The sequence below is a fragment of the Arvicola amphibius genome, chromosome 8, assembly GCF_903992535.2.
Source record: "Arvicola amphibius chromosome 8, mArvAmp1.2, whole genome shotgun sequence".
Taxonomy (NCBI): Eukaryota; Metazoa; Chordata; class Mammalia; order Rodentia; family Cricetidae; genus Arvicola; species Arvicola amphibius.
Window position 1 is genome coordinate 72,540,529 of NC_052054.1, and position 116,709 is coordinate 72,657,237.

At 47.5% G+C, this 116,709-nt stretch overlaps 5 protein-coding genes across 7 annotated transcripts; 4 read left to right on the forward strand and 1 right to left on the reverse strand.

The window, feature by feature from the left end:
• Window positions 1–1,737: 1,737 nt before the first annotated feature.
• Window positions 1,738–23,416, forward strand: LOC119820691 (MHC class I-like protein MILL2). Of its 2 annotated transcripts, none has more exons than XM_038339224.1 (5): window positions 1,738–1,862; window positions 12,687–12,950; window positions 13,224–13,499; window positions 19,984–20,448; window positions 22,202–23,416. In XM_038339224.1, exons 1-4 carry the CDS (start codon window positions 1,763–1,765, stop codon window positions 20,415–20,417), a joined length of 1,074 nt encoding a protein of 357 aa, XP_038195152.1. In that variant the 5' UTR covers window positions 1,738–1,762; the 3' UTR covers window positions 20,418–20,448; window positions 22,202–23,416. The 2 variants fall into 2 exon arrangements, with proteins under 2 accessions (XP_038195152.1, XP_038195151.1); XM_038339223.1 differs by having other exon boundaries at window positions 22,205–23,416.
• A 582-nt stretch (window positions 23,417–23,998) lies between these two features.
• On the forward strand, window positions 23,999–26,340 carry LOC119820690 (protein regulator of cytokinesis 1-like). Its single transcript, XM_038339222.1, has one exon. It carries the CDS (start codon window positions 24,027–24,029, stop codon window positions 25,719–25,721), a length of 1,695 nt encoding a protein of 564 aa, XP_038195150.1. The 5' UTR covers window positions 23,999–24,026; the 3' UTR covers window positions 25,722–26,340.
• Window positions 26,341–40,270: 13,930 nt separating this feature from the next.
• Pglyrp1 (peptidoglycan recognition protein 1) lies at window positions 40,271–44,622 on the forward strand. Its single transcript, XM_038340288.1, has 3 exons — window positions 40,271–40,533; window positions 43,439–43,560; window positions 44,340–44,622. The coding sequence occupies exons 1-3, from the start codon at window positions 40,286–40,288 to the stop codon at window positions 44,516–44,518; spliced, it is 549 nt and encodes a 182-aa protein (XP_038196216.1). The 5' UTR covers window positions 40,271–40,285; the 3' UTR covers window positions 44,519–44,622.
• A 385-nt stretch (window positions 44,623–45,007) lies between these two features.
• Window positions 45,008–64,515, reverse strand: Ccdc61 (coiled-coil domain containing 61). Of its 2 annotated transcripts, none has more exons than XM_038339191.1 (14): window positions 64,470–64,515; window positions 58,380–58,538; window positions 58,055–58,137; window positions 55,650–55,807; window positions 53,187–53,351; window positions 48,203–48,413; window positions 48,032–48,114; window positions 47,414–47,586; window positions 47,244–47,319; window positions 46,684–46,826; window positions 46,521–46,599; window positions 46,285–46,345; window positions 45,463–45,535; window positions 45,008–45,301 (listed from the first exon to the last, which is right to left on the reverse strand). In XM_038339191.1, exons 2-14 carry the CDS (start codon window positions 58,525–58,527, stop codon window positions 45,204–45,206), a joined length of 1,551 nt encoding a protein of 516 aa, XP_038195119.1. In that variant the 5' UTR covers window positions 58,528–58,538; window positions 64,470–64,515; the 3' UTR covers window positions 45,008–45,203. The 2 variants fall into 2 exon arrangements, with proteins under 2 accessions (XP_038195119.1, XP_038195120.1); XM_038339192.1 differs by having other exon boundaries at window positions 45,182–45,358.
• A 14,969-nt stretch (window positions 64,516–79,484) lies between these two features.
• Window positions 79,485–111,627, forward strand: Nova2 (NOVA alternative splicing regulator 2). The gene is made up of 4 exons (XM_038340064.1): window positions 79,485–79,608; window positions 93,475–93,618; window positions 100,590–100,756; window positions 110,215–111,627. Exons 1-4 carry the CDS (start codon window positions 79,524–79,526, stop codon window positions 111,295–111,297), a joined length of 1,479 nt encoding a protein of 492 aa, XP_038195992.1. The 5' UTR covers window positions 79,485–79,523; the 3' UTR covers window positions 111,298–111,627.
• The last annotated feature ends 5,082 nt before the right edge of the window (window positions 111,628–116,709 follow it).

The following is a 116,709-nucleotide window of genomic DNA, read 5'->3' on the forward strand; positions in this document are numbered from 1 at the left end:
TATGTTAAATATACATATTTAAGTATATGCCAGAAGGTGACAGGCAGTGAACTTTATTAATCAAAATAACACTTGGTCATGGAAGTGGTTAATGCCCAGTAAATCCTGGTTATTTTCATTAGACAATTTCTCATTTATAGATTTAAACTGTCAGTCTTCTAGTGTCTTCTCAGTTGAAAATTTATATATATATATATATATCCATATATACACTTGTGTTTCCATTGTATACACAAGGAAAGAAAAAAGATATACCATTTCTCTGTTGTGTGTTGAATTATGTAGGAAATGTTTATGAATGATTCTTAAAAATTTAACGGGAAAAATTTCTGTGGATGTTTGTGTAGTAACTTGGCATCTGTATTGCTAGCTCAAAATCCACATCTTAATAAAACTTCACGATGCTAGTTTTGATGTGTGCCCGATTTGAAAAGGGGTTGATTGATGCATGTAAAGTTTATTGAAATGTTCCTCTTGTAAGAAAATACAATAATCTTAAATTTTTAAAAAAATAAATTTTTAAAAATAGCAGTTTCATATTGATAGGTTTGCACTGTGAAACTTGAAAGGAAACTGCCCAGACCCAGAGCGCATGAAAAGGATTAATTGTAGATCAACACCCCTGTGAATCTGTAAATCTTGTTGCTCTGCTCTAAAACAAACACCAGGACTAAAGATCTAAAAAAAAAAAAAAAAAAAAAAAAAAAAAAAAAAAAAAAAAAAAAAAAGTTCTGAGAACGAGGAAGCGGTATAATTGAATAATTGAATTACTTCGCTTTGTTTGCTCCTCAAACTCCGTGCCCCGTTCCAGTAGCAAACTTACAGTTCTGAAGCAGCAACAACAATAAATTTGTGGTTAAGAGTTCCTAGGAAATTTCCGAAGGTCGGCACCCAAAGGATGCAGGAGGAAGCTTCTCTGTTTTTAATGATACAGTTTTAAAATCCCCTGAAATGGCTCGTACTGAAATGGCTGAGCCGCGTCCCTCCTTCTTCATCACACACAGGATTATGAAGCCCCTCTTAAAGCTTTCTCTACTTCATTTGTGAAAGCCGGAGGGACCTGAGACCTCAGCTAAAGTATTTGAGGAGAGAGGGGGTACTGCTCGTTTTTTCCCGGGTTTTCCTGGACTGCAGCAGGGGATTTGACAGCGGAGAAGAGGGGCGCAGGGAAACGTGGTGGCAACAGGCTCCAGGCGCAGCGTCCCGCTCTGCTCTGCAGCCCCGCACTACCCCAGACAGTTTCACAGTCTCCACACAGCAGGTTTTACCAGCTCAGTTCAGGATGGCCGAGCTGTCTAAGGCGCTGTGGTTTAGATACTAACTGGGCTAATGGGCCAGTTAGTGAAAACCGAACCGCTGCTGTTTCTAGACCGCCTTATCTGATCAGGTTCCTGCTGAGACTGTCACTCCCGAGTGTGAGTTTGGCTCTCCCACACCAGGTTCAAACATGTTTTTTCTCGATCTGTGCTTACTTAACCCATTTCCTGAACCAGACAGGCTCCCTGGCTCTGTAACAGGGAAAAGGAGAACAAAAGAGACCAAGATACACAGAGTTAAAGTTAAATTGGTGTAGGGATATCGGGGTCTCTTAGACATGCAGACATGAATTGCTCGTCTTACCTTAAAAAATAAAAAGGGGAAATATGTGGTAGGTAGACAGAGCAACAGGGAACCTGGGCTGCACTGTAGCAAACTGGTGGGCGCAGCTGATTGGTGTAGCTGATGGGTGGAGTTCATGGATATCCCAGAAAGGAGAAAAACAATGGAAGCCAGTCCGGGAAATCCCAGCAAATGCAGATTCACAATCTTCCTGTGTGTTCCACTGCTGCTCCTGATTGATCCAGGGCTATCCTGCCCCCGGGGTGAGCTTTGGGCAGGGTGGAGATCGTCCCTGTAAGGGGGTGGTGGGGATATGGAGTGCGTCTGAGAGTCTGACACTTGGGAAGAACTAGATAAGAAAGAAGGGGAAAGTGGGAAGGAAAATGAAGCTGCTGGTACCGGCGGAAGGGAAGCTTTACTAACTGAAGATCACTGAGCCCTTTTGTGAAACATGACCTAAGCAGTGTGGTCAGCCTCGAGCTTGGTGGGTGGCCTTCTGGGGAGGAAGTGGGGTGTCAGCAGCCAGGGAAGGGCGCAGGGGGTGTCTGGCACAGTGACCAGAGATGGGGGAGGGATTTTAGTGTCCCCTGCCCTCGAGACACACACACACTAAATCCTTGGGGGTGGGCAATTAATAGTAGGAGGGGCTTGTGACGAAACTAGCAGCTGGAGTGGAAGGGAAGAAGGTAAAAAGGAGCCGTGGCTACTGGAAGGTGGTGTGGGGGAGGGTGTGCAGAAAGGAAGGGTCTGCCAGATGTTGGCCGGGAGGAGGCGGAGGTAGAGTCAAAAGGCAAGTGCAAGTCACTCAGCTGAGAACCTCCCCTCCATTCCCGGATTCCCTAGATAGCTATAGAAGATTGTTCTTTTAACGTTTGGGAGACAATTGTTAGACAATTGGGAGATGTTTAATTGGTGGTGGTGGTGGTGGTGGTGGTGGTGGTGGTGGTGGTGGTGGTGGTGGTGGTGGTGGTGGTGGTGTTCTTTGTTGTTTGAGACAGAGTCTCAGTTGTCTCAGTCACAGAATGTATCTATGGCCATCCTGGAACTCACTCTGTAGACCAGGCTGACCTTGAACGCATAGAAATCTGCCAGCCTCTACCTCCCAATGCTGGCATTAAAGGTGAAGAATTAATTTTCTTAATGAGAAATAATTACTCTGTGTGTGTGTATGTGTGTGTGTGTGTGTGTGTGTGTGTGTGTGCGTGTGTGTGTGTTAGCACCTGAGTGCTCAGGATATTGCACAGGACGAACAGCAGGGATCTTCCTCTATCGCCCTGAGAAAGGATCTCTCACTGATCCTGAGACTCATGGTTTCAGCAGTCTGGCCCCTGAGTTTTCAGGACTGCCTGCCTCTGCTCTTCCAAACTGGAGTTACAGGTGTGTACAGTCAGACAGGTTTTGCTTTTTATGTGGGTGCTGGAGAATGGTATTCAGCTCCTACTGTTTGCAGAGCAAGCCCTTTTACCTGCTGGGCCATCTCATTTTTGACAGTGCCCTGTGGAATGGACACTTAAAATAAATGCCACACTAGCTTAGAATTGAGAAATAGATTGTTATTTATTTAGGGGTAAACTCACAAATCAGAATTCTCTGCTTAAACGGAGAACAGAGATTGAATCCAGCAATCCAGCAATTCGGAAGAGCAGCTAGGGAAGAAAGAAAAAAGGGGGCAGACACAGGCTCTGCATGTGCATTTATAGTATAAGAGGCCACGCCCCAGTAGGCGAGTAACCACAAGCTGTAAGATTTCCTACAGTACCTCCCACTTTTTTTTAAATAAGAGAGTTTTAAGCCTAACACAAAATTATATACAATAAGAACAAATATCCTATCCTAACTAGTTTAAGTCTTGTATAATAAATAACTTGGCCAAGTCATGAGAAGAAAGTAACTACAATTATCTAGTCTTCTCAGATCACTGAGAAGGGAAATAATATTATTTAAGTAAACAGAAAGTGCAATCAAGCAACTTCCAAAAATGACAGAGACAGCTGGCTATCTGGGCAATCATTTGCAACCTTGAAGCAACCATCTTTGGCTAAGGCCTATAATAACTGACAGACCATTTTCAAAGGCAGGAAATTTTTCAAAACAGTCTTACCCTGTCTTGGCAAGAGTTGACAGTCCTGCTTATCCATTTTCGGATACTATGTATCTTGTCAGTGGTTGAGAAGTTGTCATTTCTTTTCCCAAAGGCCAATTTTGCCAAGAAGAAAACAAGCTCCAAGTGGAGTGGCTTCAGTGCTCAACATTCTCTCGGGAATAGATCGCTGCTGCCAGGAGCAATCATGTCTCACTTCAACAGAACCCTAAGTTATTTAAATGCCATTTTCTACAGCTCTTTGAAGTGGTTGAAGATTATCTATTTATGCAGAATATAATTTCTATGTATGTAAAGAACCAAATTAATCTAACTATAAGTATGACAAACATAGATGACTATTGATCTATAATTCTTAATACCTATATAACTTAAAGACTAAGACAATAAGCAACTGTGCAATAAATGAGGACAATGACCTCCAAATGTAAATAATGTATAAGTATCTTGATTGGAGGTAGAAATGTACATTGCAATATAATAAATATATATCAATATATAAAAAAATGTTTTAAGCAGAGGTAGAAGCATGCATGCATACAATATCAATATAATTTAACTTTGTATCAATATACAAGAATCTATACCAATGCAATTGCCTATAAATAATAACTCATAAGTATTCATTCTATTACTCACTATTATTAATAATGTGAGTAAGCTCACAATAATCTGTTATCCAATCCAATTTTCCCTTTTATTTTTAAGAAATCCCTGAGCCAAATTAAAAAAAATTTAAAAAAAAAACAAAAAAAGAAAGAAATCCCTGAGCCTATAAAATTCCGCCCCCAACACCCAACCCTATACCAATTATAATCAACCCCTAAATGATGTCCCTAACTCTGAGAACAAACTTTGTTGGGAGAGGGCAAGGGGGACATTGTCTTCTAGAATTACTTCCAGCTGTCATGGGGGCGATTTCTTTCTATGGGATCCTGAGTAAAATGATGGTTAAGTTCCAAGATTCACGTCTGGTATAATTGCAAATAGTCTCTGAGTATTTGGTGGAGGTCTGGCCAGAACGTTGCAAAACTGTGCACCATTTCAGCTAACCAAGTTGGAACCATCTTGAGCCACTGGTACCCAAAAGAGGTCTTGTAGTAGTGCTATCAGCATCATGACGTCATATCAACCAGGTGGAGTTGTTGTGGGGCCCCATCATCTTTCTGGAAACTTCAAAGATTACTGCAGGAAAATTCATGTTCATTGTGGAAAACTTAAACATTATTTATACAGATACATACATATTCAATGAAAGGTACGATAAAAACAAAAATAGATATGAAGAAAAGTAAAAATTTTTTAAATTCTTTTTTCTTTCTGTCCCATACCAGACAGCTCTTGACATGAGACAAAAACTCTGGATTTTTCTTTTAACAACATGCTTGGACTTAAAGAAGGATTATTGGATTTATAGCTGTTGTCCAACTCCAAAACCATCTCTATATATTCATAAATATATACATACATACATAAATATATATAGTCTATCATATGTACTTACGAATCATGTTCAATTTTCTTGATCTTTATTGGATAGTTATTTTTCCATCTGTCATCATTCAGAGTCTCTTGAATTTTTGAAGATGAGTATTTTTCTGCAAAAACAAGAACAGAACCCTGCCCCAACCCTATATGCTTTTCTTACCACCTGTATGGATGTCACCATTGTGGATGAGCTGTCATTTCTCCTTTTCAAGAGGTTTCTTCTTTTTAAACCAAATCTTTATTAATTTTTGATGGTATCCATAGTATTTTTTTTCTCCTGTGGAAACAAGAGCAAAACCCCTTCTCCAACACAGCTCATCTGCTGGCTTTCATTGTGAGGTCAGCACATTCTTGAAATAAACCGGTTGATTTATTTCAGAAGACTTTTCTATTATCCAGTGTCTCTCTGCTGCTGTTGTCCCTCTCTCATTAGGGTTAAGAAAATTCAAGGTTAATAAAGCACTATGTAATCTATTTCTGGGAGCATTTTCCACCCCTTTCTGTTTGTTTAACATATCCTTTATAGTTCGATTCAATCTTTCTATAACTGCTTGACCTATAGGATTGTGTGGTATACCTATAACATGCTTAATATTATAATAAAAAAAACTGTTTTATTTTCCTAAAGACATATGCTGGACCATTATCTGTCTTTATTTGTGCAAGAATACCCATAATGGCCATGACTTCTAATGAATTGTGATTACTGAATCGGCCTTTCCTAAGCTTAAAGCAGTTGCCCACTGAAAACCTGAATAAGGGTCAATGATGTGGTGTACATATTTTAATTTGCCAAATTCTGCAAAGTGGAACACATCCATCTGCCAGATTTCATTCCTTTGAGTACCCTTTGGGTTAGTCCCTGCAAGTGGCCTTATTTGGTTATAGAAAGAGCAAGTAGGGCATCTCTTTATAATCTCCTTAGTTTGTTGCCATTTAATAGAAAACCCTTTCTTTAAACTTTTGCTATTGCATGATGCTTTTTATGAAATTCTGAGACCTGCAATACACTTTCAATCAATAATTGATCAATTTCTGCATTACCTACTGCTAGAGGACCTGGCAGACCCATATGGGATCTGATGTGTGTTATGTACATAGGAAAAGCCTGTTCCTGATTATGTCTTGCACCTGGATAAATAATGAAGTCAATTCTGTATCATCTGATATAAATTCAGCGGTTTCAATATGCAAGATAACGCTTTCTGTATATTGTGAATCAATAACTATATTAAAAGGTTTTTTTTAATCCCTTAGCACCATGAGAATGACATATAATTCTGCCTACTGGACAGAATTTTAAGGGCTTTATTCCACCTTACTTAATTCTTCTGATTTGTAACCTGCCTTCCCTGATTTATTTGCATCAGTATGAAATGTACGGGCTCCAGTTATTGGAGCATCATGTACAATTCAGGGAAAAATACGAGAAGTTCTCTTTATAAGGTTATGTCTATTGCTTTTGTGACAGTTGCTATTAATTTGTCCCAAAAAATTAGCACAAGCTCTTTGCCATGGTTCATTGTCTTCCCATAACTTTTTTTATTTCATCAGTAGTGAAAGGCACTATAACCTCTGCTGTGTCTATACCTGCTAATTGATGAAGCCTCAATTTACCTTTTATAATTAATTCAGAGACTTTTTCCACATAAGTTTTAAATTTTTTACTTGGTTTATGTGGTAAAAAGATCCATTCTAAGATAACATCATCCTTCTGCATTAAAATTCCTGTAGGAGAAATTCTGGAAGGCAGTATGACTAGAATACAATTAAGATTTGGATTCACCCTATCCACATGTGCCTCCTGTAATTTCTCCTCAACAATTGTCAATTATTTCTCTGCTTTAGCTGTTAATTCTCTGGGCCTATTCAAGTCTTTATCACCATCTAAGGTTTTATTTAAATGAATTATTAGATCAGCTGTTATCCCAACAGCCGGCAATAGACTGGAAATGTCTCCTAACAATCTTTGAAAGTCATTAAGAGTCCTCATCTGGTCTCTCCTAATTTGTGCCTTTTGTGTCCTAATTTTCTGCAAACCTATTTTATAACCTAGGTAATTGACAGAATCTCCTCTCTGTATTTTTTCAGGAACAATTTGTAATCCCCTTTTTGGCAAAACTTTCTTTACTCCTTCAAACATTCTTTCTAAAGTATCCATGTTTGAATCAGATAACAAAATGTCGTCCATGTAATGGTAAATTATAGACTTAGGAAATTGATTATGTATTATTTTCAATGGCTGACTTACAAAGTTTTGACACAATGTGAAGCTATTGAGCATTCCCTGTGGGAGGATAGTCCATTGATATCTCCTAGTAGGCTGAGAATTATTATAAGTAGGCACTGTGAAGGCAAATTTTTCTCTATCCTTTTCTTGTAAAGGTATAATAAAGAAACAATCTTTCAAATCAATAACTCTAAGAGGCCATCCTTTTGGTAATAGGGAAGGCAGAGGAATTCCAGATTGTAGAGGGGCCGTAGGCTGAATAACCTTAATGACAGCTCTTAGATCTGTCACAATTTTCCATTTACCAGATTTCATTTTTTTACAACAAATACAGGAGAATTCCAAGGGCTGGTTGATTCTTCAATATGGTGAGCATCTAGTTGCTCTTGTACCAGATGTTCTAAAGCCTGCAACTTATCTTCAGCTAGAGGCCACTGCTTAACCCATATTGGCTTCTCAGTTAACCATTTTAAAGGTAGGGTTGTTGATACCTCTAAAGGTTTGCTAGTTGCATTATGTTCTTGTACAACTTAAATGGCTGGTGACCTTTGTCCATAGTACCTTATTATATCCTTCCCAGAATTATGAGTTCCTGGTACTGCAGTAATGTTAATCTGGGTATTCCATTGCTATAACAGGTCACAGCTCCATAAATTTATTGAAATATCTGCTACATATGGTCTCAGCTTCCCTCTTTGACCTCTGGCACAATACAGTCAACCCATCTTGTGCTTTGTTTAACTTGAGATATGGTTCCAATTCCTAGTAATTAAACATCTACCTCCTGAAGAGGCTAATTTGGATGCCAGGATTCTGGAGTAATGATACTCACATCTGTGCCTGTGTCTATCAAGCCAATAATCAAAATGCCATTTATACACTCTTAGCTTTGGTCTTTGACCATTTATAGAAGTCTACCAGAATATACATTTCTTATTTCCTATTGGGATTTTTGACTTATCCTCCATGTTTATGCCATCATTTGGAACAGTATGGTCTTGTACAGAAGGATCTGGATTTTTTAATTTTCCTGGTGTAACATGCCCTCCATAGTTACTGGGAACGACTGGGCCACTTTTAGCTACAGACCCCTCAAGGAGTTTCCTGATGGTATTGGGTTGCCTTGTCTGTCTGTTTTTGACCTGTATTCATTGGTCCAATGTTGGCCTTTGCCACACTTTCTATATATACCTGAAGGCTGAGATCTCCTATTTTTGCCATTCCCAGAGGAGATATTATTTCTAGGAATTCCTTGTCTACAATCCCTTTTCAGATGTCCTATTCTACCACAATTAAAACATTTGGCAGTTTTATGTCTCCTCATTCCTTTGGAAATTCCTTCTCCTACCCAAGATTCAGTACTATAGTCAAGTGTCTCAACATTCATTGTATGCAGAACCCATTCATCCATAGGTGCTGATCTAATTTTTAAAGGCCCAAGTATCTTTTTGCATTCTAAGTTTGCATTTTCAAAAGCTAGAGATTCAAGAAGTATTTGTCTAGCATCTGGGTCTGTTACTCCTATTTGTACAGCCTTAGTTAATCTTTGTAAAAAAGTTAGTAAAAAGTATTATCAAAAATACTCTTAACAGGGATAAAACTGTAAAATCCTAAACTTTAAATTTGTAAACTGGTATGTAATTCATTTAGTGATGAGCTTTTTTAGAACCCCTAAATATGTGTTAGTATGTATTTTCAAGGTTAAGCCTAAAGCAAGTAACTAAAAACAAAGTTTGTTTCATTCAGGTAATTGATAATGGTCCTCAAACTCTTCAGAGATCTGCTGAATATGTCATTTAAATATTTAATAAAAATTGTTCCATGATAGACAGGATTAGAAACTCCTAGTGATAACCATAAAGTCTCCTGTTATGCCCAGATCATGGATTCCCCCAAAAACCAACTAGGAGGCCAAGTCCTGTGTGTAAAAGCAAAGAGCCTTTATTTTTATTTAAACTCAATCTCAGACTCTCTATGTATCCAACATATTGCCTTGATTAGAGAGCCCCAAGTTCAGTTGGGGGGGAAGTTTATATATTTCTAAGGTTGAGGACCCCTGATTGGCTGACATTTATCTAGGGGTGTCCTGGTGAAAAGTGATGGGTGTGTGCTGGCAGGTGATCCTATCCACAATGGTTGGAACATTAGGAATTACCTTTGAATGGTCTGTTCCTGGGTGGTGCCTGGGTAGTCTTAGTTTGTGATCTTTCTTGGAATGAGGTATTGCCTTAGGGTAAACTACTGGGACTTGGGCCTTGATTAAGCTTGTCATGGCTAGGTCCTGTACGCCAAAGGAGACAAATAGGGCACAGACAATGCCACCCGAGAAATTGCTGCTATCAATAAGCAGTGCTTTATGTCTAAAATTATTTTCCAAGCTCTCTCAGGCTTTATGTGGATGCAGCTGTCCACACGTTGGCCACCATTCTGTTGTCTGAGGTTTCCTGTCCCATCAGATCCCACAGATGTTTAGCCCAAAGAAATCACACAGAGGTCTATATTAGTTATAAACTGATTAACCTAGAGCTCAGACTTCTTATTAACGCTTATAACTTGTATTAGCCCATTATTCTTGTCTATGTTAGCAATGTGGCTTAGTACCTTATTTGGTGAGGCAGTCACATCTTGGTTCTTCTGTGGCTGGGTCATGACTACAGACTAAGCTTCCCTCTTCCCATAATTTTCATTACCCCTCTTCTACTTCCTGCCTGGTAACTGGCCAATCAGCATTTATTTAAAATATAAATGACAGGGTACAGAGCATTGTCCCACAGCATTCCTTTACAAAAAAAAAAAAATCCTTAGACCTAAGTCTGGCTGTTAAAGCTGATGTTGCTCTGCTGCAGCTGGAGATGAAACACTATTCTGTGTGACAGCCAGAGACTGACCACTGCCCGCCCCCCTCCCCAAGCCTTCAAGACCATGGGAGTAAGTCTCTGTCACTTTAAATGACACATAGGCCATTTGGATTATACCTCCTGCTATAATTTATCCTTCTCAGATCTCTGATGATATTGACTAACTGTAGCTTTGTCAGTTTAACAGCATCAAGCAAACCAGCTCCTTCCTTGAGGCTATAGCTGTTTTGATAGTTCATTTAAAGCAGGCCTCAGGTCTCAGTATCCTAGAGTCTCCTGTTGAGAAAGACACACAGTTTACTTTCCTACCAGACTCTGAAAGGAGATAAACCCATAGATGTTTTTAACCCCAAATCATTTCTGAGACCCCAAGTTTTTCCTTTGACTCAAAAGGCATGAGTCTACTGCTCTTTCTATAACGTAGATTTCTTTTTTTTTTTTTTTTTTTTTTTTTTTTTTTGGTTTTTCGAGACAGGGTTTCCCTGTAGTTCCTAGAGCCTGTCCTGGAGCTAGCTCTTGTAGACCAGGCTGGCCTCGAACTCGTAGATTTCAATACAGATTGCAAGCAATAGAAATGCTAACATACCTAAAACTTTTATGTTTTTGTAAACTTAAAAATTCTTGGAACCTTCAGGCAGTTGACTTGCATCCACCTTCCATGGGTCAACTGGACTCCAGATAAGTACTCCTGTCAACCAACAACCTAAGTTTCCCCACCTACTGCCTATTCCTGAGGGTGGGATCCCTTTTCCCTGGTCTTGGGACTCCCCTCCCACAACTACCAGGATTGAGGGTCTGGAAGTTTCAAGTGTGCACCCAAGATAAAGATGTTCTGATAAACTCCTTAACTTTCCCTTCTGTGGCTAGTCTATCTGCCCCAGGAGATTTCAGAACACTGCAAACAGCTCCAGAAACCCACCAGCCCCATGGCATCTACATTGGAGCAATTTGCAAGGTTGGACCACCTGGAGCTAGGCACTTTGCCCTTTGGGATGCAGATGCATATCAACTGTCTGTGTAGGTGTTCCCTTTTTTTCTTCAGCCTATCTTAAAGCCTGTGTCAGAACAATTATTTCTACTCCCTGGTGAGATGGGCCTCTAGGCAAGGCTGGTGTCCAAATGACCCCCTTCTGGCCTGGAACCACCACTGCCCCCACATACCTGGTTCCTTCTTGATCGAGGCTGTTGCCATCCATAAAAAGATCTGCATCTCTGGTAGTGAAAGGAATAGCTGTCAGGTCAAGTCACATGTCCTGGTTGATATCCAGCATCTCCAGGCAGTCATGGATGGGCTTTTCAGGGTCCTCATGTAGCAGTAGGGTGATGGGATTAATGGCCAAGTATTTATTTTTTAAAAAGTCAGTATATTCTTATGTAGAAGAAAGGCTTGGTCCTGGGTCAGGTGGGCATTAGACATCTAGCAGTTGGTGGCATCTCTCAGTAGGACTGCCACAGCATGTGGAGCTGTTAAGTTAGAATCTGGACCAATGTGAACGTGTCTGCTTCTCTTACAAGCTGTGGCTTGTGCTTACTCTTAAGCACGGGGGTGGGGGTGGTCATCCGGAGACTACGTGATCTGGTCTCTTTGAGATGTAAGCTATGGGCCTTTGCCAGGGACCCACGGTCTGAATCAGGACTCCTTTGGCAATGCCCTTTCTTTCATGAACATAAAGGCCTTGGAGATATCAAGGAAAGTGATGTGGGGATCTGGCCCAGGGCCTCTTTTAAGTTCTTAAAAACCCTTTCATATTCCTCAGTCACCCCCAACCATAGCAGAGTACAGGGGTTTGGCCATTCCAACAAACCCAGGAAGTGCTTCGGTTGTTTTCAGGAGAATCATTTCCCTTTTTTCGGTGATGAAGACAGTATGGAGAATCTGCTAATGGTCATTCCACATGGGGAGATAATTGAAAAAAAAATGGTTAGAGAAATTAAGAAATCAGGCCTAATGCTGAAAGAGGGGCTGGTTCTGGTTCTTCCAGTTGTAGATATCTGTGGTGGAGATAGGGACATATAGACAATGATTGTCAGGAATAGCCAAAGGAGAGCAAGGACTGAAGGAGGTGCCGCCCCAGAACCAGTTGCAGTTGTTTCTCTGACTACTTTTGCACCTCTGGGCCTAACAAACATCTCAGTAATTGTATGAAACACTCTGCCTCAAAGGGCCTGATTAGAACCCATGTTTATTTCCACTCTCCACGTTTGGTCTCAACCCCTTTGTCGAGGGGCCTAGAACCTCCCTCCTTTCCTCTTTCATGCTATAACAAAGCACTCCACTGGCTCCTCACACTCACACAGCTGCACAACACAGTCTGAGTTCAACCCCTCAAGGCAGAGCCGACTGTGGAAACCACCAACCTGTGTTGCCACCTGTGTCGTCACCTGTGTCACCCCTGTCTCCGTCCCTCAGAAACGCATACACTGCGCTATCAACTCACAGTCTTGTCTCCAGAAGATTCTCAGCAGCTCCCATTCCCAATCCTGATATACATTGATGATGATCTCTTCCTGCGGTACAATGGGGACAGCAGGAGAGCAGAGGCCTGGGGGCCCAGGATCAAGGGACATGCAGGAGCTGAAACCTGGACAAGAGAGACTGAGGACTTTCAGAAGAAGGAGGAGCAACTCAGGAGGATGCTGGCTGAAGTCATGAACCAGCAGGGCCAGAACAAGGGTGAGTGTGCAGAGCCAGAGGTTCCATCTATGACCCCTGAGGCCTGATTCTGGGCAGGGCACGTTCAGAACAAGGGTGTGAGTGTGCTGAGCCAGAGGTACCCGGGTTCCATCTATGACCCCTGAGGCCTGATTCTGGGCAGGGCAGGGCCAGACTTAAGAGAATAAAACAAAATGCTTCCATGGGCCAGACACTGGATGGTCTCTTTTATACTGAAGTATCAGGGGAGCTAAGGAACAGTACAGTGACAGGTCCCTGCCTGGGGCGGGCCAGGCCTTCACATCCTCCAGGAAACTTTGGGCTGTGAGCTTCAGGGAAATCGGAGCACTGGAGGCTTCTGGAGCTTTGGCTACGATGGACAGGACTTCCTCACCTTTGACCAGAAGACTCTCACATGGACAATGGCTATGTCCTTCACTCAGAAGACCAAGACCTTCTGGGAGACACATGTACCCAGAGCTGATGAAGTTAAGACTTTCTTGGAGGACATATGTCCTGCTCAGCTCCTGGGATACCTGGCTTCCATGAGGAACTGGCAGACGGATAAAGGTACTGACTGTCACCAGGGTTAGTTTCCAGCACCCAGGGGACATTCCTGTAGCCAAGAGGATCCTTCCCATGGTCCTTCTGGGTGTCTGTGTTCTCACTGGTGTGTAGAATTGTGGCATAGTCTAAGGTGGTGCCTGTAAGTTTGGGTGTAGGGTCTACTCCAGGGTCACTTCTGGGTCCCTCATTGGAAAGGATGGGGTTCCCAGATATTGCCTGGATCTCACACCAGAACCAGATAAGAAAGCTAGATAAGAAAATTGGGCTTAGGTGGGAAGACGGAGTTATGCTTGTTTGGTCAGAAGGATCCAACCGTGGAGCTGAACTACAGACCCGAGACCAGGGTCCATTGCCCAGTGTTCTGCTTTTGTTTGAAAGGGTTTAATTTTCTTTTTCTTGAGACAAGGCTTCACTGCATAACCCAGGATGGCTTTCTTTTTTCTTTAAGTTTTTATTGTTTTTATTAAGCTATATATTTTTCTCAGCTCCCCCTCTTTTTCTCCCCTCCCCTCCTACTCTCTCCCATGGTCCTCATGCTCCCAATTTACTCAGAAGATGTTGTCTTTTTTTACTTCCCATGTAGTTTAGACCTATGTATGTCTTTCTTAGGGTTCTAATTATTGTCTAGATTCTCTGGGATTACGAATTGTAGGCTGGTTTTTCTTTGCTTTATGCCTAAAAGCCACTTATAAGTGAGTATATATAATATTTGTCTTTCTGGCTCTGGGTTACCTCACTCAATATGTTTTCTAGATACACCCATTTGCCTGCAAATTTCAAGATGTCATTGTTTTATTTTCTTCTGTATTCCATTGTGTAAATGTACCACATTTTCCTTATCCATTCTTCAGTCAAGGGGCATTTAGGTTTCCGTGGTCTGGCTATGACAAACAATGCTGCTATGAACATAGTTGAGCATATGCCCTTGTAGTATGATTGAGCATCCTTTGGATATATACCCAAAGTGGTATTGCTGGGTTTTGAAGTAGGCTGTTTCCTAATTTTCTGACATATCACCATACTGATATCCAAAGGGGCTGTACCAGTTTACACTCCCACCAGCAACGGATGAGTGTTCCCTTTATCCCACAACCTCTCCAGCATAAGTTGTCATCAGTGCTTTTGATCTTGGCCATTCTTACAGGTGTAAGATGGAATCTCAGAGTTGTTTTGATTTGCATTTCTCTGATGGCTAATGATGTTGAGCATTTCCTTAAGTGTCTTTCAATCATTTTAGATTCCTCTGTTGAGAGTTCTGTTTAGACCTGTACCCTATTTTTATTGGATTATTTGGGTTTGATTTTTTTTTTTTTTGATGACCAATTTCATCAGTTCTTAGTATATTTTGGAGATCAGCCCTCAGTCCGATGTGGGGTTGGTGAAGATCTTTTCCCATTCTGTAAGCTGCTGTTTTGTCTTGTTGACCATGTCCTTTGCTTTACAGAAGCTTCTCAGTTTCAGGAGGTCCCACTCATTAATTTTGTCTCTCAGTGTCTGGGGTTATATTTAGGAAGTGGTCTCCTGTGCCAATGTGTTCAAGTGTACTTCACATTTTCTCTTCTATGAGGTTCAGTGTGGTTGGTTTTATATTGAGGTCTTTGATCCATTTGGACTTGAGTTTTGTGCATGGTGATAGATATGGGTCTATTTTTATTCTTCTACATGTTGATATCCAGTTTTGCCAGCATCACTTGTTAAATATGCTTTTTTTCCATTTTATTTTTTTGTTTCTTTGTCAGAAATCAGGAGTTCATAGGTGTGTGGATTGATATCTGGGTCTTTGATTCAGTTCCATTGTTTCTCCTGTCTGTTTTTATGCCAATACCAGGCTGTTTTCAGTACTGTAGCTCTGTAGTAGAGTTTGAAGTAGGGGATTGTGATGCCTCCAGAAATTCCTTTATTGTACAGGGTTGTTTCAACTATCCTGGGTTTTCTTGCTTTTCCATATAAAATTGAGCACTGTTCTTTGGAGGTCTGTGAAGTTTTGCTGGGATTTTGATGGGCATTGCATTGAATCTGTAGATTGCTTGTGGTAAGATTTCCATTTTTACTATGTTTATTCTACCTACCAAAGAGCATGGGAGATCTTTCCATTTTCTAATGTCTTCTTCCATTTCTTTCTTTTTTTAATGAATTAAGGTCTCTCTTTTTTTTCTTTTAAAGATTTTTATTTATTATGTATACAGAGTTCTGTCTGCCTATATGCCTACTCACCAGAAGTGGGAGAGATATCATTACAGATGGTTGTGAGCCACCATGTGGTTGCTGGGAATTAAACGCAGGACCTCAGGAAGAGCAGTCAGTGCTCTTAACCTCTGAGCCATCTCTCCAGCCCCCAGTTTCTTTCTTCAAATATTTAAAGTTCTTGTCATACAGGTCTTCTGCTTGTTTGGTCAGAGTTACTCTGACATATTTTATGCTCTTAGTGGCTGTTGTGAAGGGTGATGTTTCTCTGTTTTCTTCCTCATCCCATTTATCATCTGTGTATAGGAGAGCTACTGATTTTTTTGAGTTAATCTTGTATCCTGCTACATTACTGAAGGTATTTATGAGTTATAGAAGTTCCTTGGTAGAATTTTTGGGGTCACGTATGTAAACTATCATATCATCAGCAAATAGTAAGAGTTTGACTTCTTTTCTGATGTGTATCCCCTTGATCTCCTTTTGGTGTCTCATTGCTCTAGCTAGGACCTCAAGAACTATATTGAATAGATATGGAGAGAGTGGACAACCTTGTCTTGTTCCTAATTTCAGTGGGATCGTTTTCAGTTTCTCTCCATTTAGTTTGATGTTTACTGTTGGCTTGCTGTATATTGCCTTTATTATGTTTAGATATGTTCCTTATATCTCTACTATCTCCAAGACCTTTATTATAAAGGGATGTTGTATTTTGTCAAAGGCTTTTTCAGCAACTAATGAGATGATCATGTGGATTTTATTTTTCAGGTTTTTATATGGTGGATTACATTGACAGATTTTCATGTGTTGAACCATCCCTGCATCTATGGGATGAAGCCAACTTGATCATGGTGGATAATTTTTCTGATGTGTTCTTGGATTCTGTTTGCCAGTATTTTATTGAATATTTTTGCATCAATGTTTATGAGTGAAATTAGTATGTAATTCTCTTTCTTAGTAATGTCTTTCTGTGGTTTGGTTATCAGGGTAATTGTAGCTTCATAAAAAGAGTTTGGCAATATTCCTTCTACTTCTATTGTGTGGAACAATTTGAGGAGTATTGGTATTAGTTCTTCTTTGAAAATATTGTAGAATTCTGTGCTGAAACCATCTGGTCCTGGGCTTTTCTTGATTGGGAGAATGTTTATGACTGTTTCTATTTCTTTAACAGTTATAGGTCTGTTTAAATTTCCTTATCTGATCTTGATTTAATTTTGGTAAGTGATATTTATCCAGAAAGGTGTCAATTTCCTTTAAGATTTCCAACCTGTGGAATACAGGTTTTTGAAATATGACATAATGAATCTCTGGATTTCCTCAGTGTTTATGGTTATGTCCCCTTTTTCATTTCTGATTTTGTTAATTTTGATATCCTCTCTCTGTCATTTGGTTAGTTTGGATAAATGATTGCCTATTTTGTTGATTTTCTCAAAGAACCAATTCTTTGTCTCACTGATTCTTTGTATTGTTTTCTTTGTTTCTATTTTGTTGATCTCAGCTCTCAATTCCATTATTTCCTGCTGTCTAGTCCTCCTGGGTAAGTTTGCTTCATTTTGTTCTAGAGTTTTCAAATGTTCTGTTAACTCACTAGTGTAGGATTTTTCCAACTTCTTTATGTAGGCATTTAGTTCTATGAACTTTCCTCTTGATACTGCTTTCATTGTGTCCCATAAATTTGAGTATGTTGTGAGATCATTTTTTTTTTTTGGTTTTTCGAGACAGGGTTTCCCTGTAGTTTCTAGAGCCTGTCCTGGAACTAGCTCTTGTAGACCAGACTGACCTCGAACTAGAGATACGCCTGCCTCTGCCTACCGAGTGCTGGGATTAAAGGCGTGTGCCACCACCGCCCGGTGTGAGATCATTTTCATTGAATTTTAGGAAGTCTTTAATTTCTTCCTTTATTTCTTTCTTGACCCAGGTGAGCATTGTTTAATTTCCATGCATTTATGGGCTTTCTGGAATTAGTTTTGCTGTTGAATTCTAATTTTAAACCATGGTGATCCGATAAGATACATGAGGTTATTCCAATTTTTTTTATCTGTGGAGGACTGTTTTGTTACCTAGTCTGTGGTCAATTTTTGAGAAGATTCCATGAGGTTCTGAGAAGAAGGTATATTCTTTTATGTTTGGATGGAATGTTCTATAGATGTCTGTTAAGTCCATTTGAGTCATAACATCTGTTAGTTCCCTTATTTCTCTGTTAAGCTTATGTCTGACAGACTTGTTCAGCGGTAATAGTGGGATGCTGAAGTCTCCCACTATTAGTGTGTGGGGTTTAATGTGTGATCGAAACTTTAGAAGTGTGTCTTTTACATATGAGGGTGCCCTTGTATTTGGGGCATAGATGTTCAGTATTAAGATTTCCTTTTTATGGATTTTTTTCTGTAATTAATATGAAATGTCCTTCTTTGTCTCTTTTGATTGATTTTAGTTTGAAGCCTATTTTGTTAGATAGTAGGATATCTACAATAGCTTGTTTTTTAGGTCCATTTGATTGGAAATTTTTCTCCCCGACCCTTTATTCTGAGGCGATGTCTGTCTTTGAGGTTGAGGTGTGTTTCTTGTCTGTAGCAGAAGGATGGATTCTGTTTTCGTATCCAGTCTGATAGCCTGTGTCTTTTTATAAGTGAGTTGAGTTCATTTATATTAAGGGGTATTAATGGCCACTGATTGCTAGATCCTGTTATTTTAGGTTTTGTTGTTGGTCATATTATTGTATGTGTTTTCCCCTTCTTTGGGATTTGCTGCTGTGAGATGATCTATTGTCTGTGTTTTTATGGATGTAGCCAATTTCCTTGGGTTGGAGTTTTCCTTCTAGAACTTTGTGTTGGGCTGGGTTTGAGGCTAGGTATTGGTTAAATCTGGTTCTGTCAGGGAATATCTTGTTTTGTCTGTCTATAGTGATTGAAAGTTCCATTGAGTATAGTAGTCTGGGCTGGCATCCATGGTTTCTTAAAGTCTGCATAACGCTTTACCACGACTTTCTGGCTTTCATTGTTTCCATTAAGAAGTCAGGTGTAATTCCAATAAGTCTGCCTTTATATGTTACTTGGCCTTTTTCTTTTGCAGCTCTATTCTGTATGTTTAGGGTTTTGATTATTATGTGGCAAGGGGTCTTTTTTTGGATCCAGTCTATTTGTTGTTCTGTAAGCTTCTTGTACCTTCATATATATATCTTTAGGTTGGGAAAGTTTTCTTCTATGATTTTATTGAATATATTTTCTGTGCCTTTGAACTGGAGTTCTCCTTTCTCTATACCTATTAATCTTAGGTTTGCTCTTTTCATAATGTCCTATATTTCCTGGATATTTTGTGTTAAGCTTTTGTTAGATTTAATGTTTTCTTTGACCAATGAGTTTATTTCCTCTATTGTATCTTCACTGCTTGAGATTCTCTTTTCTGTCTCTTGTGTTCTGCTGTTCATGCTTGCATTTGTGGTTCCTGATTGTTTTCTCATAATTTCCATTTCTATAATTCCCTCAGTTTGTGTTTTCTTTATTGTCTCTATTTTGGTTTTCAAGTCTTTAATCATTTCTTTTACCTGTTTGATTGCTTTTTCTTTGTTTTCCTTAATGGATTTATTGATTTTTTCCAATTTTTTCTTTTTCTTTTCTTCCATTTCTTTGAAGAAATTTTTCATTTCCTCTTTAAGGGCCTCAAACATTCTCCTAAAGTTATTTTTAGGTCATTTTTTCTGCTTCATATATATTTGGGTGTTCAAGTCTTGCTGTTGTAGGGCCACTAGTTTTACTGGTGTTGTGTTGCTCTTTGTGGTGTTGAGTGTGTTCTTACCTTGTCTACCCACCTTTTCTTCTGATTGGTGTAGTTGGTGATGTCTGTGTCTCTGGTGATCAATCTTCCAGGTGCCAGTGGATCCAAGACTCACGTGGTTGCTCCTCATAGTGCAGTCACCCTGGAGGTCACGCGGTGTTCCTGGAGGTCCCTGGGGTCACTCTGCAGTACGGGGGGGGGGGGGGTTCAGGCCTGCTCCCATAGAGGTTGTTTGCTTGGGGCTGGTTCCACTGAGGTTGTTGCCTTGGGTCTGCTCCAGCAGATGTCGCTGGTTCAGGCCTGCTCCAGGAGAGGTTCCTGCCTGGGACTTGCTCTGGCTGTGGTAGCTGGCTCAGGCCTGCTCCAGTGGAGGTCACTGGCTCAGGCCTGTTTCTGTAGATGTCCCTGACCTGGGCCTGGCCCCTGAGGAGGTCCCTAGCTTAGGACTGGTCCCACAGAGTTCTCTGGCTCAGGCCTGCTCCCCTGGGGGTCCCTGACTCATCTCGCCACTCACCAGCTCTTCCTCATTTTCTCCCAGGCCTCCCAAAGGTGAAGGTGACCAACAGGACATATCCAGTGGGCAGGATCACCCTGACATGCCGAGCTTTTAATCTGTGTCCTCCTGTGACCTCCCTGACCTGGCTTCAGAATGAGAAGCCGGTACAACAGCGAATCTTTGAGCCTAGGGCCATCCTGCCCAGTGGGGACGGGACCTACCAGACCTGGGCATCTATTTGGATTTTTCCTGGACAGGAATCAGAGTTCACCTGCTACCTGAGGCACTATGATATGAAGGTCCCTGCTACCCCTAGTGAAAATATGGGGCACCAATCCATCTCAGAGGGTAGGAGGCAGGGGCAGGAAGGATCCATAGGTCACACAATGACCAGTGATGCTGCTAGCTCCCCTCCTGCCTCAACTGTATCTGCACTCCCCATCGTGTTGGTGATGGTGCTGGCTAAAGACAGCTGAAGCTAGAACTCCAAGGACAGAAAACTGCCCGGTAAGGAGCCCATGTTGGGGGATCTGCTTTCTCCTCTTGCTTTTGACTAGAGATAGAACTATTTTTTCTTCTCTCCTTTGCTGCTGAATTAGGAGGGAAGTGGGTGCGCCTTTTCCTGCATCAGTTACATCCTGGAGGCTACTGAGGAGCCAGGCCAAGCAGAAGGGCTGTGTCAATCAAAAACCAAACAACCCTCTCTCACAATAAAGAGAAAGAACATGGTTATTCTGCAGTCAGATATGACTGACTAAGGCTTGGAACACAGATCCAAGTCTCCCCAAATACCATGATCCAAAGCAGTTATTACCTGGTGAAATGTTTCTTGTAGTAGAACAAAGAAAATCTTCAAACAAGATATTTTTTTCAAATACATTAGTGGAAACATCAGGTAGATGGGCTCCAGCAAGGAGAGGCAAGTATCTCATGACATTCTGGTTGGTGGAAGCTACTGATCCCTTGATACATCTCAAAGGCTTCACCTGCTTGTCAAAAGGATAGCAGGTCAGACTCAGAGGTCCACTAAAGATAGACCTGGAATAACTGGCAATATTCTAAATCTCCACTGTCAGGGAGTTCTCATCAGTCCCTTGGGCTCTAATATTGCTGTATCTTTATGTGTGTGTGTGTGTGTGTGTGTGTGTGTGTGTGTGTGTGTGTGGTGTATATGTATTTTTGTGTGTGTAGTGTTTATGTGTGTTGTGTATGTGCAATGTATGGGTATGTCGATGTGTGGATGTGTGGTATATGTGTGTGTATGCAGTTTGTGTGTGTGGTGTGTCATGTGTGTTTGTGGTATGTCTGTGTGGTGTATATATGTGTGTGTAGGTGTACATATGTGTGACATGTTTGTGTAGTATTGTGTGTTATATGCACAAGTGGTGGGTGTGTGGTATATGTATATGTACATGTAGTACGTGTGTGGTGTATGTGTATGTGGTATGTGTGGTGTGTGTGTAAAGTATGCAGTATGTGTATTTGTGTATCTGTGGTATATCTGTGTATGTGGTGTGTGTGTGTGTGTGTTTGTGTGTGTGTGCATGTGGTGTGAGAGGGAGCACATGCCAAGATGCACATACAGAGGCAAGAGGGTAACTTTGTAGAACCTGTTCTTTTCACTTTATGGGGGACCTGGGAACCCCACTCAAGTCATGGCCTGAGCCACAAGCACCTCTACCCATTCAATCACCCCCTCAGCCTGTACTACTTCAAATAGTCTTTTTAAAAAGCATAGGAATTATTAATGTCAGGACAGAAAAAAGTAGGTCACACTTGTGAGGAATTAATATTTCATAGGCTTTGGAGGGGCCTGACCAAATCACAGTCAGAAGGAGAAATGCAATCTTGGGAGGAGTTGCTTGTAATAGCTTCCATGCTGTCTCAAAAATGTGACTATTATTTAATTCTAATCTTATTGGATACCCTAAATGCCTGTTGACGGTGCTTTAACCTCTTCCTTGAATTTGACATGCTCCCCACCCTATAGATTTGACTCACACTTGGTGTGAATAAGATATTCTGCCAAATCATTTTTAAATGTTCAGTCAAGTTCCCAGGTAATCAAAATTTCTCTGGAAATCCCTCAACCCTTGAAAAAAACCTAGTCTTGCAGTTTGGGGCTCATACACCCCACCTCCTCCAGTGTTCGATACTTTTTTTCAAACCCCTGCTTTAGAGAAAGAGCCCTGTCTGACAGAAAATACAGCTCACTTAATTTGACCAAAGAATTTGGCTAATTGTCTCTACTCTTGTTCAGCAGGATAAACTATTGGAGGTCTCAGTGAGATCAAGACCCCATACCCGTATTCTGAAGCCAGACCTTCAACTCCAGGACTCCAGGACCCAAATCCTGCCTTGGAAGGTGCACACCTTGAAGATCTTCCAAGACTCCAATGTTTGGTAGATTGTTGTAGTGAGCTGTAGCACTAAAAAGAAACCAGGAAGCCCCTGTCTGAGGAGTGCTCCATTGGTAAGTCATAGAAGGCAGCTCCTTGTATGGAAGCATTTCTCAACCTGTGGTCTCTACCACTGAAAAACACATATTTCCAATAATCTTAGGAACTGACAGCCCACCCAGTAGCAAAATTATAGTTATGAAGTAGCTATGAAAATAAATTTATGGTTAGGAGTTCCTAAGAACCTCATAAATCTGTGCTTCCTGATGGTCATGAACCACAGGTTGAAAACCCCTGTTCTGGGCTGGAGAGATGGCTCAGAGGTTAAGAGCACTGACTGCTCTTCCAGAGGTCCTGAGTTCAATTCCCAGCAACCACATGGTGGCTCACAGCCACCTGTAATGAGATCTGGTGCCCTCTTCTGGCCAGCAAGCATACAGACAGACAGAACATTGTATACATAATAAATAAATAAATCTTTTTTAAAAAAAAGAAAAAAAAGAAAACCCCTGTTCTATGGCATAGATGTACTGTTTCTGATGGGATCCTGTCTAGGGACAGAGAGTTCTTATACCTGCTGAGGTATAAGAACTCCTGTCCTGAGCAATAGCAAGGCATTTTGGGGTTTTAGTGTGTTATTCTTGGTCCCCTGTGTTTTGTTCGGCATGTTGTTTCTCTCCTGCCCAGGGCACTAGTGAAAAGTCACTGCCCACCTAGTTCTGGCTTCTGGGGACCAAGGAGAATATCTGAAAAGCCAAGTTAAATGTATGAATGAAGGTGGGCATTGCATGCTTTTTTTTTTTACCAGTCTTTTTTGGCTACATGAACGTTCTCTGTACTATGTTTAATGGTTTTGATTTTTGCTGACTCTGTACCTTGAACATTTTGTGTTCTATGGTTTCATTTTTCCCTGTCTGTCTCTTTAACTCTTCTGCCCTGCCTTGCCCTCCTCCACCTGCCACAGGAGCAGCCACTGAAGCCCAGAGAAAACTTTGTTTTCCCTTCCTGAGTAGGCTGCTAGGTGCAGGCTTTGGACCCACATGCATAGCCAGGGCAGGCAGATAGACGGCAAGGACTGGAAGGGCAAGGTGGGAAGCTGGATGAGCAGGCAGTGGGAGCCAGGATCTGGGATCTGCTCCAGCACTTGTGGTTACCCCACAAACTCCCCAAGGGTGAATCCTAATGGATCGATCCTTCTTGCCTCCTCACCCCCGGAAACCACAGCCTACAAAGTGGGGAGGGAGAGGTATACCCAGCAGGGGAAGATGAGGCAGTGATGACTTTGGTTGTTTGCCATGACTGCTTTTTCTGCTCTTGGGTTTCTCTGGTCCCTCCTACTGGTTACTGAATTTAGCAGGGATTCATGGTTTTCTTTTTAGATATAGACACTATTGAAATATCTTCCACTGCTCTGCTTTACGGAAAAGCTGGCTGTGGGGTTGGGCTATCACTCCTGCTTCTCTAGACCCAAGCACATTTATTTAAAAATTTTCTGTCTGCTCTATGATCCTTCTATGAGACACCTGATTTTATGACAAAAAATAGAACAAAAGGGAGTTTGAATTACGCGGGGGTCTCGAGAGCGGCGGAGACGCAGCTGAGAGTGTCAGCGGCTGCAGGAGGTTACTGTCCTCCCGCGTGAGGGAGGTGGAGAGTCTCGGGTCTTGACTACCAGGAGCGTCCGCCATGAGGAGAAGTGAGGTGCTAGCAGAGGAGTCTATCGTATGCCTCCAGAGAGCTCTAACTCACCTTCGGGAAATATGGGAATTAATTGGGATTCCAGAGGAGCAGCGATTACAAAGAACTGAGGTTGTGAAGAAGCACATCAAGGATCTTCTGGATAGGATGATTGCTGAGGAGGAGAGCCTGAGGGAAAGGCTTCTCAAAAGCATATCCATCTGTCAGAAGGAGCTGAGCACCCCGTGCAGTGAGCTACAAGTGAAGCCATATCAGGAAGAAAAAGAGATAACTGTCTTGCAATTAGAAAAAGATTTGCGCACTCAAGTAGAATTGATGAGAAAACAGAAAAAGGAGAGAAAGCAGGAACTTAAGCTACTTCAAGAACAAGATCAAGAGCTCTGTGAAATTCTTTGTCTGCCTCTGTATGATGTGGAGAGCTCCTCTGTCCCCACCTTAGAAGAGCTGAACCGGTTCCGACAACGGGTGGCAACATTGAAGGAAACAAAGGAATCTAGGCATGAGCAATTTGTCAGCATTAAGAGACAAATCATATTGTGTATGGAAGAATTAGAACACACTCCAGATACAAGCTTTGAAAAAGATGTAGTGTGTGAAGATGAAAGTGTCTTTTGTTTATCATTGGAGAATATTGCAACACTGCAGAAGTTGCTACAGCAGCTGGAAATCAAAAAGTCAAAAAATGAGGCAGAGTGTGAGGGGCTCCGTGCTCAAATCCGAGAGCTCTGGGATAGGTTACAAATACCTGAAGAAGAGAGAGAACCTGTGGCTGCAATTATGACTGGATCAAAAGCCAAAGTCAGGAATGCGCTGCAATTAGAGGTGGATCGGTTAGAAGAGCTGAAAATGCAGAACATAAAGCAAGTGATTGAGACCATTCGAGTGGAGCTGGCTCGGTTCTGGGACCAGTGCTTTTACAGCCAGGAACAGAGACAGGCTTTTGCCCCTTACTATTCTGAGGACTACACAGAAAACCTGCTTCATCTTCATGATGCTGAGATTGTACGGTTAAGAAACCACTATGAAGTTCATAAGGAACTATTTGAAGGTGTCCAGAAATGGGAAGAGAGCTGGAAACTCTTCCTAGAGTTTGAGAGAAAAGCTTCAGATCCAAGTCGGTTTACAAACAGAGGGGGAAATCTTCTAAAAGAAGAAAAAGAACGAGCAAAGCTACAGAAAACACTCCCTAAGCTGGAAGATGAGCTGAAAGCACGGATAGAAAAGTGGGAACAAGAGCAATCAATGGCGTTTGTGGTGAATGGGCAGAAATTCATGGAGTACGTTACAGAACAATGGGAACTGCATCGATTGGAGAAAGAAAGAGCCAAACAAGAAAGACAACTAAAGAACAAGAAACAGACAGAGACAGAGATGCTCTATGGCAGTGCTCCCCGGACACCTTGCAAGAGACCAGGACTGACTCCCAACAAGCCTGGCAAAGTACGCAAGATGAACACTACCACCATGTCCAGTGCTACACCCAATAGCAGCATTCGGCCTGTCTTTGGAACAATGTACCACTCACCTGTATCCCGACCGCCTCCTGGCAGCAAGGCAGTGGCCACGTCTATGTGTTCTGGAAAGAAAACACCTAGAGCTGCCCAGCTCAGGGCCAACAAGGAGAACATGGAGCTCAATGGCAGCATCCTGAGCGCGAGAACTTTCAAAGGCTTCCAGAGCTGACGCTACTTCTCGAATCCTCAATTCAACCAATATCCAGTACTGAGAATTCTTGACCAGTTAGCCAGCTGTGGTTTCCTGTACCTAGACTGGACTGACTCATTATACAGGGGTGACTTTATAGCTTTTCTTCAGTTTAGGTGTGTTTGAAACAACCCTGTTGTGTTACCATGGGCCTAACTTGAGGCATGAGTACAACAAATGAAGCCTGAAAATCTAGTTATGACTGCTAGTTAACATCTGGTACCTAATTTGTTTTCTCTACACCATAATTCTATTTAAAGAATGGTCAAGGGTTTGTTATTTCACTACTGTATTGAAAAATGAGAAAATGATTGTGCCCAGCCTTGGAGTAGGAGACATGAAACAATTCTGGCCTGTAGACCTGGAATTAGCAGTTAACATCTTTACCAAATTTTTAAATTAATGCTGTAGCTATGGTAGCTTTGATTTTAACCCAGAGACCTGTACCCCTCACCCAGCACTATCCCAATGAGGATTTCTTGTGTTCTGGCATTTGAGATGGCTTGACCTGCTGCCAAAGAGTAGCAGTAACAGCATTTATATAGTGCAATCTCTTCATGAAGTGTGTGTGAACACATAAGCTGTCTGACCTGGTTTTTTTCCCAGTCTTCCATCCCTGTGCTCACTATGCACAGTTATTCTTGTAGTTGACAACAAAATGGAGAGGCTTTTGGGGTGGATTGGGCCATTTTGGTCATGGACATTAGCAACTTTGCACATCTAAAAAGGCAGTGTCCCTGCAACCACACCCACCAGGCTCTAAGTACCCAGAGGATCACTACTCTTCCCAAAGCACTATTTATTCTGTGCATGTGCCAACACAGTAAATGATTCTTAAACTCTGTCTGTGTCAACATGCTGTCTTTTACTCAAATATATATGTTCTCTTTTTAAATATATTAAAATAAAATGTATATAGTTAAAAAAATAGAACAAAACAAAACAGCCCAAAAAAAAGCAGGGCAGTGGTGACTTACATCTTCAAACCCAGCTCTCAGAAGGTAGAGACAGGTAGATCTCTGAGTTAAAGGCCAGCCTGGTCTACAGACAAAGTCTAAGGTGCCAAAAAAGAACAAAAATAAAAAGAAATTCAGAGGGAAATGAGGATTTCAAAAATGATGTCCCCCAGGGAACTCTAGAGCAAAGACAGCATCTTTAAGTTTGTTTTGCCTCAAAACAAAAGTACTGACTTTGGTACTGTGCACAAGCCTCTTACTGAGTCTACAGGACTGTGAGCTACAGCAGCCACCTCAATGAATGGTTTCCTTTATAAGCAATGGTCATGGTGCCTCTTTACAACAATAGAAATCCTAACTAAGATAGAGGTTGGTACCAAGGATCAGGGTATTGCTGTGATAGACCTGACCGTACTTTTGTTTGAAAGAATATAGACCTTGAGACTGTGGGATAGAAAAGCAGTGGAATGTTTTAAGTGCTACTTAATGGGGCACACTAGTAAGAGCATAGAAGACATTGGTACTGAGTATGATTTAAGCTGTGGTGGGGGCGGGGGCTGGCTCAAGAGGCTTCAGAGGAGAAGCGCTTTAGTACATGACCTAGAGATTGTTCTTGCGATGTTTTGGTGAAGAAAGTGGTTGCTTTTTGCCCTTGTCCAAAGAGTCTGTCTGAAGAGTTTTGGATTAATTTCATTGGGCAAGGAAATCTCAAAACAGCCCAGTATAGACTCTGTCATATGGTTATTAGTGGTAACTCTAATGAAGATTTATAATGAAAAGGAGCAAGCTGAGCAGAGGAAATTACAAAATGTAAAATTTTAAAGTGAAAAGAAACACCAAAAAATGGAAGGGAACTAAGTCCTTTGTTCAAGGAGATAAACAGATTAAGAAATAGAATAAAGGAAGTGGTAACTTCAAGACAAGATCCCAACCAGTTAAATTTCCAACTTGTGAAAAGGAATTAAAGAAAAGCTTAGAGCTGGGTGTGGTAGTGCATGCCTTTAATTCCAGCACTGGCAGAGGCTGGCAGATCTCTGAGTCTGAAGCCAGTCTGGTCTAACTATTGGAAACAGAAAGCTGGTGAAGATGAAGCCTGGAGGTGGTGGCACACACCTTTAATCCCAGCACTCAGGAGGCAGAGGTAGGCAGATCTCTGTGAGTTTGAGGCCAGCCTGGTCTACAAGAGCTAGTTCCAGGACAGGCACCAAAGCTACAGAGAAACCTTGTCTCGAAAAACCCAAAAAATAAAAAATAAAAAAATAAAGGAAGGAAGGAAGGAAGGAAGGAAGGAAGGAAGGAAGGAAGGAAGGAAGGAAGGAAGGAAAGAGGCTGGTGAAGATGTAATTGTTCCAGCCACAGTGAACAGCAGGTCTTGGCAACTTTGGTCAGGTGGTTCTGGCTACAGAATTTGCCCCACAACTAAGGAAAGCCACTGAGGCCAAGCATGTGTCAGGGAAGTCCACGAATAGAGACCTAGAGAGGCCATTGTGTGATGCTGTGAAGGTTGAAGCCTGGATTGCCTTGGAAAACCCAAAACGTTGGAGATGCCAGGGTTGTGGGATATCTACTGAGGAAATCTGCTAAAAGGGAGTGGAATCACCCAAGAAAAGGAAGTGCACTGCAGTCAACAAAGCTGAATGAGATTGGAGATCTGAAGAGCATTTTGACATCAGATATGGAGATGCAGAGTTTGGAGTTTATCCAGCTGGATTTTGGACTTGTTTTGGTCCAGTATTTCCTCACTATGCTCCCTTCCTTATGTTTTGGAATGGTAATGTATATCCTGTGCCATTATATGTTGGAAGTATGTGATCTGCTTTTTGGTTGTAATTTTACAGGGGATTACAGTTAAGAAATTACATGAGTCTCAGAAGAGATTTTGGACTTTGAAACAAATTTGGTACTGTTAGAGACTAATTGGACTGAGTGCATTTTTTGCAGTATGATATGGCTACAAGCTTTTGAGGGCCAGGGAGTGGAGTGTGGTGTTTTGAAAGAAAATGATGCCCAAAGGGAGTGGCACTTTAGGAGATGTGGCCCTGCTGGAGGAAGTGTGTCACGGTGGAAGTGGACTATCAGGTCTTACATATGCTCAAGATACCACCCAGAGTCACAGTCCACTTCCTGTTGCCTTCTGATGGAAAGGAAATCAACACCATGTCTGCCTGCACACTGCCATCTGCCCATCATGATGACCAGAGACTAAACCTCTGAACTGTAAGCCGCCATCTCAATCAAATGCTTTCCTTGATAGCATGGCCCTGGCCATGGTGTCTCTGCACAGCAACAGAAACCCTAAGACAAGGACTCTATGATAGGATGAAAACCCAGTACTTTGATATGCAGATGCAGGTTATTTGTAGCAAACTATGTGAAAGCTGAGGACTGGCTCTTACTGCTGGATGTAGCTAGGGCATCACTGGCTACTGCTTTCCCTGTTAAATTCTGCTGGGCCAACAGCAACCCAATCTAAAACCCCCACAGCAAGTTCAATGATTCTAAGGGCTAATTTTAAAATGAAAATGCTAATCAATTTAAAATTAAGTTTGAATCTTATAGAAGTCTTATAGAAGCTAATAACTTACTCAAGACTCTTTAAAAAATAAGTAAGGGGGAACTGGGAGGGGGAGGGAGGGAAAGCTGGGGTCAGGATGTACTGCATAAGAGTAAAATAAATTAAAACATTTTTTAAAAGTATAACATAAGGGTTGGTAGGCACCTAATAAATGACTAATCTGTTCAGAACTATGCTTATAGTCACACTGGCTACAAATGTAATTTATGTACATGAATTACTCCCTATGTGTGGTTTCAGCCTTAAACAAATAACTAAAAACACAAATAAAGTTTATTTAAATCAGGTATTCTTTTTTAATTTTTTAAAAATATTTATTTATTATGTATACAATATTCTGTCTGTGTGCATGTCTGCAGGCCAGAAGAGGGCATCAGACCTCTTTACAGATGGGTGTGAGCCACCATGTGGTTGCCGGGAATTGAACTCAGGACCTTTGGAAGAGCAGGCAATGCTCTTAACCACTGAGCCATTTCTCCAGCCCTACATCAGGTATTCTTTTTTTTTTTTTTTTTTTTTTTTTTGGTTTTTCGAGACAGGGTTTCTCTGTGGCTTTGGAGCCTGTCCTGGAACTAGCTCTTGTAGACCAGGCTGGTCTCGAACTCACAGAGATCCGCCTGCCTCTGCCTCCCGAGTGCTGGGATTAAAGGCGTGTGCCACCACCGCCCGGCTACATCAGGTATTCTTAATAAATGTCCCTCAACACTTTTCAGAGCTCTGCTGGATATGGCATTTAAAATGTTTAATGGAAAAGTTTTCAATGATTGACAGAAATGCCAGCTCCTAGAGGTGACCCTAAGCACTTCAAAGAAGACAGATGGAGTATATGCCCGATTGTGGTCATGCTAACCACTGGAAAGAGCTGCCCACATCTTGCCTGCTGCCATGGTCCTACCCAAATTGTGGACACTGTAGGGTTGACTCTGGCTCCTCAAAGTGAGGTCAGTTCTCCCAGGTGCCTTCTCCACAGGAAAATGTCTCAGACTTTCTGGATCTGGTAGCTGAAGGTCAATTATGTCCTGTATGACTGACCTCTGTATCCAACAGAACTACCAGCAGAGCCTAGGGTAACTGTCCAGGTAACTGCAAGTCTTTGTTGTTTTAGTTAATATAGAGGCCATTAGTCGTCCTGCTATGAACCCTCCTCAGTTCTCGGATGGTTAACTGTAGCTATATCAGCTTAACAACAGCTGCCTGGCTAATGCATTGCACATATGAGAATCTGCCCTACCCGTCTAGAGCTACTAAGTCTCCTGATGAGAAAGGCAAACACACAGACAGCTTGTCCTTCCTAACAGGCTTCACAGTGAATGATAAGCAACTTTCAGATGTAACTTTTATTACTTAAAGGAATTTGCTTTGCAGGGATGGCTCTCAGTAATCAGTCACCTGTGTCCCATGGTAAATAATTGAATCAAAAAGGTTTTAAGTTTATGTACATTCTGAGAGACTAAGAAAATATTTTAAAATAAATACAAATGTAATATGAGGGCCTGCTTGTTGGGGTTTCTGTCCTGCCCAGTTCCTGCAGCCAGTAAGCCCCAAAGAAAATCACACAGAGAGTCTTGCATTACTTATAAATTGATTGGCCCATTAGCTCAGGCTTCTTATTAGCTCTTGTAGCTTATATTAACCCATTGTTCTTATCTATGTTAGCCACATGGCTTGGTACCTTTCACAGCAGGGCAGGTCACATGTTGCTTCTTGGTGGTCTGGGCAGGAATGGGAGCGGGAGCTTCCTGCTTCCCAAAATACATCTGTTCTCTTTTTTCCACTTCTACTTCCTGTCTGGTTTTCCCGTCTATACTTCCTGCCTGGCCAATCAGTGTTTTATTAAAATACATGATTGACAGAATACAGATAATTCTCCCGCACCACTTCCCCGCACCTCTTTTTTTTAAAACAAAGGAAAATAACCATAGTCCATTTTTTGTGAATGTGGGAGTAGTATTCCAGGCTACTTCCGGCTGGTTGGGGGTGCTGATAATCTTATGGGGACCTAAAGAAAATTTAGAATTATGATCAAGTCCTGACTGTAGTATCCTGTGAGGCTTGATCATTTCAGGCAGCAGTCTTGAACCTGTTCTGGATGTAGAACTCAGACATCCGGGCCATCTGTTCCTACCGGAGATTTCCCAGGTGGTCTTCCTTGATCAAACCAGATTTTTCTTAACTCAGAATGAATCCACAGCCTCACATTTTCTGTGGAAACAAAAGCAAAATCTCTTCTCCAAAGTAACATACCTTTTGACTTCAATTTTGAAGTAAGGTATTTTCAAAATACCTATCTTGGACTAATTTAGCAGCATTTATAAGCAAATATCTTTTAGCAGCTGTTGCTCCTTCCTCAGCATTCAAACAATTCAAAGAGAACATAATAGCATACAGTATCAAGATTCTCTGTGTATTTTCCATCTTTATGCAGCTTTATTTTAACCTCTATTTCTTTTATTTTTACTTTTACTTTTTGAGACAGGTTCTCTGTATATCTTTGTCCTGGAATAACTCTATAGACCAGGCTGTCCTTGAACTCACAGAGACTGTCTGTCTCTGCCTCCCAGTGCTGGGATTAATGGTGTGTACTACCACACCCAACTACTCTTTCTCTTTTTTTCAGGCCCCCTCATGTTACATACAAAGATAAAGGTCTGAGAATATTAAAAATTAAATAAATTACAAAGAGCTAAGAAAATAAGATAAATACAAGTTACTCTATACCATTATTATACAAAGATTTCAAAGGTTCAGAGTTTTAACATTGATCAATGGACTTCTGATACTCTAGTAAAACACTGAGCTATTATGATCAAGATTTTAAATTTCCTTTGGATGTCTTGCAAACAGAGACTTGAAAATGCTTCTCATAATGCTAAAAATATCTCTCCCCAATCTATATCCAGCCCTCTGGACACAGGGACACACACACACACACAAAGAATGTCCTTATGTCCTTGCCTTTTAACCCAAAGCCATGGTTTTTGCTGTGAGTCTACTCCAGCTGTTCACAGGCATCCATCAGCTGCTTTTTCTACAGTGAGGATTTTAGCACAGGTGGCAAACAGTGGTGATGCTAATAAAACTGTTAACTTATCTAAACATAATTCCTGTAAGCTTCAGGAAGTCGAGGAGGTCAGAAGACTTGGCTCCACCTCTCATAGATCAAAAGAACCCCAGATAAGCATCCCTGTCAATAGACAGCCTGTTCCCCCACACTGCCTGTACCAGAGGGTGGGATCTCTCTCACTCCCCCACCCTTCCACTCCAGTCTTGCGACTCCTCCCCTCCCACAACTACCAGGATTATAAGCCAGTAAACTCCAAATGTAAACGGTTCCTTTATGTTCTTTAACTTCTATATTTTGTTCAATATATATTTTGTTCAAAATATGTCTGTATTTTGTTCAAACCCCTGCTTTAGGGAGATAGCCTTGTCTAACAGAAAATACAACTCACTTAATTAACACCTACTTCCTACTTTTTTCATAGAAATATATATGTTCCCCCTCCTTTTTTTTTTAAATTAGTTCTTTGAGAACGTTGTAAGAGTCTCTGTGGCTAAAAACACCAAGCACTTTGAATCGAGGCCTTGGAAGGCCAAGGTTGACCTCAGTTCTCCATACTCATTTGCCACACACTCTCATGAGCACCAGCCCACACATATGTATGCACACACACACATGCACGCACACACACATGCACAAAAAGCATTATTTCATAATTATTATGCAATTTGACAGACATGCCCCAGGCAGGAGAAACCACATTAACAGAATTTTTCCAACTGTGGCTCTCTGGCAAGTGACAGCAGTACCTAGTGGGAAAACATAGAAACTTAACATCGGACTAAAACACAAAGTTCAAGGCCTTTTAGATTTACTTTAAAAGATGTATCTTTATTACTTTTAATACTCTATGTGGAGGGAGGAGCATGTGAACATGAGTGCAGTCCCCACAGTGGCCAGAAGAGGGTGCTATATCTTACCAAAGCTTGAGATAAGAGCTTGACTATGAGCCACCTGTGGCAAGGGGCGCTCCTAACCACTGAGACATCTTGCCAGCATCCAAACTACAGCTCTTTAGCGGCTCATTCAATACAAAGACAAAGACAAAACCCTGTTCCGTGTGGCACCTTTTTGTAAATGTCACTCCATCACTCAGTTTTATCTTGGGGCACTGAAATTTGACCCACGGAATTTTTAGTAACCTTTAATTCTAGCCAATTAGTTCCAGTTTAGACTGCCACTTTTGCCTCATCAATCTGTTTCCATTCTAGAACAATCCCTTACCTTAGGACAAACTCATTCGACCTCTGAACATTATTTCCTTTCACTTTTTAAATTTGTGTTTTTAATTTTTGCCTGATGGTTCCTTTCTCATTATCACAAAATATAAAAAGTATTGCTTAATAAAATAACTATATTCCAAATGAAAGCTCAAGCCTGACATGCTGGTCCAAGTCTTTAATCCCAGCACTCAGGAGGCAGAGGCAGGGGGATCTCTGTGAGTTCGGGGCCAGCCAGAGATCCTGCTCCCTTCCCGGAACCCCCCCCCAAAAAAAACTTTACTATATATGAAGTCTCCTGTCTACCTTCCTACAACAATCGTTTCCTTTGATTAAAAAAATTTCTTCTAAAAATATTCTTCTGCTTGAAGAGAAAAAGGAAAGAGCCAGAAGGTAAGACCCTATGGCTAAAAAGACTACATGCCCTGGTTACCCAACACAGAGTACTCAGGTCAGAATTGAGCTGGAGGTTTCCTCCCTGCCTACTAGCTCATTTATTAAGGAACTGGGAATTTTTTTTACAACTCATTTTGATATACTTTAACTGACATGTGGAATAGCTGTATTTTTATTTTTGAGGAGTGTTTAACGTTTTGGGGGGGTTGGTTTTTTTTGGGTTTTAAACAAACTCTCACAGCTCACCCTAGACTCAAACACACTATGTAGCAGAGGCTGGCTTTGAACTCCTGATCCTTCCACCTCCACTTCCCGTCTGCTGGGATTAAAGGCATGCACCACACCTGGCATAAAAAATCTTGTTTTCTTCCAGGACAGGCTCTAAAGCCACAGAGAAACCCTGTCTCGAAAAACAAAAAAACAAAAAAACAAAAATCTTGTTTTCTGGTTATATCATCCGTTGTAGTCCTGTTGTTCTCACCCAAGAGAAGGAGCACAGGACAAATGCCTTGTGATGTTTTCACTGAGCCCCCCCCCCCCGCACCCTCTCACCCCGTGATCACATGTCTAAGAGGCCCGAGCTGAATGAGCAGGGCATTGTAAAGGTAAAGCCATCCGTTAACATGGCTGTGATGGCTGCTAGCAAGCGTGATAAGACGTGTACTTTAATAAGATTATGGCACAGCTGTGTCCCCATGCTGAGCTATGGCGCATGAGTTCTGGTTCCTGTAGAACGTTGTGCATACCTGACGGTCAGGCTGACTTCAGTTTTCGCCTGAGGTCGGGGAGGAGTGAGCAAATGTGTTTTTTTCACTTTACATCTATGACCCTTGAGGTTCTGAGGCTTGAAGTCGTGGAGTTTCCCTGATTGATAGTTCCTGGGAAAAAAACCCTGCGTGGACAAGTTCCTTGTTCTGACAGCTGATGTGGGATTCCCCTCTGTATGCTGTGATTACCATTAATGAATAAAGAAACTGCTTTGGATCTATAGCAGAGCAGAACTTAGCTAGGCAGGGAAAACTAAACTGAATGCTGGGAGGAAGAAGGCAGAGTCAGGGAGAAGCCATGGAGCCACCAGAAACAGACACGCCAAAATTTTGCTGGTGGGCCACAATGCACAGATTAACGGAGATGGGTTAAATTAAGATGTAAGAGTTAGCCAATAAGAAGCTAGAGCGAATGGGCCAAGCAGTGATTTAATAATATGGCTTCTGTGTGGTTATTTCGGGTCTGAGTTGCCGGTTGGCCAGGAAAAAAACTAACGGCCTCCCCACAACAGGCAGCAGCTAGCCTCCGGCACAGCCGCATTTCTGAAATAGTGGGGGGTGGGGAAGTACAGTAAAACCCAAAAGCTCTGTGGTCTCTGGGTACAAAGAGAGCAGGGTGACGACTGGCTGAATATCCAGAAGCCCCCACTGTAGGACAGGAGGAATGGGGATTTGAACAGGAGATATATAGTCTGTGAATTAGGAACTGCTGGCAGGTTCATCCAAAGACTCCATATTCCTCAACTGAAAATTCTTTTGGTTGGTTGGTTGGTTGGTTGGTTGGTTGGTTGGTTGGTTGGTTGGTTGGTTTTAATGTGTATGGATGTTTTGCCTGCAAGAGTGTAGGTACCACATAGGTGTATGTCTGGTGCCCACCAAGTTGAGAACACCGGATGCCCTGAAACTGGGGTTACAGATGGCTGTGGGTGCTGGAAAACAAACCTGGGTCCTCTGCGACAACTACTCTGAGACATCTCCCAATGGGCACAATTTTTAGCATGTCCAAGAATGCTTATGATCTGTTCTGTCCTGTCCCTTTAAGACACAAGCCACACCCACTCCCTCTCCTGTCTGCTGAGGCAAGCTCATCTTCAGCTTCCATCCTGGGTCCCTTCCTTTTCTGTCTCTCTTCCAGAGAGGTAGCTGCTGCTGTGGCTCCTCTTCCCTCCCCCCCCCCCCCCCCCCGCTCTTCTCCCTTCTCTCCTTTCCCCTCCATAACCCACTAAATAAATATCCAACCTCACTCTGCATGGTATGCCTATCCCTCTGTCTCTCACCCACCACATGGCTCCCTGCCTGGGACCAGCCACCTTCAGAGACCTGCAGCATGGTCTCGTGGCATGCCCATCCATTTGTCTCTCCTCGTGGGACTGGCTGCCCCTTTGAGGTCTCTCACTGTGGTCCACTTCAGCCACCTGGGGAACTGTGCTGTCCCTGCCTGGGATTGGCTGCTCTCAGGACCGGCAGCCTGCTGCCTGGCACCACTTCAGGGACCTGCAGGGTGGTCTCATGGCCCGCTGCCCGCTGCAGCCACTCGGGGATAGGCAGCATTTTATTTAAACCCCACCAGAGCTTTCATCTTTGCAGCATGAATCATCATTAAAAAGATCTTTTAAACAGAGATTGCCTGAGTTATTGATGGTGATGGGTGCAAACACCCTGGGAATGACCTGCATGTTTTCATTCTACAGAGAAGGGAAAACTTACGTTTCCCAGGTGTAGGGCAAGAAGTCTGATGCCAAAATGAGCTTTTCCTCTCCCATCATCCTGTGCCAACTCCTGAGTGAGAGCTGTGGTTTATGGCAGAGAAATCCATTGTGTTTTTGTTGGAGACTGGGTCTCTTATAGCCCAGACTAGCCTTAAACTCCCTACACAGCCATATGACCTTGAATTTGTGAGCCTCCCTGGAGTTGTGATTGCAGGCACGCACTACATTGCTTGGTTTATATGGCTCTGGATCTAATGTTCTCATACTTTTTGCAAAAGGCTGACACTGTGGGCATGAATCCCAGGGCCTTGGACATGTTAGGCAGCTGCTTTACCACTGAGCCACGCTCCCAGCCCCTCACTGGGGGATTCTAGGCAGGGGCTCTACCTAGAGCCACGCCCCGAGCCCTCACTGGGGGATTCTAGACAAGGACTGTACCATACTACTGAGTCATGCCCCAGAAGCAGAAGGAAGAAATGTAGAGGGATACGGGAAGGAAAAAGGGGAAGAGGAGAAGAAATAGGAGCTAGAGACATAGCGCAGATGGTAAGAGGGTTGCTGTGCAAGCATGAAGACTGAGCTCCAATCCTCTCTCCTTTCCTATTTGAAGCAGGTCTTCCTATTTTCCCCAGGTTATCCTTGAACTCAAGACCCCCACACACACACTCAGCCTCACATACCTGGGGTTACAGGTGTCACTGCCAGGACCTGGGGTTACAGGTGTCACTGCCAGGACCTGGGGTTACAGGTGTCACTGTCAGGACATACATGTCATTCATTGCACTGCTTTCTCCAAAAGACTGCTGACAATTTTTTCCTCCTAGGAATGTGTTAGAGCCTCTTCACCCCCACCCCATTTAAGTATGAGGGTGTTACCAATTCTTAAATAAATATAAAGAGGTAAGCATTATCTTTTTGTACCTTTTTCTTTTTCTTCTTTTTTTTTAAGAAAGAGGAAGAGAGGAGGTCTCATGTAGCACTGGCCTCAAAACTTACTATGTCGGTGAGGATGCCCTTCAATCCATGACCCTCCTCTCCCCATCTCCCACGTACTAGGATTACAGACAGCAGACACATTCACTACCACTTTGGGCTAAGTTGGTTTTTCTTTGTTTGGGTAGGTGGGTTGTTTTGTTGTTGTTGTTGTTGTTTGGAGTTTTGGTTTGGTTTTTCAAGACAGGGTTTCTCTGTCCTGGAACTAACTCTGTAGGCCAGATTGGCCTCAAACTTAAAGATCTGCCTGCCTGCCTCTGCCTCCAGAGTTCTGAAGTTGAGGCTATTACAGTTAAAGCTCTTGGTTCAATACCTAGGTCCATAAAAACAAAGCAAAAATTAAATTTTTTCTATTGTTGTGGCCTGAAGAAATGTCAAGATTCTACAGTTCTCTTGAAGAGGCTCTGTGTTTCAGTCCCAACACCTACAGTTGGTGGCTCACAACCTTCTGTAACTCCAGCTCGGGTAATCAGTGTTCTAGCCATGTGGACACCCTCACTCACGTGTCCATACCCACAAACAGGAATACACACAAACAGGAGTACACACAAACAGGCACACACACAAAATCAAAAAATATTTTTTCATTACCAGCTGTAATGATGCAGAGGCCTTTAATCCCAACACTTGGAAACATGATTGTTAGTTAAATTTCTTCAAATGTCATGAGCGGTGTGTGGTGGCTCCTTATTTGTGCCTGACTTGCAGCCCTCATCACAAATTATCAGTTGTGCATGGCGTGAGACAGGTCTGACTGTTTCCGAATGGCTGCCTAGGAAATTAGCTTTGTACCCTTGACCACCAATATATACAGACAAAAGGCTTGGGTCACTAAACAAACCCCAAAGAAATGCCTGGGCATCATTTATAACACACTTCACCTGGCTTAATTTCCGCCCTCCCACTTATCACCAGGGTGACATAGACGGCGTGACTACTTCCTTCTTGAAATGTCTGCTTCCCTGACCTTCTGTCACTGGACACTGTCCTGGGAGTCCTTCTGCTTCTGCTCCCCACCCCTCCTTCTCCCTCTTTCTCTCCCCCCTCATCTCTCAGAGACAGAGGCAGGAAGATCAGGAGCTCAGAGTCAACCTCAGCCAGACGGTCAGGCTAGGCTGCCTGAGATTCTGCCTCAAAAGCAAACAAGAGAACAAGGAGCACCTGGGAGGCAGAGGCAGGAGGATCTCTGAATTCAAAGCCACTATGGCTGATGCAGCAAGAGGACCATGCTACACGGTAATGCGCTGCCTCCAACAAAGAACAGCAGCCACAAAGCTCCTAAGAAGCACACTTGGAGGCAAGTCCTCGGTCCCTCGCATGAGGAACAGTCTCTCACGAAGTGCATTCTGTGAACCTGACACCATATTGTCTCCAGACCCCAGGAAACTCAGTTCAGATTCTCTCCGTTTCTAGGCTCAAGGTGTTACTCAAAAGATGGTCAGTGTCCTGGCTAACAGAAGGGCTTTTCTGGTGCCCTTTCCTTCCCTCTGCCAGCTCCTGAAACAGGCACAGCTCACCAGTGCTTCACCAAGCAGGTCCCCACAGACCCAGGGCTCCAGCTCTCTCTGCTTCTCTTCTCCCCATCCTGAGTCCAGGCTCTGTGCATCCTCCTGCCTCCTTAACACTCCCAAGTACACGCCCTAGTATGCCCTAGTACATACCAGCAAGCCCAATAAAAGCAGATTTTCTGAGACAGGCAGATCTCTGTGAGTTCGAGGCCAGTAGGCTCCATGGGAGGACTACCCAAAATCATTTAGAGTGTAAGCAAAGAAGACAGGAAAGCAGGCGGTCTGCCCTGATTTCACCATGTGTTATGGAGAGGCATGGGAATAGGAGCCGGGCATGACAGAAGCTCCGGGAAAGCACTCCGTGTGACCTGAATGAAGTTTCTGTGACCCTCTGCATTCAGAGTCACTTCTCTCCAGAATGGAACAGCTATGGTCACCCATGCAAACCACATCACAGACAGGAGCTAACCTGAGGGAGTAGTGGTGATGACGCTATGTGCCAGACATTCAGGTGCCAATACCCAGTCCATTCATACAATTCCTGATCAACTCTGGAAGTCAGAAACCTTGCTACCATCTCCATATTGGAGAAACAGGCACACTGTGGTTAAGGCATTGGCGAGGGCTGGAGTTCAGGCGCAGGCAGCTTGGCTCTGATTCTGACTCAGGACAAGAGGCACTACTGCCTGCGATTTCTCAGGCAGCAACGTCCAGTCTCCGAGTCCACTGAAAGCTGTGAAAGGGGCTCCCACATCTTAGCCCCTTGGCCTGTAGGGCTGAGCACCTTCAGACTTGGACCCAAGGGAATCTGCAGGCAGGCACAGCGGCTGGGGACTCATGTCGTTTCAGTTTAAGGTTATCTTCGTCTCAAGAGTGAACAAGTTACACAAGATCCATCAAATATAAATACATACACACATATATTTTTAAAAGGTTCCTTTGTTATGCTCCACCTACAGAAAAGAAGTCTATGCCGAAGCCTTGGGTCCCTCACCTAAGCAACTTCCTGAAAGTTTACACAATGTCCTCCCTGAGAAGACACAAAGCTGGGCCAAGATCCAAGTCTTGGTAATTCCAGAAAACCACAGACAGATGTCTTGGTCTTCTGTGCCCTTCCCGATAAGGAAGTTTCTGTCTTCTGCCCCCCACCCACCTCACAATCTGAGCAAAGGCCACATCGTTGTCCCACCCTTGCCCAAAGAGGAAGCTGAGACTGAGGTCCTCTATAACAAGTCCAGAAAGTCCCGCCCAGGTGTGAAGCAAGCCCTTCCTGCCACCACCCTGCCCCAGATGATAAAACTCCACAGGTCCAGCGCCTGAGTCATACACAGCCCAGAAGGCTGTCCGCTACGTCTAACATGTTGCTTGCCTGGACTCTCCTTGGCCTCCTGGGCCTGGGCACCTCCTGCAATTTCGTGGTGCCCCGCAGCGAGTGGAAGGCCCGGCCATCTGAGTGCTCCCAGCGCCTGCAGCACCCGGTTCGCTATGTGGTGATCTCGCACACGGCAGGCAGCACCTGCAGCAGCCCGGCCTCCTGTGAGCAGCAGGCCCGCAACGTGCAGCATTACCACATGAGCAACCTGGACTGGTGCGACGTGGCCTACAAGTGAGTACAGACTGGGTGGGAGGAGGCCGACCTCACTGCTCCAACTCCTGATGCTGGATCTGTGTCTCCCTGTGGGAAGAGGCAGACTTTGCCTCACACACACCAAGGTGTCACCCCTATAGGCTCATAAGGAAATAGTTTCCTAAAAGCCCAGATCTTGTCAGGACAATGCCAGGATGACTGAGCCTCACACCAAGCCCTGGCATCAGTGAGCATATTTGCTGCCGGAGACGCAGGGCAGGGGACTACAAAGGGAAATTATTGCCCTGGGCTCAACGTCCTCTTCTGCAAAGGCCAATGGGATTGGGGCCCCTAATACCAAACACCCGGGAAACTGGCTAACATATGGTCCCAAATCTATGAGCAAATGTCTTCCGTGTGCCAGAGTTCCAGATGGGGCCATTGCTAGGAACATATCACTATAGTCCAGTGTGCATAAAGACAGAAAAAGGTGGGTTCAGGATGGAAACAGAATGCACAGAAAAAGGACTTCCAGATGGCTCAGCAAGTAAAGGTACTTGCCAGGAAGCCCAACATCCTGAGTTCTAACCCGGGTAGGAGAGGACTATTGATGGACCAATGGTTGCTCTGACGTCCACACATGCATCACAGACACACACACACACACACACACACACACACACACACACATGTTTTTAACAGAGAGAAAAATAGGCTGCCCTGTGCTGGTCATGGGAGGATTACTACAAGTTCAAGGAAAGCCCGGGCTTCATAACAAGATCCTATCTCCAAAAAAGGGTGGAGGCAGGGTAGGCAAGGGTAACAGAAGCCAGATCCCCAAGTGAGGGATGGCATCCTGTGGCTTTGATGTGGCTCTTGGAGAAACAGAGGGAAGCTGGGGATGGGAGTGCAGCACAGAGGCAAGTGCTAGAAGATTCTGTCAAGGACCAGGCCTGAGGCAGGGACCCCACTGGTCATGGTGAAGACAGAGGTCAGACAATACCCACAGAAGGTTCTGGGTGGGGGAGAGGCATAGACTAGCCCAAGTGTTAGTAGGCTCCCTCTGGCTGCATGGATGGGCCAGGGGGACACACCCATCAGTCACACGGGCTTCTTTCCAGTGTCACAGACTATACTGCACCTGAGTCTGTTTCCAACAGGAGCATTTGAATCCTGTGACTCCTATACGCTAAGAGCCAAATCGCCTGCAGAATTTACTGGAAATCCTGGTTCCCAGCCTACCCGACTGCTCTGCCAAAACCAAAGGGTCAGATGCCTGGGGGTGTCCCCAGGACTTTCCACCTGAGATTTTAATAATTCTAAGGCTCCAACATCAAAGCTGCTGCTGGGAATTGAAGTGGGAACTAGGGAAGACTGACCTAGGGCCACAGTCTTACAGAGAAGCAAAATCACATTACATGAACCTCATTTTCTTTGCCTGTAAATGGAGGTTTGGGTTTTGTTTCGGGGGTGTCTCTGTATGTGCCTGAGACCAGTGTGTGCAAGAGCCCTCATAGGTCAGAAGAGGATACTGGATCCACTGGAAGTTGGAGTACAGGTTGCGAGCCACCATATGGGCGCTGAGAATCAAACCCGGGTTTTCTAAAAGCACTGCAAGCATCCTTAACCACTGAGCCAGCTTGACTATGCCCATCATGATGGTGGCTGAGGTTTACAGGCATCCCGGTAAAACCACAGCACCTCCACCGCAGCGCGGTGCTGCAAATGTGGCTAGGGCACCACAATGCAAAGGGGATGCAGGAGTCAGCCGATGGCTCACCTCTACCCTTGCTGCTGGTGGTCTGGTGTCTTCTGAAAGTGAGACAGGGCTTTTGTCCCTGTGCAGGAGACAGGCTCTGCCTCACACACACAAAGTGTCCCCTACTCTTCTGTAAGAGAATCCTTCACCAAGGCTGACACCTTGCCAGGACACTAGGCTGACTGAGCCTAGCCCTGGGTCCCCATGTCCCCTCTGGATCCCATCTCCTCCGAGGCGGGCTGTGAGCTGGCTTCCTAGATGGCAGACAGGCTGGGGCTCCTAGTTCCATCATCCTGGGCTTTATCAGCACCTCAGAGGCTAAATCCTCCAGCATCCAACCAACTCCAGGCGGCTGCCCTGACTCCAAGGTGTCTGGGGATGGGGGGCATCCTCCATTGAGACTTGGTCAGTGAGTCAAACTCACAGATCTACTGTGCTAGGACTGGGAACCTCCAAAGACACAGATGTAGCCTCCACCCTTGAGTCCACAATCCTGATACCCAAGAACCCTAAGAACTAAGGCAGGCTGGAACAAGAACAAACTAATTTGAAAACTCTTTTATTTATACTTATTTACTTAGCTGAGGTGGGCACATGGCACAACTTGGTGCGGAGGTCAGAGGGCAACCTGCAGGTGTCGGTGAGTTTGCTCCTGTCTCCACACTGGTCTCAGAGACAGAACTCGGTTGCCGAGCTTGGCAAAGGGCCTATACTGGATGAGCCATCTCACTGGCCCAACGGCAGACGTCTGAGGGCAGGGCCGCCGAGGCCATAACTTTGTGCGAATAAGGGGCTCAGGGTGGGCCCCTGGCTATCAATGTGGCCGTGGGAAAGCAGCAGTGCCAATCCAGGGGCTCGATGGGGGACGAGGTGAATTCAGAGGCTTGGAGAAACAATGAATTCCAACCTTACCCACACAATTGGGTTTGTATTGTGGGTAACAATAAGATTTGTGTCACCTTAGACGCTGACCCTACCTACCTCTTTGATTTTATGTAAAATAGGGGTGGCAACTCAGCAGCTGCTACAAAGATGAAGAAAAAGTATTAAAGTATTAGCACAGCTGTGCTTGGCAAGAAACAGGGTACCATAAATGGGTGCGGCTGCCTGAGTATTGGAGAAAATGACTGAAAGATGTTGGGGGAAGCCCCCCTACCCTTATCAAGCTCTGCCCCTCCTCCACAGCTTCCTCATTGGAGAGGATGGTCACGTGTACGAAGGCCGAGGCTGGAACATCAAGGGTGACCACACAGGGCCCACCTGGAACCCCATATCTATCGGTATCACCTTCATGGGCAACTACATGGGTAAGCACCCAGTGCCCTGGACTGGGGGTGGTGTGGGGAGAAGGGAATCACAGGCTCTGCCACCTATATGCTCATGACCTCGTTTTCCTCTTTGGATAATGGGGCCACTGGGACCCTACTTTTGGAGTAGCTGATCAACAATAAATTAAGGGTGGGAGGACGCAAGCGTAGTAAACGGCTATAATCCCAACACTCCTCAGCTGGAAGCAAAAGGATTCTGAGTTTGATGTCAGCCTAGACCATAGAATAAGATCCTGTCTCAAAAAAACAAAACAGGGCTACAACTATAGCTTGATTGGCAGAGTCCCTGCCTACCATGCACACGGCCTGGGCTCAAACTTAAAACACCACACTGACCGCATGGGATGCACACATTAATCCCAACACTGGGGGACAGTAGCAAAATCAGTTCAAGCCGAACATTCTCAGCTACACAGGGAGTCCAGTCTGGGATAGGGACTGTCTCGAATCAATCAGTTAATTCCTGAGGCACCAAAGATATGTTTAATAGATGACAGCTTTTTGTATGGGCCGGACCCTGGGGCCTGGGAGCAGAGAGGGTCGGGGCCAAGCAACAACATAGCAGGCAATGCTTGCTAAGCTTGCCTCCGGGCTGGGCAGGATCCCTATGGTGGTTATCAAAAGTTAACTATTTTACCCACCACAGCCCTATGGGAATGAGGAAACTGAGGCAGAGGGCAGTTCACAACCATCCCTTACCTCTCTGCCCTTCAGAGATGCCCCAGTCTAACTCCCTGTATCTTGCCCTCCCCTTGCAGAGCGGGTACCCCCAAAGCGGGCCCTCCGTGCCGCCTTGAATCTTCTGGAATATGGGGTGGCTCAGGGCTTCCTGAGATCCAACTATGAGGTCAAAGGACACCGAGATGTGCAAAGCACACTCTCTCCAGGCGACCAGCTTTATGAAGTCATCCAACACTGGAAGAACTACCGCGAGTGAGGCCCAGGGTAGCCGCCACTCTGGAATCCCTCCTGCCACTTGCTCCCTCCTCGCCCCTCTGTCCTCCCAGTGACCCCACCAATAAAGAAATAGCATCAGCCATGTTCCTGTGTCACATGACCCCTTCACTATCTCTCCCACACAAGGCCCAATGCTGAATGAATCAAGACCCCAGAGACCCTGGCTCAGAAGCAACATCACAGCTTAGAACCTAGAGATCTCAAGTAAGAGCCCAGGAATCAACACCAAGCAGGCCCTGGCATCACCCACAGCAGTTCAAAAGAACCAGACAATGTGGACCACGCTGCAAGACACCGCTACCCTGCCATATGGCCAGACATACCGACTTTGTTTGAACTCCTCTGGAGAGTTCTAGTGCCCACCTGCCTCCAGGTCACAGACTGGCCAGACACACTTTCAGGTCCTCATTAGCAGCCCATCCTTATTTCTTCCCACTCCTTTCCTACCCTTGAATCATAAGCTAAGGGCCAAGAACAACCACATTTATTTACAAAATACACAGAGCCTCTTCTCCTAGAATGCATTACTGGGAGAGAGGGGGAGTCAGGTTCTCACACACCTGAGACTCCAGGAGCACCGAGAGGTGTGGAGCATGGGAGGGGCGCCACCTCCACACCAGACCCCTGAAGGTAGAATGGGAAATCGGGGTACCACCTCTCCAGGGTCATGACCGCGTATCCAGTCTGTTCATGTATTCTTGCAAAGCCTTCAGGCGGGCATCTATTTCAGCCATGTCAGCTCCCTGGTAGTCAGAACTGTACTCTGGGAAAGCAGAGGAGGGTAGGTGTGCTGGGGTGGGTGTCGGGGACCATCAAAGGCCTAAAACAGCAAAGAGCCAATTAACTGCCCTTATTACTACCCCAGAGCATTCTGGGATGATGGAGAGAGGGAAAGAAGGGATAAATATGGAACCCCAGGCTCACCTTTGATGGGGACCCAGCCCCCAGAACTGGTCAGGTGTCTCTGGTGATTGCTGCGTTCTCGGGTGGTAGACTTCTGAAGACGAGAGGCAGAAAAGGGGTTAGGCAAGCCCTTCCGTATCCCCCAAGTCCCATGGGGATTCTGAACCCAAGGATCTGCAAGTCATCACTGAAGCAAGAGGTCCTGACACAAGAGCACTCCAAGGGGTGAACTGGTAAAGCCTGAGGCACAGAGAAGCTAGTCAAACATCCCCAGTCACCCACAAGCAGGAGAAGCTCGCCAAGCACCCCGGTCACCCACAAGCAGGAGAGACTCCAAAAGCACCCTGTCACATGCGAGGAGTGAGTGGCATAATTTGAGGAAAAGACCCTTTTCCTTTTTTCTTTCAGACACAAGATCTCATATAGCCCAAACTCACTCTGTAGCTAAGGTTGGCTTTAAACTTTGAACTCTTTTTTTTTTTTTTTTTTTTTTTTTTTTTTTTGGTTTTTTGAGACAGGGTTTCTCTGCAGCTTTTTTGGATCCTCCTGCCTATACCCGAATGCTGGGTTCACAGGCCCGCCAGTGCAATCACACACAGTATATATGGAACCCGGGTCCTTGTGCTAGATGGGCATTCTACCAGCCTAGCCGCATCTCAAAACATACTGTGGCCACTAAGATTTTGCCCGCCAGTCTCAGGGCCCCAAGCACCCTGCTTCCAGAATCATTCTAGAGTTCCCTCTACAATCTGGTCCCCCCAGGACAACACAATCATAGAAGATGGTTGGTCACCTATGGCTTAATACTACCCTTCCCTTCTCCCAGCCAGGAATGATTCTCACCATCTTGGACCCGCTCCAGGGTGTGGGGCTGGGTGGTTTCCCACGACCACGGCAACGATGACTGAGAAAAGAAGGCAATCAAGGACCACAGAGCATCTTTGGTATCTCCCTCCTGACCCATCTTCGCGGTTTTAAGACCTCCAGCCTCTATCACCTAATGACCATGTAAAAGGCTGCTTCCATTCTCCCCCCAGGCGCCCTTTCCAGAGAGTCCTTCCCCAGAGTACAAGTTTTACCTCCTGGAAACCGACTCGGAGAAATCCTCCAGCTCGCTGCAGGAGCTAACGGACGAGCAGCGGCTGCGGAAACTGTCCACTAGAGGGAGACGGAGGTCGTTAGGCCCGGCGGGTCACCTGTCCCGCCTACCGCCCGCCCACAGTGCCTCTTCCAGCAGGTTACCCGAAGAGCTGCGGTTCCGTGAGCGGTTGGCGGCGTCCCCTCGGCCTGTCACAGCAGTAGCGGGCCGAGCCTGGTGAGACCAGGAGACGGACGGACCGTCCCCGCTTCCTCCACTGCCCATTCGGTTCCGCTGCTGTTGCTGCCTAGAAATCCAGAGACTAGAGGTGTGCCGGGAAAGGAGCCACAGAACCCAAGGCCTGCCAGAGGTCATGTGGGGACAAGTGAGAATGGGAGAAACAAACAGTGCACCCGAGGGGATAAGAGAGCAGAACGAGGTCAGGAGGGGGCGGGGCCAAGAGAGGGGGCTGAGTGTGCAGGAGGAACAGGGACACCAAGGGGAGGCAGGACCAAGGGAGGAGATGGGAACCAAGGAAACCAGAGTTAAGATATCCTAGAGGTTAGAACAGTACCAGGACTGGAGGATACAGGGTGGAGTGGGAGGAGAAGTGGGAGCACAGTAGAGTTAAGGGGAGGCAAGGGTCAGCTGTCAGTTGGTGACAGGTGGGAGATGAGGTACGGACCAAGCACAGAGCCGGGGTGGGAAACAGACACAGACTTACTTCATCCTAATCTCTCTCTGCTTCTTCTCCTTGGCTTTCACAAAGGCTGTGGGGTCAAAACGGGGCGCACGACCACCTAGACAGTGTGGGGAGGAGGCTGGCTCGCATACCGGCTTCTGTGGGAGCTAGCCCATCCTGCCTCCCTACCACAGGGCGGGGCAGCCACAGACCTGTGGGCGAAGGCGAGGGGCGTGGTGGCCTGCCGCGACCCCTGGCCCCACGGCCGCTCTCCCGCGAAGAGGACCGAGTGGCCGCGCGGCCGCGAGACGTAGAGCGCTCCCGCTCCCGGGACGACGAAGCTCGATCTCCCCGGGCTGGAGCCGGCGCAAGCAAAGTGCGTCTCCTGGGAGCACCAAGTCCGCTGTCAGCTTTGCACCCGCCAGCCCGCTCCCACCCTGGGGCCACACACACCTCCTCTGCACCTGAGGCCCACCTTCTATCTTATCTCCCCAAACATTCCCACCCGGATCACCATACCTTCCTATATCCCACCTCTCCAAGTCCTTTTCCAGGACCTGCCACTTCCTTACATCCTAATACCTCGCTATACCCTGAGGTCTTCCTTCTAAGTCTCCCTCGCCAAGCTAGGACAGCAGACACCTCCCTGTTTCCTCCCGCTGGGATCAAGAGGCCCTCAGGCTCCACCCCACACCCAAACCTACCTCTAGGCCCTGCCTAATTCTCCACAGGCCCCGCCCGCCTCCCCCAAAATCACCTTACCTGACTCCCCCCATTTCTGAGCTTCCCACACATACACACACACACACACCATCAGCCCCACCTCTCACCCCCTTCTGTACATGGCCAGCTCAGTGTTGAGCGTCTTCAGACGAGCTCTCAGGCTGCGCTCCGAGGCCTTCACCTCCTCGAGCTGCGGAGGGAAGCGGAAAGGAAAACTCCGAAGTCCAGACCAGACCAAAGTCCAGGGAGGCGCCCCCTCCCCGGCTCTGCCCCCTCACCTCCTTGGCCAGGCGGCGGCAATCCTGGCTGCGACGACTTGCAGCCCTGCCCCCGAGGCCACGCTCCTGCCGAAGCTCCAGCTCCAAACCCCGCACTAGCCCGCGCAGTGCCTCAGCCTCCTGGCGAGCAGCCCGCCCGGCCAGAGCCTCCTCTCGGGAGCGACTCAGCTGAACCTCCAGCTCGCGCTTCTCTGATGCCAGGCGGGTCACCCTGAAGGGGGAAGAGGACCCAAGCACCGTGAGCCACTCCCCACTACTCCACAGGATGCAGTTCCCGAGACCCCCCAGGAAAGAGAAATGCAGTTCCCAGGAAGGGGTCTGGTCCTGTCAACTTCCCTTCGAGGCAGGAAGGATGCTGAGGCTACTTCTTCGCCTTCATCCACCCCACACCCAGGCACATCTCTCCTAGTGAAGAGGTCAGTATAGAGACAAGGCTCAAGCTGCCTGCTGCAAGCCTAGCCCTAGTATCCCTGCTCCCATCTCCAAGACTTTCCCAGTCAGATCTTATCACCAGCCAGTAACAACTGATTAGGTTGCTACCCTGCTCAATGATCCTTAAGAAAACACCACACACACAGGCTTTTCCTTGCCGCTGTTTATAAACAGCAAGAAGCGAAGGTAACTAAGTATCCACGGGAGGAACTAAAGGAGTGCTGTGGCTCATACACAGTGGAGCACTGCCATGAAAAGGGTTGAGGGCTGATTTTCACTAATTTAAAAAGTGCAGAATATATTTACCAAGTCCCTTTTTTATAAAAAGGAATGAGAGGAGTTATAAATTGTCTATGTAGGTTCATACTTTTAAAAACATAAGATACACAAAAAACTTTCAAATGGAGAAAGGGTAGTGGAGGAGCAAGGGGGACCAGATGGAGAAACTGGACCTCTCTGGGTGTACCCCTTTCCAGCTTTGACTCTGGACCACGAAAATACTTTATGTAGAGACAGACTCTGGCTATATTGCCCAGGCTGATCTTGAATTTCTGAGTTCAGGTGATCCTCCTGCCTCAGGACCTATCACCAGAATCAGGGGAAGGGGCGGTCAGATAAATGTGTATCAAAGGTGGAGTTATTTGATGTGGCTAAAACACACAGTTTTCGCAAGTGGGATACAGAGCTTCAGGGCAAAAGAGGCTGCAAAAAAAAATCTAACCTTTATTTGGAAGTCTCATTAGTGATTGCATTGGTATTATTCGGAATTAAAAAAATAACTACTAACCTTGGCAACTATGTTTTTTTATCAGAAAAAAATGGATATAAAATCAAGGAAAAAGTAAGAACAGACAATATATTCTCTTTCTAAAAGCATACCTGTCTTCTGACTCTTTTCACTTAAAAAAAAAAGAAAGAAAGGAAAGGAAAAAAAACTAAGTGTAGCCCAATGACAGTGAGCACTTGCAATGAACAGCTCACGCTAACATTGGCTCCCAATAAAAGAAATAAAATGTCTTGGGAAAATAGTGGTAGAGCCCCTGCCTAGAATCCCCCAGTGAGTGTATAGCTCAGTGAAAGAACACTTGCCTAGCATGTACAAGCTCAGGGTTCTACATCTGGTACTTAAAAAGCAAAACAGAGAAGACTACTGAGGCCTTCTAAAAGGATATAGAACCCAACATGAACAGTTCCACCTGGTCAAAGACAACACAAACATGCAAACAAAAATCCATTGCAATGAATGAATTAGATCACATCTGTGGTAAGCTGAGTAAAAGACAGACTAGCCCCCACATGCCCAAAGATGTGCAGGGCCTTCTCCTGGGACCTGTGACTGTTCCACTATTTAGCGAAAAGGGGCTTTTACAAATCTGGTATGGGTGGTAAGATAAACTGATTCTCCTGAATCAGCAGGGCAAGCGCTAAACATAATCACAACCTGATATTAGAGCCACAGAGAGGGGAGGGAAGTGTGTCACACAGCCCAGACCAGACTACCAGGACACAAGCCTAGAGCAGCAGCAGCTCCCAGGTGCCGGAGAGACAAGAAAGGGATTCTCTCAAGGATACCAGAGGATGGCCCCACTGAAGCCTACACTGCAGCCCAGCAAATGCCATCCCAATGCCGGCCTCCAGAGGGAGACAGAACACACTTCCAGTGGTTTGCCTTTAGGTTTTCCTTTTTATTGCATGTATTTATTTGTGTGTATGCACACAACACCCTCACGTCATAGCACTCATGTGGCGGTCAGAGGACAACTGGTGGGACTTCCCCCCTCTACCATGTGGGTCCCAGGGACTGAGCAGGCTTGGTGGCAGGGACTGAAGCAGGCTTGGTGGCAGGGACTGAAGCAGGCTTAGTAGCAGCAACTTTACCACAGGAGCCACTCACCTACCCACTGCAATGGTTTTGGGGGTTTTGGGTTTTCGAGACAGGGTCTCTGTAGCTTTGGAGCCTGTCTTGGAACTTGCTCTGTAGACCAAGCTGGCCGCCAGATCTGCCTGCTTCTGCCTCCCGATGCTAGGATTAAAGGTGTGCACCACCATGCCCAGCTACCCACCAAATCTGGGGCATTTTGTCACATCAGTCGAAGGGAACCAACACAAATGCAATTAACTTCAAATTCAGGAGTTCATAATGGCCATGACCACAAAAGCCACTGGCGTCTGTGGAGGATGAGAGCTAACTCAGCATTCTGTCACAGGTGTGTAAAAGACAGACTTGGCACTGATCGTGCCACTCCTGGGGAAAATGTACTTCTTTACCCCAGTTGGCAAAAGTGGAAAGAATCATGGAATTAGATTATCTCCTCAGAAGATGTCAGTCTGGCCAACAGTCTCAAGAACTGGCAAAACGTGGTGGTCACACCTTTAATCCCAGCACTCAGGAGGCAGAAGCAGGTAGACCTCTGAGTTCAGGCCCAGCCTGGTCTATAAAGCGAGTTCTAGGACAGCCAGGGTTACACAGAGAAATCTTGTCTCAGACAAGGATAAAGGGAGGAACGAAGGAGGGAACAAGACAAGAGCAAAACACGGTGGTGCACACCTATAATCTCAGCATTCGGGCGGCAGAGGCAGGAGGATTGCTGAGAGTTCAGGGATAGCCTAGTCTACCTGGTAAACACATAAAACTAGGGTTTTTTTTAATAATAATAATCTCTCTCGGGGGCTGGAGAGATGGCTCAGTGGTTAAGAGCATTGCCTGCTCTTCCAAAGGTCCTGAGTTCAATTCCCAGCAACCACATGGTGGTTCACAACCATCTGTAATGAGATCTGATGCCCTCTTCTGGCCTGCAGGCAGACATACAGACAGAATATTGTATACATAATAAATAAATAAAATATTTAAAAAAATAATCTCTCTCTCTCTCTCTCTCTCTCACACACACACACACACACACACACACACACACACACACACACGCACGCACGCACGTGCACCCTCCATCACGCCCTTCCCAGCACCAGCCTCTGCAGAGTCAGCACTTGTTGGAATGGCCCTCTACCTTCTGCCTGGATCATCGCCCTATGGGGCAGCATTCTCCCTCAGAAGCAAGGCCCTGTCTCCAAGAGAAGGAGGGGGAGGCAGAGTTAGAACTGACAGGAAGGACACACCACTACCTGAGAGATTTCAAGACACCCTTACCAGTTCTGTTGATGGGTAGAGGTCGCCACCTTGTGGTCAATCTGGGAGATGACTTTGGTGGAGGGTAAGTGCCTCAGACTCCCACTGTGTCCTTCCTCCACCTCTGCTCAGCAGGGCCCATGGGTCCTGCTACCCAGTGTACTCCCAAGTGAGAGAAGGTCATTCCTCTCTGACATCAATTGGCACTCAGTCTAGGCTGGCACCTCCAACAATGCAGAAGTGCTGGCTGCATCCAAGGTCTAGCCTGGCCGTACAATTCACTGTGTGCCCTGGGAAAGACCCCTAGCCCTCTGGGCTTCTTGGCACGGCAATGATAGCAATGTCTATCTCATAGGGCTGCTGAGATGGTAACCACTTCTGCCTTCCATGGGCACACGGGCACATACCCTCACACAGACACAATACATAATAAAAACCAATCTTAAAAAGAGTAATAGGGGACTGGAGTGTGGCTTGGTTGGCTAGCACATGTGATGTCCTGGGTTCAATCCCAGGACTACATAAGCCAAGTCAGGTGGCCTATGCATAAGCCCATGGATACCCAAGATCTGGAGGAAGGAGGACCAAAAGTTCAAAGTCATCCTTGACTAGATCGAGAGTTTGAAGCCAGTCTTGAATAGGTGAGGCCTTGTCTCAAAAGGGAAAGAAAAGAAATGGGCTGGCAAGATGGCTCAGTGGGTAAGGACACTTGCCCTTCAACAATACAAGCCTGACAACCTGAGTTTTATCCCTGGAAGCCATGTAAATATGGAGAGAGAGAACCAACTCCACATGCCATGGTGTGTGCCCATGTGTACACACACACACACACACACCATGCATAGGGTACAATAATATTTTTTTAATGTCAGTAGTCCTCCTCAAAGAATTGGCCACCTCCAGGTAGAGAGCAACCCCTGCCTACAGAAGACAGAAGACAGCAGGAGCTGGGGAGGATTCCAACCTTCACTCTTTCTTCCCACTCTCCCCACAGTTGAGGACTTTGCATAAGCTGCACCTCTGCCTAGAGCACTCTTCTCTAACTCCTTCACCTAACCTACCTGTCGGGCCCTGGGCACAGCTACCTTTTCTGCCTCCTCCTCACTTCCTCTGTAGCCGATAACACAATTACATGGTTGTTGATTAACGTCCATTCCCAAGGCCGGGAGCCAGGCAGCATGAGGCTGGGTGAAGGCTATTCAGCCACTCTTCCAACCTCTTTCACATCGCCTTTACTGATGGTGCTCCTGCTTCTGCACCTTTTTCTGGAACCCCCTCCCGATCCCCCACACACTGAACATCCTTCTCACTGTCCTAGGGGCCTAGGAAGGCAGAGAGGCGGGGCTCAGAAGAAAAAAAGGTGGTGCTAATCCCGTCTACCACACCCACACCCACCACACCCACCACACACATCCCCAGACTCACTGCTCCCTCAGGTGCCAGATCTCTGTCTCCCGAGTATCACGAGCGTCCTGGCCGCCATCCAGCCCGCGAAGGCGGCTCAGCTCCTCCTTCAGTGAGCGGATGATGCCCTGCAGGACCACAGGGTCCGGCTTGCCCTGGTACGGGAGGGGCAGCGGGTAATGAATCCTGAGAGAGGGGATCAGAACCACGGAGTCTCAGAGGCCAAAATCCACCCAAAGACACAGATCTCCGAGTCAAAGAACACAAGCACACAGAGTCCCAAAAGTTTGTGTTCTTGTTTTGGTGTTTTGTTTTGTTTTATGTTTTGAGGGCTTTGCTTGTTTGGGTTCTTGTGGCAGGATCTCACTGTGTGACCCTGGATGTCCTGGAACTCTCTACATAGTCCAGGCTGACCTAGAACTCAGAGATCCACCTGCTTCTGCCTCCCAAGTGCTGGGAAAGCAGTTGGCTCTGGGTTCTTTGTCCACAAACTACCATGCCAGCCAGTCATGCCCAGATGTCTCTGCGCTTCTGCCTCAGGATTCTAAGAACTCAGGGCTTGGCAGTGCCAACTGACTATCCTGTCATGCCTGCAGGGGAGGCACTGTTACTTAAGCCCCAGACTCTACTCCGGAGACACCAGATGGCCTGAGCTGAGTCAGCCCTGAGCTGGGACATTACAGGATGCCTTCAGGTGCTGTCCCACTCACCACAGCTCCTACAGGATTTCTGACTTCAGCTCACTAGGCCAGACACCAGGGCAGAGACCCTGTTGCCCAGCTACTCAAAAGCCATTACCAACCAGGTGTAAGCCCAGTTCTCAGGAGGCTAAGGCAAGAGGACTGCCATGAGTTGTCATGGCCAGGCTGGGCTACATAGCAAGACTCTCTCCTAAAAATAATAAAGGAGCCAGGTGGTGGCGGCGCACACCTTTAATCCCAGCACCCGGGAGGCAAAGGCAGGCGGATCTCTGAATCCCAGACCAGCCTGGTTTACAGAGTGAGTTCTAGGGCAGTCAGGGCTACACAAAGAAACTCTGCCTTAAAAACCAAAAAAAAAAAAAAAAAAGTTAAAATAAAGGAGGACAGAGAATGACTAGAGATGGCTCAACGTTTAAAACACATGTTGTTCTTACAGAGGAGCCAAGTTCAATTCCCAGGACCCACTATAATTGCATGTGAGGGGATCCCAGATGCCCTCTTCTGGACTCTGCAGGCACTACAAGCAGGTGGTGTACGGACATACACATAAAACACCCATACACACAAAACAAATTTTAAAAAAAAAATTTAAAGGAAAGGGGCTGAAGAGACGGCTCAGCAGTTAAGAGCACTGGCTGCTCTTCCAGAGGACTGGGGTTCAGTTCCCAGCATATGAGCACTTAGACTAATTCTTTGGGAAGTCTGGTGAGCCCTGTTCCTTTTCTTCCTGCTTTGATAAAGATGCAAGGCTAGAGGCCCAGCAGCTACTCTGTGACCATGAAGAGATAATGGTAGGATTATAAAAAGGGGGGGCCAACATGTTAAACATACAAAGATTTTAAAAATTTAAAGAAAAAAACACACATGTACATAAAAAGAAAGCATCCCGGCCGGGCGGTGGTGGCACACGCCTTTAATCCCAGCACTAGGGAGGCAGAGGCAGGCGGATCTCTGTGAGTTCGAGACCAGCCTGGTCTACAAGAGCTAGTCCCAGGACAGGCTCCAAAGCCACAGAGAAACCCTGTCTCGAAAAACCAAAAAAAAAAAAAAAAAAAGAAAGCATCCCTTAGCCAGGTACAGCGGTACAGGATGGGAATCCCAGTACTTGGGAGGCTGAGGCAGGAGGACTCCCATGGAGGCTGGTCTGGGCTACATTATGAGTTCTAAATAAATCAAGGCTACAAAAGATATGTCATGTGTCAAAAGCAAAAACAATTTAGAAGCCAGCCAAGGTGATGCACAATTGTAATCTCAACACTTGAGAAACTGAGGTAAGAGGAACACCATTAGTTCAAGTCTAGGCATTGTGAGTTCTAAGCCAGCCTAGACTACAAAGTTACACCTTTAATCCCAGCACTCAGGAAGCAGAGACAGGCAGATTTCTGTGAGTTCAGGGCCAGCCTGAGCTACATAGTAGGTTCCAGAACAGCTAGGGCTACATAGAGAGATCCTATCTATAAATAAATAAATAAATAAATAAATAAATAAATAAATAAAGGCAAGCAAATACACAAAGAACAAACAAAGATCTTATGTCCCTAATAGTAAGTTGAACTGCACTTTGGATGTCTGGCTAGGTGATAAATCATGTTTGAAACATGTGGGGCTGTACTCAGTGGCACAGTGCTTGCCTGCCATTCAGCTGCAAACAAGAAATACACAGGTACAGGCAATGATCACTCTGCCACTTGTATCCAGTCACAGACCTCTCAGCCACCTGGCACTGGGGGCTCCTCCCACCCCTGCCCACTGGCCTGGGCCCTCAGCCAGCCACTGTGCCCACCTGTCAAACTCCACGGAATAGATGAGGATGAGGTAGCGCTTGGAGTTGAGCTGTGCTGACCTGGGGGCCAAGGTGCCCGGGCGGCCCCCCAGCTTGCGGCTCCGCAGGGACTCCAGGTCTGTGTAAGTGAGCAGGTCCAGGGTGACAGACTCACTGCTCTGTGGGAAAAGAGGATGGGAGGTGCCAAGGGTGCTCACAGCCACCCTCTCAGTCACCATGCCAGGTCTCAGGTCCTCCTACCTCTGCCTCCCCAGTGCGGGATGGCAGGTGTGCGGGATGGCAGGTGTGCGGGATGGCAGGTGTGTGACTGGAGCTGCCTGATGAGGCGGCAGATTCCACCTGGCAGCTACACCGGTCCAGGCTTGGCATGCTAGCACAGATGCGCACTCCACTATCTGAGAACTGCTATCCAGGGGGCTGGTGAGACGATGGCACCCCCATCAGGTGGCCCACTGCTTGTTACTAACTATTGTAAGCCACCCGGTATGGGTGCTGGGACCCAACCTATGTCCTCTGCAAGAGCAGCAAGCTCTCTTAACAACTGGGGCATCTCTCTAGCCCGTGTGGCTAAATTCTTATCAAATACTGGGGCTGGGGCTGGGGCTGGGGCTGGGGCTGGGGCTGGGGCTGGGGCTGGGGCTGGGGCTCAGTTGGTAGCATGCTTGTCCGACACAGTGCCCTGGACTCCACCCCAGCACCGCATAAACTGCCTCAATCTGTAATCCCGGCTCTAGAAGACAGAGCATGAGGATGAGGAGTTCAGGGTCATCCCTGCCTACACAGTGAGTTCAAGGGGTTCCAGGGCAACCTGGGCTACATGAGACAATGTCTCAAAAAAAAAAAAGGTTCAGAATTCTTTAGAAAAATGTATGAACTACATATAATTATATATCTGTAAAAACAGTCACGTGTATTCATGTGAAGAGAGAAATGAAGAAAAGTTGGACTGATTTCACCAGTACTTTTAATATAAAATTTATTATGTATTTTATTTAAGTGTGTGTGTGTGTGTGTGATTCATGCTTGCATTCTTGATTTTTTTTATTTATATGGTGTTTTGCCTGCATGTATGTCTGGGTCAGATCTTGAAATTATAGACAGTTGTGGCCTGCCACGTGGGTGCTGGGAATCAAACCCTGGTCCTCTAGAAGAGTAGTCGGTGCTCTTGACCACTGAGCCACCTCTCCAGCTCCGGTGTGCTTGCATGCTGGTGCCACGTGTGGAGGTCAGAGGACAACTTTCAGTGTTCTGCTCTGTCCTTCCACCAGGTGGAACCTGGAGATGGACCCAGGTCACCAGGCCAGCCACTCAAGCACCTTTTTACCTTCTAGGCCAGTTCCGGAGCCTTCACCAATATCTTAACAAGAACATCAAGAGTGGAGTGGTTTTCCCTTTCTCCTTTGTGACCCAAATCTACTCTTCTTTTCTTTTTTTTTTTATGGTTTTAAGATTTATTTTAATTTTAATTCTGTGTCTATGTCAGGGTATGTATGGCGAATGTGGGTTCCCTCAGAGGCCAGAAGATGTTGTAGGAACCACTGGACATGAAGTGACAGGCGGTTGTGAGCTGCCTGAAATGGGTGCTGGGAACCGAACTCAGGTCCTCCTGAAGCAAGTACTGTCAACCATAAGCCATCCCTCCAGCACCCCAACACTACTGGTTTTGTTTTGTCTGAGACAGGGTCTTCTGCATTCAAACTGGCCCCAGTCTCAGTTTGTAACGGCGGTAGTTTGAATGCAATTGGCCCCAGGATCTCATAGGGAGTGGCCCTACTAAACAGTGTGGCCTGGTTGGAGTGGGTATGGCCTTGTTGGTGGAAGTGTGTCACTGTGGGGGCAGGCTTTGAGGTTTCCTATGCTCAGGATACCACCCAGCGTGTCAGACTATTTCCTGTTGCCTGCAAGATGTAGGACTCTCAGCGACTACTCCAGCACATCTGTTATGATCCCTGCCATGATAATAATGGACTGAACCTCTGAAATTGTAAGCAAGACACCTCAATAAAATGTTTTCTTCATGACAGCCAGCATGGTCATGGTGTCTCTTCACAGCAACAGAAACCCTGACTAAGACTGTACTCAAGGATGACCTTGAACCGCTCCTCCACTACTTAAGATCCGGGATTATAGGCAGACAACACCACGCCCAAATACCAAGGTGCTGGTGATCCACCTGGGGCTCTGTGCACACTAAGCAAGCACTCCACCCTGGAGCCACACCCCCAGCCCTACAATCTCAATTTTCTATGTGAAAACAACAGTCACCTGAGTCATAAGTGATCACTGGCATGTGCAAAAGAAGCTCTGAAGGCCAAGCACCCTGCACACATGAGGCAGCCCATCCACAGCCCCTCACCCCAAACTCTGGGCAACAGAAAGCTCCCGGTCCTGATGCTGGTGCCTACCTGGGTAAGGGCCGACTCCAGCATGTTACAGAAAATGCTGAACTGTTTGAAGTTCCCCGTCTTGTGAGTCAAATCTTCAATGACTGGGTGGGAAGAAAAGTTCCTCCTGAGATCTGACCACCTACCCAGCCCAAAGGCAATATGCTCAATTTCTCCAGCTCTGCCCAGTCCTCATTGTCTCTGGCCAGCTCATGGGGCCCACACTCCTGTCCCACCTTGGAGAGCTTCAGAAGAGACAGGAGCACAACTGGGCTCAACCTCAGCCCTAGGAAAGAGCTGACCTCAGGGGGAGGGGAGGGAAGCCCACCCCAGTGGGCACACTCACAGCTGGCATCGAACTCGCCACGCCACTGGTCAGCGGTCATCCGGTCCTCCACCTCCAGCTCCAGCACCTGCCCCGAAACCACCACCCGCACAGCATGCTCCACACCCCGGAAGATGTAGTCCACCTGCAGGCCAGCTGGCTGGTCCATGGCCAGGGTCCCTGAGAGGGGGAACGAAACAGAGACTTAGAGATGGACGTCCAGTGTCTTCAGAGTACAAAGGACTGGAGTTACAGACAGCTGTGAGCTGCCGTGTGGGTGCTGAGAATTGAACCCGGGGTTCTCTGGAAGAGCAGCCAGTGCTCACACCCACTGAGCCATCTCTCCAGCCCCTCAACCTTGGTCTTTCTGAGACTGGATCTCACTCTGTAGCTCTGGCTCAGAACTCATGATTCTCCCCCTTCAGCCTCCCGAGTGCTGGGACTGCCACACCCAGCAGTTCTTTGTGCTTTTCATGCCGTTATCAGGTTTAACCCTCCCAACAGCTCTGGGAAGAAGGTGTCAATTTTTAAACTCATTTTTCAGACGAGGAATGAGGCACAGAAGAACAAAGTCATTCTCCTGAGATGAACAGTGGATCCAGGAACTAACTCTCAGCTCGCCATGGTGGTGCACCCCAGTTACCCCAGCACTCAGATGGAGGTAAGAAATGTAGTCAACAGTTTGAGGCCAGCCTAAGCTACATAACGAGACCCCCAAGACAGAAACCCCATCCTCAAAACAAAACGCGGCAACAGCACAGAGCTCCCACTTTGTGGTTTTGTGTGTGGGGGGGTGCGTTTTGGTTGTGGTTTAGTTTGGTTTGGGGACAGAAGCTTTGGGAGCACACAAGCAGCCCATGCTGGTTTGGGATTCAGGTTTCTGGTATGTTTTGGAGGGCTCCACAAAACCTAAAAGACCCCACCAATTATGCTTCCACTTTCTAGTTCTTAAGCCTGAAGTACTAATTAATCTCTGTGGTGCTGCCCTTTCTAACTTGACCCACAATCCAGTGCCAGAGTTCCAGGCCCCACCCACAGACCCCGCCCCTCAGACCAGTAAGGGCCACCACAACACTGTTACTAGGGCACTGGAGGTGGAATGCCTGGGAAACTGTACTCAAGGTACTGCCTCCCTTGTCCCCACTGCCAGTCTGGCCTAGTCCTCCACCCTGTCCCACCTAGGCCCCACATCCCTGCCCAGCACCCTGTGCTCACTCCCACCACCACCTCGGCCCCAGACATTCAGCCTCTGAATAATAGGCCTATAACCGACTCTTCCCCCAATGCAGGCTCCCTCCCAATGCCTCTTGAAGGCATAGAAACCATCCCTTAGCTACTGCCAGACATGAGCCCCACAAATCCTATACTCATTCCTCCCCTGGACTCCTCAGGACGCCCTCCCCTGTGCAGACTTCTACTTCCGTGGCCCATGTGCTCCCTGTCACAGGCAGAAACCAACCCCCTCTCTTTACAAAGATCCCTGCTCCATCCTATTCTCCCAGCACACTGCTTCTCCCTACATCGGCCCCCACTTTCACGTTCTCCTAGGACCCCGTCCCCTGCATTTTCTATCTGAATTGTCATGCCCCCCTTTATTCTGCTTCAAGTCTGCTCACATGTTCAAGGTAGCCTACGTACACCCCACTTTCCCCGTGTTTCATTTCCCCCATATTTCACCTGGATTCTGCCCAAACTGTCTAATACCCCCATCCCATCCCCACGCTCATTTCCCACCTCTCTTCCCTTGGAAGGCTCCTTCTGAGTCTCTCACTCCCTCCAGACCCCTTTCCTCTACTTGCTCACTAAAGGACTGACAGTTCGTCCTGGTGGCTGACTTCAAGTGTATCCCAAGTCTCTCCTTGCCCCTCTTCTTCTACTCACCTTCTGACCAGCATCCTAGCATAGAGGCTCCGCCCTCATCAGCCCTTGATGCCACATCCCAACCCTACACAGCACCTGGAGCACCCCAGTGACCCCTCCCCCCACAGCCACGGGACAGAGGTACACACACCTGAAGCACCCCAGACCCCCTCCCTCTGCAGACACTGAGGTACACACACCTGGAGCACCCCGGTGCCCACTCCCCCTGCAGCCACGGGACACTGGGGTCACCCTCACAATCTCCAAGCCTCCAGCCCTCTCCTTACCATCTTTCACTAAGGGAATCCTAACTTTTTTCCCAGGGTTAAGTCACTGCCACTGGCTCCTCCTCCCAAACTGTGCTCCAAAATTTCAGTCTTCACCCAATGCAGGAAAGAGAACGCTCCACACTGGGCTCCCCAAAGAACCGTCATACCAGCACTCCCCACCACCACCATGGAAAAAACTCACTGTCCCAGCCCACCAACCACCTCACACTTCCCCATCTCTAGCCTCACTGAGCTCACAGGGGTGTCACACACTGTGACACATAGCCCGACTGCCACCCCACTCTGAGTCGACCTCCCAACCCTGGATGAATATGAGATGGTGAGAGCTCCCCCCCCCACCCTGTTCTTCCCCTTCCACCGTCCCCCAGGGGTATACAACAACAAAAGCCCTTCAGGCCACTGAACGTGACATCTCTGCTTTCTGCTAGAATCAATCATAGGACACCCCACAATCTAGACCTCTACAGTATACCATGCAGTTCCCCAGCACACCCAGTGTGTCCCGAAAACACACTTACCAATGCCTCATCCTAATTCTGCACTCTGGTAGGTATTACAATCATACCCCATTTTACAGACCATGAAACTGAGGCTCCTACAGCTAGGCACAGCAGCCATCCCCTCCTCACGGTCCAGCTATGCGTCCCAACACACCCCTTCCCTCCCAAGGTGCCACTGCATTTGAATCACTCTTGACTCACGCTCATGGCTCACACCTTACAATCAGGGCTGCAGCATGCTGGGAACTCACAGCTTCAGACCATAGCTCCTCACTTCACTTCCCAGTGTGCCACGAGTAAGGCACTTGCCGTCTCTTGGAATTCTTCTGCCTTAGTAAAGTGCAGATAAAGCCAGGGCTGGGGTCAAAGGCCTGTTAGCAACAGGCTGAATGTAGAATCAAAAGTCTAGGACCAGCCTGGGCAACAGTGAGGTCAAGGCCATGCTGGGTGACTTAGGGAGACCCAGTCTCAAAAAAGGATAGAGATGTAGTTTAGTGGTAGGGGTCCTACCTAGCATGTGTGAGGCCCTGGGCTCAATCCCAGATAGTGTAAATATATATATATATATATATATATATATATATATATATATATATATATCTGTGTGTGTATTATAAATATATTTATACAAACACACAAAGCTGGGGAAAAGTGCGCTGACCTCATAGGACTGTCGTGAGGACAGGGGCTCCCTACAGGGCCCGTCACTTCCCCATACCACCACTCTCAGTTAACAGCCAAAGGCCACTTCATCCTCATCCCAAAAGCCTGCAAGCATGGCTCAGCAGAAGGCAGCTAGCTTGCCTCGAATCCACGAGTAAGAGGCTGGGGCGGTGGTGGTGTACACCTTTAATCTCAGCACTCGGGAGGAGTGGAAGGTGGATCTCTGTGAGTTCTAGGCCAGACTGGTCTATAAAGTGAGTTCCAGGACAGCCATGACTACACAGAGAAACCCTGTCTCAAAAAACCCAAAAAAAAAAAAGTCGGGGCCAAGGGTCAGTTATACAGCGCTAGCCCATCTTGTACAAGACTCCATGTTCAATTCCTAACAATACAAATAAAAGCAAACTTTTCTGATTGTCGTTCTTACTGTCCCTCCAGTGCCAATCTAACAGGGGACACCAAGGAGCAATGTCTTGGCCCAGTCATTCTCACTCTCCAGGCTCAGCTCTAAGGCCCCTAGGGGTGATACAATGTGTCCAGTTTATTACTGCAGCTGACTCCATGGCCAGGAAGGAGCCCCACCCAGGCCACCAGCTCACCGTCCACCATACGGAGACCAGAGGAAGGGTAGTTAACTGTAGCATGGTATCTACTTCCATACCTTTGTGCTCTTCAGGAGCACAACAGAACCAGATGGAACCCAACACTAGTGGGCAGATCTGAGAAGCCCTCAGGTGACATAGACAAAGGAAAACCAGGTGACTGGACTGGCAGTCAGCAAGGGCTCATGATGCTCCTACCTGAACTGAGACAGATAGGAGCGGGGGGGGGGGGGGGGTTAGGGGGTAGCCACTCAGACACCTGAGGGAAGCCAATCCAGACAGAAGGGCAGACAGCAGTAGGAAGCATGTATTTGCAATGTCCAAAGGACACCAAGACTTCATGGCCCCAATAGCACAAGCAAGGCCCTTCCAAAGGTATGGGGCCATGAAGCGAGAGGGGGATGAAGCTCCGGATGACCTGGAGATCCTGTGAGCAGATGGAGACTATGGAAGAGTGAGTAGGAGACAGGAGGGGGTAACAGAGGAACATGATCAGATCTTTTGCTTGCTTGCAAAGAGGTCTCATATAACCCAGGCTCTTCTTGAACTCCTTATCCTCCACCTCCCAAGGTCTGGGATTACAGGGGCTCATCACACACTTGGCCTTTCTGGAGCTGAGGATCAAACTCAGGACTTCACACAAGCCAGACAAGCATCCATCCTTGGTGAGATAGGTTCTCACCAAGTAGCCAAGGCTGGCTTTGAACTCACAGTCTTCCTATCTTAGACTCTGGTGTGCTACGATTATGATAGGTGTATACCACCAACATCAGTCCCAGACAAGATTTACTTTCCAGACCATACACACACACACACACACACACACACACACACACATTTAACACATTTAATGAGAGGGAAAGGAAGGAGTGACGGCCAACTAACTCTTAAGTACCTGAAAGGAAGGGTCTGCCATGCTGAATGGGGACACCAAAGGATTGTTTAGGGATAACTGCATGTCAGCTGGGCTTTCAAGCAAAGAAGGGCTGGCCTTTGGATATAGCGTAGTGTTTAGGGCAGAGATAGATGCTGGAAAGAAACATCTGGGAGTCACTACTGAGTAAACAGGGTGATGAATTGGTATAGAAAAAGTGATTCCACACAAAGTGAGCTCCAACAGATTAAACAACTTGCCCAAAGCCATAGTGATTTCAGTGGTAAGAACAAGAGAGAACCAGAACTCCAACTTAGACAAACAGATACCAGACCCCACACTCTCTTCTCGTTTTGTTTTGCTTTGCTTTGCTTTGTTTTGTTTTTGAGACAAGTCCTCCCTGTGTAGTCAAGGCGGGCCTCAAACTCACTCTGTAGCCCAGGCTGGCCTGTCTCTCTAGTACCTGGGACTACAAGTGGATGCCACTGCACGGTTTGTCAAGATGTTTCAGAGTTCCTTCGGGGCTGTCCACATGACTCAATGGATAAAACTCGGTACTGTACAAACCGTGAGACCTGAGTTTGACCCTAGAACCCAGGGTCTAGGGTAGAAGGAGAGAACCAACTCCACAAAGTTGTTCTCTGACCTCCACACCCATCCTGTGGTACGAATCCCCCTGCACCATCACCAAACACACAGTTGAGTACACACACAATTTCTATGCATTCGAGACCTGACTGCTCTAAATTGGGCTCCAGGCTGTCCAGGGGCTACATAGTAAGACTGACTCAAAACAAAAGTTTATTCTTGGGCATGGATGTAGCTCAGTAGTACTGTAATAACTCCTGACTAACATGCACAAGGCTGGATTTGATATCCAGCACCGCAAAAAAAAAAAAAAAAGCGGGGAAAGTTAAAAGTGACTTCATGTAAAATAACTTGCTCAGAGCGCACACTGGGAAAACCACTTGCCCGCAGGACACACCCCTCAACCCTAGAGAGTTCCTGCCCCCGTCTCACCTATCCCCACCCTCCAACCCGAATCAAGTTCAGATTCCACAGCATCACGGGTATCTCCCCCTTCCACTCCGCGTGGTGTGCGCATAATAATGCTCTACCTCACAAACTCGGGTGCAGTATTCGACACGGGACCTCTATGTTCTAATCGCGTGTCTCGCGAGTGACAACATGGCACATTAAAGACCCTGTGAAATCTCCGGCTTGCACAGGACCAGGCGCGCACCTGTGTGGAAGTGGCGCTCCGGGGGTCCCCACTGCCCCCGTCTGGCGCCCGCACCTGTACCCGTGATGCCGCTGCTCACCTTCTCCGCGGAGTCCCCACTTCACGAGCGGTTCAACCGCCGAAGTTTCAGCTCCGCCCCAGATCCGGCCTTCTCACTTTTGATTGGTGGGACCTTACAGGCAGTCACGTTTCCATAAGTCAAAAATGATGCCCGTCACTCTGTCCCGCCCCCAGGGGAGAACCCGCCTTCCAGAACTTGCTATTAGTCTATCTGGGAGAGACGTTCCTAACCAGAGTAAGGCGCCCTCCACGGCGTCGATCCCCTTTCTGATGGTTATTGGCTACACCCACTGCCAATCATGCAAAAAAAAAAAAGGGTGGTTCCTGAAGTAGGCGGAGGGAGGATCCCGGAAGTGGCATCTTGACTCCGCCTATCATGCCCTCCCTTCCCCTCGTGGCCACTGGGAAGGTTCTTGCGCAGAGGATGTCCTAACCTCGAAATCCGAAAACTCCAAAGATATTCTCAACTCCGAGAACAAATGTAGATTTTTTTCAGCGGTCAGTGTGTATGCCTAAACCTATCCTGATCATTTTACTAGACTTGATTTTGTTAGTGCGTGTGTGTTTGGTGGTTTTGAGACAGAAACTCAAGTAACTCAAGCTGGTTTCCAACACTGATCCTGCTGCCTCCAGTTCCCCAGTCCTGGGGTTACCGGAGTATACCAACATGCCCGGCGTGGCATTGGCTTCTTTAAAGCTCAAACAACCTAGCAAAGTAAGCATTTAAGTTTTTAATATTTTTAGATTTATTTCTTTTATGCCTTATGCCTGCTTGTATGTCTGTGCACCACGTGTGTGCCTGGTGCCTGCAGAGATCAGTGGGGGCGTCAGATCCCCCTCGAACTGTTGTACAGATAGTTGTGAGGCACCATATTGGTGCTGGAAACTGAACCCCAGATCCTCCGGAAGAGCAACAGTGCTCAGTGCTCTGAGAGTTTGGTGTGTGTTTCTGGTGTTGTTTGAGACAGGGTCACACTCTATAGCCTTAATTTCACTATATAAAACTCACAGAGATCCTCCTACCTAAGCCTCTTGAGTACTGGGATTAAAGGCACATGCCATCACCTCAGGCTCAAGTAGTTTGTTTGCATTTATTAGTTTGTAAGTGTATGTTTCTGTGTGTGTGTACCACAATCACAGCATTTATAACCCTAGGCCTGACAAGGCAAAAAGACAGAAAGATACCAGGAGTTCACTAGCCAGGCTACCTAGCCAGTCAGTGAGCTCCTGGTTCAAGGAGAGATACCATTCTCAAAAATTACAATGTGGGGGGTGGAGAGATAGCTCAGAGGTTAAGAGCACTGCCTGCTCTTCCAAAGGTCCTGAGTTCAATTCCCAGCAACCACATGGTGGCTCACAACCATCTGTAATGAGCTCTGGTGCCCTCTTCTGGCCTGCAGCATACACGCAGAAAGAATATTGTATACATAATAAATAAATATATAAAAAAATTACAATGTGGAGACACTGAGGAAGGTACCCAACATACACCTCTGGTCTACACACACGTACACATATACACATATACTATACGTGCACAATAAAATAAGTAAGCCTAAAGTAAAACAAAAGCTCAGTGGTAGAGCCCCTGCCTCGAATCCCCAGTGAGGGCCTGATGGCATGTCTTAGTGGTAGAGAAAACTGCAAAGAAGACTGACATCAGACCAGATGCCTAGAAGAAGCAGAAACCAGCCAATTGGTCTGGAAGAGGCATAGATCAGAGTAACTTTGAAAGGACACTCTCCAGCCTGTGGAGCTGCCTGCAGGCTATGCTGTGTGCTCCAGGTTCCCAGCTTTGTGAGCTGTCACCCATGCTGGGGTGAGCTTTGGTGGAGTCATTTCTGCTCCTGTAAACAATCCCAGTAAAACTCATTGGTTCACCAAGTTGGACTTTGGAGGTATCAATACTTTGGTCTGTCATGGCTTTATCTAGAGGATTATTTATCTAAGGTAAATAAACATGTGTGTTGCATCTCCCCTGGAAAAGTTTTGTCACACGACATCTCTGCATATGCACTACACACACACAAACACAAAAATTTTACAAATAGAGCCAGCCAGTTGTTGCTCACGCCTTTAATCCCAGCACTCGGGAGGCAGAGGCAGGCAGATCCCTGTGAATTCGAGGCCAGTCTGGTCCATAAAACAAGTTCCAGGACAGGCTCCAAAGCTACAGTGAAACCCTGTCTCAAAGAAAAAAAAAATGTTGCAAATAGAATAATCTCATAACCCAGCAATTCTACTCCCAGGACTGCATCCAAGAAAGTTAAATGCAGCCAGACAAATATTGATACATGAATGTTCACAGCAGCAGCATTTATTTCAGCCACAATATGAAAAGAACCTGAATGCCCATCAAAGGATGAACATGTGAACCAAATGCGGTATAGCTTTACAGTGGAATATTGTTCGATCATGAAAACGGAGTACTGATACATGCCTTAAAATAGATAAACCTTGAAAACAGGGTGCCATGTGAGCGGTGTGACACAAAAGGTCACATGGTCTCTGAGCCCATTACATGAAATGTCCAGAGCAGGCAAGTCCTCAGAGAGAAAAGGACTCTTGGTGCCGAATGCTGCAAGGAGGCAGCAGTAAAAACGCCTTAGAATCCAATGGCCTTGCAGAACATGTTCCGATGCTTCTGGCTAATACACTTCAAGATGACTCATTTTATGCTGTGGAAACTTCACCTCAACAAAACAATGTTAAGCGAAGGACGAAGAAATAATTCCAAGCCAGGCTGTGGTGGCACTTGCCTTTCATCCCAGCATTTGGGAGGCAGAGGCAGGTGGATCTCTGTAAGTTCTAGAACAGTTGGGGCTACACAGAGAAACCCTGTCCCAGAGAGAAAGGGGGAATTCCAGTGAGAAGTGATGGTGGCTTTTATGGAGGTGGCTGCAGTGGAGATGGCTGGAATCTGCATATATTCTGGAGGTATAGCAATGGCAGAATTTGCTGAGGGATTGCATGTTGGAAGGGAGAATGAGAAAAGTCAAAAATGATTCTCAAGGGGTTTTTGTGTTTTGATTGTTTTTTTAATCTGGAAAGTAGCTGTCAGGATGAAACTTCCACTTTGTGAGATAAAAGGAACCTGGAGGGGGAGGCAGAGACCAGACATGGAGACATGGGGAGGGCTGGAGTATCTAGTAGAGTTCCAAGTAGAGTCACAGACCAAAGTGAGGATTTGAGTTCTGAGGTGAGGTCCAGCCTAGAGAGAGAAAGATGAGACGGAGAAAGATAATCGAGTATATGGATAGATTACATAGAAGACAGATAATAAAGTTTAAAGATATTAATATATGAAAGATGAGATTGATAGATGATAGCTAGAATAGATAGATGACTGATGGGATAGATTACTGATGATTGATTGGTAAATTATATATAGTAGATATATGAGCTAGGTAAGAGAGATATATAATTGATAATGGTAGGATATATAATAAGGATGGATAATAAATAGGTGAATATGTGAAAGAAAGAGATTGGCAAGATGAATGGAGAGACTAGAAAGGATAGACTGATATGTGGGCGGGCAGATGGAAGGAAAAGGATTGGAAGGATGGATGGGCGGATGGATGGATAGATGGATGGATGAATGAATTAGATGAATCAGTATTTGATACAAAGATAACTAACATTGGGACTGGATAGACAGTCCAGTAGATAAAATGATTGCTATCCAAGTATAGGTACCAGAGTTGGATCCCCAGTATGCACATAAATGCTAGGCATGGCAGGACACACGCGCAGTTCCAGGGACCAGGTGGCTGAGACATTAAGGTCCTCAAAGGTTGGTGGCCAGCCAATCTAGCCAATGTGGCAAGTCTCGGAGTCAGTGAGAGACCCTGTTTCAAAAAATAAGGTAGAGATGGGTCAACAGTTAAGAGCACTAACTGCTTTTGCAGAGGACCTGGGTTCAATTCTCAGCAACTACATGGTGGCTCACAACCACCTGTAACTCCATTTCCAGGGGATCTGCTATCCTCTTCTGGCCTACACGGGCACTGAACACATGTGGTGCACATACATACATGAAGGCAGAACACTTTATACACATAGAATAAAAATAAATCTTAAAGAAAACATAAGGTTGTAACAATGACGGGGCCAGGCCTGCTTGTTGGGTTTCTGTCCCACCCGGTACCCGACAGCTGGCAAGCCCCAAAGAAATAACACAGAGATCTCTATAAGTTATAAAGCTGATTGGCCCATTAGCTCTAGCCTCTCACTGGCTAACTCTCACATCTTGATTCACCCATTTTTCTGATCTGTGTTAACCATGTGGCTCAGTACTTTTTTTAGTGGTGCAGATCACTGCTTCAGTGATCTGGGCAGGAGTGGGAGGAATCAACTTCCTCCTTCCCAGAATTCTCCTGTTCTCATTACATCATTTCTACTTCCTGTCTGGTTTTCCCACCTTTACCTCCTGCCTGGCCAATCAGCGTTTATTTAAAACATGATTGATAGATTACAGACAATCCTCCCGCACCATAAGGTGGAACATGATAGAGGACTGCACCCAAAATTGACCCAACTTATATGAATGTGAAAACATACATGAACCACACACACAAATAGGATCAGCTGAGCGGTGGTGGCACACACCTTTAATCCCAGCACTTGGGAGGCAGCCAGTCAATCTCTGTGAGTTCAAGGCCTACAGAGCAAGTTCTGGTCTACAGAGCAAGTTCCAGGACAACCATGGCTACACAGAGAAACCCTGTCTTGAAAAACACACAAAACAAAAGATATGATCAATGAACAGACAGATAATAGGAGAGATAAATGATACATGGATAAATTAGATAACGACAGATGGATAAATGTGGACAGATGATGATGATACAGACAGAGAGTCCATCACTAATGAAAGGAAGGAATGAAGACAGGAAATAGCCAGATGCTGCCCCAATGCTGAAAGACCCCCAGGGACAAGATGGCAACATCAGAGAAGCCGCAAAGGAGCTAGAAGGGGGGGTTGAGTTGGGTGTCCCAGAATCCGAGGGAAAACAGTACACTAAGGAGGAAGACCGCACAGAGAGCTTTCCCTGGGATTTGTAGCTTGGCAACATTCTTTTGCTCACATATGACACTGAGGTAACACAGAATCTTAATAAAGAGTCAAGGACTGGAGATAAAGATTAAGCACTCTGCAGAAATGCCTATGGGATGCACATGAAGAGAAAAAGTTGCTAAAATTAAATTTACCAGGGCCATCAAGATGGCTGAAGTAGTAAAAATGCTTGCAGCCAAACCTGACGACCAAGAAGAGTTCAATCCCCCAGCCCCACATGGTGGAAGGAGAGAACCAACTCCCAAAAGCTGTCACCAGAGATCATAGCATAAACTAAACACCCATGGGTCCTTGCCAGGGAGACAAGGAGGTCCACCAAGGGGAAAGGAGACTGAGGGGGCAGGACCAGAAGCAGGGACACTGTCTCTCCTGCAGTCAGGAAGAGTCAAAGGTTAATTCTGCAGGTGCCTAATACACCAGAGACCCTAGGTTCAATCCCTAGCGTTGCAGAAGGAAACAGAAAAGAAGGGAGCTGGCCTGCAGGGGAGTGTGAGGGGGGTCAGGTGGTAGCGTGTTTGCCTAGCATGCACAAAGACACAGATTTGAGTCCAAGCACTATAGAAATCTGGCATCTTCCTTTGCTTTCTGTTGCTGTGCTAGACACTGTGACCAAAGCAGCCACACATGAAATGACACAGCAAATATACAATCGGATACCAGTTAGAAATGTGAGAAGCAAAATCCAGGGCTGGAGAGATGGCTCTGCGATGAAGAACATTCACTGCTCTTGCAGTAGACCTGTTTGGTTCCCAGCGCCCACGTGGCAGCTCACAAACACCTGTCACTTCAGTTCCAAGGCATCTGAATGCACATGGAACACTTCAACTCACACAGGCACACACCCCCACGAATGAAAATAAATAACCCATTGAAAAGAAGGAAGGAAGGAAGACCTAGGTATTATGCCACAAGCCTGTGATCCGAGTATTTGTCAGGTGGGGCCAGAGGATCAGGAGATCATACTCGGCAGTGTAGCAAGTTCAAGGTCAACCTGGGATTCTAGAGACCTGGTCTCAAAAAAAGAAAAAGAAGGAGGAGCAGGAGGAGGAGGAAGAGGAAGGAGGAGGAGGAGGAGCAAGAGGAGGAGAAGAAGAAGAAGAGGAAGAAGAAGAAGAAGAGGAGGAGGAGGAGGAGGAAGAAGAGGGAAAGAAGAAGAAGAAGAAGAAGAAGAAGAAGAAGAAGAAGAAGAAGAAGAAGAAGAAGAAGAAGAAGAAGAAGAAGAAGAAGAGAGTATGGCTGGCTGCAGCCTGGGATGGGTGGGCCAGCGTGGAACTAGTCAGCCGAAGGAGAAGACTCCTGGCAGTGCCTGTGGGGGAAGATACTGAGGGCCTGAAGCTGTGAGGGAAGTAAGGAGAAGGGAAATGTGTGACCTTAAGCCCCAGCAGCAAGGGTTTGTGCTGATGGCTTGGCTTTGAGTATGGGGAAAGCGGGTGTCTAGGGCAACGGCCTGGCCTGAGCAACTGGCAGAGTTTGGAATTGGTCCCAGTGGCAGTTGCAGAGTCCCAGGGAGATGTTAAGGCTGGGATGGGGGTGGAGACTCAGTCAGATGCCAAAAAAACACCAAGGTGGCAACCAGCGCTGGGACACAAGCCTAAGAGATGAGAGACAAGAGAAGGATTGGAGCTCTGGCTCTGCCTCCAAATTCCTGTGGGCTCCAGGGCAAAATAAGACCCTCTGCTCAAGCCTGTAATCCCAGCACTTGGGAGCTGGAGGCAGGAGGATCAGGCATTTAACGCCAGCCTTTGCTGTGTATCAAGGTCCAGGCCAGCCAAGGCTGTGTGAGACCTTGTCTCTCTTGACCCCTGTTTTTCCATCTTACAAACAAGACATTAGGACTAAAAGACCTATGGAATAGGGCCCAGCGTTTGTCTACAATCCACTTCAATAGTAACGGTGTTTGTCTGGTATATGCAAAGCCCTAGGTTTCGTCCCCAGGATGATTTAAGGAGACCTGTACGCTGGAGAGATGGCTCGGGTACTAAGAACACCGGTTGCATGAGAAAGAAAGTCAGGAACGTGAGGGGTGCGTTCACTCATGGAGACGGTGGGACAGAACTAATGGGAGATCACCAACTCCAGTTGGAATGGGACTGATGGATCATGCGACCAAACCCGTCTCTCGGAATGTGGCCAACAGCGGGGGCTGACTGAGAAGCAAAGGACAATGGCGCTGGGCTCTGATTCTTCTGCATGGACGGGCTCTGTGGGAGCCTTCTCAGCTTGGTCGATCACCTTCCTGGACCTGGGGGGAGTTGGGAGGACCTTGGTCTTAGCATAGAGTAGGGAACCCTGATGGCTCCTTGGCCTTGAGAAGGAGGGAGGGGAGGTATGGGTGGAGGGGAGGGGAGGGAAGGGGGAGAAGGAGGGGAGGGAAGGGGGAGGAGGAGGGGAGGGTAGAGGGAGGAGGAGGGGAGGAGATGAAAATTTTTAAATATAAAAAAATAAACCATGAGAAAAAAAAAAAAAAAAGAACACCGGTTGCTCTTCCAGAGGACCCAGACTCAGGTCCTTCACCCACAAGGGGGCTCACAACCATTTGTAACTCCAAATCAGGGTATCCGCCCCACCCCCTTTCTGGCCTCCTTGCCCTTGGTGCACAAGCACACATGCCAGCAAACACCCATACACATACAATCTTAAAACAGGAAGAAAAGAGGAACCAGGCAAAAGCGCCACGGCTAAAGTGCCTGCTGCACACGTGTGAGGGTCAGAGTCGGATCCCCGAAACCCACGCAAAATAGCCAGGTGTGGCCGTACATGTGCCTGCTGTGCACGCGTGAGGGTCAGAGTCGGATCCCCGAAACCCACATAAAATAGCCAGGTGTGGCCGTGCACGTTTGTAATCCTAGTACTAGGGAGACAAAGGCAAGAGGATACTTACGGCTTGTGGAGCAGCCAGTCTAGCCTAATCATAAAGCTCCAGGCCAATGGGAGACCCTGTCTCAAAAGTACAAGGTAGATAGCGCGCACGCACGCGCACACACACACACACACACACATATACACACACACAAGACAAAATCAGTAAATGAATTTTGTCTTAAAGGTAGAAACAGAAAACTGGGCAGTGGTGGCCCATGCCTTTAATCCCAGCACTCAGAAAGCGGCAGGTGGATTTCTGTGAGTTCAAGGCCAGCCTGGTCTATAGCGCTAGTTCCAGAACTGCCAGGGCTACACAGGGAAACCCTGTCACAAAAAAAGTAAGACAGAAATTCCAACCATTTCTGAAGCAGCCCCAAACACACTTCCATCACTTCATTTTCTTTTGCTTTTGGTTTTAGAAAAGATCTCGTGTAGTCCAGGCCGGCCTCCAACTCACTATATAATCAAGGCTAGTCTAGAACTCTTGATCCTCCTGCTTCAGGCTCCAAATACTGGGATTACAGGTCTGTGCCCGACACCTAGTCACTCCTTATACTTTACAGTACATACTTAGGCTGAACAGTATTCTGGGCATCAATGATAATAAAATTAAAATGTCAGTCAGCTCTGAAAAATGGTGAAGATTATCTAATATTTGGTCAAGATTCATTATGTAAAAATAAACAAACATGTTCATGTCATCAGTATATGAATTTGCTTTCATCTTTAATAAATGGTAAAAATAATATGCATTATTTTGAAATAAGCAATTTTAGAGTTTAGTATCTGTAAATGTTTACATACATATTTTATGATACTATATTTCCAAGAACACATAAAAATTCCTCAAACCTTAATGTGTGACTAGTGTTATAAGTTTTGAGAGTCTCAAGACTGAGCTGGGCATTATAGCTCATGCCTGTAATCCAAGGGCTAGGAAGCAGAGGCAGGCTGTGAGTCTGAAGCCAGTCTGGTCTACACGATGCAACTCTGTCTGAAGAAGAGGGGGTGAGAGAAAGAGGAAGAGGAGGAGAAGGAAAAGGAGGAGGAAGAGGAGCAGGAGGAGATGAAAAGAGAAGAAAAGAAGGAGGAAGAAGAAGAGGAGGAGGAGAAGGAAGGAAGGAAGGAAGGAAGGAAGGAAGGAAGGAAGGAAGGAAGAAAAATCTCTAGACTAAGCCAGATGTAGTAGTACATAAACCTGTAGCCCCAGACTGAAGGATCTGGAAGTTCAATTGTCATCCTCAGCTATATAGGGAGTTCAGGCTGGTCTGGGCTGCATTAGACTCTGTCTCAAAAATCAACACACACACACACACACACACACACACACACACACACACCTGGGCTAAGGTAGAAGGGACCTATATCTTCATGGACAATTTTGTGTTCAGTTTTATGCCTTACATTACAAAAAATAATAATTCCTTGAAAAATGTTAAAGTTAGGGTATAGGGAGATGTCTCAGAAGTTAGGAGCATTTACTGCTCTTGAAGAGGACCTAAGTTCTCCCAACACCCACAGAGTGGCTCACAACCATTTCTAACTCCATCCAGATCCTCAGGCATCAGACATATATGTGGTATACATACATACAGGTAGGCAAAACGTGATGAGCATAAAATAAATAATTTTAATTTAAAGATAAATGTATTTGTGTGAAGCGTTGGGGTTAGCAGAGATCAAATGACAGTCTCAGGACTTGGTTTTCTACTTCTGTCGGGAGAGTCCAATGGATCACACTCCGTCACCAGGCTTGACCACCAGCACCTTCGTCTGCTAAGCCACCTCGCAAGCCCAAGAAACTTAATTTCTTACAGCGAGTTCAAAAAGTTTGTAAAACCCCTGCACCACACAATCCTGCCTCTCCCAAATCCCGAGAGGATGTGTGCAACTCAGATTGAGTTCTTTGTTTGTAGAATCCTCACCACACCCTCAGCTCTGATTCCCATTTGACAGATGGTGATAGACTAGGAGACAGCCTAGGCTGGATAGAGGTCACCCAGCTGGGAGGGAGGGGTAGAGGGCGGGGCCAGTCTCTCCTGAGCCTGCGCACTTGATACCTGCCTACTTGCCCACTGGTCCTGCTGCTCTATATCTTCTTCCACCTCCGCTGCGCGAGTGCCCAGAGTCAGCCAATCCTTAGATGTCCCCCAGAACTAGTGGCACACCCTCCTTACCCTCGGCCAGCGACGTCGTGTCAGCCCCCTTTTTGCTAGACACAAAAGCTGCAAAGTCTCTCCAAGAATCCACCATGCTACCCCCTCCTCCAAACTGCCTCATTGAGAAGCAGAGGGGAAAGATGGTTAGGAATGCATCCTTGACTTCCTGGGTTCAAATGCCATCTTTCAAAACAGGCTTAGCGGGCCCTGGTGATACAGGGCAGTAATTCCAGCCAGGTACGTGGGAAGCAGAAGCAAAGAAGGATTGTGAGTTTGAGGCCAGCCCGGGTAACTTAGTGAGATCCTAAGTCAAAACGAAAAGGAAGCTGGGCATAGTGGCTCCTGTCTGTAGTCCCCACACTAAAGAAGCAGAAGCAGGATGCGCTCTGTGAGCTCAAGGCCAACCTGGGAGAGAGAGAGAGAAAGAGAGAGAGAGAGAGGCCACACTCCTTTAATCCCAGCACTCAGGAGGCAGAGACAAGGGGATCTCTGTAAATTCGAGGCCAGCATGGTCTACAGAGTGAGTTCCAGGACAAGCTCCAAAGCTACACAAAGAAACCCTGTCTCGAAAAAAAGAAAAAGCCAGGCTGTGGTTGCACACGCCTTTAATCCCAGCAGAGGCAGGAAAATCACTGTGACTTCGAGGCCAGCCTGGTCTACAAGAGCTAGTTCCAAGACAGCTAGGACTGTTACACAGAGGAACCCTGTCTCGAAAAAAAAAAAAATGGAAGTGTCATTCAGCTATAGAGTACTTAGAGTATTTGCCTAGAAGTCCCCAGTGAGAGGCTGTAGGTATAGTCCAGTAATGGAGCCCCCGCCTAGAATCCCCCAGTGAGGGGCTGGGGTGTGGCTCAGTGGTAGAGCCCCCACCTCGAATCCCTCAGTGATCGTCTGGGGTGTGGCTCAGTGGTTGAGCCCCCGCCTAGAATCCCCCAGTGAGGGGCTGAGGTGTGGCTCAGTGGTAGAGCCCCTGCCTAGAATCCCCCAGTAAGGGGCTGGCGTGGCTCAGCACTAGGGCTCTTGGCTAGAATGCACATGGTCATAGATAAACTCCCTAAAAAAGCTTTAGTATCTAGGTGACAGCACATGCTCCAGGCCTGTTTCCTTTTCTGCAAAAGGGAAATCATAATAATAACCTAACCATACGGCTATGGTTAAGTCTTAAATTAGTTAGTACCTAAAGCCGCAGTCCATGCCTCTCAATGTTGGGACATGTTCCCAGCAGCCCTGTGTGATCGGACTCTTGACCCCAAGTTTGTTTCAGGGAAAGACAATCCATCACATTCACTCATATTAAGTCAGAAGCTGGGAAGGTTAGACTCTGCCTGCCTGTACTTACATTTTTTTAGTTATGTTTCATTTGGTGAGCACATGTGTGTGTGCTGGAGGTCAAAGGACAACTTGCAGGAGTCATTTCTCTCCTTCCACAGTGCGGGTTCCAGCAATCGCTTTCAGGTCCTCAAGCTGACTGGCAAGCACCTTTATCTGCTGAGCCCTCTCATCAATCCAGACATGGACCTCTTGCCACTGAATCACAGTTTGATTCTTTAAGGACTTAAGTGTGAATGGGACACTTTCTGAATTAATAATATAAGACTCAGAGCAGTAAGGATATGCCTAAGTCACCCTGCATGTAAATGACAGAGCCAGGATTCAAACCCAAGCTCCTGTATGTCCAAGTCAAAGCCTACCTGTGCGACAAGGAACTCCTGCACACAGCACTGGAGAGAGAGAAGGGGGGTGAAGCTGCCCTTCTTTGCATGGGCTGGCTCTCTGGTGGCCCTGGTCCTGGACCCTGTCCAGACTGAGTAACCATCCCCCTGAACGCACTGGGGTGGCACGGATGAAGGGAGAAGGTGCAGCCCCCTCCACCACCTCTGATTGGGGCCTTACAATCCCCCAGGATTTGGTGCTTGGAAAGCTGACGTTGGGTTGCTATGGCGATGGGTTTGGGGCGGTTGCCATGACAGCAGAACTAGCCTTGGTTTAAAAATATCTAGGAGGAGGTTTGTGTTTGTGTGAGTGTGAGTGCCCGACCGACCATGCTGTTTGGTGTGGGTCCAAACGGGAGTGTTTGGGAGGGCTGGGTGGAACTGGGGCTGCAGGCATGACTTGGGGAGAGGGATGGGAGCTTCATAACACACAGCAATCCAAGTGTGTTGTGCACTTGCCTCTGAGCGACCCTTGAAGTCCAGTCATCGTGGGTGCCAGACTTTGCTGGTCCTGTGTGTAACTGCGCACAGTACCCAGTTTATGTTGAGCTATAATGAAGGCCACTCAGTTTTGACCCCATGTCACCAGCCATGTCTTATATAAGCGAGGTTGTATGTTTCCTGTGGCTTTATCACATATGTGTAACTTCTGGGGACAGATTGGGAACTATGAGTCTAAATATGCCTCCGTGGGACATATTTGGATATTAGATGTCACTGCTTTGATATTAAATACACATCTATCTATTTGTGTGTAGGTGCCTGTGTTGTGGTTTTGGTCTGAATGACTGAGTGTGCATTTTAGGGGCGTGTGTGTGTGTGTGTGTGTGTGTGTACACAAGCATCTCCGTAGTCTTTTCCTGTCAGTCTTTCTAAATCAGTATGAAATGTGTGCCCCATGTGACTGCGTATGTGTGTTAGGGAAGAACTTTACATGCAACTCCATGGATGCTGGGAGATGTCACCTGTGTACCCTGGGTCTGTGACAGGCTAAGTTCCTAAGGTGTGGATCTCAGCCCAACCTCAGTGTTTCCCTGCATCCCCTCTTGCCTCTTCTCTGTCTCCATGGCAACCATCTCCTCAGCTCCCTCCAGGAAGATAGAGGGGGAGGATCCAGACTGCAGTGGACCACAACCCCCTCCCATCCCCCTTGGCTGAAGGGACAATGGGGGGAGGGGACAGATGGGCATCCACCTCATCCACCCTAGGCCATCTGCTGCCTCCACTGTCCTGGGGACCTGAGAGCACAGCAAGGGAGGGGCAGGTGGAGTGGAGCAGATCCTAGTATCACAGACCACCCCCCCCCCCCAGCTGCCACAGCTACCCCTTCCTGGACCCTTCTGTGACTAGACTTGCCTCTGACCAAGCTAGAAAGGAAGAAAGCCCTGGAGACCACACAGCTAGGGAGCAGAAAACGCATATATCTGAGAACACAGAATATTGGCAACAACCCACTCCAACGAAGCGCCTCCTATCTCCTATGGCTTCAGGCTTTGGAATTAGGCTTGTCCTCCGTCCAAATTCCAGTTTTCTCCCTGTCTAGCCGTGTGCCCTTGGGAAAGTCTTTCTGAAAGGCCTCCACTCTGTCATCTGAAAATCAAAAATTTCTATCGAGTGACCAGAATGATAATACTCTACAAAGCAGTAAGGCTGTTTTGTTCTGTGCTGTGTCCCAGGGTCTTAGGGCAGTATCTGTCACTCAGTGGCTGGACCATCAGTACTGTTGATAGGACTGAGTGCCAGTTGGTGTCTGTGACAGCTACTTGTTTTAACTTGATTTCAGTCCTGTGAACCCAACAGTAGCCTTATATCCATTCTTCATGGGTAGATGGGCAATCCAAAGGGGAATTTTCTTGCTGACAGTCAGATGGCACTTGAAGGAACATTTCTTGTTGTGACCAAGTGATAGATAGGGACCACTTGCCATTGTTCCCTTTTCTTCTTTCTTTTGTTTTGTTTGTTTGTTTGTTTCGTTTCTTGTTGTTTGGGTTGTTGTTTGTTGTTTAACAAAAGGTCTTACACTGTAACCCAGTCTGACCTCAGACTCAAGGCAATTCTCCTGCCTTCTCCCGTCAAGTACTAGGATTACATGAGTGAGCAGCCACACTTGGCTGTTTCAGGTCTTTGACGCTCAGTGTCCTCAGCTGTAAGACAGAATAATAAAAGTACGTCCCATCTTTGTTTCCCTGTAGGATTAAATGAAAATTAAGAAACGCTCTTTAGAAGGGGAAAGTAGCTAGGGTTGTCACGCATATCCACCTAATCCCAGAACTTGAGGGATGGAGGTGGGAGAATCCGGAGTTCAAGGGTAGCCTGAGCTACAAAGTGAGTTCAAAGTCAGTTTGGGTTACATTTGACTCTGTCCTGCCCTGCCCCTCGGCAAATCAAAGGGTGAAGGGTAAGGAAGGAAGGCGTGGAGGAGCCTCATGGTCCTTATTATACCCTGCAGGGGGGAGGAGTCAGGTCTCTCGCTTCTGAGTGCTGGGCGTGGCCAACCCGGAGGACCGTGGCCCAGGCTTCAAAAGTGAACCAATGAGGGTGCCTAAGGGCGTGGCCCTGTCTGGCATGGGCGTGACCTTGCGCGAGTGGGAGGGGCCAGGACGCTGTTGGGAGCCTAGGCTGAGAAGATGCTCGGGCCAGCAGCCTCCACCACCAGCCCCGTCGCCGCTGCCGCCCGCGCCCGCAGCCCCCCGGGCCCCCAATAGCGGCCGCCTCCGCTTATCTCCGGCCCCCCGCCCTGAACAGGGCCTTGGGAGGGGGGTTCGGCCCTCCGCATCTGTGGGGAACCACCAAGAAAGGGCACAGAGAGGGTGTCCTGTCCCCTCTGCACCCCACTGGCTCAGCCAAGTGCCGGCTTCGGTGATCTTTGAGAGACCAGGACCCCACCCCTCAGTTCTCCATCCCAGATCCCCCCCCACACCCTCTCCACCCTGCTCTTTCCCGTCCTCCCAGCTCTGTCAGCGCTCTCCCCCCAACCCCTCCCGCTTCCCTCCCCGCCGCTCCCCTCCCCCTCCTCACCACCCCCTCCCCTCCCCCTCCTTCCCCTCCCCCTCCCCCGCCCCCCCACCATGAGGATGATGGCCGCCGGCGCGGTGCACGGCCTCTTCACGGCCTCCGCGGCCCCGCAGCCGCCGCCGCCCCCGCCGCCGCCGCCGCCGCCGCAGCCCCAGCCTCCCCAGCAGCCGTCCCCGCCGCCACAGCAGCCGCCGCCGCCGCCGCAGCCGCCGCAGCAGCAGCAGCCGCCGCCCCAGGCCCCCCCCATGGAGCCCGAGGCCCCGGATTCCCGCAAGAGGCCCCTCGAGACGCCCCCCGAGGTGGTCTGCACCAAGCGCAGCAACACGGGAGGTGAGGCAGGGCTGCGGGACCGCGGCGTGGGGCGTGGGGGAATCGCGCGCCGAAGGGGGCATCGCCGTCCTCCATCATCCTCCCCCCCATCCCTGGCTGGCAGGTGCAAGTGTTCCGGGGAGGGGAGGGGCGCTCCTCCGAGAGGAGCTGGGGACCAGGACGGACCCCTTTCTCTTGTCGCCGAGGCCCCTGGGGCTGAGAGCTTTGTCTGCGATGAGAGGGACTGGGGGGGGGAGGGGGTGGTAAGTGTCCTTGTGGGGTGGGGGGGAGTCAAGGATGAGGGGCGTGGGTCCCTTCTGGAGCCAGAGTGTCCTTGAGGGGTGTGTGATGTGACCCTTTCGGGGCAGGGGTGTTCCCCCGGGTTTGCGTATCCCGGTTGGGGGAGGGGAAGGAGTAGAGACAGGCCTGTGGACCGGGAGCTTCTGAACCTCCCTCCCTGGGGATGTCCTGAGCAAGGGTTGTCCCGGAAAGGGGCGGGTGTGGACTGTATGCGAGACCATGCGTGGGGACAAGCTGGGTGGGTGTGTTGGGTGACATGGAGGAAAGGGTGGGTGTGTGAAACTGGAGGAGAAAGAGGTGAAAGGCCAGGACAGGTGTGTGTATCTGTGCGGGTCCTGTGGGGCCTGGATATGCGACATTAAGAGACCATGGATATGACAGGGTAGTGGGTGTGAGTGGGTGAGTGTGTGTGTAAATGACACACCTGGATATGAGCCCCTTCAGCGTAAATGTGTGACACGGGAAGCTATGTGCTTGTCACTCCGGAGGGGGCTCTTGTACTGTGACACATGGGTGAGAGGGGTGTGTGTGACATGCAAGGGGGTGTGTAGGGAGGCAGAAAGGATGGACTCGGGGTGTGAACCATGGGAATATGTGTGGATTGGGGAAAGGGTGTTACATGTGGGTTACCGATGCGTATGGGGTGGAGTGGGACCAGGAGAAGCTGATGCGGGGATGTGACAAGGAAAAGGGTGTGGGTGTGACTCCAGAGAGGCTAAGGTTGGGTGTGACACATGGAGGTGTGCAACGGTGACATCAGAGGGGGGTGTGTAACTGGGGGTGGTTGAGGGTATGAAAAGAGAGCTGGGGTGTATGGTTCAGTGAAACCCATTGAGGGTGTGTTCACAAGGAAAGCAAAAAATGGACTTCCAAGTGGCTAGGGATGTATGCTTAGGACACCCTGGATCCGGGAGATGATGTGTATGTAACACAGGGAGGTGTGTGTAGAATAGCTGGGTGTGTTACACCAGAGCTGTGGGGAAGATGTGGGTGTGACAACATGGGTGCGCGTGTGTATGTGAGACAACTCAATGTTAGATACCTCAGAGACGTGTGGGCAACGCAGAACGGACAGACCCTCTGTGTGTGTCATCTGAGAGAGGTGTGTATGCATAGCAGAAAAGGCCACGCTAAGCAGGGGACTCGAGGTGCTACCTTGATACTAGTGGGTGCAGGAAACATGGGACATGAGAGAAGGGGAATCCTCAGAGCTCTCCAGCTCTCTGATAGGAAGGAGACCCCAAAATAGATAGATTCTCTTGCGTGATCTTAAAATCCCCTCTTCATCTTGTCTTGAGCAAAGAGTGTCTATAACCTTCCTCTAGCTTGGCTCACTGACAGTCGGGTGCCGACTCCCCACTGCCTCCCCTGGAATACAGGGATCCCCCACTTCTTTCTCTCAACCCAGGCCACCTCACCTCAAGTCAGGTAGGACAGAATTCCAAGTTCCCTTGAATGCCTGGGAGGGTGCTCAGCAGAAATTGAAGGAAAGGGAAGTTGGGGGAGGGTGGGAGAGAATTTCCTGCCCAGTCTTCCTGCACCCACCCCAGCACACACATGAAAATGTCCAAAGCCGGCTTCCTTTCTTCCTTCCTGCTTGCTGCTTTTGCCAGTCCCAGAAAGGATCAGGAACCCAGATTTGGTTGGGCGGCAGTTGTCATGAGTGACTGCTAATGAAGGTCCCTTCCAGTGCTGCTTGTGGCGCTTACTCCCACCAGGCAGGCTCTGAGATCTGGGTGGATTTCTCAATACAACCCTTGAAGAGATTATTGAAGGTGTGTGTGGGGGCTCTCTCTCTCTGTCTCTTTGTCTCTGTATCTCTGTCTCTGTCTCTCTGTCTCTGTCTCTCTGTCTGTCTGTCTCTCTCTCTCTCTGTGTGTGTGCGTGCGTGCGTGTGTGTGTGTGTGTGTGTGTGTGTGTGTGTGTTAACCAGTGAGGGAAACCGAGGCTCAGTGAGATGAAACAGCTTATTCAAGGTCACAGGGCTCCTAAGTGGCAGATTCAGGATTTATTGAACTCTGGACTCACTGGTCAGGGAGACTTGGGATTTCATGTTTCCTTCTACAGTGGCAAAACTAAGTGGAGTCTTTAGGGACTATAGCCTGCAGACCCTTCTCCACCGCCAGACTGTATTTGAGGAAACTGAGGCCAGGAAATACAAAAGAACAGTCCTCTGTTAAGAAAAATACCCTAGAGCAAGGCAAGTATTGGTGACTTTGATCTCAAAATTGCTGGTTCTTTTTTTTTTTTTTCTTTTTTTGTTTTTCAAGACAGTGTTTCTCTGTAGCTTTGGAGCCTATCCTGAACTCCCTCTCTAGACCAGGGTGGCCTCGAACAGGTGTCTGTCTCCCGAGTGCTGGGATTAAAGGCGTATACCACCACCGCCCAGCCCACTGGTTCCTTTCAATGGAGGACAGTGGTGACTGTGAGATGCTTGGCTAACCCTTTCTGAGCTTCTGTGTCCCCAGCTTCCAAATGTAGACTTAACAATAATGACATTGATGTCATAATGGCTAGCATATCATTGCTTAATGCCTGACATGCAATTCCATCTCATTGTCCCCACATGCTATGATGCAAAAATATCAATAAATTATAGTCACGGCTAACATTTATGGTGCCAGGAAGTATTGTGGAAACTATTGGACATGGGTCATTGGATACTTCCAATTCCGATGCCCATCTTTCAAATGAACGGCTGAAACACAGAAAGGCTTGGGAACTTGGGCAAGAACACCCAGCTAAGAAGAAACAGGACTATGATTTGAACTCGCAAGGCTGGCTCTGCTTTGTGGACAGAGTCTATGGCGGATGCCCTGTTAAAGAGGACACTGAGGTTCACAGCGGTGAAGGGCTTGGCTCCACTAAGGCATCACAGGTGATAGCAAACCAAACAAACCTTGTTAGGGCAATGGGGGTGGGAGGAACAGGAGCTAGTGGCTCCTCTGGCTGGTGTCTGGATACCTGGCTGGGTGACAAATGCCACTGGGAGGAAAGGATGTACTCAGGGCAAGAGGATTCCAGTGAAGAAATTGGAAGAAAATCCAACCTCGGGAGTTATTTGAAGACATAAAAAAAAACCTGCCTGTAATCCCAGCTGTAGGGAGAGAGGTTAAGGTGGGATGATTGGAAGTTCAAGGCCGTCCTGAGCTGCACAGCCAGACCCTGTCTCAAAAATTTAAAAAAAAAAAGTAAAATGAATAAACAAATAAAAATGGGGCTGGGAATGTAGCTCAGCTATGGAGCCTTTGCCTAGTATCCTCTAGTAGGAGCCTGGGTGCATGCCACTATGGTAGAGCTCCTGCCTGGAATCCACCAGTAAGGGGCTGGAGGTGTGGCTCAGTGGTAGAGGCCCTGCCTAGAATCCCCCAGTGAGGGGCTGGGGGTGTGACTCAGCAATCAAATACTTGCCTAGCATGTCCAAGGCACAAGGTTTGGGGCAGAGGACCTGTCTGGTAGACTTGAGTGCCCCCACAGAGAGCCTCAAGTGGCTCGGCTGGTACAGGTGCTTGCTGCATAAGCCTAATCATGTGGATGTGATCCCTGTATCCACCATGCAAAGGTGAAAGGAGAGACACACCTCCAAAGAGCTGCCCTCCGCCCTCCATGCATACATCATGGCCCATGAGCCCACACATACATCATGCCCACACACAATAATAAAAAATGAATTGAACGGAGTGTCACTTGTAGCACTAACTATAGTGACCTGATAATCTCGCCTGGCCCACCATCTGCAAGCATAACTCATACTCCAGGAGCTCCTTACCCAGATCTCAATCCCAGAATCCCTCCCACCACACACACACACACACACACACACACACACACGCGCGCGACAAGACAAGAGCTCTGAGCTCTGGGTGGATAGGGACTGGAAAGATGGCTCAGCAGTTAAGAGCACTTGTGTTCTCACAGAGGACCCTAGTTCAATTCTCAGCACCCACACAACCAATTGTAACTACAGTTCCTGGGGACCCAGTGCCCTCTTCTGACTTCCGAGGGCACTAGGCGTACATGTGGTCCACATACAAACAGTGCTGGCAAACTTTTTTTTTTAAGATTTATGTCTCTGGGTATTTTTCTCACATGTGCTACCTTAAGCAAAACATTTATACATATAAAATAAATAAATCTAAAACTTAAACAAAGACTCGTGAAAGGAAACCTTGTAAGGTTCAAGGCATTCTGCCACGGTGTATTTGGCATGGGACTCTCAGCAAGGGCTATTAATGCTGCAAGCCTCAGTCTCCCCTCTGGAAAATGGGGTCAGTAGGATTTACTGCTCTAGATAAACTGACTGAACTGGGCGGTTCTGTCTAGTTACTGAAATTCCCTGTGAGCCTAGACATGATAACCACCCCCACATCCGTGTGGGTCCTGGGGATCCAAACTCCAGGCTTCTTGCTGGCGTATATTGTTATTAATGAACCATTTCACACGCTGTCACTAATGACCCACCCCATCTATTGTGGCTTGTAATTCTACCTACCGAGAATGTGGAAGGATAATCCTTTTCTAAAAAATAGCTTTATTGTTTTAAATTGTGTGTGTGCATATGCTTGTGTGTGTGTGCCCTCAGAGGCCAGAGGTGTGAGATCCACCTGGAGATGGGGTTACTAGCAGTTGTAAGCTGCCAGATGTGGGTACTGGCAATGGCATTCCAGACATTTGCCAAGACAGTATGCTCTCTTAACTGGCTTGCCATCTCTTCAGTCCCAGAATAACCATTTTTTGTTTTTTGTTTTTTGTTTTTTGTTTTTTGTTTTTTTTTTTTTGTCATTAAAGGGAAAGTCGCCTAAGGGGGCTTTACTGTTGCTTTTTGTTTGATTTGTTTTGTTTACAATCTTATTATATTTATTCGTTCAAGTGGATGGGGTACATCAGGTCAGCTTGTGGAAGTTGGTTCTCTCCTTCCACCGTATGGGTCCCAGGCATCAAACTCAGGTCATTAGATTTGGTGGCAGATTTACCTCCATTTGGTAAGCCATCATGCCAGCACCACCCTTCTTCCCCCACCCCACCTCCTCTTTTCTTCTGTTTTGGTATGCTATAGAATTGGATCCAGAACTTTACATTTGCTAGGCAAGTGCCCTACCCCATGTCTCCTGCCCACTGCACCCGTCTCTTGGTCTCTCTGATAGTGTCCAAATGCCTTGATGTTCAACCCCTCCCTAGCACATGCTTCCACACTGTAACCTTGTTGTCACTTGGCTTTCCCCCTCCTGATATTTCCAGTGACATTCCCAGCCCCCACCAAGAACAGGTACCATGAGGACAACACCCCAACTTTGGTTCCCTCTAGACACGGTATCACCCAAAACCACCTCTCTAAGATGTGTGCTTCTTTGATACCATGTGCATGCTGTGTGTGTGCATGTGTGTGTGCTTGTGTACACATGTATATGCATTTGTGCGTGTGTGTATGTGTGTGTGTGTGTTAGAGGAAGATCTCCAATGTCTCCTCTATCACCTTCTGCCTTATTTCTTTGAGTTGGTGTCTCTGCTTGAACATGGATCTTGCTTTTCTCAGCAGCCAAGCACCAGCAAGCCTCCCGTCTCCACCCACCACAGCACTGGGTTGAAGGCATACTTGAGTATGAGACTTTTTGTATAGGTGCTAGAATCCAAACTCGGATTCCCATGGTTACACAGCAAATACTTTTAACCACTGAGCTGTCCCTCTCAAGTCTCAAAAGCTTTTTGGCTTGTACACATGTGTGCCTGTGGTGTTTTCTCTTGTTTTGTATCAAGACAGAGTTTTATAGCCTTGGATAGTCTAGGTGTGTAGCCCAGCCTGGCTTTGAACTTGCAGCAATCCAACTGCCTCTGTCTCTTGAGTCTTAAGATTAGAAATGTGTAGTACTACATCAGTCTGGGCTCTAATTTTGTCACGTGATCCCCTAGGGAACTAAGTCACCTTACAGGATCCACTCTGTGACAGTGAGTCCACTCTTATCTCTTGGGTAGACAAACTGTATTTGTAAGGCAGTGGACTGGAAGCATCATGAGGGGGTTGGGCATGAAGGGAAGAGTTGTCCAGGGGCATAGTAAACAGGAGTCAGCTGAGCCAGCTTTGTCTTGAGGTAGCCATGCTTGACTTTGCAGCCCTGGAGGAGATGGGTGCAAAGAGGGCATGGAGGTTTTCCTCCTCAGCTTCCCTCTCACTGGGCTCTGGGAACTGCGGGAATCCCAAAGGAGCTACTGAGAATAGGCTGGGAGTGGACAAGGGCAAGCTCTGGCCTCTGGCATAGCTTCCTTGCAGGCACAGAAAGTTCAGCCTTGGCTGTTCAGACAGGGAAAGAAAGGCCTGTGAAGTCTGGGGATTCCAGGTTCAACCAAGGTCAACGACTCTGCCTTTGCGGTAGGAAACAGAGACCTGGCTCCTTCCCAAAAGAGGTGGGACTCCATGGTGTGACACGCCCCAAGTAGGAAGCCTAGGTGGAAGTTTCTAGAAAGGACAGGTGCTAGCCTGAGGTCCACAGTGGAGACTCCTGGAGTTAATATTTTTGAGTTTCTACAGTCAGGAGGGCTCATCACCCGCGAGTGCTTTTATTTTCTTTTTGACTCTTGTGAGTTATGTTGGAAAGAGGAAAAGCCATTGCCACCTGCACAACTGTAATTATTGGCAGTGGTTTTAAAATCTCATCCCAACTCTTTCAGTGGATTATTTTCTTTCAGTTAAATTTTTTTTGGTGGGTGAAACAATGAGTTTTATTGTGAATTTTTAACATTTTAAATTTATACATTCATTCATTTTGTGTGTGTGCACATGTGCACACATGAATACTAGAATGTGTGGGGGTATATGTGCCACAGCACACATGTGGAGGTCTGAGAATAGTGGTTCTCTCCTTGCACCATGTGGGTCCCAGGGATTAAGCTCAAGTTGTTAGGCTCGGTGGCAAATGCCTTTACCTGATGAGGCATCTCACTGGCCCCTTGTTATGACATTTTCATAAGTATACCGTTGTGCTCTGTTCATAGCTACCCTCAGCTACCCTTGCTTGTCCCTCCCTTTCTTCCCCAATACCAATGGTTCTTCTGACTTCATGTCTTACATGGATGATAGATATATGGATGGATCATACATACATGCATACATACATATATACATACTTTTTTGAGACAGGTCTTATGTAGTCCAGGCTCACCTTAAGCTCTGTAAGTAGCCCAACATGACCTTGAACTCTTGATTCTCCTGTTTCCACCGCCCAAATGTTAACATTACAGGTGTGTGCCACTGTGCCCAGTTTCCATGGTGCTAGAGATTGAACATAGGACATCATACATGCTAGACAAGAAACTACCCTGAGTACAACCACAATCCCAATAATTAGATGGATTCTGCATCTGAGAGAAACTTGGCTCTATTTTGTTTTGTTTGGGTTTTTTTTTTTCTTGTTTTTCTTTTCAGAGTCAGGGTCGCATGTTGGGTAGGTAGGCCTGTATACAGCCCTCTCTGTGGTCCAGGCTTGTGTTATCCTGACTCTCCTATTAATGCTTGCTGGGTACTTGGATTACAGGTGTGTCCCATCATGCCGTGTTGTGCTGTCTGTGTCCCTTCCACCACCGTTGTTTGCTTTCATTACATTTATTTAGTTAATTAGTTATTCACTAGGGGTGTGTGTGCGTGTGAGCGCGCGTGCGTGTGCGTGTGTGTACCTATGAGGTGATGCACAAGCAGGGGTCAAAGAATTCAAAGAACAGCTTGAGGAGTTGATTCTCTTCTTCCACCCTGTGGAACTGAGGGATGGAACTCTAGTGGTCACGTTTGGAGGTAAGCACCCTTACCCACTGAGCCATCTTGCCAGCCCAGGTTTCTTTGGTGGGTTTTTTTTAAAACAGAAACTCCCTCTGCAATCCAGGCTGGGCTGAACATTTCAAATACTTCAGCTTCCTGAATACTAAAATACAGATGTGCACCACCATACCTGACTTGAAATCTCTTGATCTATCTTGCTGTCCAAAATTTGCCCCTTTAAATAAATGTTTTTCTGTGTCTTAAAAGTTTAAGGAAAAAGGAATTGTCTGTGTGGGCCTCCTGCTCTATCCCCAGGATCTAATGCAAGCATTGAGCAGCTGTTCAAGAGAAACTCCTTGCAAAAGGGGGGGAAAGAAAAGGAGAAGGAGAGATGTCGTGACTCGGGAGTGCATAGGAGGGCAGAAATCAAGTATATGGCAGAAGAAAGCTAGAGACCTGGTGAGATGGCTCAGCAGATTAAAAATAAAACTTCCTACTAAGCTTGATGATCTGAGTTCACTCCTCAGAACCCACATGGTAGGAGGGAGACAATCAGCTCTTCAAAGTTATTCTCTGACCTCCATACTCATGCCATGGCACCCATATACATGCACACACACACACACATGCACACACGCGTGCACACACACACAGGTTGGGGAAGCAAACAAACTATAATGACAACACTATACAAAGTGAGGTACTAGAGAGGTTCCAGACAGGAAACTAAGCATGGAGTTTCCCTTGTATTAAGAGACCACCCCCAGGCATGGCGGGAAAGCACTGACTTGTAATTCCAGCTGCTCTGGAGACTGAGGCGAGGAGGTTTGTGAGTTGAAGGTCATTCTGGATAATTTAGAGCCTATCTCAAAAAACCAAAACGAAGGCTGGAAAATATAGCTCAGTGGTAGAGCACTTCCTTCAAGTCTACCCACGTGGGGGTTAGGGGCATGGCTCAGTGGTAGAGCCCCTGCCTAGAATCCCCCAGTGAGGAGCTGGGATGTGGCTCAGTGGTAGAGCACTTGTCTAGTATATAGGAAGCCCTAAGTTCAAATCCAATCATTAGAACACAAAAAGAAAGTAAAAGAACAGGTGAGATGACTCAGGTGGTAAGGCATGTACTACTGCATGTGATGTCCTAAGTAGAGGGAAAGAACTGGCAGCCACAGGTTATTCTCTCATTTCTATGTGTGCTGCATACATACATACAGATAGAGGGTGGGCTAAAAGAAATCATTTCTCTTCCAAAAAGTGGGGCACAGTTTGGGCAGACAAGATGATAAGGGAAAGAGTTCCCCCTCTTTTTCCTACCTCCCAACAAAACCCCCCAACTTCAAGCATTGGTTTTCTACCCACAGAGCACCCATTCTGTGCTGAGCACTGAACAGGGCTTTACTACAAACACTTGGAAGGTTGAGGCGGAAGGCTCAGGAGTTCAAGGCCATCCTGAACTAGATAGAGACCCAGCACTCCTGAGGCAGAGGCAGGAGGATCTCTGTGAGTTGGAGAGCTGGTTTACAGAGTGAGTTTCAGGACGGACAGCTAGGCTCAAAAACAACACATAGACAACTAACGGTAGTAATGATAGGTGGCATATGGTGTGTGTAAGTGCTGCGTGCCCAGAACATTCTAGCTACTTTCCAGTTCATTGTTAAGTGAATGATTATGTCCCCTGAGAGTCAGTGCTACTATGTCCGTGTAGCTTTGGAGCCTAGCCTGAAACTCTCTTTGTAGACCAGGCTGACCTCAAACTCACAGAGATCTGCCTGTGTCTGCCTCCTGAGTGCTGGAATTAAAGGCGTGCACCACCACCACCCAGCTGCCATCCAGACTTTCAATAACAAAACTCACCGTTCGCTTGGGATTGCCTGCCTGCTCTGTATGGAAGTCCCCAGCTGGAGCTTGAGGGAATCCAGGACAGAGGGAATGAGGTGTGGACAGCCCAGCTTTCAGAGATGATAGACACTTGAGAGCATCCAAAGGAAACCTAGGCGAGATAGTCATCATGATGTAGCCTGTCAATGTAGCACCTGAGTGACTGAGGCAGGAGGATTATGAATCTGAGGCCAGCCTAGGATACAAGGCTAAGCTGCATCAAAAAAAAGTAAGGGGGGGGATAAAAGAAAGAAAGTGAATTGAGCAGGGGTCCAATGATGGATGAGAAGTTACCCTGGGCTGAGGAGGGGGGAGGATAATTACCTAATAGGCTTAATGGTCTGATTAGGCCATTTTAAGAGGATTGCCTTGGGCTCAATAAAACTCATTTATTCTTGACTTCCTCCTTATGCTTAGAAGGCTAAGTCCAGCCACTGTACCCCACACCACTATACAAAACGTATTAGGAACCCAGAACCCTCAGTCTGAAGGACCCATGCTGAGAAGGAAAGAATTTAACACCTACCCATCCAGGTCAGCTTTCTATAGGTTGTCCAACGCTAGGGGTGGAACTCAGGACCTGGAACGTGGTAGGCAGATGCTCCACACTGATGTACTCTAGGCAAGTCTCTGAGCCATGAGCCACGCCCCAGCCCCTCACTGGGGGATTCTGGGCAGGGGTTCTACCACTGAGCCACACTTCCCAACTACAAATAACAGTTCTTTTATCTGCTCTGGGAGGCAGCTTTGCTCACCATACTACCAGTTGGGGCTTCATGTTTGATGGTAAAATTAGACATCCTATACTTAAAAGAAAAGGTTGAAATCCCTGGGGAACAAGTAAAACTCTTAAGCCTTGGAAGCAGAACGGCTCACCTCCCTTTCTTTTCCTGCTTTTATCCCCAGCCTACTGTGTGCTGTTACACGGTGCAAGGGACACAGAGGTGCACTCCGTTGATGTGGTTCATGTTGGCCCTGTGTGACAGAGGGCTCTGGGTATATGAAGCAAGGGGGGGGGGCTCTCCATTCTCAGTGTTCCAGGAAAGGTTGTGAGAATAAATAGCATTGCAGTGGAGCCCCCAAAATGACAAGGTAAGAGGAAGTGCCAGGCAAAGGACATCTGCAAAGGCCGTGAGGTGGGAAGGAGCAGCTAACATTCGAAAAAGTAAAAGAATAGTGAATCTGGTGCCCATGGCTGATGGGAAGCAAAGCTGAATAGCGGGGCGTGTCACCAAAGACCTCCCACTGCAAAGGCTGTAGCAAAGTTGAGGGTTAGGTGAGACATTTGCCTTAAGGATGTGGCAAGTAGGTGTTTTATGCATGACTGCATTACCAAGGACATTGGTCTCTAAGAATGGATGCCTAGAGGTCAGCAAGATGATTTAGCAGGAGCCAATTAATCCCAGCACTTGGGAGGCAGAGACAGGTGGATCTTTGAGTTCAAGACCAGGCGCGTCTACAAAGCGAGATCGGGATAGCCAGGGCTACACAGAGAAACCTCAGGGTTCCCCACAGTGAGAGGAGAGAACTGACACCCACAGTTGTTCTCTGGTCTGTATAAGGTAAGCTTAGCCCACACAACGAGTTTCAAACCAATGAGGCCTCTTTCAAAAAAACAACAGCATCCCATGCTAGCCTCCTGTTGCCACATACATGCAGACACACCTGCAGACATGTATGCCTTCCCCCAACCATGTACGAAGTGAGAATCTCCAGCCCTCGTCCATTTCCTCTGTCATCGCTCCCTAAGTCAGTCCAGTGTCCCTCACCTCTCGCAACACTGCCTCCTTCACCCCTGCCCTTGCAATCTACTCCTGTCACCGGCATCACAGGAACATTCTTGTTTTGTCTTGTTTTTGAGTTGGTGTCTCATATAGCACAGGCTGACCTTGAACACACTGTGTAGCTGCGGAGAACCCTGACCTCCTGCCTCTGCCTTCCGGGTGCTGTGATCACAGGAGTGCACCCACCACACTTGATTTCTGTGGTACTGGGTACCTAGGACTTCAGGCATGCTAGGCAAGCACTCTGCTGTATCCATAGCCCAAAACCAGGCGTGGTGGCACATGGCACATGCCTTAATCCCAGAACTTAGGAAAGAGATGCAGTTGGATGTCTATGAGCCTGGTCTACACAGTGGTTTCCAGAACAGCTAGGGCTAAGTAATAGAGAGACACTGTCTCAAAATCATGTTTTTGTTTATTTTTTTACCTCTGTGTGTGTGCACGTGCATGCACATGCACCAGAGAACAGCTTGCAGGAGTCAGGTCTCTCCTTCCACACTGTGTGTCGTGGGAATTGAACTGAAGTCATCAGACTTGGCAGCAAGCTCCTTTTGCCACCGAGCAATCTTGCTGGCCCCAGAGAAATGTTCTCAAATCCTAAATTAGTTCACACCCCCTTGATCCTCCCATCCCGCTTGGAGTAAGAGCCAAAGACATTACTGTGGCTCAGCAGCTTCCCACTGCACCAGCACCCTCTTCCCTCTTCCCTTCCACCTAAACCATCGCCTCCTTGATTTTCCTAAGGATTCGCGTACCATCCCCTTTGCAGTGTGGCTCACCTCCTCTCTTGTAACTCAGTGATAATAGCCCGGGACATGGACTCCAGAACCAGGCTGAGTTCACATTCCAGCTCTGTACCCTACCCAGCTCGGTGACTCCGGGATGATTCCTTATTAACCTTATTTCTTCATCTGTAGAATGGGTTTCTTTACAGGGCCAGTGATAGAGAATTAAAATAAATGATGTTTATGAAGTACTTCCAGTGGAATTGTTTGGCAGGTGCTGCAGAGGAATGAAGAGGAAACATGCCTACTCAGACTGGGTCTGATGGCCAGAGGATGGTCATCTCAGTTCTCTGAAAGCTGAGGCAGGAGAGTTAATCCTCAGGTCGAGTGGTTGCATAGGTCACAGAGTGAGTTCAAAACTAGCCTTAGGCAACTTGGTGAGACCCTGTCCCAAAAAATTTAAAGGGGACTGGGGCACAGCTCAGTGATAGAGCCCCTGCCTAGAATCCCCCAGTGAGGGGCTTGGAGTGAGGTTTAGTAATAAATTACTTGCAAGAGACCCTCAATTCAATACCCAGTACCCTAAAACAGTAAGTGTGTGATAGTGTTTAGAATATGCATTTTGGGGAAGGCCTTTCCTGACCTTCATCTCTGATCTTGCACTCCTCTGCCCTCCCCACCCCTTTTCCTGCTTCTTTTTGCTCGTACTACTTCCTCCCATCCTTCACGAACTATAGAGTCTCTGCTCTCTAGAAGAATATAATTGTCTGAACTCTAGCTTGGATTACTCAAATTCTCATGGCCTTATTTGCACACAAAATGCGGGGAGCTTTTGCTGTTTCCTTCATGGCTGTTTCCACACACTCATGGCCAAGTATGTACACAAGCAGGTGCTCAGCCATTGTTGAATGAATGAATGAGTCCTGTGGACGCGCCTTAGTTGACAGAGTGTTCGCCTGGCAGGCGTGAGGCCGTGAGTTCCATCCCCAGCACCTTGTGAATTAGGTGTCATGGTGCACTCCTGTGATCCCAGTACTTGGGAGACATAGACTTGGGGAATTCAAGGCCATCCTCAACTACATAATTTGAGGCCAGCCTGGCCTATGTGAGAGTCTGTCTCAAAAAAAAAAAAATAAATTGAATGTAGGTCAGGCATGGTGGTGCATACCTTTAATCTCAGCACTGGGGAGACAGATGCAGGCGGATCTCTGTGATCTTGAGACCAGCCTGGTCTGCAGAGTATGTTCCAGACCTGCCAGGGCTACACAGAAAAGCTTGGTTGCAAAGAAAAAAAAAGATTGAATGAGTGAGCAAGTGAAGATGGCTCTGTGTTGTCTTTCTAACTGCTGTTGTCATGGTCATTGTGATTCCATTTGTGGGGCCCATGCTGGGATCTTCCTAAAATGGGACCCTTCCCTCCCCCCCCTTCTCCCTTCCTCCCACCCTGTATGCGCTGCAGAGGAAGGCGAGTACTTCCTGAAGGTGCTCATCCCCAGCTACGCAGCCGGCTCCATCATTGGCAAAGGGGGCCAGACTATCGTGCAGCTGCAGAAGGAGACGGGAGCCACCATCAAGCTATCTAAGTCCAAAGACTTCTACCCAGGTAAGCCCCAGAAACGCCGGTTACCTGAGCTAGACCTCTCTCCTCTCCACTTTCCTGAGCCCTGGGTGTGAGGAAGGTGGTGTTAGAGATAGTTAGAGTAATGGAGAGGGCCTGCCTTTCCTCCCCATAAAAAGTCTGAGCTGCCTGCAACCCAAGGGGCCTGGCCTGAGCAGATGGGGGTGGGGGCAGGGCCAGACAATGAGCTGCTGCATATTCATGACCTCATTTGCATTATGCCAGGCAGTTGTGTCCCTTCCCACACACCTGCCGCCTCCGGTCAGTGGGTAAAGAGGGTGGCAGGTGTCAGGGTGTGGGGGGGGGGAGGGCTGGCCCAGGGCAGCCATCCGAATTACTCGTACCCCTCTGTCCATTTGGACTTGTTACCCTAACTTGCATCCAATTTAGTCTCCTCTGAGTTGTTTTGAAGAGGGGGCACTTTTTTATCTTTTTCTTTCTTTCATTTTTTTTCCCATTGATGTAGTGCTTCATATAGCCCAGGCTGGCCTGGAACTTCCTTACATAGCCAAGAGTGACCTTGGACTCATCATCCTGCCTCCACCTCCCAAGTGCTAGTATTACAAATGTGTGTCCCATGCCTGGTTTGTTTTCTTGGGGCATTTTGAAAGAGAGACTGTCTCACCCTGTAGCCCATTCTGGCCTGTAACCTCCAGTCCTTCCCCTATCGCCCAGTGCTGGGATCACAGACACACCCGCCACCATGCCCTGCCTGATGCTTCTCACACAGCTGTTTCTGCCTGTTCCATCTTTTATGTCCTTCTGCCTCTCTCTGCTTCGTTCTGCCCCTCTCTCTGCTCTTATCTCTAGGGATCTGTCTGGGTATCCCCGTCTCCTATCTTCTCTGGCCCATCTGTCTGTCATTCTGTCTGCCATCTCTTTTTGTCCCCCCATCTCCCTCTGTTTCCCTTCCAAGTATCTCACTACCTACCCCAAGTTGCTTCAGAACTTCATTTGAGCCCACTTAACAGCACCCCTTAGTGAGGTCCGTGCTCCTGGCTTCTGCCTCTGTTCGCTGTCTCTCTCTCCCTTGGGTGTCTATCCTACAGAGCCTCAGCTTCCCATGGCTCTTCTCTTCACTGACTTCAGCCCAGTCCATTCCCTGCCTCTCCCTAGACTCCATCTTGGTCTCTCTCAACCACATTGTTTTGTTTTGTTTTGTTTGTCTTAGGAAGCACTGACCAGCCTCACCCGCACCTCGTAACCAAGGATGACCTTGAACTCCTGGTCCTCCTGTTTTCACACCCTGTGTGCTAGGATTACAGGCTCTGCTCCCATGTGTGAAACATGTACAGTGCTGGGGATCAAACCCAAGGCTTCCTGTACGCTAGGCACTGACTCTACCACTGAGCGACATCCCCAGCCCACAACCACACAACCCTCTGCACTCTCTACGACCCTTCAAGGTCTCTCACCCTCCACTGCTCCCTCCCAAGGACAGAGCCTGAGCTTTGGCCTCTAGGAATCCCGGGAAGGCCATAGAGTTGCTCTAGCACAGGCCCGTTCTAGTTCATCCGTAATCCTCTTGCATCTTTTTAGGTCAGACTCCAGAGATGTAGCACAGGATCTGGATCTCTCTCTCTCTCTCTCTCTCTCTCTCTCTCTCTCTCTCTCTCTCTCTCTCTCTCTCTCCCCTCTCTCTCCTCTCTCTGCTTCCCCCTTTCTTCCTCCTTCTCTCTCCTTCCCTCCCTCCTTTTCTCCCTCTCTCTTCCCAACCCTCCCTCTCCCTAGTTCTCTACCTCTCCTCCCCCTTCGCCTTCCTCCCTCCCTCCTCTCTCCTCACTTTTATCCTCTCCCCTCCTCCCTTTCTCTCTATCCTCCCCTCTTCTCCCATCCTTCCATTTCCCCTTCTCCCTCTCTTTTCCCCCATGCTCGCTCTCTCCCATCCCTCCCTTTCATCCTGTACTTGCTCTCTTTCCTTCCCTCTGTCTCACTCTCTTCTCTTTCTCCCTCCCCCATCTCCTCTATCTTCCCCTTTTCCCTGCCCTCCTCCCTTCCCTCCCCGCCTCCCATCTCACTAAGCTGCTTTGACCAAGAGTTTAGAGAAAAATCTAGTGACCCAGGTGCCCCACCTCTTTCCTCCACCATCCTGGCCCAGTTTCCTCTTTTCCCTTCTAGCCCACACCGTGTGGGTGAGACCTCTCTGCCTGGGACATCTGTCTGGGGACATTTGGCTCCTTGCCTCTGCATCACATTCTGTGCTATGAGATGGTGACATTCCCTCCTCCCAACTCCATACTTCACCCCAGGGCCAGGCTGCTGAGACACCCCAAAAGATAGGACAGTTCTTGATACCACATACTTTGTTCATGACCAAGCCCATATGAGCCACGTCTGTCCCCATCTCATATACAGACCACCAACTCCTGACCTGAACAATCCAGGACTTTCAGCGCCTTTCAACCCTACCCCGCTCCTATCCCTAGGAAGCCAGAACTATTATTTCTGCATGAGTCCGGGGTGCATTCCCGAGACCTCCTGGCTGACATCCTTTCATTCAGTCATTCAACACACACTCTCCTCCTATATGACCAGGTTGGACAGACATGTGGATACAACAATAAGGGAATTCTTGTCCTCTTGGATCTCGAGCCAGGGAGACAGAACCCTCGCTGCTGATGACCCAGAGTGGCCAGGGCTAGACCACGAAGGGCAGAGAGAGCTTGGCAATGAGACAGAGTGTTTGACCCAGACCAGGGAGGCCAGATGGGGTTGCTCCGAATAGTGGCCTGCAATAGCAACTTCAGGTGAGCTAGGGACGAGTGCAGAAGGGACCCCACAAGAGCCACACGACAAATGCTGAGCGATGTCTGCTGTAGGATGAGGCCGACATGTAGGAAACGGGAGAGAACAGTGTGGCAGTGTGAGATTAGGTTAGGAATGAAGGCATGGGCCAGTGCTTCCAACTACTCAGAAGGTTGGAATAGGAGGATCACAGGCCTGCACTGGTAACTTAGCAAGATCCTGTGTCAGAGTTTTACAAAAGAGGACTAGGGTATGGGTTAGAGTCAAAGAGCCTGTCTCAAATGCTGCAGTGAGGGCTGGGGTGTGGCTCAGTGGTAGAGGCACTTGCCAAGAATATACAAGGTCCTGCAGTGGTTCAATCCCCAGTAACAAAAACCAAAAGCCAGTGTGGGACTAAAATTCTCTCTCTGTCTCTCTCTCTGTCTCTCTCTCTGTCTCTCTTTCTGTCTCTCTCTCTCTCTCACACACACACACACATACATACACACACTTGTCTGCGTCACAAAGCTAAACCTAGAACCTACCCAGCCTTTGACCCCAAAGAGAAGGTGTCAGAACACACAAAAGGTGCCTCATCTTAGTAATAGAGCTCAGAATTTCAAGTTCAGTCCTTTTGTGTCTTTCATGATGAAGTGGAGAACCGGAAGGCAATAGATACTGACCCAAGGCCTCAAAGACGCCTGACTGTGCCACTTCCCTCGTTAAGCTAAAACACCTTCAGAGCTGGGGTGTCTGTAAAAATCTCTGAATTTTACTCTCAGGAGCAAAGCACAAACATGAATGTGGCGATCCTCGTAAGTACTATTGATTTATAACATAGCTGCACCAAAGTGTATTTTTTTTTTGTTTGTTTTTTGAGACAGGGTTTCTCTGTGTAGTCCTCACTATTCTAAAACTGGCTCTGTAGAACCGGCTGGCCTCAAACTCACAGAGATCCATCTGCCTCTGCCTCCCAAGTGCTGGGATTAAAGGTGTGCATCACCAACACCAGGCTGTAAATGTACAATGTTAAAGTCTTTTTTTCTATCGATTTTTTTTTTACAGTTCTAAGAATTAAACCCAGGGCCTCAGGGTAGCTAGGCAGGTCCTCTAACACTGAACAACATCCCCAGCCCCAAAGTGTAAAATCTGAAATGTTTACTAAATGTCATTCTTATTCTTCCTTAACATTAAAAGCAAAGCTTAAAAGCTGTAGAGATGGCTGACTGATTAAGAGCATTGGCCGTTTTTCCAGAGGAACCAGGTTTAGTTCCCAGCACCCCACATGGTGGTTCACAACCACCTGTAATACCCATTCTCTGGCATATGACGCCCTCTTCTGGCCTCCATGAGCACTGCAGGAACAAACATGCATGCAGGCCAGCACTCATACACATAAAATAAAAGGGGGGGCTGGAGAGATGGCTTAGAGGTTAAGAGCACTTACTGCTCTTCCAAAAGTCATGAGTTCAATTCCCAGCAACCACATGCATCCGTAATGAGATCTGGTACCTTCTGATAGCTTGCAGGCATATATGCAGACAAAATACTGTATACATAATAAATAAATAATAATAAATACATATAAATAAATAAATAAATAAATCATTAAAAGCAAATCTCCAAAGCTGGAGAGATGGGTCAGCAGTTAAGAGTGCTTGCTGTTCTTTCAGAGGACCTAAGTTCAATTCCCGGCACCCACATCAGGTGACTCACAAACACCTATTACTCCAGTTCCAGAGGATATGGCACTCTCCTCTAGTACACACACACACACACACACACACACACACGCGCGCGCGCGCGCACACACAAGCTCTGATGATTCTGTACCGCCTGGGTGATCGGGGACAAGACCAGAGACCTCTCAGTGTCCTTAGCAGGACATCAAGGCAACCGAGACATGGCCTGGCTCATATGTCAAGTGAACAAGCAGCATGTCCCCAGAACAGGGCCTGGCACTGAGTGTTATGTAACCACCAGCTGTTATTATAGGACACTTTTTCAGGACGTAGCAGGGTCCCCCTTACCAAACTTGTGTGAACCCAGTGTAAGAACTACACGGAAGTAGATGCACACAGACTTCCTGAGCTGGAAGGAAGCCATACAGAGACGGTGACTCTGGCCACTTCTCCCACACTATCCCTGGGGTTTCCCTTCCCCCCCAACCCTCATTCCCAGCCCAACCCACACCCTTTCCTATTTACACCCAGACAGAGGCAGCCTACAGCTGACTCACCCTTGGCCCACACCACGCTATTGTTCTTGGGTGGAGGGGGACATAAAAGCAAGGACTATGTTGACAAGGGCAAGGGTATGGGTTTTCGGCATCACGATTGGCCAGCAGACAGAGACACCCCAGACACATGGCGGATTTGAAGAGCCAGGCGGAGAGGTAGCAAGGGACAGGTCAAGCTTGGACAATGAGCACACTGCACTGAAGTGCTCCACAGACAATGACACTCAGCACTAAGTGTCCCAGACACAGGCACAAGGCTTGGCACACATTCAAAAACCTTTTACAGACCCAGGGAGCTGACTGTACAAACCGAGTCCCTCCTGGGGACAGAGACGTTCACACACCACATTAGTGAGGCCCAGACACAGCAAAACACTCATATTCTCACACAGATCAGGCATGGCCGAGGGTTCTTTGTCTGTGATGCGCACACTTGGAGATGGGCACACCAGTACACCTGCCATCCAGACAGCCTCATACAGTCACTTAAGTCTGCCTGTGTCCTCATATGCACACAGCCAATAAAAGAATGGCGAAGGACGTGTGTGTGTGTGTGTGTGTGTGTGTGTGTGTGTGTGTGCGTGTGTGCGTGCAAATATTTTTGCACCACATGCTCATCACCCAGACAGCTTGGGAACACCTAGAGGTGTGTACGCTGCTTTTTTGTCTTGCTTCCACAGTTGCAGACGCACACTGCCAATGGACAGGGCTCGTCACTGCACAGCCTCTGTGGCTTGCATGCCAAAGTCTTCCAGCTCCAAACCTCCTTGTTACTCCAGTTGTGTTATACCACCCGTTTTGTGTGTGTGTGTGTGTGTGTGCGCGCGCGCGCGCACACACACGCGCGCGCACATTGCTAGCTATTTAATCCAGGAATTTGTGCATAATAGGCAAGTACCTGAAGAGTTACAACCACAACCCTATTGGGGATTCTAGCCAGGGGCTCTACCCCTTCTCTGGGGGATTCTTGACAGGTGCTCTACTGTTAAACTATACCCTCAGCACACAGTTTGTTTCTATTGCAATCTCTTCTGGTCTTTTGCTTAGATACACACCCAGTATGGTCATCTTTCCAACACAGCCCAAGTATATAGATACTCACATAGCTCCCCACAAGCAGCCTTCCGGCCACACACAGATCGCAGTGTCCCCAGAGTCTTCCTCCCCCATCTTACATTTTAGCATCGCTCAGCTCCTCTCAGCCCCTTTTCCCATATGCACATACAGGGAACGCCAGGTCAGACCTGCAGCCAGGACCTGGAGGATCTCCAGAACGGGAAGCTGGCTACCCCACCCTCTAGTCCTAGCCTCTCATTCTCTAAGAGCTGCCTTTGACCTCGCCTGCTCTTCCCCTAACCACACCCCTGCCCGCCCCCACCCCCCAGACCTCCATCTGGTGGGTCTAGGCTGCACTCTGGCCTCTCTTCTGCCTTTCCCATCCCCCCACCTTCTCCCCATCCTCTCCAAAAGCCCAGAGGCCAGGCGCTGTAGGCTTTCAGCGGTTGCCATGGCAACCGAGCCTCATCCCTCATCCCCCTGGGGGTGGGCTGAGGACCTGGCCAGGCAGACCGATAAGGGGGTTCCAGTTACTGTGGCAACCGTTTCGGGCCTAAGCTCTCCACTTCTGGAAGGGTGGGGGGGTTGAGTGGCGAGTGAATGGTTGCCACAGCAACCAGGGGGAGCCCACAAGAACTGGGAAGAGGCAGCTGAGCCCTACCTCCCGTGCCCAGGGCTGCTGTGGGCACTTAAGCATCATTCTTCCATCCCCCCAGGGTTGTTTTAGGGGAGGGAGGTAAGTACAGATTATAAAACAGGGATTCCATTCATTCTCTCAGCTAGCTACCCACCATGGATGGACCAGTCACCCACATCAACTGACCCAGACTCACTCCCCAATCTTTGGCTTTCCCTTTCCATGAAATGGGGCCAGTCTGTCAGGAATGTCTCCATTGCTGTCTGATGTGTGTGTCCCCCTCTGTCCCTTGCTAAACAGGAACTACAGAACGGGTATGCCTAGTACAGGGCACGGCAGAGGCCTTGAATGCCGTTCACAGCTTTATCGCAGAGAAGGTTCGAGAAATCCCTCAAGCGATGACCAAGCCTGAGGTGGTCAACATTCTTCAACCCCAAACCACGATGAACCCCGACAGAGCCAAGCAGGTCAGCTGGGAAATGACAGTGGGTTTCTGTAACGCTGGTGAGGTGCCTGCACAGTGGGTTCTGTTAAAGATCTGATAATGTCTGTCAAATGCCTGCCTGCTAGCGGTTAATACTCGGAAGTCAGCTCTAATCGTCTAGAAAGGGCTCTCTACTCCTAGGAGTGGGCTGGATTCAGAGGAATTGAAGATCAAGGCTGGCACTCCCATTCATCCATCCTTCCGGAGACACTCCAGCTCCTTTCCTTTCCACCCTTGTCTCTCGAAGCAACCTGCCTCCTACTTCCTGTGTTCACCGGAAGTGACTTCAGTGACAGCCCAACCCCTTCAGAATTTTAGAAACAGCCTCTTTATCTTCCTCCTCCCTAATACCTATTATGGGGATGCAGTGCTTTGCTTAGCGAAAGAGAGGAGCCGGTCCCCGTCCTACCCACTCATCTAGAAAGGATGGAAAAGAGAAGGCAGCCTCTTGGTTGCCTTAGTTACCAGGAAGCGGTGGTGTAAAGGGTGTGGCAGAGAGCGGACCAATGGTTTCCTGAGCCTCTCCAGTTGCCATGACGATATGGCGCCTGGAACCAGTGGGCTTTTAGGATAGAACCCCTGATTTGCGGTCTTGGATTTTTCGTTTGTTTTTGTTTTTTGAGACCCCGACCCAGTCGAAGGAGGGGGTGAGAGGAGGAACGCAGGGATAGATACTAGCGCTCCGGGTTTTCCCTTCCCCCCACATATACACGAGCTCTTGACACAAAGGAGAAGTGTCCAACGCCGGCTAGTAGGGCGCCTGCGAGAGCTCCTTCAAGTCCATCTAGAAAGCAAAGGCTTTGTTTTAAGATGCTGGGATTCTTCAGCTCTGGTATTGAAGAGACATAAACCTGAATTCTCCCAAATCCTGGAGGACATAGTGGGCGGAGAGCCCAGTAGGAACACGTTCCTAGTGACCGCTGCCCACCAAAAAAAATTTTTTGCCGGCTTGAGGCTTCGTGTGTATGGCTGCTGTCCTTGGTGCTGAAGACGCTGGGCTTCTTGCGCCCCGCCAGGTCTCTCCAAAATGCTTTCACACCCAACAGAGGGTGAATTCTACACAGCTTAGAGAGACAGGACATGGCCCCTTTCCTCCGCTTTAGTGGTGGTCACGGGGAGTGGGGATTCATCGAGTGTTTGTGGATGTTGCGTTGGAAATGGGATCAGTACAATTTAGACCTTACAACCCGCACAGGACAGTCAGAAGATTTCAGAACCAGGATCTATCCTTTATCTTGTCGTTCCGAGGCTCAATGAAAGAATGCGTGGCTGCAGACCCAGGCTGTGGAGTCACATTTAAGTTGCATCTTCAGTTCTTTCCTTCTAGTTCTGTGACCCTGAGCAGATGACAAGATTGTGACTGCTCCTTGCCTGGTTTTCCACATCTGTAAAATGAGATTTATCATGGTATAGATTTGTGAATGGTGGTTAAACACACTGGTGTGTGAATACCTAGTGCATAGAAAGTTCTAACAAAATGCACTGGGCATGGTGGTCCATTGTAATATGGCATTGGGGTGGTGGAGGCAGGAAGATGGAGGAAGATTCATGATATTTGGGCTACATAGCAAGACTCTACTCTCCCCTTCAAGAACAAAATGGTAACTGCTCTGGCTTTTGTTTTGAAATAAGGCCCATGCTGTAGCCAACACTAGCCTTGAACTCACCGTGATCCACCTGCCTCAGGCTTCTGTGTGCTAGGATTAGAGGCCTGAGACACCATATGTAGCTTTTTTCCCTTTTTCTTTTTGGCATGTTGTGTGATGTGCTTGTGTATATGAATTAGTGTTTGCATGTGTACAGGTGCACACACACATGTGCATATGCGTGGAGGGCTGCCAACGTTATGTCTGTGTCTCCTTCGTTCTGCCTTTTAGGATGGTGTTGGAGATTCACACTCCATCCTTGATGTTTCCACTGAGTCATCTCAAAAACCTTTTTTTTTCTTTTTCGGACATAGGGCAATTTTTGGAAATTAAGGTTGGCCTCAGATTCAGTAGGTAGCCAATGCGACCATCACCCACCTCCTGAGTGCTGGGCTCACAGATATGCACCCCCATATCCTGTCTAAATGATGCTGGAAATTCAGTCCAGAGCTTTGTGCGTGCTAAGAGTGAAATCCACCAACTGATCTACAGCCTCGGTTTTATTACACCAGTTCCTCCCATATAGTGTGTGTGCATGTGTGTGTGTGTGTGTGTGTCTGCATGCGTGTGTGTGTGTGTGTGTGTGTGTGTAGGTCAGAGGGCATCTTGTGGGAGTTAGTTTCTCTTTCCACCACGTGGGTTCCAGAGATAACACTCAAGTAGTCAGGCCAGGCGAAGCAAGCACTTTAAGCCACTGAGCCTCCTCACTGACCCATTTCAGGACATGTTTTAATCAGGACCTCCATCCTTCTCTTTTCTGCTTCGGACTTGCTGCATTAGGTGCGCTTGCCTTCATTCATGCAGGCCTCCATTTCTCTTTTGTTATGACACAGCATCTACATCCAATCAGGGGCTTCATGTGCAAATGTTTTCAAGATTTCAGGGCTGTGTCCCTCTGAAGGGCAAGCCCTCTTAACAGGGACAATAATACCCATGATCAGGCTCACCTAGTTCTTCTCCTTGGGGAGCACAAACTATTTCCACATCTTGCAGACATCTCAAAAGAAACCATGATTCTCAGAAAGCTGCTTTCAAAGGCTGATCCCATTCTTAGTTTATTATTTTTATGTTGTTATTACTTTATTTTGACACAAGGAATCCCTATGTTGCTCAAAGTGGCCTCAAACCCCGGGTGGATCTTTCTGTCTTAGCTTTGAAAGCGCTGGGTTGCAGGCATAAGCCACCAGGCTCAGCTGCCATACAAAACTTTTCAGAAAATGCCTGGCAAGTGTTGGCTGCCACTGCCGGGCTGTCTGTCCTTGGTGGTTCTGTTTGGAATTTTCCATAGGCTTGTAAATCCCAGAGGCAAATAACAAGAGTTCTCCTGGCCACTCAGCCCACCTCCAGGATTGTGCTCTATGACTCCAAGATTCTAGGCATGTCAGGTACCACCTGTAATCCCTGGGATGCTGAGGCAGGAGGATCTCAAGTAGCAAGACCCCTGACTCAGAAAACTTTTTTTTAAAAAGTCTTTTTCTGAGCATATATTGTTATTCTGAGATTTGGTGCCTCTTTCTTCCTTCCTTCCTTCCTTCCTTCCTTCCTTCCTTCCTTTCTTTCTTTCTTTTTTCCTTTCTTTTGGTACCTGCCTTTTAAAATTCTTTTCACATTTATGGTATGTGCAAATGTTCATGCTGTGGCCACATGTGGAGGTCAGGGGACAATTTGAGGGTATCAGTTCTTGTTCTCTTTCCCTCCCTCCCTCCCTCCCTCCCTCTTTTTTCCCCTCTGTCCCCTTCCCCTCTCCTGGTCCCTCTCTCTGTCCCCTTCCCCTCTCCTGGTCCCTCTCTCTGTCCCCCTTCCCCTCTCCTGCTCCCTCTCTGTCCCCCTTCCCCTCTCCTGCTCCCTCTCTGTCCCCCTTCCCCTCTCCTGCTCCCTCTCTCTGTCCCCCTTCCCGTCTCCTGCTCCCTCTCTGTCCCCCATATGGGTCTTGGAGCTCTAACTCAGGTTTGTCAGCCTTGGCAGCAAGCGCCATTTCCCAGGGAACCATCTCAGTGGCCCAGCTTTGCTTCTTCAAGTATGTATTTCGGGACTCTGTGAGTCTGCCGCTACGGATGTCAAATTCTGTGGTGCTATAATCCAGAGCCTGTCCTAAAGGCACTGCCAGCTTCATGGGGTTTTGTGTGAGTTTTGCTGCTATTCTCTCTTCTTGTGTCTGTTTTGTTTTGTGTGAGTTTTGCTGTTATTCTCTCTTCTTGTGTCTGTTTTTGTCTTGAGGTAGAGTCTCACTTGGACATCTTGGACTAGCCTATAGCTCACTACGTAACCCAGGCTGGCCTGGAACTCTCAGTTATCCTCCTGTCTCAGCTCCCCGAGTGCTAGGATTACAGATATGGGATACTATGCCTGCCTTTCCTTTCTTTACAGTGAAAATGTTCAAATCTTTCTTTCTAGTCTTTTGACGTGCAGATACATGGCAACTGTATAACATGTGTTAGATTTGGCCAGTTTGGGTTGGCAAGATGGCTCAGCCAGTAAAGGCTCTTGCTGCCATTCTGACCACCTGAGTTGAATCCCCATGAGACTCCCGCAAATAGTCCCTCTGATCACTGCCCACCCACTGTGACACACATTAAACAAAAAAACCTTATAAAAGGTCAAAATATAATTTTAAATGACTTAGCAGCAGTTTCATTGTGTTTTACTCAGGATTCTATTGCTGTGATTAAAAAAAAACAAAAAACAAAAAAACAAAACAAAAAAAAAAAACCACAACATTGGCCAAAAACAGTTTGGGGAAGGAGGGGTTTATTTGGCATACAAGTTACAGTCCACCATCAGAGGAAGCCAAGGCACGAATATGACAGGAGGAATTAAAGCAGAAACCATGGAGGAACGCAGTTTACTGGCTTGCTCCCCATGGCTTGCTTAACCTGCCCAGGGGTGGCGCAGTGGGCTGGACCTTCCCACAACAATCATTAATCAAAAGACTGTCTCACAGGCTAGCCTTCAGGCCAGTCTGCCAGAGGCATTTTTTTCAGCTGAGGTTCCCTCTTCCCAGATGACTCCAGCATCTGTCAAGTTGACAAAAAAAAGGAAAAAAGAAACGAAAAGAAAAAATAAACAAAAAAAAAAACCCCTAAACATCAAAACACAATTTACATACTAACAATTTAGTCAAGTATGGAGTGAGCCAGGGCTGGTGGCCCACGCCTACAATCCCTGTTACTCAGGAGACTGAGGCAAGAGAGTCTAAAGTGGGTGCTCAAGGGTAGACTGGGCAACTCAGGGAGATTTTCTGTCAAAAGCGCAAAAATGAAAGCTGGGGTGTAGGTCAGTGTCAGACAGTGTCAGAGCACCTGCCTGGCATGTGTGAAACCCTGGGTTGAATGTCCACTACCAGACCAAACAGGGCAGAGTGCAGCTCAAAGACATTTAGCATATACATAGAGATGTGCATCTACCACCAGTCAGTTTGAGAACACTTTCTCACCTTCCAAATTTTTCTTTTCTAATTAATTATTTATTTATTATTATGTATACAATATTCTGTATATATTCTGTCTACATGTATGCCTGCGGGCCAGAAGAGGGCACCAGACCTCATTACAGATGATTGTAAGCCACTATGTGGTTGCTGGGAACTGAACTCAGGACCTTTGGAAGAACAGACAATGCTCTTAACTGCTGAGCCACCTCTCCAGCCCTTAAATTTCTTTTTTAAAGACAGGGAATCACTATGTAGACCGGGCTGGCTGGACTCATGCAGATCCACTTTCCTCTACCTCCCAAGTCATCATGCCCAGTTAAAATTGTCTTATGTGTTGTTTCTTTTTTGGTTTTTTTAAGATTTATTTATTTACTATGTATACAGTGTTCTGCCTCCATGTATGGCTGAAATGCACACTAGAAGAAGAAACCAGAACACATTACAGATGGTTGTGATCTACCATGTAGTTGCTGGGAATTGAACTCATGACCTCTGAAAGAGCAGGCAGTGCTCTTAACCTCCGAGCTATCTCTCCAGCCCTTGTTTCATTTTGCTGAGTTTTTGTTTGTGCTTGTTTAGTTTTGTTTTGCTTTGTTTTGAGATGAGGTTTCACTGCGTAGCCCAGGCTACCCTTGAACTCATGATCCTACGCAGAACTGAAGTCCCTAAATGTCAGTCATATGCTATCATGCCTAGCTTCCAAATGAAACCCTCAAAACACATTTCTACACTTACTCATTTATTGGACAAAAGAGTATGTGTGTTTATGATCATTCGCTCTCTCCCCCACCATGTGGGTCCTGGGGATTGAACTCAGGTCCTCAGGCTTGGTGGCAAATGCCTTTATTCACTGAGCCATCTCACCAGCCCTCTAAAGAAACCTTGATCCTCTCCCCATTTTTTTCCTCTCCCTCCACTAACCTGCCTCCACTAACCTGCTTTCTGTGTCTACGGATTTTCCTGATCTGGACACTTGTAGAAATACAGTCATAGACTATAATATCAAGCAGGGTGTGGTGGTGCAAGCCTGCCATCCCAGAACTCAGGAGGATCAGAAATCCAAGATCGTCCTCAGATACATAGTGAATTCCAGGCCAGCCTGGACTACATGAAACCATATCTTAAAAACAAAGCTAGGGAGCTGAGAGATGGCTGAGCAGTTAAGAGCAGCAGCTGCTCTTCCAGAGGACCCGGGTTTGATTCCCAGCACCCACATGGCAGCTCACAGCCATCTGTAAACTCCAGTCCAAGGGGATCTGATACCTTCTTCTGACCTCTGCAGGCACCAGGGCACACACCATGGTACACATACATACACAAAAGCAAAATACATTATATACAAATTATTTTTCTTTTTTTTTCTTCTTTTTTTTTTTTTTTTTTTTTTGGTTTTTCGAGACAGGGTTTCTCTGCAGCTTTAGAGCCTGTCCTGGAACTAGCTCTTGTAGACCAGGCTGGTCTCGAACTTATAGAGATCCGCTTGCCTCTGCCTCCCGAGTGCTGGGATTAAAGGCGTGTACCACCACCGCCCGGCTCATAGATATATTTTTTAAGTGGAAGAATATGTGGCTAACCAGAGCCACCATCAAATTCCAGAATATTTCCACTATTCCTGGAATTGTCACCCGGAGCCCTTCTCCTATCTCTGGTACCCACTAACCAGGTTTTTTATGTTTAATGTGAGCAAAGACCATAGCAGAAAATCGGGTGCCTTCCTCCATTGCTCTCTGCCTCAGGAAACCCTAGAGAGTCTATTACCAAAACTAGAAGCTCACTGGATAGGATGACGGGCCAGCAAGCTCTTGGAGGGTCTGTCTAACTGCGCACCCAGTGCTGGAATTACAGCAAGAAGAGCCATGTCTGGCTTTTTAATAGGTGCTGGGGAAGCCAGGCAGTAGTGGCGCACGCCTTTAATTCCAGCACTCGGGAGGCAGAGGCAGGTGGATTTCTGTGAGTTCAAGGCCAGTCTGGTCTACGGAGCAAGATCCAGGAAAGGCACCAAAGCAACACAGAGAATCACTGTCTCGAAAAACATAGGTGCTGGGGATTCAAACGTGGGTCCTTGGGGCTGGAGAGTTGGCTCAGCTGTTAAAAGCTCTTGTCTCCCTTCTAGAGGACCTCGGTTCAACTCCTAGCACCCACCTGGCATCTAACAAGTGTCTATAGTTCTTAGGGATCTGTTCTTTGGGATCTGTTGTCCTTTACCAACTTCTGGAAATAGGATTCAAAAACACTCATATACATAAAACAAAAAGCTATATCTTTAATAACCGGGTATAGTGGTGCATGCCTTTAATCCCAGCACTCAGGAGGCCAAGGCAGGCGGATTTCTGTAAGTTCCAGGCCAGCAAGGACTATGCAAAAACCCTGTCTCAAAAGAATAAAAAATAAAAAAAATCATAAAATAAATGCCAGGGCATAACGCCTACAAAAATTCAGTTCTAGGCCAGGCAGTGATGGCGCACACCTTTAATCCCAGCACTCAGAAGGCAAAGGCAGGTGGATCTCTGTGAATTCAATTCCAGCCCGATATACATAATGAGTTCCAAGATAGCTGGAGTTATATAGTAAGATCCTGTCTCAAAAAAAGATTTTTTATTTTTTGATTACATGTAGGTCTGTGTTCTGCATATAGATATGTGCATATGAATGCAGGTGCCTATGGGGACCAGAGGTATTGGAGCCTCTGGGGCTGGAGTTATAGGTAGTTGTGAGCCCCCTGACCTCACAGCCAAACGTCAGTCCTCTGAGAGAGCAGCAAGTGTTCTTAACCTCTGAGCCATGTCTCCAGCTCCCTAACCAATTTCTGTCAGTGTGGATTCGCCTATTCCAGACAGCCATGTAAATGAAGGCACGTGACCTTTTATGTTTGGCCTTTTCCACTGTTTTCTAAGAGCATCCATGTTATAGCGAGTGCTATGTCAGTACTTCATATGTATTTATTCCTAGTACTATTCCATTACATGGATCCACCTCACATTTTGTTGTTCTTACGCAACTTTTTAAAATACAGAAGGCTGGGCCACGGAGAGGCCTCAGTAGTCAAAGCACTGGCCCTACAAGGCTGACAGCCTGAGTTCTAGCTGTGAAGCCCACACAGAAAGGTGGACACAGTGGTGTGAGTGCCCTCTGACCTACACACACACACACACACACACACACAAACCGTAGAAGAGGTGTGTATAGTTGAGAATTGACATCTCAGCACTGGTGTGGCAGAAGGAGACAGATCTCTGTGAATTCAAAGCCAGCCTAGTCTACACAGCAAGTCCAAAGACATCAGTAAGACTCTATCTCAAAACAAAATAAAGATGGGGAAGAAACTAAATACAAGAGAAATAAAAGGAAGGCAATTTGTTGTAAGTGAGGTGAATTTTAACATGTAAATATTCAGGTGGGACCACACTGAAAAAAATGATGATGTCACCACAGTTCACACGCAGACTCCAGAAAGCAACACAGTCACAGTCACAGAGGGATCCCCAGACTTCTTTTGGTTTTTTGGGTTTGTTTTGAAAGTCTCACAGTGTAGGCCAGGCTAGCCCAGAACACACCATGTAGTCCAGGCTATTCTTGAACTCCTGATCCCCTGAGCATACTGGGTGTGCTACAACTACAGACATTCAAAACCACATCGGCTTTGCTAACCTTTAAAAAACAACAAAACCGTGCCTCCAGTCACAAACACATTCTGAGGCACTAGTCAGATTTTGAAGTATGGACTGTGATCTAAGAGTTTGAGGGGGAAATCGATAGGAAGGATGAGACAGGAGGATCACGAGTTCCAAGCCAGCCTAAGCTGAAGAGGGGAGAGGAGAGGAAATGGGAGGGGGAAAGGGAGGGAGAAAAATGTCAAGATTTGAAGCTTTGGGGGAGACTAGGAGCCAGAGCACACAAGGACAGAAGTTGGGAAGGGCGGTGCAGGCTTGAGGCAGACACAGAAGGGCTCCCAACGGGCACACCAGTAATAAACCTTTACCTGCCACGGAATAGGTGGCATTAGCAGTCCTAGGGACGTGGGGCAGGGTGGCTGAGGAACTCCTAAACTCTGGATTTTTTTTGTCTTTGTTTTCCCCTGAGATGGGGTCCTGCTTATGTATATATAGCTCAGGCTGACTTCAAACTTAACATCCTCCTGCCTCCACCCCCTGGAGTGCTGCGATTACAGGCACGCAGCACTACACCCCGCCGGGTATTTCCAAATTTTCCTTAGAACCAGTAGGGCTATCCTGATGTTTATCAGGGGACTGAAGTAGGCCTGATGATGGACCTTGGAATAAAGATAAAACAAAAAATAATTGATTTAAGACGGCTGCGCGCCCCGTTCTTCCCCGCGCAGACTCTGTCTCTTTCTCCCCCACGCAGGCTAAGCTCATCGTCCCCAACAGCACGGCGGGACTGATCATCGGTAAGGGGGGAGCGACCGTGAAGGCGGTGATGGAACAATCCGGCGCCTGGGTGCAGCTGTCGCAGAAGCCCGAGGGTATCAACCTACAGGAGCGCGTGGTGACCGTGAGCGGCGAGCCCGAGCAGGTGCACAAGGCCGTGAGCGCCATCGTGCAGAAGGTACAGGAAGACCCACAGAGCAGCAGCTGCCTCAACATCAGCTATGCCAACGTGGCGGGGCCAGTGGCCAACTCCAACCCCACCGGCTCGCCCTACGCCAGCCCGGCCGACGTGCTGCCCGCCGCGGCCGCCGCCTCTGCCGCTGCCGCCTCGGGTCTGCTTGGCCCCGCAGGGTTGGCGAGCGTGGGCGCCTTCCCCGCCGCGCTGCCCGCCTTCTCGGGCACCGACCTGCTGGCCATTAGCACGGCGCTCAACACGCTGGCCAGCTACGGCTACAACACCAACTCGCTCAGCCTTGGCCTCAACTCGGCCGCCGCCTCGGGCGTCCTGGCCGCTGTGGCCGCAGGCGCCAACCCAGCCGCCGCCGCCGCTGCCAACCTCCTGGCGTCCTACGCGAGCGACGCCGGGGCGGGGCCGGGGGCGGGGGCAGCACCGCCGCCGCCGCCGCCCCCTGGAGCGCTGGGCTCCTTCGCGCTGGCCGCGGCCGCCAATGGCTACCTCGGTGCGGGCGCGGGGGGCGCGGCTGGAGCGGGGGGCGCGCCCCTGGTGGCCGCCGCGGCTGCGGCCGGGGCTGCCGGCGGCTTCCTGACGGCCGAGAAGCTGGCGGCCGAGAGCGCCAAGGAGCTGGTGGAGATCGCGGTGCCCGAGAACCTGGTGGGGGCCATCCTGGGCAAAGGGGGCAAGACGCTGGTGGAGTACCAGGAGCTGACGGGTGCGCGCATCCAGATCTCCAAGAAGGGCGAGTTCCTGCCCGGCACGCGGAACCGGCGGGTCACCATCACGGGCAGCCCCGCGGCCACGCAAGCCGCTCAATACCTCATCAGCCAGCGGGTCACCTACGAGCAGGGGGTGAGGGCCTCAAACCCACAGAAAGTGGGATGAGGCCTGTGGTGTGCGTCCCCACCCCCTCCCGCTCCTCCTCCCTCCTCCTCCTCTCCCAACTCCCGCCAGACTTCAGCTTGGTGTGACTCCTGCTTGGCTTGGGATGGGGCTGGGGTAGGCCTGGCTGCACCCTCCGTTCTGGTAGTCATAGGCAGGATTGAGTGATGGCTGGGGAGGGGGCTTTTGAGCCCCCTTTCCAGCCTTGAACTGACCCCTCCTCCCTCCCTCCCTGTGCTTGACTGGGCCTGACCCGCCTCTCCCAGGGTCCAGGTCTATGTGATATCTGTATATATTGCATTTTGTTGATTTTAATAGAAAACAAAGCGTTATTTTCTCTTTCTTTCCCTCCTTTTTTTTCCTTTTTAACTTTTTCTTCTTTTTTTGATAAGGATTCCCCCTCCTTTATAAGATTTTTGTTGACATATGGGAGGAGGGGAGGGAGCCTCCAGATCACCTGGAATGAGGTGCCTCCCCGAGACACAACATCCTGCCTCTCTGATTGCAGTTCCAGATCCTGGGAAAGTGATGCAAGTAGAGGCAGCCATCCAGGAGTCAGATCTGAAATGAGGGGTTTGGAACATAGCGCCCCCCCCCCCCGCCCCAAGAGCCCCACATTTCCGAAGCTCCACTATCTCCCTGCAGTACTCCCTCGGGTGGAAGTGGAACTTTCTTCATTAAGCAGATGTGTTCCTGCTGGAAATGATGCCAGCTCTGGGATGCCTCAGGTTCTGTAAACCGCGGTGTTGTGAGAGGCGCAGGAGCAGCCGCTGTGGCTTCTCGTGGCTTTTCCTAGAGAAACGAGGGTCCCTGTTGTGATGTCACTGAATCAAGTATTTATGGGGTGCTTCCAGTAACTCCCTATGATGTCATAGGAAGTATTTCCTCAGAGGCCACTTCCTGTACTGGTGAGAGGAAAATCACATCCCGTGAGGTCACAACAAAACTCCTTCCTAAAAAGTCATTTCCGTGATGCCAGAGGCAAAGGCATGTACTTCCTATGGAATCTCGAGGTCACTTCCTGTGGCATCATCGGGATGAAGCATGCGCTTCCTGTGTTGGATAGTGGCCAGTCCCTCATCCTCCTCCTCCTTCCACACTCTTTAGTGGGTGTTGTCCCTGGGGGAAGGGAATCCCTAGAAAGAGACTGAAGGATGGGACTTGGATCTAATGTGGAGGATTCTGAAGAGGAAAAAAAAATACTGTCAGGGTCATCTCCATCACATTTACCATCTCTGAACTTGCCTTGGCAGGCACGATGGGAGATGAAGCTAGTGAAACTGACTGCTAAAGATCCCCCTCCCTTTCCCACTCCCTCCTTTTGTGTGCATGCCTGTGTCTACGTGGCTTCATTTCATTGATGGATGAGCCAAATGTATGGTGGCTCTGTCAGGCCAGTGTGATCTGGTGTAGAGTTAAGTGAGCCTTGCAAAGCTTAGGGTATCTTGGGCTGAAATGCCCTGAGTGGTCTGATGAATTCAGTTGGCATGGTGGCTTCCAGGGAGTTGGTAGATGTTAGCAGTGTCTGATAGATCGGAAGTGTTCAGTGTGCTCAACCTTAGGCTCAAGAACTAGAAGATTCTGATGAAAATGTGACAAGCCTGGCTGCCCTGAGAGTTGTTTGGGAGTGGCTCACTTAACATGGTGGCTCTGATCAACTCCAAAGACAGATGTCAGGTCCTGAAAAACCTATAGGCTAGGATTGCTGAGACATGCCTGTTCCCACCCATCTCCCCATCCCTGTTGGAGAACACCTTCAGTTCCTCCAACCCCAAGCAGGGTTCTCAGAACCCTGGCTCCATCATCAGCATCTCTGGGGGAGGGGTACCCTATGCCCACTCCCTCCTCCATCTGCCCTCCTAGGTCTTCCAGACCCTGCTCTCCTCCATGGCTTTTGGGATAACTGGCCTCCTTATTTCTATCCCTACAAATGAGCAGGAGGAGAAAAGCCACCCAGACGATGTCTACCGCTGAAGCCTGGGAGGCCCCTACCCTGTGCAAGAGAGCCACCCCCCAAATCAAAATGTGAAAAATCCCTAGAAAGCAATAGCCTTCGAGGTACCTCGCACTGACTCCCCCCTCCCCCAGCCCTGCCACCGGAATGGGAGGCTAAAGCTTGGGCACTGGGGTGACTCCATGTCCCCATCTCCTCAGTGAAGGGCAGGCCCCATTCCCTCACACACACCCCATCTCTCCCACCTCTTATCGCTGCTGCCCCCTACCCCTAATCTCCACACTGAGCCCAGATGGAGATTTTAGTGCCAAAACAATTCTTGATACCACTTTGTACATATCTTCTACAGCTAGGGGCTGTTGGGATTGGAGGTGGGGGCAGCCCACAGGGCCATTGCTCCCCTCCACCTCTTAAATGACCTTACAGTATTTCTTAGTAGCTCCACCTGCATGTGGGTAGTAAGTACGTAGCTGGAATACCCCCCTGTAAAGCCCTCAGGCCCTATGAGGAGGGGAAGGAGTGGGGATGAAGCAAGATCTGGGATGGGTGGGTGGGTCAGAAAGGCCATTTGCAACTCATTTGCATCTTCCCCTAGACTGCCTGCTTTCTAGGAGCCTGTTGGCTGGAGTCTGGGTTCAGAACTCCTCTCACACAGACGTAGCTCTGAAAAGCATCATCTTGGGTGCCTGTGTGACATGCCGGTCCCTACTAACATTTCTTGGGGATTCCTCACCCTACCAGCCCGGGCTATCTGAAAAGTAGTTTGCTAGCTTAGGAAGAAGGTCTACTTACCATATTGCTGAGTGAGGAGCCACACGCCTTTCCCCCTTTTTACCCTGGGGAGTTCCATCCATCCTCTTCCCTATCCCTTGAAAGCCCTTCTGCAGTCTGACCTCAATCTTCCTGTGCTGTAGTTTATCCAGAACAGACACAGATGCGGACCAGGGATGGGAATCACTTTTAAAATAATAGTAACAAAACCCATTGCCTCCTCCTCTGCTCATTAGCCAGTCAGATCTTAAAGAATCTGAGCGGCCTCCCTGCACCCCAACTCTTCTGCACCCAGTAGGTGCTTAGTAAATAAGTGTTGCCTGTTCCTCATCTCCCTCCAGCTTACCCCAGCATTTCTCTATTTCTCTGGCTTCCTATGGCCCACTGGGTTTTCCTCCTGTGGTCCCCTCACCGTTCTCTGTCCTGTCTCTATCTTCGTCTGTCTGTTTTCTTCCCCTCCTAAATTCTAAACGCTTTCATTTCCCCTTTAAAATCAAAAAGTGCCAAACTTCCTTGGAACTGAGCCGATCTGGGGTGGGGGAGGAGGATCTTCGATGGATGGGAGAATACCTCTCTTAGAGGAGGCCCCTTAAGAGGCAGAGAGAACACCTGCGGATGCTGAGCTAAATTGGGTCCCCTTCCTCGTTCCTCTCACCCTGAGTTTTTCTTAGAATCTTTATAAGAAAAAAAAGAAAAAGAAAAAAAAATACTCATTTTCAACTAACCCCTACTTTTTTGGATTCTCCTCCCCCAAATTCCACCAGCCAAGGAAAACCCCTTTTGCCTCTTTCTGGGCAAGTCTATAGAAATTGGGGAGGGGGAGAAACAGACCCCATCCTCTTCTGCTGGCCCAAGGGGTGGTTGTTGGGGAGGGACCTCAAAGCACCTAAGACAAGAGGGGTTCCAAAGTGCCAAATTCACTTTCTCCATCCTGTCTCGGGCAAGGCTCTGAGCCAGCTTGCCCAATCATCATCTTTGCCCTCTCCTAGCCAGGAGGAAATTTTGCCGCAATAATTAGCTGGGCAGGGATCGGAAGGCAGTGATTTTTGCCATCTCTGTACTGGACTTGTAGGTAGAAATTATGGGAGCTTGGCAAGAGTCGTCTTACAGATGGTTGGGAACCTATACTCGGAATATTATGGTACCACTTGTTTTCCCGCGGTATTTTTTTTCTCCACTCTTAGCCAACCAAGTCCTTTGGAATCCCACTCCTTTCTGTTTCTTCTACCCGTCCGTCTGTCCTCTGTCCCGTCACATCCCGCCACCACCACCCCCCCCACGCCATTCTTATTATTTTAGGGTTGATTGGTCTCCAGCTGTTTGACAGAGGAGAGGAGGTTCCCCTTTGCATGGATTCTTGCCCAAGATAAAAGGTTAATTTGCAAAAGCGTTCAGCAGAGCAGCGGTGAAGGTGGCAATCTAGGCGTCCAAGATGTTTCACTAGGTTGCACAGCTGTCATTTGTCGGACAACCAAACAGGCCTTCTCTGTGCCCAATGCATCTGCCCCCAAGCGCCATCCGGAATCGAGGCCGGCCGTCGTCAAAGGCTGAATCGGTTGTCACCATGGGGGAGGACAGAATTGCAATACCCAGGTCGGGGGCAGAGAAGCCTGGCTTACGCTCTGTGGAGTCTGGACACGCAGCCTTGCTGTCGGGAGCCCTCTCCACCACAGTCAGCGCGGTCTTGATGTCCCAGCTGGTGTGTCCGGTCCATCGGGTCCCCACTCTCAACAGAGGCCTAGACGACCCCTCGCTGAGTGGCAGGAGGGAGGGTCTCTGTGGAGGGTGGTGGTGGTTGTGGTGAAGACGGTTGGTTTTTAACCCCCTTTCAGCCAGTCTAGGACATTCGTCTCCTTAGAACTAATATAGGGAGACCCTCCTCCTTCCTCCCTCTCCCCAACCCTCCTCCCACTCCCCAAAACCACCAACCTTTCATCTTCTAAGTGAGTCCATCACCACCGGCCACCACTGGAACCTGCGGCCTCATTGCTCCAGCCCGCCCCACTCGACCGTCAGACTCGCTCATCGAACTCTTTTGATTAACCCTTTCTGTGTTCATCCCACGGAAAACTTGTGTGTCCGGCAGGGAGGCCAGGGGGGATGCTAGGGGCAGTTGCTACCTTTCCTCCATCTCCTCCCAGCGCCCATGCCTCCCCATCCCATGCCCCCATCCCCATCCCTCACCCCTTAGGATCCGCCTCCTCTGGGGGCCCAGGGATCCTCTAGAAATATACCTTTGCTGTTTGGCTTTGCACCCTTTAAAAGGCGGGCCTAGGGGGCGTGGCCTCCCCAGCCGAGCGCTCACTCCGACCGTCCTCCCCGTTACCCCCACCCACTCCCCACGCCTTCATTGTAAATAGTCACTTTTGTACTTGGTTTGAGCCAGGCGACGTGGGGAGTCTCTCTCTCTCTCTCTCTCTCTCTCTCTCTCTCTCTCTCTCTCTCTCTCTCTCTCTCTCTCTCTCTCTCTCTCTCTCTCTCTCTCTCTCTCTCTCTCTCTCTCTCTCTCTCTCTCTTCTTTTTTTATTTGTGTTGGCATCTCAGCTACTGGAGGCATGGTCCACATCCCAGGTCGATTTGGGAGAAGCCCAAGGTGTGTCCCGCCAAAATGCTAAGGATTTCGAGATAACAGTATTAACTCCGAAAGGCCTGGGGTGCACAGTTCCCCCGACCGGAGGCAGGAAAGTAAG

Excerpts from the sequence above, each read along its gene's own strand:
- Ccdc61 (XM_038339191.1), bottom strand. The coding sequence starts at position 58,527 with ATGGACCAGCCAGCTGGCCTGCAGGTGGACTACATCTTCCGGGGTGTG. Across the intron at positions 48,115-48,202 it reads GCCGCCGCCTGGCCAAGGAG|CTCGAGGAGGTGAAGGCCTC; the intron begins GTGAGGGGGCAG and ends TTCCCTCCGCAG. Across the intron at positions 45,536-46,284 it reads CCTGGAGCGGGTCCAAGATG|AAGTCTACCACCCGAGAACG; the intron begins GTGAGAATCATT and ends TCTCGTCTTCAG.
- LOC119820690 (XM_038339222.1), top strand. The coding sequence starts at position 24,027 with ATGAGGAGAAGTGAGGTGCTAGCAGAGGAGTCTATCGTATGCCTCCAG.
- LOC119820691 (XM_038339224.1), top strand. The coding sequence starts at position 1,763 with ATGGAAGCCAGTCCGGGAAATCCCAGCAAATGCAGATTCACAATCTTC. Across the intron at positions 1,863-12,686 it reads AGGGCTATCCTGCCCCCGGG|AAACGCATACACTGCGCTAT; the intron begins GTGAGCTTTGGG and ends TCCGTCCCTCAG. Across the intron at positions 13,500-19,983 it reads GAACTGGCAGACGGATAAAG|GCCTCCCAAAGGTGAAGGTG; the intron begins GTACTGACTGTC and ends ATTTTCTCCCAG.
- Nova2 (XM_038340064.1), top strand. The coding sequence starts at position 79,524 with ATGGAGCCCGAGGCCCCGGATTCCCGCAAGAGGCCCCTCGAGACGCCC. Across the intron at positions 93,619-100,589 it reads GTCCAAAGACTTCTACCCAG|GAACTACAGAACGGGTATGC; the intron begins GTAAGCCCCAGA and ends CTTGCTAAACAG. Across the intron at positions 100,757-110,214 it reads ACCCCGACAGAGCCAAGCAG|GCTAAGCTCATCGTCCCCAA; the intron begins GTCAGCTGGGAA and ends TCCCCCACGCAG.
- Pglyrp1 (XM_038340288.1), top strand. The coding sequence starts at position 40,286 with ATGTTGCTTGCCTGGACTCTCCTTGGCCTCCTGGGCCTGGGCACCTCC. Across the intron at positions 40,534-43,438 it reads TGGTGCGACGTGGCCTACAA|CTTCCTCATTGGAGAGGATG; the intron begins GTGAGTACAGAC and ends CCTCCTCCACAG. Across the intron at positions 43,561-44,339 it reads CTTCATGGGCAACTACATGG|AGCGGGTACCCCCAAAGCGG; the intron begins GTAAGCACCCAG and ends CTCCCCTTGCAG.